General features: G+C 47.1%; 4 protein-coding genes across 7 annotated transcripts; 2 read left to right on the top strand and 2 right to left on the bottom strand.

Moving 5' to 3' along the window:
* The first annotated feature begins 12,297 nt into the window (after window positions 1-12,297).
* Window positions 12,298-35,082, top strand: NAA60 (N-alpha-acetyltransferase 60, NatF catalytic subunit). The gene is made up of 6 exons (XM_060120571.1): window positions 12,298-12,460; window positions 29,015-29,130; window positions 31,030-31,159; window positions 32,231-32,327; window positions 33,579-33,813; window positions 34,926-35,082. The coding sequence occupies exons 2-6, from the start codon at window positions 29,021-29,023 to the stop codon at window positions 35,080-35,082; spliced, it is 729 nt and encodes a 242-aa protein (XP_059976554.1). The 5' UTR covers window positions 12,298-12,460; window positions 29,015-29,020.
* Window positions 35,083-39,373: 4,291 nt separating this feature from the next.
* On the bottom strand, window positions 39,374-41,042 carry C16H16orf90 (chromosome 16 C16orf90 homolog). Its single transcript, XM_060077726.1, is given in 5 exon segments — window positions 39,374-39,531; window positions 39,927-39,946; window positions 39,948-39,974; window positions 39,976-40,267; window positions 41,015-41,042. Coding segments are annotated over 5 exon segments (525 nt in total).
* Window positions 41,043-51,075: 10,033 nt separating this feature from the next.
* CLUAP1 (clusterin associated protein 1) lies at window positions 51,076-94,947 on the top strand. 4 transcript variants are annotated; one of them, XM_060120468.1, is made up of 14 exons: window positions 51,076-51,180; window positions 53,532-53,643; window positions 54,538-54,622; window positions 57,234-57,413; window positions 60,009-60,104; window positions 62,279-62,362; window positions 66,315-66,448; window positions 73,306-73,447; window positions 75,503-75,575; window positions 76,445-76,522; window positions 87,445-87,552; window positions 90,490-90,545; window positions 90,851-90,907; window positions 93,883-94,947. In XM_060120468.1, the coding sequence occupies exons 1-14, from the start codon at window positions 51,159-51,161 to the stop codon at window positions 94,027-94,029; spliced, it is 1,374 nt and encodes a 457-aa protein (XP_059976451.1). In that variant the 5' UTR covers window positions 51,076-51,158; the 3' UTR covers window positions 94,030-94,947. The 4 variants fall into 4 exon arrangements, with proteins under 4 accessions (XP_059976451.1, XP_059976453.1, XP_059976452.1 ...); XM_060120470.1 differs by lacking the exon at window positions 76,445-76,522; XM_060120469.1 differs by lacking the exon at window positions 90,851-90,907.
* A 5,543-nt stretch (window positions 94,948-100,490) lies between these two features.
* NLRC3 (NLR family CARD domain containing 3) lies at window positions 100,491-118,321 on the bottom strand. Its single transcript, XM_060078444.1, has 17 exons — window positions 118,096-118,321; window positions 116,241-117,990; window positions 115,102-115,188; window positions 111,715-111,798; window positions 111,181-111,264; window positions 109,713-109,796; window positions 108,287-108,370; window positions 107,612-107,695; window positions 106,903-106,986; window positions 106,280-106,363; window positions 105,561-105,644; window positions 104,985-105,068; window positions 102,605-102,688; window positions 102,104-102,187; window positions 101,378-101,461; window positions 100,899-100,982; window positions 100,491-100,581 (listed from the first exon to the last, which is right to left on the bottom strand). Exons 1-17 carry the CDS (start codon window positions 118,271-118,273, stop codon window positions 100,491-100,493), a joined length of 3,198 nt encoding a protein of 1,065 aa, XP_059934427.1. The 5' UTR covers window positions 118,274-118,321.
* Between the last annotated feature and the right edge of the window lie 11,388 nt (window positions 118,322-129,709).

The raw sequence follows: 129,709 nt of genomic DNA, 5'->3' as shown, positions 1-129,709 counted from the left end.
ACCAGAAAGTGGCTTTGCTCCATATCAACTCTAGCAGGATTCTTTTTCAGTCACTGAGGCCAGAGACACTTCCAAAGAAAGGTTCTAGATCTACTGATACTGATTAATTCTTGCAAATAGAAGCTGCAACCAGAGATTCCTGGAGGGTAATGAGATCTACAGAGAATGCAGGTTAAACACAGTGAGGACGGAGAAGAAATGATGGGTTGGATAGTAGGTTAGAGGACTATGTGCTCAGATAATTCATTTTCCCCAAAAAGGCCCATCAGATTGAGAATTCTGAGATCAGACTTGTCTGAGACACTTGGCCTGGGAGTTACAGAGATGGCGTGGCCAGGAGCAAAGTGATGGCCTGCCTCTTTCTCCCCTGCAGCATAAGAATGGCTGTACCTGGAGGGACGGGGGACTGAGCCAGCCGGAGTGCAGAGAAGAGTTCCAGGGAGTGAGTCAAAGCCTGCTGTATCCTAAGCAAAAACTAAAAGAATACAGCAACACTAAACCTGCCCTAAAAGAAATAATTGAAAAGTCTTCCTTAAATAGAAAAGAGGCAAGGATCTATAGGAATGGGAAAAATCACAATAGGAAAGGCAAATATATAAAAGGACTGAAGATCACTTAAACAATCCAGTACATAGATTTAAAAAAACAATCAAAGTTTTGTAAAAGTGATTATAACCACAATTAACAGCAAAAGGATAAACAAGATGTAAAAGCCTGCTCTGCCTTGCTGTGGATGATGCGCTCATAGTCAGAGGGAACCTACTCAAATGAAACCCATCTTGCTAGTCAACATTTAAAAAATTATTAATACTGAATAATAGAGAGGGTTTAGTGAGACAAAAGCTTTTACTTTGCTGGTCAGTTGGTAAGCAAGTATACTCAGTATACTCTTGTAAAGTAATTTGCCCCTATTGTATGCATTGTGCGGTTGAAAGCTATTCATACCATTTGACTCTGTAAATTTAATTCTAAAAATCTATGTTTTAACTGGGCATCTGATTTCATTAACTCTACTAAGAAATTCAAAATAACATTGGCTTAAACAAACAGAAATATATTTTTCTCCCACATACAGTCCAAGCTGGTCTGATAGCTATGCTCTGGAAAGTTGCTGGGGACCCAGGCTCCTTCTGCTTTGTGCTCCACTATCTTAGAGTGCTTCGTATCCTAAGCATGACTCTCACCCAGTATGGCTCAGTACCACACCTGCATCGCAGCCAACAGGAAGGAGAAAGGGAGGGCATGTCCCTTCTGCTTTGTGCTCCACTATTTTAGAGTGCTTCGTATCCTAAGCATGACTCTCACCCAGTATGGCTCAGTACCACACCTGCATTGCAGCCAACAGGAAGGAGAAAGGGAGGGCATGTCCCTTCCTTTTCAGGGTGGAACTTGGGAGGTTACAACTATCACTTCTGTTCACATTCCATTAGCTAGACCTTAGTCACGCGGTCACATAACCACACCTAGCTCAAGGGAGGCTAGGAAGCATAGTATCACTCTGGTAGCCCACACCCAGCTAAAAAGCACAAGTTCTATTACAATGAGAAAGAAGGAGGAGGTAGACACTGGGCACAGCTGGCAATAATTGCCATGTTATCCTAAGGAAATATGTTGAATATGGAAAAAGATGAATGGAAATGGATGGGAAAACATGAAGGTCACTGCAGAATTATTTACAGTAGAGAAAAATTGGAGAAAAATGACCTAATTTCTAAGTATTTTTCCTCTCAGGAGGAAAGATTGCAGCCAATTAAAATTATATATAAAAGGAGTTTTTGATAACATGGGGAAATGCTTCCAATATGTTTTTTTTTTCTTTATAAATTTATTTATTTATTTATCTTTGGCTGCTTTTGTTCTTCGGTGCTGAGCATGGCTTTCTGTAGTTGTGGCGAGTGGGGGCTACTCTTCGTTGCGGTGCGTGGGCTTCTCATTGCAGTGGCTTCTCTTGTTGCAGAGCATGGGCTCTAGGTGCACGGGCTTCAGTAGTTGTGGCTCATGGGCTCTAGAGCACAGGCTCAGTAGTTGTGGCGCACAGGCTTAGTTGCTCCATGGCATGTGGGATCTTCCCAGACCAGGGCTCGAACCCGTGTCCCCTGCTTTGGCAGGCAGATTCTTAACCACTGCACTACCAGGGAAGACCCCAATATAAGTTTTTAAATGGGATACCAAATTTTACATAAAATACCATCATAATTATTGAAAATATACTGAAAAGAGCAATAAGGAAACAGTAATGTTGAGTGATTATCTTTGGATGATGAGCAAAGGGTAATTTTTTCTTCTTTATACTTTTTTCTATATTTTTCTTATTTGTTACAGTGAGTATGTATTTCTTCCATAATTAGCAGATTATTTAAGCCAGGGCTCTGGAGTCAGATTGCCTGGGTTGAAATTGCTCCTAACAGTTTAACAGCTATAACATCTTGGGTTAATTATTTAACCTCTCTAAGCCTTAGTTTCCATATCTGCAAAATAGGAGTAATGATTGTAACTGTCTCAGGTGATTATTGGGAAGATTAAATGAAAATATATTGCATAACACTTGCCATAAAAGAACTGCTCAAAAAGTATAAGCTTTATAATTGAAAAGGTTTCTAAATAAAACTGTTGTGTATTGGCACTTTAGCAATCAGATACATCAGTGTAATCCACAGATAGCTTCCTGTAATGAGGCATTTCCCAAGAACTTGAAGAGGGGAATAAGGCTGAATTTTGAGAATTAAACAGGGAAAATAAAGATAAAATCATGTTTCTGCAGAAATAAGAAGTAACCTCGGGACGTCCCTGGTTGTCCAGTGGTTAAGACTCTGCGATCCCAATGCATGGGGGCCCCAGTTCGATCCCTGGTCAGAGAACTAAGATACCACATCCTGCAACTGAGCCCGCGTGCCTCAACTACAGAAACCCGTGTGCTGCAACTAGAGAAGCCTGTACGCTCATCGAAGAGCCTGTGCAGCCAAAATAAATAAATAAATAATAATAAAATTTTTTAAGTGACCTTAAGGAAAGCCTGGGAAGTTAAGGCGTGATTTATGGATCTGAAAAGTAATGTGTTTACAGAGCGGCCTAGTCTGAATGGAGCCAAGAGAAAGAAGAGTCAGCAAGAGTCTGGCAGCCCTCCTGGCACTGCTCAGACACAAGGAACATGGACTTGTGGGGCCAGTATTCCTGACCTTTGAGAAAGGCCTGAGTAAAAGATCTCCCTTAAGGCTCTCTTTTCTTTCCTCTTTATACGCTGCTCACCAAGAACTTTCTGGTTAGCAGTCTAGTTTCCCAGGAACACTAAGAGAGGAGGAGGTGTCTGGAGCAGGGTTAAGAGCATTCCAGTGACTCTTGACTATAAACAAGTAAACCAGAATTTGATTTAAGCCTCAGTCTTTTGTGAGCCTGACTGGTAAGCCCAGTCTCAGGGTACACTGACAATAAAAATGGAGAATCAGACCTTCCCAATATACTGGCCTGACCCTCTTAGTCCAGGCTAAGTGGCCACCTCTGTCTTGGTTTTAATTGCAGCAATCAGTATCATTCTTGGTGATCCAGCTTATACACTTGCATCATTTTACACCCAAAGGGAATTTTTTTGGAAGCAAATTTTTTTTGGCCTTGCAAAACTTTTATTTTTATTTTTTGAAATTAATTTATATTGGGGTATGGTTGGTTTACAATGTTGTGTTAGTTTCTGCTGTACAGCAAAGTGAATCAGTTATACATATATCTGGTCTTTTTTAGATTCTGTTCCTATATAGGTCATTACAGAGTACTGAATAGACTTCCCTGTGCTATACAGTAGGTTCTTATTAGTTATCTATTTTATTATTTTTTTATTTTTTTTTATTTTTTTTATTTTTTCCGGTATGCGGGCCTCTCCCGTTGCGGAGCACAGGCTCAGCGGCCATGGCTCACGGGCCCAGCCGCTCCGCGGCATGTGGGATCTTCCCGCACCAGGGCACAAACCCGTGTCCCCTGCATCGGCAGGCAGACTCTCAACCACTGCGCCACCAGGGAAGCCCTATCTATTTTATATATAGTAGTGTGTATATGTCAATCCCAATCTCCCAATTTATCCCTCCCCCCAGAAGCAAAATATTTGGTTCCTAGTTGTACTGGCTTCGATTCATGCAAATTTTTTCCATTGTTTATTTTACAATACAAATGTGTTATAGCCTTTGCTTCTTTACACTTAAGTATATCTAGAGATATTTTTTTATATTTGCCCATGTAGATCTACTTTGTGTATTTTTTTCTTTTCTATTATGGTTTATTACAGACTATTGAGTATATTTTCCTCTGGTATACAGTATAGGACCTTGTTGTTTATTTTATATATAGTAGTTTATATCTGCTAATCCCAAACTCCTAATTTATCCCTCCCCGACCCCTTTCCCTTTGGATAATATATGCCCAGTAGTGGGATTGCTGGATCATATGGCAACTCTATTTTTAGTTTTTTAAGGAACCTCTGTACTGTTTTCCATAGTGGCTGCACCAATTTACCTTCCCACCAACAGTGTAGGAGGGTTCCCTTTTCTCCACACACTCTCCAGCATTTGTTATTTGTAGATTTTTTAGTGATGGCCATTCTGATTGGTGTGAGGTGTACCTCATTGTAGTTTTGATCTGCATTTCTCTCTCTCTCTCTCTCTCTCTTTCTTTTTTTCGGCCGTGCTGCCCTTGCGGGATCTTAGTTCCCTGACCAGGGATTGAACCTGGGCCTCGGCAGTGAAAGCGCCAAGTCCTAACTACTGGACTGCCAGGGAATTCCCTTGCATTTCTCTAGTAATTAGTGATGTTAAGCATCTTTTCATGTGCCTATTGGCCATCTGTATGTCTTCATTGGAGAAATGTCTACTTAGGTCTTCTGCCCATTTTTTGATTGGGTTTTTTTGTTGTTGTTATTGAGTTGTATGAGCTGTTTGTATATTTTTAAAATTAAGTCCTTGTCAGTCACATCGTTTGCAAATATTTTCTCCCAGTTCGTAGGTTGTCTTCTTATTTTGTTTGTGGATTCCATTGCTTCGCAAAAGCTTGTAAGTTTGATTAGATCCCATTTGTTTATTTTTGCTTTTATTTCTACTGCTTTGGTAGACTGACCTAAGAAAACATTGCTATGATTTATGTCAGAGAGTGTTTTGCCTATGTTCTCTTCTAGGAGTTTTATGGTGTCATGTCTATATTTAAGTCTTTACACCAGTGAATTTATATTCATGTATGGTGTGAGGGAGTGTTCTGACTTCATTGATTTACATGCGACTGTCCAGCTTTCCCAACACCACTTGCTTAAGAGACTGTCTTTTCTCCATTGTATATTCTTGCCTCCTTTGTTGAAGATTAATTGACTGTAGCTGTGTGGGTTTATTTCTGGGCTCTCTATTCTGTTCCATTGATCCATATGTCTGTTTTTGTGCCAATACCACGCTGTTTTGATTACTGTAGCTTTGTATTGTCTGAGGTCTGGGAGGGTTATGCCTCCAGCTTTGTTCTTTTCCCTCAGGATCGCTTTGGCAATTCTGGATCTTTTATGGTTCCATATAAATTTTAAGATTATTTTTTCTAGTTCTGTGAAAGATGTCATGGGTAATTTGATAGGGATTGCATTAAATCTGTAGATTGCTTTGGGTAACGTGGCCATTTTAACAATATTAATTCTTCTAATCCAGGAGCATGGGATGTCTTTCCACTTCTTTGAATAATCTTCAATTTCCTTTATCAGTGTTTTATACTTCTCAGCATGTAACTCTTTCACCTCCTTGGTCAGGTTTGTTCCTAAGTATTTTATTTTTTTATGCAATTTCAAAAGGGGTTGTTGTTGTTTGTGTTTTTTTTTACTTTCCCTTTTTGATATTTCATTGTTAGTGTAAAGAAATGCAACAGATTTCTTATGATCCATGTAAATATTAATGAACCCATCAGAACCATGAGTCAGAACAATCCACTGCACCTCCAGCCAGTCTCCTGGAACCTTTCTCCTCTCCTGGGAGTGCTCCCAGGGAGGTCCAGAGTCCTCTCAGGCAAAGAAGATGCTAGTCAACAAGCTGACTGTCTACAGGGCTTGCCATGAAGTGGCTTGTTCATGATCTGTTTCTGGGATCCTGGAAAAATGTTTTTGGTGTCTTCCTGGAAAGGCTGGTTTTGGTAAGTCAGCTGTCTTCCTGGGTATCAGGAAGGTTGTGATCCAAGAGAACACATCACGTCTTTAAATGAAGAACCAATTTGTTTGTTTCTTGACTTTCATCCTTCATGGTGCCCCTGGAGAGAGAAGTTTCATTCTGCATGCTATAAAGGCCTTGGGTGGGTGTTTCATTGTAAAATGGGACAACAATACTGACTTTTCAGGGTGATTGGGAGAGTAAATGAGGACATTGAGGAAGTGTGTAGCACATAGCAGACACTTAGAAACTACATGTTCACTCAGATTACATTCAGAAAGTTCCATTATTCTGTGTAAGTGCTTCTGTTGAAACCCTCATCAAACCGTCTTGTAATCACACATCTTCTCAAAGGCAGAGAACACATCTCAGTCACTACTGGTACCCACAGAGTAGTGCACAGCTATCCTTAAGTGAAGGAAGAAGGGAGGACAAGCATCCAGTACCCAAGCTTGGCCCTCATCTCACTCACACTTGCTTTTTATTTATGAAAATATATTGTCCATGTAAATAAGATCTCTGAGAGCATGCAGAGACGCTGGTAACAGTGGAGAACTCTGTTACTCAGAGTCAGAGGGAAGGAAACTTACTTTTCACCGTATATCCTTTTGTTCTGCTTTTAAAATTTTACCATGGGCATACATACTTCTTTGCTTTTAAAAAACTTATTTATTTATTTACTTATTTATTTTTTGGCTGCATTGGTTCTTCATTGCTGTGCACAGGCTTTCTCTAGTTGTGGTGAGCAGGGGCTACTCTTCTTTGTGGTGTGCGGGCTTCTCATTGTGGTGGCTTCTCTTGTTGTGGAGCACGGGCTCTAGGTGCGCAGCCTTCAGTAGTTGTGGCACGCAGGTCAGTAGTTGTGGCACACAGGCTCAGTTGCTCCGTGGCATGTGGGATCTTCCCGGCCCAGGACTTGAACCTGTGTCCCCTGTGTTGGCAGGCGGATTCCCAACCACTGTGCCACCAGGGAAGTCCAGGGCATACATACTTTAAAAAAAGTATTTATGTCATAAAATCCCCCCAAGTTAAACCAAAACCAAAATATGTTGGATACATCTGTAAAAATCATATAAAGGTGAAATGTAAATGGTTAATAAAAATAGAAAAAAGTGATCAAACTTACTAAGAAGTACACATTAAAATAATGAGATTTTTTTTCCCCTTATAGAGTGCAGAGAGGTAAGGAATGATAATATCCCATGTTGGTGAGGATGTATGAGACAGGAGGCAATGTGGCATTTGTTTTCAAGTGAAAATGAAATGTTTTCAAATTGAAAATGAAATCAATTAAAAATAACCAACATTCGGGACTTCCCTCGTGGTGCAGTGGATAAGACTCTGCCCTCCCAGTGCAGGCCTGGGTTCGATCCCTAGTCAAGGAACTAGATCCCACATGCATGCTGCAACTAAGAGTTCACATGCTGCAACTAAGGAGCTGGCAAGCCACAACTAAGGAGCTGTGGAGCCACAACTAAGGAGCCTGCCTGCGTCAACTAAGGAGTCCACGTGCTACAACTAAGGAGCTGGCAAGCCACAACTAAGGAGCCCTGGAGCTGCAACTAAGGAGCCCACCTGCCTCAACTAAGACCCCGTGCAACCAAATAAATAAATATTTTTTAAAAGAATATATTATATATATATTTAAAAAAATCAACATTCTAGGAATTTTCGCTAAGGAAATAATCTGAAATATGTGCAGGTTTCTGTCCAAAGTTTTTAGTGGCAATACTGCGTACAACCTGAATGTCCGGGTGTTGGGAGGGAAACCTTATCCCCAGCCCCTGCTCTCCCCACCTCCCCAACCGCAGTCCATCTATGATAGAGCAGTGAGTAAGGCCCTGGGTGGCTGGGATCACCTAGGGTTGGCAAAAGACAGCGGTACCCGACCTTATTCCTCTATGCAACAGAGAGAGAGATGAAAATTAATATGCTTAATCTCGCCTTAATTTCTGGAGAGATCTTGGCCTTGGAAGTTTGTGGAACGGCAGAGAAAGTTAATTCCTATTTGTTACAGTGAGCATGTATTACTTCCATAATTAGAGTAGTTCAGCCGGGGCTCTGGAACGGCAGAGCCTGCCCATGGAGATGGTAGCTTGCGGCTCTCCCTGACCCAGCAGAGCCTGATTACCTCCCTATCACCGAAGCTGGGAAAGGGCTCTGCAGCTGAGGAGGCAGGAATTGAGGGTTTCCCTTCAAGAGCTCCACAGAGAACCACTCTTCTTGGCAGCTTGGAACGTGGCTCGAATGCAGAAGTGGAGACTGATGACGCCCCCACTGGTAGTGCCTGTAGATATCTCTGTGCTTGACCCATGGCCAGAGGGTGAAAACAGTCATGAGTAGGCAAGAGAAAAATAACAGTACACTTGAAGAGACTTGGCAGCCAGAGGGAGAAGGAGCTGGCAGAACTCTCAGAATAGGCAGCTCTTGAGGAAATAAAACTTATGAAAGAGACAGATGGCAGCTCTACCCAAATACGATGACTGGAGGAGGTTCGATTATAGCAAAACTTTCTGGAACTGAAAAGCATGTTTTGTTTTGTTTTTGAACTTACATTCAGTAGGGACTTCCCTGGCAGTCCAGTGGTTAAGAATCCACGCTTCCACTGCAGAGGGCACGGGTTTGAACCCTGGTTGGGGAATTAAGATCCCGCATGCGGCATGGTGTGTTGCAGCCTAATTAATTAATTAACATTCAGTAGGTAAATTGAAGGAGAGGATGGTCATCATAAAGTCAGTGGTCTCTTAGATCAAGTGGAAGAAATATCTCAAAACACACCAAAAATAGAGAAAAACCAGGAAAGCAAAGACTTGGAGGACCAATCAGTATTGAGCTCAGTGCTGATTAGACCTTTCCTGAACCAATTCCTGTGGTCAGGAGAGGCCCCTTCCCACTTGCTGGGTTATCTGAGCCAGTTGCTGAGCCAAGGGAGAATGGGTTGAACTTAACAGGTTAGACCAAAGTAGGGACCATTTTGGGGTGGAGTCAATACCACCCACACAATGTGATAGAGTGGAATTTTTTTAAAGAGGACAACTACCTGGAATATCTCTTGTAGTAACACATGGTACCTGACTGAAACCATTGTCCTGAGGATAAATGAGATCCTGTGTAAGTTGCTTACACAGTGCCCAGCACATAGTAAACCCTGGGGGAATAGTTATCATTATTTTCTCATTTTTTTTAGAAAGTGCTTTTAAAGTTTGAATGGATGTAGATGCCCTTCTCAGTTTTGACAATTCATCTTATTAGTGCTCTGTGTAGAACCCTGGAAACAACAGAATGTTGTTAACTCTGCTACACTTACAGAGTGCTTCATACAAATTCTGATTCAGTCTCGTGAGGCTTGAGGTTCTGCATTTTAAACAAGCTCCCAGGTGATGCTCATGCTGCTGGACCACAAGACCACACTTTGAGTAACAAGGACCTGGGAAGGGTTTTGCCTTTCCTGTGTGATTGAAGGGGCTTACCACTGCCCCCATGTTCCTTGGATGGGAACATGATGAAAGGCAAGAGAAAGGATGAGGAAAACAAGCAATTTCCTTTTTGTAAAACCTCATCCTTTTAATTTAAAAATTTCAAACCTTCTGAGTATTTGAAAGAATAATGCAGTAAACACCTATGTACCTTTCACCTAGCTTCACCAATTATTAATATTTAAGCAATTTCCTCTTAAGGACATGCTTAAGAACTTGTTGTCCACATCACTTCCACTCTTGTCGATCGGTAAAAACTTTGGCATATAGCCTCACATTGCTGCAAGGGAGGGTAAGAAGTATAAGCTCAGCTTGACAGCTATTACCTGCTATAGGGGGTGCTGTTCTAGTACTACAAGAGGATATGAGAAAGCAGTTGCTTTTTAAAAAGAACGAAGATGGGACTTCCCTGGTGGTCCAGTGGTAAAGGATCTGTCTTCCAACGCAGGGAGCGCAGGTTCAATCCCTGATCGGGGAACTAAGATCCCACATGCCGCAGGGCAACTAAGCCTGCGCCACAACTACTGAGTTTGTGGGCCTCAACGAGAGAGCCCATGTGCCGAAAACTACAGAGCCCACGTGCTCTGGAGCCCACGCGCCACAACTAGAGAGAGGGAGAGAGAAGGAAAAAAAAAACCCGCATGCCATAACTCTAGAGAAGCCCGCCTGCCACAGCAAAGAGCCTGCGTGCCCGCAGTGAAAGATCCCACATGCCGCAACTGAGACGCGACACAACCAAAAATAAATAAAAAGAAGGGAGAGGAGGAGGAGGAAGACAGTCGATACTAGGGGACAATTAGCCACCTCTGACACACTGACTCGCTGGATCTCCCAACCAGTTCTCTTCAAAGTGGATTCTGGAAAGACTGAAGCTAAATTTGCAGCCCATCTCTACAAAGTATGTAGGACTTCAAAGTATGCATTTTATACCCGCCTCACTGTTGATTGTTCTATCTTCATTTATATTAAAGCTTTTTTTTTTCAAGTTTGATTATAACAGTGACACACTAAATATAATTGTATAGAGCGCTTGAAATGCTCTAAGTGGACCCAAACACGTTTACCACAGCATCTTTACTTACAATAGCATGTTTGCAGTACTTAAAACTGTTAACTGTACCGGGTTGTAAATGATATTGTTTTCATTTGCCCGAGATTTTTCAGCCTTTAAAAAAATAGGGGGCCTCCCTGGTGGCGCAAGTGGTTGGGAGTCCGCCTGCCGATGCAGGGGATACGGGTTCGTGCCCCGGTCTGGGAGGATCCCATGTGCCGCGGAGCGGCTGGGCCCGTGAGCCATGGCCGCTGAGCCTGCGCGTCCGGAGCCTGCGCGTCCGGAGCCTGTGCTCCGCAACGGGGGAGGCCACAACAGTGAGAGGCCCGCATACCGCAAAAAAAAAAAAAAAAAAAAGGAACTTGCAGAAACTGTTACAGAAAGGAAATACAAGTTGCTTTACACAAATCAAGATTCCATCAGTCACTAACATCATATTATGTAGACAATAGAATATCCTGGTTGTTTTACATCCCCTTGTTCCACTACTCTTGATCTATTTACACCAATTGCCTTTAAAACTTATAATCTCTTTAGGTATATTTTCTTTGTCAAAATGTTAAAGAATATGCATTCAACATTTATGAGATAGTGTGATTTTATTTTATTATTTTAAAAATATTTATTTATTTTTTATTTATTTGTTTTGACTGTGCCGGATCTTCGTTGGCGGACTTCTTACTTGCCGCATGCATGGGGGATCTAGTTTTCTGACCAGAGATGAAACCCAGGCCCCCTGCATTGGGAGCCCTGAGTCTTAACCACTGGACCACCAGGGAAGTCCTGATAGTGTGATTTTAGACTGTTTTAATCTGTGATAACGTTTATTCATTTAGATGTGAATTAAATCCTTTTAGGGGTGATCATTTTAGCCTTCCGATTCCATCCTTTGCCCCTGTTACCACTGTAAGTTATTTGAAGGCAAAGAATAAATCTCTCCTTTAAAGTTAACATCAGAGTTTGCTCAACACGAGTCCCTTAGCAACAAAATTTGAGTTAGGTTTTGTGATGTAGAACCTCCTCTAACTTGAGGGCAACTGACCCCCGCCCATTTACACGGCGACAGCCTTAACTGCCTGTCTGCGGAAGCTGGACTCTGGCTGCCGGCCGACGTCCGGCGCTGGGCGCGGTGGCGCTGCCCTCCAGCCGCTGTCGGTTTTCCGATCTCGCTTCCCTGGCTTGACAACCCTCCAGCCGCTGGGGATGGAAAAGCTCAAGCCCTAAACCCAAACAAGGAGAGTGTTGGCCAGGAACTGGAGGGCTGTGAGCCTCCGGGTCTGCGCGGGGACGCTCAGCTGTGCCCGAAAAACCCGAGCCGGCCGGCTACCAACCGGACCGCGCCCCCGGCGTCCACACCCGCCAGGCTCGGGCAGTTCAAAGTTCGGCCGGATCCGGAGGGATCTCGGACCCTCCGCTGGCTCTCAGAGCCTCGCCATCCGCTAGCAGACGCGCCCCCTGGAGGCGCGCCCCCAACCCCACCGCCAGCATCCCAGCCTCTCCTGTGTTCGGCTTCGCGCCAGGCCTGCCAGCTCCTAAGATGGCGGCGTCGGCGTCGAGAGGTGGCGCCTCACGTGGGCACCGGTGGCCAATGGGCTTTGGGCCTGCGCCGCCGGCCTGAAGCGGGAGGCGGAAGTGCCTCGGGCAGCCGCCTCCGTCCAGGCTGCGGCCCCTGCTGGTTACATAACTCGTTGCGGGCTGCGCGCGGTCCCACTTCCTGGCTCCCTGAGAACCGAGGATGCACTGAGCCTCACAACGCCGTCCGCTGCCGCCGGCTCCCTCCCGAGGTGAGGCATCCCGGGCTCGGGCCTGCAGTGGGGCGCCGGACCCGGCCGGGGACGTGGGTCGTGAGAGGCAGGGAGCGCAGCTGGGGGGACGGCCGGGGTGCAGGGGGACCTAGGCGGCCCTGGCGGGGCGCGGAACTGCCCGTCCGTTCAAGGGAGGCCGGGGGCGCGGCCCACGCCAGTCGGAGCCCAGATCTTTCCGCGGTGTTTCGGGACGGCCTCAGAGCTCACGCTTCCCAGGGTGAGGAGGTAGCCGCGACCCCAGACTCCAGGGGTGCCGAGAGGCGCGATTCCCACCCTTTTGCCTGGGACGCCTCCGTGCGAGGCCCCAGGACGAGTTGGTGGGGAAATTTGGATCCTCAGGTCAGCCTGCCCCTTACTACACCCTAGGTCTCACGGGAGGTGCAGGGCCTGTCCTCTTCACAGTTCAGTGATTCACCGCTGCCTCGCCCGGCCCTACCTCTGCTTTAGTACTTGTTGCACGGATTGTAGTTATTTGCCGACTTGTTTGCCCTCCCGTGAACTCCTGAAAGCCTGGGAATCTTTCTTGGTCGTCTCCACATTTTACTCCTTCAGCTGTACATTTTGATTAAGATAACTTATTCCTTACGTTCTTGGTAGTTTACAGACTAGCCATGCAGACCCCTACACCACCTCTGACCTCCTCTGCCCTATCGGGCACTTCCCAAGGAATAGAGGGAATCTATAGCTTCTGTGGTTTGTGCCCCAGGAAGATTTTCAGGGAGGCTGAGTGCCTTCCCTAGACCACTGACAGCAAATATCTGTGTGCCCAGCGGGTGACGGAGCCCAGGGCCTGTAGATGAGGAAAGGAGTTACTCTGCAATAAACATGGACACTGCCTGCTTCATTGGTCTGTTTTCATTCTGCCAAATCCTTGAGCCATGCCATTTTCTTACTGATTTGTCCTGAAGGAAAAGGATAACAGCCCCACAGGGTAGCTCCCTGTGGTACCTGGAGTGGTTGTTAATCAGAGAGTCAGAACTGGAGAGAACATTGCTGGTTGCAGATGTTTTACCGGGGCATGGAAGGCAGAAAACTTCTAGTTAATGCTTAACTGACTGAACCGGGAAAGTCACTGTGACTCCAGGTCATCTATAGAAATACCACATTCCGTGTAGTACTTTGTGATGTACAGATAAGTCTTAGAAGTTCTTTGGCCAGTAGTACTGGATTGCGAGGTGGGGAGAAGGGGAGTCTTGAGCAACATTGAATTAAAAGGGGCTGGAGCAAAACAAATACTCTCTCACAAGAATCCCTGAATTGAGTTAAGCTCAGTTAGAGAAGAAGGGATTCCAGACCAGAAGAAACTCAAGGGTGGCTGAAATATAAACGTCAGTCATTTAACAAATGGACAAAGTCAGTCATGGCTGTGCACTTAGGTCTTCATCTCCCCTGTTCCAGGATTTTGTACGTCACAATTAAAGTGCAAACTGGCCCTTTGAGAAAGCAGTGTGCGTGAGCTCCTTCTCCTTTGGGCCACAGTTTGCTGGAGTTCCATCTCACTGAGCTTGCAGACATGCTGGGTTTCTATAAAGATGGTTAAAACCTGTAAGTAACAAAGTCAAGGCATGGTGTGGTGTTCACAAGCCAGAATAAAAAATACAGACACTTTTTTAAAAGGTCTGTGTGTGTCTTATCTTTAGCCTCTCCCGTTGTAACTTACAGTGACTTTATCACCATGTTTATTTTAACCGCACCCACTCTCAGACTTCTGATGTGACTTGTTGAGGTTGCTTGGCAACTTGGCCTGTGCCTGGGATGGAAGAAAATTCCTGGATGTTAGGAGATTGGAGAGATAAAAGACACCCAGTAGAACTAAGAAGGTTGGTGCTGTCACTGCTCACCAGGTGCTCTGCCCCACAGACGGTCCCAGCCTCACTGGACCTGCTAGCAGCAGTTTGTCTTCAGGCAGCCCGAGGTGTGTTTGGACCAGGTGGACACAGCATCCTTACCTGGCAGCAGCCACAAGGAACACAGTGTAGAGAAGAATCCTCAGAGCTCTGAGTGCGGGGCAGTGCATATCTCTGCTCTGCTAAAATGACCCAGAGGTCTCTCCTTGTTGGTGACAGCTCTCCTACCTGAGTAGAAGGCTGGCTGCTTGTCAGGCCATGTCTTCTCTTAAATGGTGGCTCCTGCATCTCTACATCTTACCGCCAACACCTCCTCCCCTGACATCTCTTTCTGGAAGCAATCCACAAAGTCCTCATGGCTTTTCCACCTCAGTTCTTCGTTTGCAGAAAGCTAGATTGGGATACAGACTCTGTGCCGAAGCTGGTCCTGCTTCTGTCCGTGTGCAGTGCTTTCAAGTAAAATGCTGATTTGTGAAATGATGCTGGAACTCCTGGGTCTCATTCTGGCTAAGGCCAAATGTTGAATTTCATTCAACGAATATTTCTAAGTGTCTTTGATAACTCCAGGATCAGGCCTCCTTCCCTAAATATCATTCTTTTTAGGGTAACCTCTGATAGAGGCTGGCTGACAGGCTAGGTCAGGGTTATCTGAAGCCCAGATATCTTACACTGCTGATTAAAGAGAGGCCTATGTGTTTGAAAACCCAGTGAGCACATACGTAGTAGGGTTGACGTTCCACTCTGAACCTGAAGGTGTTTGCTCAGTGCTTGTGGAGTGATGGGAAGGGGATCTGAGCAGGGAGCCAGGGCTTTCTGCAGGAAGTAGTTTGGGGTCTACATCAACAGTGGAACCAGTGCTCCATTGAGTGCCCCACTGCAGAGGCTGGCAGACACGTGACAGTCACCCCGAGGTGCCCACAGCACTGAGCCTGAATGGTCAGGTGGAGGGGGAGTAACCATGCATGAGGGCCAGTCCCTAGTCCCGTCCTGTGGGCATCTCAGACTCCCCATCTCCTCACCTGAGGCCCACTTCCTGCTCAGGCAGGGCCTACATGGCAGGGAGGGGTCCAACACTCTGAATATTGATGGCGAGAACCACCTGTGAGTGTGACAACGTAGAGCCTTTAAAATGTCTCTTCCAATTCATAGACTCTTAGTGCCAACGTTTAAGCCCCATACCCTTGGAATAGCACGGCATTTATTCACTGGTACCAGAAGTAAACATTCTAAACGTTCTAATGAGATGCACAATTGTAAAGAAGCAAAGAGGAGCTGATTGTGGAAAGGGACACAGAACAAATGTTTGTTCCCTTTGCTTCCACAGGAAGACCAAAGAAAAGTATTTTGTCATCTTTAACAGACCACATTAAAAAAAGAAATTCTTCCCAGTTCTATTTCTTGTTGTTATTAGAAAGCAAATTGTGTTCCTCTTTTTTGTTTCCTGCATTCCTGAAATAGGGCAGCAAAGTATTGGGGCAGCAAAGTAGTGAAATTTGAGCCCATCTTAAAAATAACTGAGAAGAAAGCAATTTCATTTTATAAAATAGTCTTTGGGTAATTGTCCCTTAGCTACTGAAAATGATTTTTATCTGGAAAATGTTAATACAACAATATTTCCATGGTTTCTGTAGCATTCAGTAGCTGTTTGCTACTTCAGAAAATTTTTTTTTATTTTTAGAAGATGACTCCTGACTAGTTGTAAACTATTCAGAAGGTCTTGCTGGTCAGATATTTGCTGCTCTTTCTACTCTTACTGTCAAGTTACAGTATTGCTTCTCCTCTGGCCTCCCATTTTTAACTGTTTTGTGGAAGTGTACACACTGCTTGACCAGCGGTCGTGGCATGAGCGTACCAGTGCAACCACCACCTCCGAAGACCCCTTGGGCCTCTTCCCAGGCAAGCCCTCTCCTATTAAAAAAGTTTATTTTCTTGTAGGAAACGCAAGAAACTATGAATGTCATTTTATTGGGACTGGGGTGAGGAGGGGATTTCAAGTTTTTGCTTCACAAACATAGTTTTAAACAGCATTTAACAAAAGGGGAATGTTCTTTTTAAACGTTTTTTTTTTTAAATGGCTGCCCTGAAACCTATGAATAGTTTTAAAAATTGATTTTTATATGGCCACTAAATTTTCTTTTTAATAGTTGCACAGGAACTCTTTAACATATTTTCACAAGTCTATTCGGCATCCTTATCCACAACTGCCTCCTCTTTGCTTCATTACAAATGTGGGTCTGTGTTTAGAATGTTTATTTCTAGCATCAGTGCATAAATGCCATTCTGTTCCAAGGGTATGTGGCTTAAACGTTGGCACTAAGAGGGTCTATTTGGGGGCAAAATGGGTAACCATTCTACTTATACTTTGAAGAGACATTGTAAAATTCCCAAGTTGTTACTAATTAAAACAGATTATTTTAATATAAAAGATGTATTCATAATTTTCACATACCACCTGGAAGTCTTGTTTTTTTCTGTTAATAAAAACAACCCAAGCTCATTGTTTTTAAAAAAAAAGCTCAAATGATACAGAAGCGAGTGATGTAGGACACCAACGTCTGCCTTAATTCCAGAGGCAATTGCTGACAGGAGGTTGAATTACTTTTAAAAATAATTTTTGTTATAAAAGTTAACCTCGTGATCAACTGTTAATTTATACCAAATTTGACCCACTTTCACATTTAATATCTATTGGTTTCTGAAGGATCTTAAATGCAAACCCAGAGAAGTAGAGATTAAAATCAAACATAAAACAAAAAACCCCAGCAGGGGTTCCCTGGTGGCGCAGTGGTTGAGAGTCCACCTGCCGATGCAGGGGACACGGGTTCGTGCCTGGATCCGGGAATATCCCACATGCCACGGAGCGACTGGGCCTGTGAGCCATGACCACTGAACCTGCACGTCCGGAGCCTGTGCTCCGCAATGGGAGAGGCCACAACAGTGAGAGGCTCGCATACCACAAAAAAGAAAAAAAAAAAAAAAAAAACCCAGCAGAGTGAGATGGGAAAAGTGCAGAAAGGCCAGTGGTGGGGCTGGTTTGCTGAAGGGGCAGCGGTGAGGGGCAGGCAGGGTTTCTGAAGCCCGATGCCCCCTTTGCTGTGCTTTTCCCCTTCAAACTGAGCAGCCAGCGGTCCATTTCACCCACTGCCCCAGTGCTAAGGGCACCTGCAGCCGCCCAAGTTTTCTGTGGAAGAACTCACTCGCTCTCAGTTGGGTTAGAGCTCTCAGTAGGGTCCAGTCTTGGGTGTCAGTCAAGGACATGTGTTTAATTTTTGGCTGCACCCTGCGGCATGTGGAACTTCTGCGACCAGTGATCGAACCCGTGCCCCCTGCAGTGGAAGTGCAGAGTTTTAACCCCTGGACCGCCAGGGAAGTCCAAGGATGTGTATTTAATACATACATTTTACTACCGTTAAATGCATACACTTACCACCATCAGCCCCAACCTAGTATTTACAGGTGTGTTTTTGTTGTTGTTGTTTGTTTTGTTTTTAAACCCAACTGGTTGACCCACTCCCTCGATCTGAACTGGGAATCAGCATTCTTGGCAGCCCTGTCCCAGCTTGACCAAGATCCCCAATTGAAAAGCCATGGGGCAGTGGCACCTCTTGCCCAGCCGTCCTGGTGACCCGTCCAGCCCAAGCCCGGCTGTCTCCGCTTCGCGCTCTGACCGAGTCCGTGGGTGTGAACGTGTGGTGGGCAGTGGAGGCGCGCCTGCACTTCGTTTCCGTTCCAGGAAGAGGAGATGTGCCCGAAGCTTTCAGGAGAGGGGACCTCGGGGTTTGCTCTTGGCTCCACATGTCTGGCCCCCAGTTCAGTGGCCCTTTTTCTCCCAGGTCACATTCTTGTCTCTGTTTTCCCTCTTTGTCCTTGTCTGTCCCCAAACCTGGGCTGTAGTTCCCCAATTCTGACCAAGTGGGGCCACAAAAGACGAACAGTCCTTTGGCCACCCATCAACTGCTGGGATGCTGGTCCTTAGAACAACCACAGGATTCTGCCTCTGGAAGGAGTGTGGGGGGTCGCAGGTGGCATACGTGCACAGTGGTCCGAGGACATGCCCTCCGCATCTGGTCATTTTACCATGGACATGAGGTAAAAAGCAAAATGATGAAATAAAATTTAAAACAAAATAAGATGTCTCATCTTGGGATATAGTGTAAAGTTAAAGGGCAGAGCTCTGAAACTCAGGATGCCCTGAGCTGTATAGTGCCCTTATCTCTGCCTTCTCATCCTCGAGAATCTGGTGATGGCCCAAGTTCCAACTGCGGGTCCCCAAGTTCGCCGGCCCCTGGCAGAGAACTTGGCACCTGGCAGTCACGACCACCTTTTGCAGAGGGCTTACATCTCACTGCCTGGCAGGCGTTTTGTATGCTTCCTATGAGGACTTCCATCCCCACTTTATAGCCCTCCCTGCGTCTCATAACCCGCACATGGCAGGCGGCTGGACAGTGAATTTGAACCCAGATCTGGTGGCCTCGCAGCTTTGCTTAGCCCTGGACTCTGCTGCCTCCTGCTTCACAGGCCCTCTGAGAAATGTTGTGAATCAATGATCCTCTTGTTTGTTTGTGTCCCACGCACATGGGACGTTTCGGGCCTCAATATTTTGCCTCCCAGAACTCTTTGATTCGAGGAGGCAGAACAAATAAGAAAAACATGATCTTTTCTTTTTTGGCTGTGTTAGGCCTTCGTTGCTGCGCGGGCTTTCTCTAGTTGCGGCGAGCCGGGACTACTCTTCATTGAGGTGCGCAGGCTTCTCATTGCAGTGGCTTCTCTTGTCACAGAGCATGGGCTCTAGGCATGCGGGCTCCAGTAGTTGTGGCACGTGGGCTCAGTAGTTGTGGCTCGCGGTCTCTAGAGTGCAGGCTCAGCAGTAGTTGTGGTGCACAGGCTTAGTTGTTCCACGGCGTGTGGGGTCTTCCCAGACCAGGGCTCGAACCCGTGTCCCCTGCATTGGCAGGCGGATTCTTAACCACTGCACCACCAGGGAAGCCCAAGAAAAACATCTTGACTGAGGCAAGGGGATGGATTCCTCACCTTTCCTGTGGCTGAGGGAGGAGAGCATCCCTTCCCACAGTTGTGCTAACCCCTCCCAGCCCAGCCTGGTGGACAGCACTTTTCCTGTTCATTGACGTGCTGTTTGCCTCAGAATTCCTCAAGCAAAAGAAGGGGTTTCTGAGAGTATTTAGGTAATAGTGCAGGAAAACACACACCTTCCTTCTCTGCTCAGTAGCTCCCCCAATAATCAGAGATGTCCAACGATGCTCTTTGCTGCGACCCCAGTGCCTAGAGCAGTCCCTGGGTTTTTAGTACAATTTTGGTAAACAAATGACTGAATGGATTCTCAGTGTGGAATGGGCAGGAGGTGATAGAAGCTTTGGCCCAGAAGAAAGCCAAAATGGGCTGTCCCCAGGACTGCTCCTGGACCACCCGTTGCCTTATTTTTAAATCGGGAAGTGTGCAGATGCACACGGTTGGTGACCCCAAAGGACACGTGGAACGTCACTGCCAACCCAGTGGGTCGCCTTTTGCCCCCTCTCAGTGTCTTCTGACCTCCACCAGCCACATTCTCATTTCTGTCGCCATCGGTTCCTTCAGCCAGTTTTAGAATTTCACACAAATGGAATCCTCCACTGTTATCAGTTCATGTTTGAAGGGATGTGTCTTAAATTGTGTGTGAGGAATACGTGGGCTCCCCTCTGGGCACGATGAAGTGGGTTGTACGAGGGAGGCTCTTTGGAACTGGAGTGCTGGGTGTTTGTTTCTTGTCGCCTGTAAATTATTCATGTTCCTCCTACTCTGAGGCTTTGGAAGGAGCCCAGGCTGCTTTGGAGACGGCTTGCCCCACCACGAGCGGCTGCTCATTTGAACAGACAAGCTGTGCTGAGTGCTCAGTTTCCCTCACTTGCCATTCTGAGCCCTTCAGCCCATTTTACTGATGTGCAGGGCGGTGCCCTGTGTCCATCACTGGCTTATAGTTCCTTTTCTGCATCATCCATCCTGAAGGCAAGAGCTTGGAGTCCATGGCTGTTGGGTTTTTCAAGCCGATAGGCCTGGCGCCTGCAGAATTTCACACTCCCGAGGGCCCAGCGGTCTTTCATTCTTGTGCCATGGACGAGTGTGTGCTAATCTTCCCTGTGCTTCGCTTGAGAAGACACCTGGAGTGCTGGGGACAGACCAGGGCGGTGCTTTGTCACAGGGTGCAGGGAGCTGAGGGCTCAGGAAGGGGATTGACGGAGATGTGAGCTGTAGTGAGTTTAGGGAGGTGACTCCTGAGGGAGGCTGCTGGGTTGCAGCGGGGGAGACTGTCGGTGTGTTGTCACCATGTGCTGGAGCAGAGGCCAGGCCAGAGGGGAGCTGGGGTGGGAGTAAAGCAAGAAAGTGGCAGCAAATGTGGCAGTGCGGGCAGTTCCATTGAAGGGAGAGAAGGTGGTGGGAGGCTTGTCCAGGAGAGAGGGGGCGGTGTGCACTGGAGGGTATTTGTGCAAAAGAGCAGATCGAAAATGTTGGAGAAGGTGGTGCTTGGGCCAGGCAGGGAGGAGATGTGGAGCTGGGCCAGGGACTGGGGTACCCATTAGTGGCCATCTCATTTATCTTCCCAGCGATGGATAGGAGAGCTGAAGCATGCAGCAGGACAGAGATGTCCCAGTGGACAGCAGAGCTGGGATTGACCTGGGCATGGTGACTCCAGCATCCCTGCAGGGTCTGGGAGCACGTGGAGGGCACAGAGTCCAGAGCACAAGTGGAGGGTGGCCTAGCCTCAGCAAGGAGAAAGGACCATTTTGAACCAACAGGAGTAAAAGAAAAGAAGGAAGGGGGCTTCCCTGGTGGCGCAGTGGTTGGGGGTCCGCCTGCCAATGCAGGGGACACGGTTTCAAGCCCTGGTCTGGGAGGATCCCATATGCTGCGGAGCGACTGGGCCCGTGTGCCACAATTACTGAAGCCCGCGCGCCTGGAGCCCGTGCTCTGCAGCGGAGGAGGCCACCGCAGTGAGAAGCCTGCGCACCGCACCGAAGACCCAACGCAGCCAAAAATGAATAAATAAAATTAAATAAAATAAATTTTAAAAAAGAAAAGAAAAGAAGGAAGGGAAGGTTCTAGGGGCAATGTGGTCATGGCTGGCCTGACTACTGGCAGTCTGCTGAGGTCAAGGTGGAGTCCAGAGCACTTCTCAAGCCATTAAGATGATGGGAGCAGTTTTTAAAAGTTAAGTATGGCTTGTTCGGGACTGAGAAGCAGTGCCTTTGAAGGAGGGAGAGGCCCTGTGGACCTGGGGCATCAGGACACAGTCTGTAGAGGGGAGTGGTCTCCAGGAAACAGGGTTGTGTATGGCTTTCTTCACTGGTTGGGAGTGGAGTGTACCGTGGGAATCTTGCTGGTGCCAGGAAACCCCTCCCCAAACTGGAACAATCCCATTCCAAGCTCCCAGGTTCTGAATCCCAGCACTTGGCAATGGGAGGGGGATGGAAGATGCTCCCAGGATGTTGGCTTTCACTCCATCCCTTTGGCTGAGCACTCAGAGGCGCTTGGGAAGTGTGGTCGGGGAGGGGATGCCTAGGTGATCAGGCACCACCCACCCCCAGCCACCACGTGGACTTCAGTACAGGGACCCGAGAAGTCATTTCAGCTCAGAAGGAAGCTGAGGCTTGCAGACAGCCCACAAGGACAAGGTTTGGGGAAGGAGAAAGGATGGACCGAGAAGTGAGCTGGTGGGTCCTTCATTGTCTTGGAGAATCCGCTTTCTGTCCCTCCTGGAATTGTTCCACCCACTGACCCCTAAAGGCCAAGGACAGGATGAAGACCCAAGAAACCTGGGGAGAACTCTCCCTGCAGGCCTGAACTATGCCTTCTCCCGTACAGCATGTCCCTGCTTTCATAGTATCGGCGTGTCTGTGTCTTTGTAGAGAAACGTACCGAAAGGTGGCCTGTGCGGCTTCGGTGCCCGTCCACCAGCACCCCAGGCCTTAAGACAGAGGGCTGACTCGGGGGCTGTGCTCTGGCTTCACCCACCGGCCTCTGTTCTCTAGTGAGTCTTCAGAATCCTTGTCTCTTAAGCCCTTAGTGTGGCCCATAGTGATAGGAGATCAGTTCCGGGCAGACAGGTGGGGTCCCCACAGGTGTCAGATGTCAGTCCCCGGCCTCTCCCGCAGCGGTGGACCAGCCACACCAGCCTCCCACCTGCACCACCACCGCCGCCTTGACCTCGCCCTCCCTGGCACCATTCCTTTCTCTCTGGCACACGGGCGCCAGATTCTCCATTCCCCAAGCCTTCCTGCCCCCTTCTCCACTCCTGTTGGTTGGGCTGGGACAGATTAACACTATGACATGCTGCGTTTTCCCTTAGTTAAATGTGACGTGTTTCTATTTTTAAATCAAGGCATCTAAAGAACTGGCCTTTGAAAACACGGAAGTACTTTTAATAGGGATGCAAGAATCCACAAATAGCTGTGTGTCTTAGAGCCCAGTGTTCTTCTTGAAAGTTGAACAGGGAACAAATCCTGCCTCTTTGGTCAAGAGCATTATCCCAAGGGTACTAGGGGGAAAATGTATAAATCCCAGGACATAAGAGATGGTCGTTTATTATGAGTCTCTCTCTTTGCTATCAAGCCTCAATTTTTTTAATGTTTTAAAATCAACTTTATTGAAGTTTAATAGACATATGACAAAATGTACCCAATGAGTTTAACATGTGTGTATATATGTGTGTGTATACATATGTGTTTGTGTGTGTAACCACCACCATCAAGATACAAAACATTTCCGTCCCCTCAGGAAGTGCCCACTCAGCCTCTTTGCAATCAGCCCCCTGCTGCAGGTACCAGAGGTCAAGGCCTTGCTTCCTGTTGCTCCGGGTGTCCTGTGTCTGCCTGTGATCACCCAGATCCAGGCTCTGCAGCTGGTTTTGTTGGTTGCCTGCACTTGTCCTACCAGCTCCGGATGAGAGACTGGTGAGAGTGAGCTGACGTATCCCATCCTGCAGCTCCTTTCTGCGGGAGCTCAGAGCACATTTGCTGTTGGTTGAGAGAAGAGTGGGGCACAGCCAGTGAGACACCTGGAGCTCTGCCAAGGGTGGTGAGGGTGGGCAGGCATGTCACCCTGTTTCTCAGGCTGGCTTCAGCCCATCAAACCCCAGACAAACCACCTGGAGCCGGTTTTCCAGGAAGAGGACGATGTGGAGTTTCCTGGTGCAGGTCAGGTATTGGAGCCAAAAGTTGATTTGAAATTCATCCGGTGATTTGTGCTTTGTGTTGACTTCCCAGACAGGGGCAAATCTGAGCCTGATCTTTCCTTTCTTAAAATCACCTAAGCAGCTTACCCCGTGAAAACCCATAGACAACACAGATGTACTTGGTTGAGCCTCGATAACTTTCTTTGGTCACTTCTTACACACTCCAAGCCAAAGACAGATTTTTTTTCTTTGAATATGAAATATTAAAATTGGCCCAAATCTGGAGTAAGCTACCAGATCGGCCCTGGTGGGCTGGCGGCTCTTCCTCATCTCTGTGAGTCTGTGCCTCCCTCCAGCCTCCCTGACCTTCAGCCTCATCTTCCTCAGAGCGCCCCCATCCCCCACCCTGGTGGGCCTGGCTCAGAGGCGGGGGCTGGGGGAGGTGGGGTGTGGACCAGCCCCACTGCAGGAGCCCCTCTCCAGTACCAGCTTGAGCCCCTGCAGTTTGACTTGCAGGCTGGAAAGTTTCTGATTCTTTCTGGAATCTACTGTGACTTCCTTCAGAAAGAATAGTTTTTATCCATTTCACCAAAGAAACGTTTACTCTCAAGATTGGGGCTGGTTTTTGTTTTCTTTTCTTTTTCTTTTTTTTTTGTGGTACGCGGGCCTCTCACTGTTGTGGCCTCTCCCGTTTCGGAGCACAGGCTCTGGACGCGCAGGCTCAGCGGCCATGGCTCACGGGCCCGGCCGCTCCGCAGCATGTGGGAGCTTCCCGGACCGGGGCACGAACCCCTGTCCCCTGCCTGGGCAGGCGGACTCTCAACCACTGCGCCACCAGGGAAGCCCTTGTTTTCTTTTTAACAGCTTTATTGAGATACAGTCCACCTACCATGAATTCACCCAAAGTGTACCATTCAGTGTTTTCAGTGTATTCACAGAGCTGTGCAGCCATCACCATGTTCAGTGTCAGAACATTTTCACCACTCCCGGAAGAAACCTACACCCTTAGCCATCACCCTCCAAGCCTCCCAACCCCACTCCCCACCGTAGGCAACCACTTATCTGCCTTCTCTCCCTATGGATTTGCCTGTTCTGGACACTTCATGGAAATGGAATCGTAAGGTGCAGTATGCGGCCCGTTATGTCCGGTCTCTCACTCAGCATCATGTTTGCCCGTGTTCATTCACATTGTAGCATGTGTCAGTACTAAATATTCACCACATGGATGCACACATTGTATTGGTTCAGGCATCCATTGATGGACATTTGGGTTGCTTCCACATTGGGGCTATTATTTGGTGAGCTCACAGTGGGCTCTAGCTTACACTCCTTTGCTCAATTTAGAGCAGGGGTTGTGCCCTCACTGGAGTGTTGAGCAGAACGTGTATAGGGCATCCTGTTTGGCCACTCAGATTAGGCAGGTGGTGATGTATTGGGGCTTGTCCCCCTGGATTTTCCCTAAAGGCAGTTGCCACAGGGAGAGGGGGATGCCTGTCTCAGGAGCCTTCTCTGGAAAGACTGCACTGAGGGCCAGGCCTCGGCCTCAGATGGTGCGGGGTTGTCGACCGTCCCAAAGGCTCGAGGTTTTGACAGGGGTTTCCTGCGTTTCCCCGCTCTTGGCCGTGAGGGAAGGAGAAGGGGTGCCAACTGGCCCCGTGGTTAAGACTTAGCCCCTTGGGCAGCTTCTAAAGCGGCACCCTTGTCCTCGGGTGTCTACACCCTCCTCTTTAAAACCGCGGTGGAGTTTGGGGGTTGTTTAACTTGGGTCCCGGATGGTATTCCTGCCCCTGGAAAGCTCCGAACCAGGCACCCAACCCTCCAGGGCTCCCGCATGTGGCCGGTGGGCAGCCGTGGCCAGCAGGGAGTGCGCTGTGCTGTTCCCAGCGAGGGGTGTGCAGAGGCGGGGTGGCCACTGCAAGGTGGCCTCGTGCAGGATGGCAGAGGTACCTCCATCATCACCTGGGGAAGCAGCCGTCCATGCCGGAAACTCAGCCTGTGGAGAAGTCTGGCAGGTTGGTGGTTAATTTTAATTAGGAACATTTTCACACATCCACCTGGTGTACCCGTCATCCAGTTCAATGGTTGTGAACATTTTGCCACCTTCGCTCCAGCTAAATTCAGCTCCAGAACATTCTGCATTTCACCCCTATATGTCTAGCGTGCATCTCTTCAGGAATATGGACATTTCCTACACAACGACAGTGCTGTTTTCATGCCAACAAGATTAGCAGCACCTCTGTGGGTGCTTTTAGAGGTTTTTTGTGGACTCTCTCCCTTTGTGGGGGAAAGAGGGTCACGTGTGCAGTGGGTTGTTTAGAAACCTTGCAGGAAGCAGTGCTTTGTTGTGGCAGGTGTGATGTGTTGGGCCTTGTTCTGCTCCTGGAACTGTACGGTCTGGGATGACCGTGAAGCCATGGCCTGGCTGTGACTGCCAGGATGTATTCTGGACAGAGATGACTCATAAAACTCAGGAGTTGCCATTTTTGGTCGACAGTCCATTTCCCAAGAGGTGGCCGGCCTGAGGTCCCTGAGGTCACATTCACCAGAACGTCCTGGGCACCATTGGTGGTGGGGGGGTGCTGCTGAGCAGTGGACCAGCCAAGCTGTTCACGAGAGATGGAGCCGGACAGCATCTTGGTTTCTGAAAGTGTGTCCCAACAACAAGAAAAACACAGGCGATGTGGGAAGGTCAGATTTGCCAAGTCTGGGAGGATTTTTTTGTTGTTTGGTTGGTGTTTTGGTTTTGTTTTGTGTTTGGAGCCGAGAACTCAGCCCAGCAGCTGTGGCTGCCCTTTCTCCAGAGGCCTCTCACGTTAATGTCTGTGATGGCCTGGTCCCTGGTCCTATCATCTGAAAACAAGGACATGGGCAGCTGTCTCTGCCCTGCCTGAGTGGGCTCTCAGAGGTCCCCTGTGAGTGACAAGTCTTCTCAAGAAGGGTGCCTGTTGGGATCCACCAGGCCTCAGGCAGGAGCTCACCGGCTTCTTGTCCCGATGAGCTTCCCTCCACGCTGCCAGGGGGTCACAGGAGGGGCCCCACCTGGCAGACCCCACCTGGGCAGAGTGTGCAGCGCTCAGGTGCTGGCTGAAAACACGGAGGAAGAAGAGAGAGCAGGTCCCCTCTCATCTCGGCTCTCAAGCCGTGCTGTGCAGAGGGACCTGTCAAGGTGGCATGGTCCTTACCCTGCAGGGTCTGGTGAGAGCTAGAAAGACAGAACCCGATGTGGACACAGAGCCATGGAGATCCTGTAGTACCTCCTCTCTGCCTCCCCGCTCACCCCATGTGTGCTTCAAGGTCACCAAGGTCACCATGTTTCCAGCCCCGTGGACCTGACCTTTAAAGCCCCCACCCCAGCTAGTCCGTGTCAGACTGGCTGGTGCCATGAAGGGGAAGGGGGACGGTGGCAGACCTGTCATTGCCCAGCCTACCCTTGGCCGCCCCTCAAAGGAGCCCTTCTTGCTGGACAGAGCCTACTGGGGTCATGTCCAAGTCTCAAGAGACTGAGCAGCTGCCCCACTGGCCCTATGGTCAAGCCTCGGTGGATTTGGCCCCTGGCAGGTGGCAGGTTAGGACACGGCCTTCCGGGGACCCTCATGGAAACGCCTGTGTTTCATGGGAACCAATCAGGAGCAGGGTCAGGACAGCAGGAGGGCACTGCACTTGGGCTCCCTTTGACCTTTGGGCATTGCCTGGACTCTCACGGTGCCCATTCATAGAACTGTGGTTTCTAGAGTCAGTTTAGGTAACTTCAGGCTACCCCCTGCCCCAACCCCGATGTTTATTATGAAAATTTTCAAATATGTAGAAAAATTGAATGTGTGAACAGTAAGTTCCTATTTTATATCAACCTGCCACTTAGGCCCAACCGCTAATAGCGTTTTGTCACATTTGCATTCTAAGCAGTTGAAAAATGTTTGAACTGTTTAGTTTTAGACCTCATGATACCTCACTCCAAAGTATTTCAGCAATGCATCTCCTAAGATTTTCTGCATAAGCACTGTACCCTCCACATCTAAGTCAGTTAATTACAGTTTCATGATAATTTCATCGTAAATTCATCATCTACTGTCCAGCCAGTATTTAAGTTTCTCCAAAATGTGTTTAATTTTTTATTTTTCCCAGGAAGAGTTTACACATCATATTTGGTTGTAGGTCTCCTTGTCTTTTTTAGTCTATTTTTTTAATGACATTGACTTTTTTTTATTAATAAATTTATTTATTTATTTTTTGGCTGTGTTGGGTCTTCGTTGCTGGGTGCAGGCTTTCTCTAGTTGCAGTGAGCGGGGGGCTACTATTCGTTGCGGTGCGCGGGCTTCTCATTGTGGTGGCTTCTCTTGTTGCAGAGCACAGGCTCTAGGTACATGGGTTTCAGTAGTTGTGGCTCGCGGGCTCATTAGTTGTGGTGCGTGGGCTCTAGAGCGCAGGCCCTAGAGTGCAGGCTCGGTAGTTGTGGCGCAGGGGCTTAGTTGCTCCACGGCGTGTGGGATCTTCCCGGACCAGGGATCAAATCTGTGTACCCTGTATTGTCAGGCAGATTTCTTAACCAGGGAGGTCCCTAAATGACATTGACTTTTTGAAGAGACCAGGCCAGTTGTCTTGTAGAATTCTACCCGTTCCGTGTGTGTCAGATGTCATGGTGCCCGGGTGCCAATTGTTACCTGCAGTCGTGAAGTTAGGCCTGGAGGCTTGATTGGCTTCAGGCCCAGCATTGTAGGTGGGAACCTTGAGTGTTTTGTGTATTTCACAGGAGGCACTGGGAGGATGGCCTCCATCCCTGGGGGACGTGGGACTGCAGGATCTCAAGAGTGCGAGGTTAGGCTTTTCCTCGGCGATCGTTGAGTCCTGGGGGTGCAGGTGCTTTGTCAGAGTCCACCCGTGGCCTTCCTGCCTGGACTGAATGTAGCTTCCTGATTTAATCGTTGCTACTCATGGCCTGTCTTGAACTTTTGGCATGTCTTGAAGTCCTTCTGTGCGCACATAGGGAAGGAGAAATGGCCCACCCAGCAAGTGCCACTCTAAATCCAGCAGGTCTCTGGGGCTGCTGAGCCCTGGGTCGTTTGTTGGCAGCCACTGGCCCAGGCTGGGAGGAGTCGGGGCTGGCAGGGCCGTGTGTCTCCCCAGTGGAAAAACAGCAGGTGTGAGAGAGACGCGAGAACCTCTGGGCAGAACTAGGGCTGGTGTGGGTGCTCAGCGGGCAGCTCAGAGGGGCCAAGAGAAGAGAGAACACAGACCAGAGGTGGGCTGCCCTCTGTGGGGCTCAGGAGTATCCCATGTGAGCAGCGAGGGGACCCTGGGTCCCCATCCTCCCAGGCCTTCCCGATCCTTGGTTTCCTGCCCTGCAGGGACGGCGGAGGTGGGGGTGTGCCTGTGATGCCTAGTGCAGGGAGTGTTGTGAGGGGAGGAACACTCCATCAGGGGGACAGTGCGAGCTTTCCCACCTTGCTTGCCTCACAGGTTATATGAGGAGGAGGAGGAGGCGGCAGCGTGGGTGCGGCCGCCCTCCTGACACCTCCCTCCCTGCAGGTGTGAATGACAGAGGTGGTGCCATCCAGCTCCCTCAGCGAGGTCAGCCTGCGTCTCCTCTGCCACGATGACATAGACACCGTGAAGCACCTGTGCGGCGACTGGTTCCCCATCGAGTAAGTTGAGCAGTGTCCCCAGCTGTGGCTTGGGGGATGGGGAGTGGTGGGGGGGATGTGCGCAGAGCTGCGGGTGCCAAAGCTGAAAGGCTTGCTGTGAAGGCGCCATGGTGGCCCAGAGTGACCTCGCCTGTCGGGGCCCCGGGCCCTGCTGCCTGACTACCACCAGGCTCTTTGCACCTCATTGTGTTCCTAGAGATCCCCGAAAGGGCTTGGCTGAGAATCTTTAGTTACAAAGATGTTCCATGCAGTGCTACTTATAATATTCAGAAAATTGAGAAGCTACTTAAGTATCTTAACAGAAAGGAATTGGTTACCTACATTGGGGTATGTGTATGCAAAAGTATAATGTTATTCTGCCGGGGGAAAAGAAAACCTGTCCTAGAGGTATATACGTTGACAAGGAGAGGTTTTTTTACGAGATATTAAGTGGAAAAAGCAGACTAGAAAGCAGTATGTACCACAATCCCCATTTTATTTAAAAACACATACAAGATAAAAGCTTAGGAGGATATGTACCTCGTAGCAAATGTGTTCGGTAGTTCGGGTGGGTGGATGATTAACATCTACAAGTTTTTCTGGTTTTACTTGTCTGTATTTCCTACATTTTTCTGTAATATGCACATAGAGCTTGTAGTGAGAAAAATAGTGCAAACTTTTAAAAATTAAAAATAAACAAGATCCTGCCAGTCATCACATTTCCGTGAGCCTTAGCCTCAGACATGTTTAATCTGCTGCCAGCAGGAAGGGAGGGATTCCCTTATGTCCCCGATGGGAATGTGAATTGTCACCTTCTGGGGCCACGGGTTAGCGGCGGCTTCATAGGTTAGAAAATAAATGTCATCCCAGCAGTCCCACCGCTGGAAAGTAATCCAGTAAGTCCGAGGTTAGACCCTGCTGAGGGTCACCTGGGGCAGGTAGAGCCTCACCGGCCAGAGCCTCTGTGCCTCTGAGGAGCCCGACCTGCTTGCCTCTCCTTGCAGCTTCCTGGGCCTGTGGCCTCAGGTTCCAAAGATGAGGGAGAGAACTTCAGTCCCATCAGAGCATGTGGTGGCAGCTCCCCTCCTGGCTGCCACGCCACCCGGCACTGCTGGGGTCAGAAGGCGGGAGTGTGATGAGGACCAGGAGAGGAGCCTGGGTGATGCTCAGGTTCTGTGGAACCTTCCAGTGGGCGGGCGGTGGCCTCTACAGTGCAGACCCTAGTAGAGCACCTCTCTGTGTCGCCAGGAGAGTCTGAGACCCTCCTCCAGCTCTTGGTCTCGTGAAAGGCATCCTGGGCTAACCTGCTGTGTCCATTAGGAAACAAACCCATACACCCTCTCGACTGAGCCTCCTTGGCTGTGGCTGAGTCTGCCTTTTCATCACTGCATCACGGTTCTGTTCCCTGCTCCCCTCGGACGGCACTTGGTGAGCAGCCTCAGTGACGCTGGATACACCTTGCCCTTGAGGCCCCGTCCCTGAAACTCAAATGCCACTCTGCAGCGAACCTGGCTCTCCCCACACCACTTCCCTGCAGTCTTGAAAAAGTCTCACAGAGTTCTTGGAAATCACCCAGGTGTCCACGGGCTGCGGGGGTCATCAATCTTAACTCATCCACCTGCCCCCCCAGGCACTGCTGTCGAGGGGATAGCGTCATCAGAGGTTTTTCCCCTCTTGTCTCTGTGTCTTGTAAGATCGTTTTCCTATCAAATTTCCAGTTCTGTCCGGACAGATAACCGCTTTCAGAAGATGATACTCTGAGAGTGATACACTTCGGTGGAGACTGAGCGATGGGCAGACCCCTCGTCAACCCTGAGTGGTGGACAGAGCAGCCTAGGGTCCCCTGTGGTTCAACTCTCTGAAGCACGACAGGGGTTGGACTTGACCTGGCCGGTTCATCTGAGTTTGTCTCCTCTTCAGGTACCCAGACTCATGGTATCGTGATATCACCTCCAACAAGAAGTTCTTTTCCCTTGCCGCAACCTACAGGGGCGCCATCGTGGGAATGATCGTAGCTGAAATAAAAAGTAGGACCAAGATACACAAGGAGGTGGGTGTATGCGGCAATGACTTGGCATTCGGTGCCTCTGTACAGGACTGTGGGGCCTTGTGACACAGTCACGCTGCCTGCTCCATGGCCCTTTCTCTTGGGAGCCCAGACAGCATGTGAGATTCGTACCTGGTTGGTTTTTTTCTGTGTGTTCGTGACACAGTCGTATATGCATTAAGTAACACGACCACAGGCTTCACAATGACAGCCGTTTTGAAGTAGGGAGGCGGGTAAATGGTACACTGGCCTTTCTGCGGGCTTCGAGTCACAAGAGCAGGAAGGATGCTTACCTCCCTGAGACCGATGGCAAGCCCACCTGTGTCCAGGCTAACTGTGGTGTGGAGGATGGGGTGGGGAGTGGGGAGCCGGCCCACTCCCAGCATGTGGGAGCCACTCAGCAGTGGACGGGACACAAAGGCCAAGTCACCAAGTGTCCTTTTCAGTGGGGGAGAGAAAACCATACACATGGCAGATCCTTCTAGTTCTTTGTGAGGTAGAAGAACAAAAGAACCTTGTGCTGGTCGGATTCATGACACTCCTGGTCCAGAATTGCATCTCCGGAACCAAGAGACCCACATGGGGTGGTGTGTCACTTGGCCTGGCCTTGGCAGCGGAGGGTGGTGGAGGGCACCACTGCCCACCCTACCCCCCGCCTCCCCCTTTACTGCGAGACCACCTGGGGCTGTGTAGGATCCCTAGTTAAAACATTCACACTCTCTTGGGCTGTCTTGTCTCTTGGCAGGTGGACTGTCACATGCTGAGGGCCCGCTGAGCGGTTCCTTCTTCCCGCCATGACTTCACTCGTCTGGCATCCCTGACCCTCCTTGTCTGGTCTACCACCTACCCCAAGAGAAGTGATTTTTTTGTGTGCTCTTATATCTGCAGTTTCTCGCAGAAGGGCCCACACCCTCTCGTTTCCATGGGGGTGGAGGTGACCCTCTATTGTCTTCTGTTCCCTCTGCCCCAGTGTCCCCCCAGGTGTCATGGCTGGGAAGTTGGCAAGTGAGCTGTGTCCTGCAGTGGGACCGGGGCCTCCACTGCTGACCTGACTGTTTCTGACTTTCTCTTTAGGATGGAGATATTCTAGCCTCCAGCTTCTCTGTTGACACACAGGTTGCGTACATCCTAAGCCTGGGAGTAGTGAAGGAATTCAGAAAGCACGGCATAGGTAAGAGTGGCAGAGCTCATAAACCACCATCGCCAACTCGCCCCCCACCCCGGCCCCATTCTGACGATTGTCTCTCATAAATACCCCTCAGTCTCTTCCTCCATCCCTGTCCCTCTGTTTGGGGCCAGACCTTCATCCTTCCTCCCCTTCCAACAAGACCCATGGACCCACCCACTCCCTTGGCCTTCAACTTGTCCTCTTTCCATACAACACCAGGTCTTTCTGCCATGGCCTCCTTCCCAAATCTGACAAGATCAGATTAATAACTGCTCCCGAATGTCCTCATTTGGGAATGGGCACCTCTTATCGTGCCTCTCGCCACACACACAGCTTATGTCTGATCCCAAGATACATATATTTTTTAGTATCTTTATTGGAGTATGATTGCTTTACAATGTTGTGTTAATTTCTATCGTACAACAAAGTGAATCAGCTGTAAGTATACATATATTCCCATATCCCCTCCCTCTTGAGCCTCCCTCCCACCCTCCCTATCCCACCCCTCTAGGTCGTCGCAAAGCATCGAGCTGATCTCCCTGTGCTATGCAGCAGCTTCCCACTAGGCATCCATTTTACATTTGGTAGTGTATATATGTCAACGCTACTCTCTCACTTCGTCCCAGCTTCCCCTTCCCCGCTGTGTCCTCAAGTCCATTCTCTACGTCTGTGTCTTTATTCCTGCCCTGCCACTAGGTTCATCAGTACCGTTTTTCTAGATTCCATATATGTGCTTTAGAACATGGTATTCGTTTTTCTCTTTCTGACTTACTTCACTCTGTATGACAGAGACCCAAGGTATTCTTGATTAAGAGTAGAAAACATAATTGAAAAATAGTGCCAGCCACCATTTATCGGGTGCCCGCCACACCTGGGGTGCTGGGCTGCCCACATGACTCCAAATTCCCATCCCACTCAGCCACACAGCCAGTGAGTAGCAGAGTCTTCATTTGTGTCCGTTCCACATTTTCCTGGGCTCAGGTTTACACTTCATTGTCTAAAAAGATCAGTGAGTCTCTGTTGTGGGTTCAGCCCCTGGGAGGGAACTAGCAGGCTGGCATCCGCAGTCCTGGATGCCTGAGGGCCTCAGGTGACAAGCCCCATCGGGCCATGTTAGGGACTTCTATAGTGGTTGGTTATGGGAGGTCGGTCTTCGGTCCAAAAGCAGAAAGATCTGTAGAGACCTCTGCAAAGATGACTTCCTTGTGTGCCTCACGCTTCCTTCCCACTTGCCCTGCGCCTCTTCCTCCGCAGGTTCCCTATTACTTGAGAGTTTAAAGGATCACATATCAACCACCGCCCAGGACCACTGCAAAGCCATCTACCTGCACGTCCTCACTACCAACAATACGGCTATAAACTTCTACGAAAACAGAGACTTCAAGCAGCATCACTATCTCCCCTATTACTATTCCATCCGAGGGGTCCTCAAAGATGGCTTCACCTATGTCCTCTACATCAACGGTGGCCACCCTCCCTGGACCATCCTATATCCTTTCTCTTTCGGGGGTGAGGTATTGTGGTTTCCTAGCAGGGCCCGTGCGCCACCTGGAGCTGTGGTTCCCTTCACATGGATCACAAGTTTGCCTTGTGGATCACAAGGCCAAGCTCACAGGACCAGATGTTGTTGTGGGCGGGTCTGGCCGGCACATCTTGGGAAATGACGGTCTGGGTGTGGACATTGGGAAAGCAGGCCAGCTCTGGCACTCGGAGCTCGCTGGACGTGAGACTGGTGTGAGGGGAGGGTGTTCAGCCTCCTGGCCCAAGATCCATCCATCCATCAAGTATCGAATGAGAGCCTCCTGTTCCAGGTGCGTGGGGGACACAACAGTGAACGAAACAGCCAGAAGCCCCTGCTCTCATGGGGCTGTGTGCTGGTGGGGGAGAAGACAAGCAAGTGAGGTGAAACGAACTGTTTGCTGTTTTTGAACACTTGGGTTCAAACCTTCTTTGCTGGGTGCGTGACCCAGAGGTGTGTCCCTGCCCTGCTTCCTCCTCTTTAACTCTCTCTGGCCCTTGACAGGTTCGGTGGAGGCCAGGAGACTTCCTGATAGTCATAAGGTGTGACCCCCAAAATACTGTGTATATGTGAGAGAGAGAAGTTAAATGAATGAGTCCAGGATTTATCCATTTCACAGGGAAATAAACAAGAAAGACAAGGGTGGCCCAAAAGCCTGCAGGCCTAGCTCCTGTGAAGATGGGTCTCTGTGGGTGTCCACGGGGTCAGGACTGCTGACCCCTCCTCATCACAGGGACAGGGCCCTGCCAGTCTGAGGACTGAGCGTAGGGGAGAACTAGGAACACTTGCTCTTCCAGACCCCTCCCCCAGCACCCAGTCCTGTCCAGCCTTTGTCTGGGTGTCCAGGTGCCTGGGGCCTCACCCAGAAGGTCCCTTGTACCCAGGCTCTGCCCTGCATTATTTTGTGCAGCAGAGTCCCTCCATCTGATGAGGCTTTCCAGCCTTGCAGAGACTGAGCAGGCTCTTGGCCTCCTGCAAGAGTGGCGTGCCGTCTGCATGCAGCCCCCATGGTCACTGTGCTGACAGTGCCACCCCGGGGCAGTTGGGCAGGCGAGTCGGAATCTTCCTTAACAGAGCTGCACGGACTACATCCAGCACCTGGGCTCTGCGCTAGCAAACCTGAGCCCCTGTTCCATCCCGCACAGGATCTACCGCCAGGCCCACAGCCTGCTCTGCAGCTTCCTGCCGTGGTCAAGCATCTCCACCAAGGGCGGCATCGAGTACAGCCGGACCATGTGACGCCAGCCGGGCAGTCTCTGCCAGGCCCCACCCCTCGGCACCCTGTAGAAACCACCTTCCCGGCCATCTGACTTCTGCTGTCCTCTGCAGAGGAGCCGGTGGGCACCTGCCGGGCCTGTCGGCCTGCCCCACCTGCAGGCCCGGTGCTACGTGGGCTCGGGAGAAGAGAGTCCAGGGGCGTGCCCGGTCTCCCCCAGGTACACCAGAGCAGGGGGTGCAGAAAGGGGAGCAGAGCCCAGTGGGCTCATGGTTGGGGAAATGGAGGCGGTGCTTTCAGCAATGAAAACAGGAGGCCCTGGATGGGCATCTGCTGCTCAGGGTGCTGGGAAGCATAGCCTGGGGCCGAGATAGTTCCCGAACGTCTCTCAGAAACTTCAGGAGGGAAAGCAGAGCTCTTGAGCCCTGGCCAGAGCTTTATCTTTTCACTACCTGAACTGCTTTTAAAAAAATAATGCATTCACATGGTTCAAAAATTGAAAAGTTACCAAAAGATCAAGCCCCTTCTACTCCTGTCCCCAGACACTCAGCTTCCCCTTCCCAGGGGTTATCAGTGCTGCTGTGTCCCTGGTGGTGCTTCACTGTAGATGGCGGCTTTAACAGCAGCAGCCCTGTGGTGGGCACCTAGATGAGAGCTCTGCTTAGACGCGGCCGCTTCTGAGCACCATGGGGAGCTGGTCTCCCAGACCTCAGGGAATGGCAGAGCTAGAAGGCGCCATGGGGACTCCAAGGTCTACCCCTTGTGCATGGACACGGCCTAGAGCGGATTGTGACGTGGGCCAAGCCCAGGCGGCAGGGCTCCATGGCCTCCTGGGCTGGCACCCCCGTCGGTACTGTGGTTTGTGCTGGGACCGAGGACAGCCAGTGGTCACTGGAAGGGACTCTGGACCTGGAGGAGGGCTCACACTTCAGGAGCGCCAGGGGCCCAGCTTTGGGCTCCTAGGCTGGGCCCCTGGGGAGGGGAGGGAAGCAGAGTGTTTCTGCTGAAGCCTTCACCCCTGCTCCCCTCTTGTCTATCCCACAGGCTCCTCCAGCCCTCCTTCCCAATCTGGAAACCTTCACTTCTGCTGAGCCCTGGCCGGGCCCCCACACGTGCTCCAGCCCCACGGGCACCTGGGGGTGGCAGCATTCACTGTGGTCTGTTTCTTCTGCTGCCCTGGGAGCAAGGGCATGGGAAAGGGCTTCCTTCCCCATGCCCCTCACCGGCCTCTTCCCCTCCGCTGCCCAATCCTTCCAGCTCCTTCCTCCAAAGTCGGAATAAACTTCTGGGAGGGAGGAACCCAAGTGTTACGGACAGACTTGACCCTAAAGACACAGGAGCCTCTGAACAATGAGGGGTCGAAATAACGGGAAGGCCAGCCCCTGGTCCAGAACCAGCACCCAGAAGCCCAGGGGGCGGGGAGCAGCCCCGGTGTCTCCACTCGGGGCTGACACTTGCTGGGCACAGCTGGGGAGGCTTCTCACCCACACACTGAGCTCTGGGGCTTCGCTCCCCACATGTGTGGGCGGATAACGAGACAGGTGCCGACATCCCCACTAGGAGGCTGAGTCCTCCCGCAGCCTCTTCCCGCGGGCTGCTTCATTCTGTCCCGAGCGATTGGAGCCGCCTGTCAGATGGTGGATGTGCCATTCAGCTGAGCTGCCGCAGGGAGCCGGGCTGAGGACAGGCGCCGCTGAGGGCCTGGGGGTCCTCTCCCCCAACCCCCCAGCCCCACGAGCATCAGCTCTGAGGCCTGGCCAGGTGCAGACGGGACGAAGCTGAGCACCGCAATGACCAAGTGAGACCCGGCCTTTGGGGCTGGGGACAGTCACGTGCCTTGTGGTCCCTCCACCTCTGGAGCAGAGACAGTGCCTGGAAGTGTGCGCGTGGACGGCACATGCTCCTGGCACCCCTTCTGCTAGGGCCCCTAGAGCTGCTCGCTGCCTGGCCTGCCCCTCCGGAGCAGAGGGGATGGCACAGAGTCTCACGCCGGACGAGAGCAGGAGACAGGAACACCCCAGGTGGGGGCTCCGTGACCGTGTCCTTCCCTCCCTCAGAACTTCCCAGCCCGGGGCTCCTGCGGCCTCACCGGTGGATCCTGGGCAGGAAGGGCACTCCATCTCCCCCCACTCCCCACCTCCACGCTGACACTGGTTTCATGCTGAGGCCCAGCTGAGTGTCCTCTCTAATCTGAATCAATGATGATCATGTGATTTTTATTTCTGCCCCTCAGGGTAAGGGAAGAGTCTTCCAGAAGGTTCTACCTTGTACATTCGTAATTGAGCTCAGAGGCTTTGCCCTGCCCCTCCCTCCCCGCCTCCTTATCACTGCAGTGTCCAGCCCAGTGTTGAACGGATTATAATGTTTTGTCTTATTACAAACAAATAAATAGACTTTAATTGGTCACATCCTGTCTTTGCAGGCCCTGTGCCTGTGGACCTGCCCCATGGCTGAGGGCGGCCCAGGAGCTGCTTGTCCCCTGGCAAGTCCCAAGGACGGCTTACAGCTCAAAGGGCGATTGTCTTTTACGATCATAATTGGACCTTGCCCTGCCAAGGAATGCAGCCCTGGAAGAGGTTCTAGAGCTGGTGACAGTGCAGTGGTCAGGCAGGGGCCCTGCCCAGGGCACCCCACCACAGGAGCCTTAGGTGGGGGGCAGAGGGGGCAGCAGGTCCCAGCCCCTGGCTGGGCCAAGCCTGGGACCAGGTCCTTCCACCAACTTCTTGGAGCCTCTGGCCACCCTGGGGGCAGGAGGTCGTGCCTGTCACCCTCTTAGACAAATGACTGGTTGAGGGGCTGGGAGTTGCTCAAGAGCCACACAGCTGTGAACTGTGGGCCTGAGACCCCAGCCCAGGTGTGGACCCCTCCAAAGCGTGGGTGCGCTGCTCCCTGAGTGCTGGGCCTCCCCCCGATGGCCCTCCCTATGGGACAGGGCTTGAGGCTGGTGGCCCGGACTAGGAGCTGCCACCACCCAGGGCCGCATGCACACTTACAACAACCTGAAAAACACCCAGGGACCAAAGTCTCCAGAATCTGCTGTACCAGGGTACAGGAGCAGGGCAGGGGCCTGAGGGAGCTTTTCCCCATGTCCGGAAGGAGCCCAGCTGTCCTGGTGTCCAGAATGTCCTTGACAGCATCATGTGTGATCTGACAGAAGCCTGTGAGAGGGTAGGTCAGCGCTTGCCTGCCACAACAGGAAATCAGCCAAATGGTGAGGGTCACTGAGGCAAACCCAGGTTCTCCCATCTGTCCCCACAGGCTGAGGCCCAGTGATGTAGAGCAGGGGGTCTCAGCCCAAGAGATTCTGCCCCCCAGGGGACATCAGACTCTCCGGAGATGTTTTTTGTTGCCACACTGGGCAGAGGGCACTACTAGAATCTAGTGAGTGGAGGCCAGGGTCGCTGCTAAACATCCTGCAACTCACAGAACAGCCCCTGAAACAAAGAATGGCATAGCCCCAAATGTCAACAGGGCTGGGGTTAAGACCTCCTAATACAGAGGAGCCCATGCCTGGGTGCCTGGAGTCTAGCCCAGCTGGGAGAAGGGCTATGCCCATTCTGCCTGGAGGGTCAGGGCAGCCAGGGTTCTCCAGAGAGGGTGAACTCAACCAAGGCCTCAATGAGGGGTGGCGTGGAGTCAGGGCCAATGTCTCTGCCCAGGTTGGGAACTTGCTCTCCTCCCGACACCCTCCCTAAACTTGGCCTAACTTTCTCTGTCCTCTGCCCTCTCCACCCAGAACACCAAGCCCTGCTCTTAGGCCTGCTGAGACCCTGCCCACCCAGGAAGCCTGCCCAGAGTCCCGCCCAGAGGAGGACGGCTCCCTCCTCAACTAAGGGTGGGAGCACCTCGGATTCCCCCAGGATCGACATGGAACTCTGCTCTCAGAACACAGGTGCCGAGGGGCCATTTCTCTGGCTGAATTGGCCTGATGACAGACAGACCCAGGGACAGAAGGTGCAGGCCTTGGCTTTTATTGAGATTAGACCTGTAGGCTCCCCGATCTCTCAGGAGCCCAACTCTCCACTCCGCCCAGCCTCCCAGGTACAAGTGGCCAACTTGAATTGGAGCAGGCTGCAAGGGTACGCCCAGGCTTCTTTCTGTCCCTCCCGCAGGACCTCCTCCTCCTTCCACCCTCGAGTTTTCCAGAGACTGGCCTAGGCTCTGGTGCTAGGCAGCTGCCCAGGCATCTCGGTGTGGGGATGCTACTGGTGGGGGCTGAGCCCTTCCCCCTGGACCTGTGTCCTCCTCCTCCTCCTGGGTCATCCTTTCCCCTCCTGTCCTGAGCTGGGAGAATCAGCCCTGGCACTTGGATCCCTATGGCCTCTCCAGAGCCCCAGAGCGAGTTCTCTTGCTCAAGGGACATGTGGATTCCTCTGAGGCCCCCCAGGATCTCTTAGGCCTGAGCCCCAAGCCTTCAGGGGGACCGGGCTGGGAGGGGGCACCCTTGGCTGGGTCCATGCTGGAACTGGAAGCTGAGGAAAGCGGGGGGAGAGGAGTCACTTGGAGGGACCTGGGGGAGGCTGCCAGCCCATCCTATGACCCTCGTGAACCTGGCATCCTTCAAAACCGGAGGGGAGGGGGCAGTTCTCCTTAAAACCTGGGAGGGGAAGAGGAAGAGGGAAACACGTTTCAAACTGAAAGGACCCTTCTCTAATGTGAACCCCTCATTTTACAAATGGGGAAACTGAGGCCTGGCCAGCGGGGGAGAGCAGTCCAAGGTCCCTCATCAAATGTAGAGCTGGGACAGGTACCCAGGTGGATTGGGAGTGGAGAGGGGCCACCTGGGTCCATCTGAGTGCCCAGCCCAACCCTGCCCGGGGTCTTCCCCTCCTGTCCCCAGCCCTGCATCACCTGGACAGGTGCTCACCTGTATTTCCCAGGCTGTCGAGCTTCCAGAAGGGCTGAGTAGTGACTTACCTGGGCCCAGAGCCCCCTGTGGTAAGTCCAGGGGCCAGACTGTGCCCTCGGGTTGTGGGAGGCAGCCCTCGGCCATGAGCTGGCCTAGCCAATGGCTCTCACGCTGGCTGGCAGGCTGCATGTGGCCTGGCAGGTAGAGAGCCAGGCCCTGGAGGTGGTGCAACCAGAAGTTCTTGGGCTTGCTTCCCTGGGCACTGGGACACTGCTGCTGCTGGACCCCCAGCCCCGCCTCGTAGATATTGGGTGGCATGTCAGGGTGACTGGTGTGTCCTCCGGCCCAGCTCACTGCATCTGTGGAGGGGAGAGCAGGAGATTGGTGGCTGTTGGGCCACAGAGGCCGTGAGGGGACAGTGTAGTCACATGCTTATGTGATGGGCTCCACCCCTGGCCTGCGGAGCCTCAGCTTACCTGTCTGTCAAATGGGCTCCGCCCCCCGTCTCCCACCTCCCTCACCCAACAAAACACTCCTTCTCCCTCCCCACCAACAGGGAGGGCTGAGAAGCCTGAGTCTTGGCACCAAGATCTCTTTCAGGACTGCAGGCTCTTTCTGCCACCACTTTTTGCCCCCTACCCTAGAGAGAGCATTCTGGTGCCCAGGGTCACATGGCCTGGACTGGTGGCTTTGGGCCCAGGTCAGCACAGGAGGGCATCTCTCCTCCTGCCACTCCTCCCCGCAGCCTGGCACCTTCTCTTATGCGCAGCTGAGAGAACGCACAGACCAAGGCTTCCTGGAGGGCCAGCCAGGTGGGGGAGGAGCAGCTGGGCCTCCTACGCAGCAGGGCTGTGCTCTCCCCTGCCTAGGGGATGGATCTGCAGGTCTCCCTTGGCATCCAGCTCTGTGATGTCTCAGGGAAGACTCCCAGGTTTCCCAGATCCCTGAGTTTGGGAGAGGATGATGCTCAAGGGCAGGGGCAGGGTGGGAGGAGGACAAGGGAAGGGGGCAGAACCTTAGGGGAGGTCCCTGGTCCCTCTGGCTTGGGACAGGCATGCCAAACAGATTCAGCTCTTGCAGGCTGAGGAGTCACTCCCAGGGGTGACCGCTTGGGGTATCAGTTTCCTCATCCATGGATGGAAAATGAAGGTTTAGGGATGCAGACTTGGTGAGATCTGGGTCAGTGCTTTGAGCATATTGAGAAGGTGGTATTGGATAGGTCCCTTAATTTTTCTGTCCATTTTCCCATAAGTATATGATAGGGTACTGTGGGATCACACCAAGTGTAAGGAAGGATTTGGAGGAACCGGAACTCTCATATATTGCTGGGGGAATGTAAAATGGTACCACCAATTTGGGGAACAGTTTCTTAAAAAGTTAAACCTTCAATTCTCTCTATTCACAGATGACATGATCTTATACAGAGAAAAAAATTAATTCACACTAAAAAAAACTGAGCTAATAAAACTATCGGAGCTAATAAGATTCAGCAAAGTCTCAGGATACAAGATCAACCCGCAAAATTAACTGTATTTCTATACAGTAGCAAAGAACAAAAAGAATAAAACAGGAATAAAATTAACCATGGAGGTACAAGCCAACACTGAAAACTAGAAAACATTGCTGGGAAAAAAAAAAGAAAAAGAAATGGAAAAAGATCCTGTTCATGGTTTGAAGACTTAATATTGTTAAGACAACAATCCTTCCCAAAGTGATCTGTAGATTCAATACAATTCTTATCAAAATCTCAATGGCCTTGTAGGCAGAAACAGGAAAACTGATCCTAAAATTCATGTGGAATTACAAAGGAGCCCAAAAGCCAAAAACAATCTTAAAAAGTTTGAAGACTCAAGATTTCCGATTTCAAAACTTATTGCATACAATACTACAGTAACCGTAACTGTGGAACTGGTATAAGGCTAGACATCCAGACTAATGGAATAGAATAGAGAGCCCAGAATAATTTCATACATCTCTGGACAATTTATTTTCAACAGATTGCCAAGACTTCCATAGGGAAAATAATAGTCTCTTCAACAAATGGTGCTGGGACAACTAGATGTTCAAAAGATACGAATGAAGAATGAAGCTGGACCTCTACCTCACACCATATACAAAAATTAACTCAAAGAAAACTCTTTGAAGAAATCTTCATCACCATGGATTTGGTAATGGATTCTTAGATATGACAACAAGAGCACAAGCAACAAAAGAAAAAATAGGTAAATTGGACTTCATAAAAGTTGAAAACTTTTTGTGTTGCAAAAGACAGTGTCAAGAAGTGAAAAGACAGCCTACAGAATGAGAGAAAACATTTGCAAATCATATACCTGATTAGAGTGTAGTATCTAGAACACATAAAGAGCTCTTACAAGTCAACAACAAAAAGACAAACAACCCAATTTAAAAATAGGTGAAGAACTTGAATAGGTATTTCCCCAGAGAAGATATACAAAGAGTCAACAAGCAAATGAAAACACGTTCAACGTATTTAGTCATTAGAGAAATGCACATTTAAACCACAGTGAGGCACTTCCCTGATGGCGCAGTGGTTAAGAATCTGCCTGCCAAGGCAGGGGACACAAGTTCGAGCCCTCGTCCAGGAGAATCCCACATGCCACGGAGCAACTAGGCCCGTGCGCCACAACTACTGAGCCTGCACTCTAGAGCCCGTGAACCACAACTGCTGAGCCCAAGTGCCACAACTACTGAGGCCCACCTGCCTAGAGCCTGTGCTGTGCAACAAAGATAAGCCACCATAACGAGGGGCCCGTGCACTACAACGAAGAGCAGCTCCCACTCGCCACATCTAGAGAAAGCCCGCATGTAGCAACAAAGACCCAATGCAGCCAAAAATAAATAAATATTTTTTAAAATTATAAAAAATAAACCACGGTGAGACACTACTTCTCACACATGAGGCTGGCTATAATTTTAAAAACCAAACAAACAAACAACCCCCCAGAAGATAAGTGTTAATGAGGATGTAGAAAAATTGAAACCTGCCTACACTGCTGGTGGGAATTAAAAATGGTGCAGCCGGGCTTCCCTGGTGGCGCAGTGGTTGAGAGTCCGCCTGCCGATGCAGGGGACACGGGTTCGTGCCCCGATCCCGGAAGATCCCACATGCCGCGGAGCGGCTGGGCCCGCGAGCCATGGCCGCGGAGCCTGTGTGTCCGGAGCCTGTGCTCCGCAGCGGGAGAGGCCACAGCAGTGAGAGGCCCGCGTACAGCAAAAAAAAAAAAAAAAAAAATGGTGCAGCCACTATGGAGAACAGCTTGGCAGTTCCTCAACAAGTTAAACATAGAATTACCATATGACCTAGCAATTTCACTCCTAGGTATATACCCAAAAGAGTTGAAAACAGGGCTTCCCTGGTGGCGCAGTGGTTGAGAGTCCGCCTGCCAATGCAGGGGATGCGGGTTCGTGCCCCGGTCTGGGAAGATGCCGTGGAGCGGCTAGGCCCATGAGCCATGGCCGCTGAGCCTGCGTGTCCGGAGCCTGTGCTCTGAAACGGGAGAGGCCACAACAGTGAGAGGCCCGCGTACTGCAAAAAAAAAAAAAGTTGAAAACAGGTACTTAAATAAATACTTGTACACAAATATTCATAGCAGCATTATTTATAGTAACCAAAGAGTAGAAACAACCCAGAAGGCCATCAGCTAATGGATGGATAAACAAATTGTAGTCTGTCCATACAGGGAAATATTATTCAGCTGTAAAAAGAATGAAGTACTGATACACAGGGCAACATGGATGAACCTCAGAAACATAATGCTCAGTGGTAGAAGCCAGATGCAAAATGCCACATATTTTGTGATTCTGTTTATACGAAATATGCAGAATGAATAAATCCAAAGTGACAAAAAACAGGTTAGTGATTACCAGGGGTTGTGGGGAAGGAGAAATGGGGAGAGACTGCTTAGTTGGTGTGACATTTCTTTTTGGGGTGATTAAAATATTTTGGAACTAAATAGAGATGGTGGTTGAACATTTCAAATGTATTTAATGCTACTGAATTGTACACTTATAAGGGCAAATTTTGTTATGTATATTTTATCACAATAAAAATAAGTAAATGACCAGCACCACTTAAAACTATCAAGGTCATCAAAAACAAGGAAAGTTTGAGAAACTGTCAGTCTAGAGAAACCTAAGAAGACATGACTACTAAATGTAATGCTGTGTCCTGAATCAAATCATAGAACAGGAAAGGGACAGTAGGTTAGAAATGAGGAAATCTGGACTTTAGTTAATAATAATGTATCAGTATTGGTTCATCAGACAAATGCACCATACTAATGTAAGATGTTAACAATGGTGGGGGTGAGGGAGAGATGGAATATACAGAAACTCTGTACTATCTTTGAAATTCCTTTGAAAATCTAAAGATGTTCTAAAATCAAAAGTCCATTGAAGGGCTTCCCTGGTGGCACAGTGGTTAAGAATCTGCCTGCCAATGCAGGGGACACAGCTTCGAGCCCTGGTCCGGGAAGACCCCACATGCTGCGGAGCAACTAAGCCTGTGTGCCACAACTTCTGAGCCTGCGCCCTAGAGCCCGCAAGCCACAACTACTGAAGCCCACGTGCCTACGGCCTGTGCTCCGCAATAAGGGAAGCCACCGCAATGAGAAGCCTGCGCACCACAACGAAGAGTAGCCCCTACTCGCCGCAACTAGAGAAAACCTGCATGCCACAACGAAGACCCAACACAGCCAAAAATATATAAAATAAATTTATTTTTTAAAAAAATTATTGAAAAAAGTTAAACATTCACTTGCCTTATGACTCTATGTCATTCATAGGTATTTATTCAAGAGAAAAGAAAGCATATGTGTCTTTATAAGGATTTCTACATGAATGTTCATACCAGCTTTATTTGTACTAGCCCCAAACTGGAAATGCCCAGGAACAGGTGATGTGTAAATAAACTGTGGTATATCTATACAATGGATATACAACTCAGCAGTAAAAAGGGATGAATTACTGATACAGGCTACAACATGGATGAGTCTCAAAATAATTATGCCAAGGAAAAGATGCCAGACAAAAAGAATATGTTGTGTGATCCCATTTATATAAAACCCGAGAAATACACCTGTGTACAGAAAGCAGAGGAATGGTTGCCTGGGGTAGAGGGAGTGGCAGGAGGTAGACATTACAAAGGGGTGGGACACAGGAAAACAGGTGGCAGATGTCTCCTCTATCTTGATTGTGGGGATGGTTTCTTGTGTGTATACACTTGTCAAAGCTTATTGCACACTTTAAATATGTGCATTTTATCTTATGTTAAAAAGCTGTTAAAAAATGTAAAAACCGAGGGAGGAGGCTCGGTGCTCCCTCCATGTCCTGCCAGCTACAGTGGATGTCAAGTGCTGTCTGCCCATCACAGCCTCCACTGTGTGTGTCAGGCATCACAACCTCCACTGTGACATTGAAGAATCTAAGTCCCCCAGAGGTTGAGTAACTTCCCAGGGTCACAAAGCTGACTGCTTTAGAGACGGCACTGGGTGCCCTGTGCACACCAGTTTGCACTAACTTACACCAGATCTGGTGGACTTCAGGCAGCCTGTTGTGTCAGCTCTGAACTGGGCATCACAGCCAGCACAGAGCATGGGAGGAGGGCAGGGGACGTGGCCTTTTCTCAAAGACCTTTCCCTTCACTGGGGTGAGGCATTGTACTCCGACTCACTCATTCAGTCTCAGCATGTATGTTCTGAGAGCCTGTGTAGTGCCAGATACTATTGTAGACTTGGGGAGAGAGTTGAGTAGGACAGAGAAGGTATCCACGGCACATACATGTCCAGATCAGAGACACAGAAGAGAAGCAAGGGAGATGTTTCCAGGTCATACTACGAAGAAAATAAAAGAAGGTGATGTGACAGGGAGGGGCTGGGAAGGGTCTGCTTTGGTGTAGATGGTCCGAGAGGCCTCTTCTCAAAGATCTGAAGAACTTGGGAAGAGCACTCCAGACAGACAGAACTACTTGTGCAAAGACCAGAAAGCAGGAAGAAGGTGGGCGTGTTCAACAGGAAGCCAGGGAGGGGAGATGGAGGGAAGGGAGGAGAGGAGGCACAGAGCAGGCGCAGCTCAGAGGGCTGAGTTTTCTTTGAACAGCGATTGGAAGCCATTGGATAGTTTTTTTTAAGCTTTTGTGTTTTTAGTCATGCTTAGTGATATACTATTTTATTTTATTCTATTATATTTGCCATGCCACGCGTCTTGTGAGATCTTAGTTCCCCGACTAGGGATCGAACCCGGGCCCCAGGTTCGACAGGGCAGTGAAAGCGCCCAGTCCTAACCACTGGACCCCCAGGGAATTCCCAGGAGGTACAATTTTAGATGTGGTAAAATTCACCCTTTTTAGTGCACAGATCTATGAGTTTTGACAAACAGCTACTGTCATGTAATTACCACCACAATCAAGATACAGAACCGTTTCATCACCCCCAAAATTATTTTGCACCCAACTCTTCCTGGCAATCACTGATTTATGTCTCTATATTTCCATCTCATTCAGATTGTCACATAAATGGAATCGTACAGTACGAAGCCTTTTTTAAAAATAAATTTATTTTATTATTTTTGGCTGCGTTGGGTCTTCGTTGCTGCGTGCGGGCTTTCTCTAGTTGCGGCGAGCTGGGGCTACTCTTCGTTGGGGGCTACTCTTCGTTGCGGTGCGCGGGCTTCTCATTGCGGTGGCTTCTCTTCTTGCGGAGCATGGGCTCTAGAGCTCAGACTCAGTAGCTGTGGCGCACGGGCTTAAGTGCTCCGCGGCATGTGGGATCTTCCCGGAACAGGGCTAGAATCCATGTCCTCTGCATTGGCAGGCGGATTCTTAACCAGTGCACCACCAGGCAAGCCCTTTTTAAATATCTTTATGGGAGTATAATTGCTTTACAATGTTGTGTTGGTTTCTGCTGTACAACAAAGTGAATGTATACATATATTCCCATATCCCCTCCCTCTTGAGCCTCCCTCCCACCCTCCCTATCCCCCTCCTCTAGGTCATCACAAAGCATCGAGCTCATCTCGCTGTGGCATGCAGCAGCTTCCCACTAGCCATCCGTTTTACATCTGGGAGTGTATATATGTCAGTGCTACTCTCTCACTTTGCCCTAGCTTCCCCTTCTCCCACTGTGTCCTCAAGTCCTTGTACGAAGCCTTTTGAGTCTGGCTTCTTCCAGTTAGCATAAGACATTGGAGATTCATCATTGTCCGTGTGTATTTTAGCTCTTTGCTTTTTTAAAATTGCTGAGTGGTAATCCATTGTGTGAATGTACCACAATGTGTTTATCCATTCCTAACTTGAGGGGCACTTGAGTGGTTTCCAGTTTGGGGCAATTTTAAAGCTGCTCTCAACATTTATGTATAAGTTTTGTGTGAACATAAGTTTTTATTTCTCTTGGGCAAATACCTGGGAGAGAAACTGCTGAGCTGTACGTTGTGTATGTTTAACTTTATTAAGAAACTACCAACTGTTTTTCCAAAGTGGATGTACCGTTTCATATTTTCACCAATAGTGTATGAAAGCCCAAGTTGCTCCACATCCTTTCAAGTCCTTGGCACTGTCAGGGTTTTGGTGGGTTTTTGTTGTTTTAGCTATTCTAATAATTGTGTAGTGATATCTTGTGGTTTAATATGCATTTCTCTAATGACTAATAATCTTGAGCATCTTTTCCTTTGCTTACTATATGTAATGAAATAAAATTCATATTTTAAGGCAAGACAAGAAGATTTAAACATAAATTTCTTTCTGCCCATTTGGGCCTCCTCTCTCCCCTGTAGTGTGCAGTGTGTATCTGCATTATGCATTAACCAGACCTCCCCAACAGCAGAAATATATGCTCAACCATAAAGCTCAATTTTTCTTCTTCTGATGCCAGTTATATAACTCCTTAGAAGATAACATTCCTTTCTCAATCTTGTAAGGGGTCATGATGCAGATATCTTTGGTGAACTTTGTGTGCAATGCCAATATAACATTTCCCTTAAAGATAGCGATTGGTGCAGAACACACTGGGTCAGATGATCTGGGGAGATACTGGGCCACACCTAATGGAAGTTCTTAGCTTAAATACCTACTTAGGACCTTATTAATGTTACTTGTATTCTGTCTATTTTGCAAGATTATAGTTTCTTGTATTACTGAATGTGTGACTGAGCCTCTGATAAAAATGACTAGGCTATGGGCTTCCCTGGTGGCGCAGTGGTTGAGAGTCTGCCTGCCGATGCAGGGGACACGGGTTCGTGCCCCGGTCTGGGAAGATCCCACATGCCGCGGAGCGGCTGGGCCCGTGAGCCACGGCCGCTGAGCCTGCATGTCCAGAGCCTGTGCTCCACAATGTGAGAGGCCACCACAGAGAGAGGCCCACGTACCGCAAAAAAAAAAAAAAGAAAAGAAAAGAAAGCCCACACGCAGCAACGAAGACCCAACACAGCCAAAAATAAATAAATAATAAATAAATAAATTTATTAAAAAAAAAAAAAAGACTAGGCTACTTGAAACAATTGATCAAATATATAGTTCTATAACATTGAAGATTTTTTTCGTTTTTGGGCCACACCGCGTGGCTTGCAGGATCTTAGTTCTCTGACCAGGGACTGAATCCAGGCCCTTGGCAGTGAAAGCGCAGAGTCCCAACCACCGGACCACTAGGGAAGTTCCAAGATTGATGATATTAATAGTGTAACTCTAGATATGGGAAGAAGCAGTAAGAGAGAACCATTTTCTGGACCATAAGAGACTAGAAAGACAGGCAAGGTGGTCCAGAGGCTTTTGGCTACGGTTAACAGTCCAGTGATAGCACATTGCGTGGCCTATCAATGAAATCCTTGCTTGACCTGGGTATAAGCATTCCTAGAGCCGTGGGACAAACTGGTCATGAAATGCTTCCCAAACCTTGGTAGAAATTAAGACGGAAAAGGAGGAGATTGTAAAACAAAGAATGTTGCTCACCATCCAATTCTACAAGAATTGAGTCATTAGTCACTACAGTCACTGATTTACAACACACCCTGAAAGAAATTCAGGGCCAATATCAGGATGAGGCACTTTGTGCTCTGGGAAAACTGGCAAAACTAGCTCTCAGATATTTTCAGGAGAAAATTTTATGAACTCAGTTTCTTGCATCTTCCCATACTTAGAAAAGCACTACAACCATTAAGTAAGATATCTGCTCCTCGTGAATAGCAGTAACCTTCTACCAAGATGTATGCTTGACTGCACCTACCCCTTAGTCAAAATCACTACTTACTAGCCTCCCCCTTTCCTCTTTGGAACATCCTCAGAGCTTTCTGAAAGACTGTCTCCCTGATTATAATCCTCAGGCTGGCCCAAATAAACTATGCATTTCTTAGATTGACTATTGATTAATTTTTTTGTTGACATTTGCCATATCTTCCCTTGTGAAATATCTGTTTTAAGTTTTTTGTCTTCTTTCTTGTCTTTAATTTTTTTAAAACAATTTTTGACTGGGCCATGTGGCATGCAGGATCTTAGTTCCTGGACCAGGGATGGAACCCATACCACCTTCAGTGGAAGCTTGGAGTCTTAACCACTGGACCACCAGGGAAGTTCCTTTCTCTACTTTCTAATTGCATGGTTTTCTTTACTGAGTTTTGAGAGTTTGTTATGTATTTTGGATAGAAGGCTTTTTATCAGTTGTGTTTTGTGAATTTATTTTTCTAGACTCTGGATTATCTTTTCATGTTCTTACTGTCTTGAAGAGCAGTTTTAAATTTTGATGAGGTGCAATTTATCAAAAAACATTTTTTTAGAGGATGACACTTTTGGTATATCTAAGAACTCTTGTTTAACCCAGTCACAAAGTTTTCCCCATAAGTTTTCTTCTGGAAAAGTTATATTCGGTTGGAAAAAAAGTTCATTCCGGTTTTTATGTGCGATATTAACGAACTTTTTGGCCAACCCAATAGTTTTTTTTTTTTTTCCTGCGGTACGCGGGCCTCTCACCGTTGTGACCTCTCCCGCTGCGGAGCACAGGCTCCGGACGCGCAGGCTCAGCGGCCATGGCTCACGGGCCCAGCCGCTGCGCGGCACATGGGATCTTCCCGAACCGGGGCACGAACCCGCGTCCCCTGCATCTGCAGACGGACTCGCAACCACTGCGCCACTAGGGAAGCCCAAACCCAATCGTTTTTTAGGTTTTACTCTTAGGCAAGGGTGGAGGTTCATTTACTTGCATTTCCAACTGTTCCAAAACCATTTGCTGAAAGATTATTCTTTCTCCACTAAAGGGCTTTACCATCTTTGTTCTAATGACTATGTATATGTGGATCTATTTCAGGACTCTCTTTGAGGTCCCGTGCCTTTATGTGTCTGTTACTTCGGCAAAACCAATGCAGGGGCGGAGGGCGTCCCACGGGTTGGTAGTCTCTCGTCTTCGCCTACCCTTCTGGGTTCAGCTCACTTCACCTCCCCAGCCCTTGCTGTCGCCTATGCCCAACCGTGGCAGCCCAGTAGAGAGGACTCCCAAGTTAGATCACAGCTTATCTGGCCACATGTTGGGCGCGGTCCTCACCCCGGAGCCGCCCCCGTTGTTCCACCGGGAACAACTACAGCTCCAGCGGCCAGAGTTCACGGTTGCCAGGACAACCGCCGGCGCGCGAAGACCCGGGCCAGTTTCCGGCCTGTTGTGAAGAGCTAGACGGCTGCGCACGCGCAGATGGCTGTCGGGCCTGCTCTCGCCGTCCCGCCGTCAGCCCCTGCCTGCGACTCGCAGTCTGTGGCCTCAACTGCTTCACGCTGCAGGCGCTTCTTGCGGGTTTCGGACGCGGGCGCGGCCAGCCATTTTACACATGCCAGAGAGAAGTGTGCTGGGCACAGGACCCAGGCTGGAGACCCGGCTTCGTGATATTATGTACATTCTTTCTAGAGGAGTTTAGGAGGAAATGAGAAGTAGTACGTAGGGTGCCTCGCACAGCGTCCGGCACTTAGTAGGTCCTTAGAACGTGTCAGCCAGTGCCAAATGTCTGCAAACCGTGTAAAGTGGGCCCGGTCGCCAGGCGGGGCGGGGCCCCACGCCCCCTCCCTCAGCGTCGCGGGACGCCCCCTGCCGGCTGCTCTTTCTCTGGTGCGCATGGAGCATGCGCACACAGAACGGTCATTTCGCCTCCAGTCCTGTTTGGCCCCGGCTGCGCGCCGTAGACGGCTCCGTGCATTGCCATAGAAACCCGTGAGCGCTGAGGGGCGAACGGAGGAGACTCCCGGGTCCTGAGGACCAGGGCGCCATGTCTTTCCGCGACCTCCGCAGTAAGCAACCCTGACCCCTGTGACCTGCGGTCCTCCCGAGACTTGGGGCTCCGGCCCGCCGGGTCCCCTGTCTAAACCCTGCTGAGGCTCCCGCGCTGGAGCCCCCTCCCGAGCCTCTGCGGCTCGGGGGCGCCCCTGGCCCGCCGCCCCCCAGGCTGAGCGCCCCAGCCCTGTCTCATAGCCCTTTCTGCGATGATGGGAGGTTGTGTATGTGTATGCGGCTAGTGCGGCTGAGGAACCGAAGTTTTAATTTTATCTAATTTTAATTGACTTATGGGTCTGTTCGCTACTGTATTGGAAAACGCAGAGACCGTTTTTGAGTTGGGTTAGCTTAGAGCTCCGGGAAACGAACAGCAACCGAGGAGGGGGCTGGTGAATAATAATTGAGGCTTCTGTTTTTTCGAGTTTTTATGATCTGCCAGGTAGTTAGTTACTGTCTTATGTGTGTTCATCGTTTCATTCACTCCTCTGAACAACTGTGCTCCTGTGTTTAGAGATGAGGAACTGGGCAGAGAGAGGTCAGGTCAGGGGACCCAGGTGGTAAGAGCTGGAGCTGAAGTGTGAAATCAGGTTGTCTAACCTCCAAAGCTTGCATCTTTTCTAAAGGGGCTGGTGGGGAGAAGGGAACCCAAGGCTTTGCTAGGAGGGTGGGGAAGTGGAAGAATGGGGAAAAGAGAATTAGTTACTACTACTTTGGGGGACACCTGTTACACACCAGACATTTTACATTCAATATCTTATTTTAGTCCTCACTGTAACAGTAAGGTGGTTCGTATAAGTTTCTGGATGAAATACTTTGAGGCAGAGAGGTAAAGTAGTTTGCTTTAGGTTACACAGCTAGAACTGGGTGGAAGCAAGGATCAAAAGGTAGGACTGTGTGAATGAATCTCTTGCCTTTTATACGCTTTCATTTTCTGAATCTGAAGCAGTTCAGCCAACTGATTCCACCTGCATAGGTGTAGCAGGTGATTGCCAATTTGGTGTGATCTGAGGGGCCTCTTTAAGGCCAATTTTCTAACAATTGCTGGTGCCTGAAATTTCCCCATTAAAGATTACTCCTTTCAGTTGTGAATTGCTCTTTTTTCTATAATGGAAATATATAGGAAGAGGCATCACATGTTATTGATGCCTATTAGCACTATTGTGTGAATCTGTGCCCTCTGGGATTTGGAGGTTCTTGGTGACCTTATGTTGTAGAGACAAGTTTCTCCTTCCTCATAGTTGAGGGAGGCCAGCCTTCTGCTAGGGGACGTTGAATGGAGTTGTGTTGGGAAAAGTGTACAAGAAGGGGATTTCTGAGCATTTTGACCTTAAATGAATGCTGTGCATTTTGCAATTCATGGTAAGATTCTTATTCAGATTGTCTCCATTTTGACAATAATACTGTAGAATTAACAGAACTGCACTGCTACTTAGTGGCAAGAAGTGTTTAGGGCTTACTGTGTGATGGGAAGGCTGCTGCTTTATTTTCCATTGCTGTATTTAAATATCCCCCAAAACAGCAACAGAGGCCCTCTGCTTCTCTTTCCTCTGCGTATGCCTTCTCTTCTGTTGTCTTGTGAAATCCAGACTAATCTCCAAGGCCCAAGTAGCTTATTTGTGAATGTCATTGGGACATCTTGAATATCCACCTTCAAGAAGAGTGAAGACAGACATTACTTAGCCAGAAGCACACTGAATACAGGTCTTAGCACATCGTGGGAACTAAAAAGATGTTTTATTTCCAAGTCTTGCTTAAAGCTTAGTGACTGCAGCATCTGGTATCAACACGTATTAGTATTACTGTTTCTTAGTCTGTTTCATAATACATTAAATATTGCTCAATAGTTCAATCATTTTCTTGAAGATTTCTCTAAATACAATGCAACTAATGTTTAAATTTTGTGTTATTAAGGTCCTATATGCTCAGTGGGGAAAAAAAAGTCAACTCAGAAATAACACAAAAAATACAGAAATAACACACAAAACTTCACCCTACCACCATCACCCCCCACAAAAAAAAAGACCCCACAGTTAACATTTAAACCGTGACCAGGTAGTCCTCATTTTGAGTGGTAAAGAGAAAGATATCCAAGAGATAAATGAGGTATCCAAGAGAGAAATTAAATTCACAGCCAATCCCTAAACCCCATTTCAATGTACAGTTTCCTCTTCTCCCATTGAATTTAAATAAGCAGATTAGGTATTTTAACTTTTATCTCTTTTTTTCTTTCCCTCTGAGAGAGTTGATAAATAGTCCATAAAAGTGTCAGTAGGTTGGGAGTAAGAAGAGAAAGCAAAGAAAGTGTCTGCATTCATAAGTCGTTGCTGTTTGACGAGGAACTGACTACATTGTGTTTTACCTTGAACAGACTTTACAGAGATGATGAGAGCCTTGGGATACCCTCGACATATTTCTATGGAAAATTTCCGCACACCAAATTTTGGACTTGTATCTGAAGTGCTTCTCTGGCTTGTGAAAAGGTTAGAACTGCACTTTACTGAGGTCTAAGAAAGAATATGAGATGTTATTCATTAGCTACCTAGAAACAGGATGCTTTTGTGAAGCAAAAGGAAAAGTTCAATAAAATTTGACAGACTTGGTTGTAACCTGTTAAAAATCAGTTGAGTTTAAAGAACGCTGTGGGAGAAGGGAGTGTACCAGGCAGCGGTTAAAAGGAGAATGTTTCTCAGTAGAAAGCCGACACAGGGGTGCTGGTCTGCATTCCTCTTCATCCCCTCACCTTCATCAGGGAGTGACAGGACCTCCTCACACATTCTGCTGAGTACCTGGCTTGGAAACAATTTAGATTTCATTTTGTATGAAAAATCTAATATGATTCAGGTTGGCAAACTTTTTTGCTAAGGAGATAGTCAATATTTTAGGCATTGCAAGCTACATAAGATCTCTGTCATGTATTCTTCCTTGTGTTTTTTATAACCTTTGAAAAATGTAAAAACCCTTTTTAGTTTGCGGGCTGTACAGGAAGAGGCCAAGGGCTGCCGTCTGCTGACCCCGGTGTGTCATCAGTTACTCGAAGAAAGGAACTCCACTGGGTCAAGGGCAGGCAGCCAGAGTAATAGTTCTGATTATTTTAATGAAACTTTGCAGTCTGAAATAGATTTAATTTTGTAAGCTGAGCCCCGAATTTGATTTTTGAAATTTGTAAAACCTATTTTTAGGTGAAGATTTGTTCTCTTGAATGTTTGGTATTTTGTGTTGCTTCTGAAGCCTTTCTTAGCTCTTACTGCCTTAGCTGGGGACTCAGAGAGCTTCCTGTTACAGATCCACTGTCCTCTCAGTTGCTTTACGTTCTCTTTTGTGAACTTTATACTTAATTACCTTGTGTCTTCTCTGTCTCTCTCTCTCTGCAATAGGTATGAACCTCAGACTGACATCCCTTCTGATGTTGAGACTGAACAAGACCGAGTTTTCTTCATTAAGGCAATTGCCCAGTTCATGGTTGGTTCACAGTTTTTTGATGGAGTTGTAAAATTAAATACATTAGAAGGAGATGAAACCTAGTTAGAGCTGCTTTCAGATTTCTTTTTTAAAGTATTTTTTCCTTCTCTTTTTTAAAAAATTAATTAATTTTTATTTTTGGCTGCATTGGGTCTTTGTTGCTGCACAGGCTTTCTCTAGTTGTGGCGAGTGGGGGCTACTGTTTGTTGCAGTGCGCAGGCTTCTCATTGCTGTAGCTTCTCTTGTTGCGGAGCACAGGTTCTAGGCACGCGGGCTTCAGTAGTTGTGGCATGCGGGCTCAGTAGTTGTGGCTTGCGGGCTCTAGGGCACAGGCTCAGTAGTTGTGGTGCATGGGCTTAGTTGCTCCATGGCATGTGGGATCTTCCCGGACCAGGGATCAAACCCATGTCCCCTGCATTGGCAGGCGGATTCTTAACCACTGGGCCACCAGGCAAGTCCCAGATTTCTAAACACACTCCATTACCAGATTTCTGTGGAACCATTTTACCAACAAAGTTTTCTGGGTTTTTTGTTTTTAATTCATTAGTTGTTAAGAAATTTAGAGTCCCATGGCCCAGCGGCCATTGGTCCCTACAGTCAGGCTGTGTTAGTTGGCAGGACCATTTACGTTTCAGGATAGCTAGGCATGGACCCTGCAAGTGGACAGCTTGTGCCAGGAGGGGTGGCAGAAGAGTCTAAACAGGCTCTTACAAACATGGGTGAAATTCTGAAAGCAGTAGGCTGTGAGTTCACGAATGTGATAAAAACAACTGTTTTGCTGGCTGACATACCGTCAATGACATCTACAGACAATATTTCCAGAGTAGTTTTCCTGTGAGAGCTGCTTACCAGGTTGCCGCTTTGCCCAAAGGAGGCCGTGTTGAAATTGAAGCAGTAGCTGTTCCAGGACATCTTGTGACAGCATCACTTTAAGTGGGCCCAGGGTTACTTAGTCTGGAATTTTAATAATGTTTTTAAATTAACTTCTTAATTTTTACAATCTTTGTTGCAAAGTGTAAGGTTGACTGAAATATCTGAAGTTATTATGGAAATACCGTATAATAAGGGGAATTGAACATAAATTGAAGATTAATGATGAATCTAGTTATTGACGTTACAAATTACGCTTACATAAAACTCGTACTACTGGATGTGGGAAAAGAGACGTGCATTACATAGTTACTCAGATAAATGAAAGTAAAGGGATGTAACATACAAGAAAGATGAGTTACTATTCCTGAGAAATAATAAAGAGCACACCTAATTAAACCCAATTAATTTAATGATGTGAAATATTTATTTTTCATGTCAGATATATGATCCTGCTTTTACTTGAGTAAAATTAAAGTATTTAAGTATTCACACCTAGTAGAGCTAAAGGAGAAGAAACTGGACCAAAATTTTATATAGATAATATTTTTCTAATGGAAATAAAATAACATGCAGATTTTAAAAAAGAATTTTATTTACTTATTTTTGAATAGGTAATATATTTTATGGTTCAAAAATTTTTTTAAATCATGAAACAATATAGAGTAAAATGACTTTCTATTCTGTTTGCCATCAGCCGAGTTCCATTCCCAGTGATCACTATTCTTAATATCTTTCAGAGTTTCTTTAGACATAATTAAGCAAATAGATTGTATATGCCTTTTCCTTCCTCTTACACAAATGGTGGCATACTGCACACCACCGTTTAGAATCTTTTCTTCATGTAACAGTACATTTTGGAGAACTTTTCAAATACACATAGAATTTCTTTATCCTCTCTTACACCTGAGTAGTATTGCTTGCATCTTTATACCATAACTTATGTAATTTATACAGGTAGGCATGTAGGTTGTTGGTAACTTTTGTTCTTAGAAGCAATGCTGTAACAAAAAACCTATACATATCATTTTGTTTGTGAATATGTATATCCCTAGCATAAGTTCTTAGGATTGGAATTGCTGGGCCAAAGGACATATGCATTTGTAATTAATTTTGTTGTCATTTACCAAATTGCTCTCCATCAAGATTGTATCAGTCAATATACCCACTTGCAATATATGAGTAACTTGAAAGTTTGATTCTTTTTTTTTTTTTAAGACATTACAGCTTTTTTCTTTTATTTATTTATTTATTTATTTTTGGCTGTGTTGGGTCTTTGTAGCTGCGCATGGGCCTTCTCTAGTTGCGGCGAGCAGGGGCCACTCTTTTGTTGTGGTGCACGGGCTTCTCACTCCGGTGGCTTCTCTTGTTGCAGAGCACCAGCTCTAGGCGCGTGGGCTTCAGTAGTTGTGGCTCGCAGGCTCAGTAGTTGTGGCTCACGGGCTCAGTAGCTGTGGCTCACGGGCTCTAGAGCGCAGGCTCAGTAGTTGTGGCGCACGGGCTTAGTTGCTCCGTGGCATGTGGGATCTTCCCGGACCAGGGCTCGAACCTGTGTCCCCTGCATTGGCAGGCAGATTCTTAACCACTGCACCACCAGGGAAGTCCTGAGAGTTTGATTCTTAAAATGATCTGGTTATATCCCTATTGTTGGCAGTGACATTTTCAAATGACCTACATGGAATTTGGTTTAGATTTTACGTGGAATGGGTCTTAAACTTTTTTTTTTTTAATCTGAAAATAGGCCACTAAGGCACATATAAAACTCAATACTAAGAAGCTTTATCAAGCAGACGGGTATGCAGTGAAAGAACTATTGAAGATCACCTCTGTCCTTTATAATGCTATGAAGACCAAAGGTATGGAGGACTCTAATATAGGAGAGGAAGATATCAGCAAATTCAAGTTTGACCTTAGCTCAAAGGTAAGGACAATGCAAGGCTTGTAGTGAGGGATGGAATGTTTATTTCTCAAACTCTGAAATGGGCTGTATCAATACAGCATCACTTCTTTCCTTACTCCTTGACTGAGGGCCATTTGTCAGTTTTGTGCTCGTCAGCATTTGGATCAAAGCAGAAGGGACAATAAATGCAACTTTTTATTGAAAGCCTGCTGCTATCTGCCAGGCACTCTTCAAGCACTGGGGATACAGGCGTGAACAACAAGGACAGGAATCCTCTGTTCCCGCAGCTCAGTTGGGGGAGCCAGACTGTAAACCGCAAAGCAGAAGGAGTGACAGGTCAGATGGGCTGCATGTGTGGAGGATAGTAAAGCAGGGAAGGGGCTGGGGTGCCGGGGGAGGTGTCTTAAATAGAGGGCTAGGACAGCCTCAGGGATTGGGTGACGGTTTCAGCAGAGATCTGAAGGAGGGAAGGAGCAAACCATTCAGTGGAAAGGTGTGCTGTGTGTGTTTGAGGAAACACAAGGGGGCCATGTGATGAGAGCTGGGATGGGAGGCAGCCTCAGGCCTGTGGTCCCTGGAAATCTACTGTCAAGACTTTGACTCCGAGGTGGAAAATTGTTGAGTTTTGAACAAAGAAGTACATAACTTGAAACTTCATATTAAAAGGATCACTCTGGTTGCTGGATTGAGTCGGACTGAAGGGGGAAAAAAAGTGGAAGCCCAGAGACCTGTTAGAAAGCAGGAGGTGACAGCGCCTTTGAGCAGAGTGGCCGTCAGGTGCTCAGCTGAGCTTGGGGAGAGAGTGAACTGCCAGGCGTCAGAGGACTCGATTAAAGCAACAAGCCAAACATGAAAGCTGAGTCTTTAATCACTAACTGCAGTGGTATAAGCAAGGGGCTAAAGCCAGAGGAAGTGTCAACTCCCTGTTTCATAAGACTGCTTTGGCAGTTTTAATGCCCCCTGAGGTGTGGGAGAAGGTGTTTGCCCCGCCTTCCCCAATAAGGAGGCCTCAGCAGAGGCACTGAAGAGGACCTGGACCCAAGGCCTCAGATAAAGAGACCTAGGAATGCAGGTCTTTATGAGAACATGACTGGCCAGAGGGCCTGGTTCCTTGACTGCAACTCTCTTCAGAGACTGCAGGGCACTGGTGTTCGAGCGCAGCTTTCCCCAGGAGGCCTGCCAGGTAAAGCCTCCGGGATTGCCTGTGGTCAGGCCTGAAAAACCATACACAGGAGCCAGATCCTCACTGGGAGGAAGTGGTCAGAGGTTAGAGCATATTTTGAAGGTAGGTCTTATGGATTGGGTGTAGGTGGGAAGAAAGCAGACAGCACAAGGAAGGTCCTGAAGCAGCTCTGTCTGGTAGCGCTTTCCGTGCTGGTGGATGTGTTCTGTGTCTCTGCCACGCGATACGGTAGTCGCTAGCCACGTGTTGCCAGCATAACCAAGGAACTGAGTTTTAAGTTTTATTAAATTTTGTATGGTTTAACATTGAAAATGGCCACACGTGACTAGTGGGCACGATATTAGATATCATGGCTCTAAAGTTTTGGGTGTGAGTTCCTGCAAGGACAAAGTTGCCATCTACTGGAGAAGAGTTTGGAAGGAGCAGGTCTGGCAGGAAAGATGAGGAGTTTGGTTTGGGACATGTTATGTTTGCGATGTCTACGAGGTGTCCAAGTGGAGATGTTAAGCCTCAGCTCACGGCTTTAATCTTGGTATCAGAGCTGAGAGCTTGTGGGGAGTGTGCGTGGAAGGGAGGTCTGGGGTGGGGGGCAGTGTGCGGCTGGACTCTGCTGAACTCCAGTGCTGAGAAGTGGGGCGGATGAGAGGACTCCCAGAGAGGAAGCTGGGAACTCGCTGCTGGTGAGGAAGCAGCTATGCGAGAGGAGTCCTGAGGACTGAGGAAATGGGAAGGAAGTCACCAGCTGTGAATGAAGAGCAGGAGTTGTCAGTGGTTTGAAAATGAAAGAGAGTGGGAATTCGTTGTTTTGGGGAGAGGGAGAGGGAGCTGAGCTGGGAAATGTTTGGGCTCTTTGGAAATTTAGTGTATTCACGGAAGAGGGTGTGACGTGTAGATCCTAAGAAAGAAGCTGTGCCCAGGGCCAGATGATCATCATCTTCACAGCAGTGCCTTGTGGGAGCTTGTAAGGCCTCATTTGAGCTCACAGCAGCCCAGTGAAGTGCAGCCTGAAGGCAGAGAATGAGGGGACAGGGAGGGTTAAACATAGGGCATCAGGGTTTTGCGGTAGGCATGTGTCCCTGTTTGCCCCTCCTTTGCTCACCCCACCACCGCCAGGGTCCCTTATTATAGGAAGTGTGTCAAGGTTCACAGCCCCCACACCTCCTTGTTGCAGAGTACATTTGACATGACATTTGGGTTTTTCAGGTGGCCTGGAATTGGTCTAATTTGTACTTAGATCAGTGTTTCCTAAACTGACATTTTGGGAACTCTCTTCTCCAGGATGTAAATATGTGTCTTGTGGAAAATGTGTTCTATAGTCAAGTAAGTCAAGTATCCTGACTGGAGGTGGGAACCGATATGAACAGATTGATCCTTTCTGAATGCCTAATAAAAACCTGTCACTGAAGTTTCTGTTTTTGTTATTTTGCTTCCAGATTGCAGATTTGAAAGCAGCCAGGCAGCTTGCTTCTGAAATCACTTCCAAGGGAGCATCTCTGTATGACTTGCTGGGCAAGGAGGTGGAGTTGAGGGTAAGCAGTGTTCAGATAACTCAGTTACCTCCTTAGCTAAGCAGATTTCCAAGGTTTCTTTTCCAATTCTGTTTTTTCCTGTTCTTTTGATTTTATTAAACGGTACCTGATTAAATGAGCTACTGTGTGGGAAAGTAATATACATATGGTGTTTGCTGCTGTTCGTGCTTCTGGTGGGCTCTGGTCTGTTTCTAATACCTTTGACATCTAGTTCAGGAATAGCAAATATGTGCCTGTTGCTGAAACTTTCCTCCTTGTGCCCGTGGCCGACTTTATTGATTATGATGCTTTCCCCCGGTACACTCAGCCTTGGCATTCTTCCCAACAAAATGCTCTTCTGAGCCTCTGGTTCCCAAATCTTGTTGCCCAGTGGAATCACCTGGGGATCTTTACAAACTACTGATGTCTGGCTTCCATGCTCATGTCATTGGTATGAAATGTGACTTGGGCACTGGGAGTTTTAAGTCTCCTGGGTGGTTCTAACGTACAGCAGAGTTTGGGAACCAGTCGTTAATCTAGGCAGTCACTACCAATCATTTGAAGTTGATGTTACAGTTGAAACTTATTTGCAGTCCTTATTCTAGCCCATGCCAGTCAAGGAGGATGCTCTGTCCACTGTGTTTAACGAGCTGTTGAAGAGTGGGTTCGTAAAACACCCTTGGAGCTCCTATAGAGCTTTTTAAATCACCCGACATCCAGGTCATTCCCCATACCAGTGGATCAAAATGTTTGGGGGTGAGAGCCAGATTTTTAAAGATCTCCAGGTGATTGCAGCGAGCAGCAGAGTTTGGGACCTACTGGTTGGAGAAGAAATGGAGTGCTGTTTAATTCTTACCTGTGAGGATTTATGGCATTTGAAGCATACATGCTCACATCTAATGTTTTTGAATTAAATGCACTTAGTTCATTCCATTCCCATCAGGTGTATCATCCATGACTGCTCTCTCACTGCCTTGCCTGTGCTCTGGCATTGCTGCTACAGTGTAATGGCATTTTTCATTTCTGCCCTAGGAACAGACTGGAAGCTGGGGACTTGGTGCTAGCTCACCATCCCTGCTCTTGATATATTGCCACCTGGTGAAGTGTAGTTGGCAGAACAAACCTGACATAATGTCTGACAGCTAATTTAGATAAGCAGTGAGGCAGCTCCCGGCTTTCCATGTTTTCTGTTTATAGTGCAGTAGTGCACATGTCTACACGTGTTCCTCACAGTCCCAGAGACAGGAGCTGGTCACTTGCTATTTGCCAGCAGAGCCCTGGCTTCATTGTGAGGCTCACCAGGATTCCCCTGGGGGCTCTTTTAGCACTGTCCTGTAATGAATTGATGGAGCAATCAGGCCGAACTGTTGCCATGGAAGCCAAGAGACCCTGAATGTAGGACTTCTCAAATTCTGTGTACAGTCATGATCTGAGGAAGATCCCCTATCCAATATATGTTTTTCATACACTCAACAAAATATTCATTGAGAACCAACACCAACCACAGGCAAGGAGGGCACTGTGCTCTGTGTCCTTGAGTAAGTCACGGTCCCTGCCCTCAATACTTTTCCACTGTTGGGGAGGTAATGTATACTGTGGAATAAAGGAAGCACGAGACAGGATTTGATAAAGTGCTCCAGGAACCCCATAACTGCATCCGCAATGAAGTCCCATGTCTCGGAAATTTCCAATACTGATATGATAGGCACAGATGCCTCCCTTGATGGTTAGTGGTTAGTGCTAGGGGCAGGGCCGAGCTGATTCTTCTCATTAGTTACAGTTGTCAGTGATAGGCAACTTAGAGGGACATGATCACAAAGAAGATTGTACAGGCTGGCAGGGGGTTCAGACAGCAAGTTGAGCTGCACTTGGCTTGGGGTCACCTGAATGGAATGCAAGTAAAAGAAGCAAATTTGGGAGAAAAGATTCTAGATGGTGAGTTCAGGTTCCCATGGTGTTAGGGTACAGGGGGCCTATGGCTGGAGAGGGGAACCTTGAGCACTGGAGAGAGGCCAGGCTGGCCGGAGGATTACAGAAGACACTTGGAGGAGGTGATGACAGGAGTGCTTTTGCGTCAGAGACCCACACAGTAATGAAGCTTTTGAGAACCAGTCCATAAGCCATATCTAGACAGGGGAATTGGTCTTGAGAATTCGTCTTCTGAAAAAATAATTTCGCTTCATTGTTTCCCATAGGAACAGAGAACAGAAGCAATTGCCAGACCTCTGGAAATAATTGAGACTGAAAAAGTGATGAGAATTGCAATAAAAGATATTTTGGTAAGATTACTTCGCTTTTACTTAATGTTTTTGTGCCTGGGACTGGAAAATAGTTCCTGGCTCTACAGGACAGAACAAGCCAGGCCTCATAACAAAGAAGGGACAGGTTAGTGGGGAGGTGAAAAATTTAGAGCACATTCTAGAATAGTTGGTGACTTACTGTTATTTTTCCCCTCATTACAAATATGAACAATTTCTCCTGTTGCTAAAATTTTGCCAGTTTTATTAATTTAATAATTCTCTTAAATTCTGCAGTAATTTTAGTAAATACTTTATGGACTCTTCATACTTGATTTAACCAGTTCCTCACTGCTGGGCATTTAAATGATTTCCAGGTTTTCTCAACTTTAAACAGCACTGTATAAATAGAATGATCATCATCCTTTACTACTTACCCATGATCATTTGTTATTTGCTTATCTCACCTAAATCATTCATTTGGAAAGCAGAAAGTGAGGGGGACTCAGACTACTTGGGTTTGAATCCCTCTGTGTGGTTTTAGGCAAGTTACTTAACTTCTCTGTGCCTCACTTTCCGCATCTATAAAATGGAAGGAATGGCAGTGCCCACCACCTAGGGTCCTTGTGAGCATTCATTATGACAGTGCGTGGCACATAGTAGGTATTCAGCCATTATTAGAGATTCATTTTATTCAGTAGACACAGATAGGGGGGCCTTACGTAAATTAAGAATAGTTATAAAACAAGAATTTGCTGTGAGTTGTACAAAACTCTAAGATCGGTTTTTATAGTAGTCTTATCATAAAACAGTAATACTCCCTGCACAGCCCAGCACAGACAGTCAGAGCCTCAGCAGGGTGAGACATGCAGGGTAGCCAAGATGGGAGATGGTTACATACAGGCAGGTTGATCAAATAAGTAAATATGTTAAAGATAATGGAAGCCAAGGTTCTCACTGTTGGAGAATGGAGTTACAGATATGAAAAGGGAGAAAATTAGATTGAACCCTGAAATAGGAGGTGTTGGTTAAATGCATGCATTTCAATATGTAGATAGATATAGGAATAAATTTTGTTGTGTGTATGTACGTGTAGCATATGTATGTAGTATATTTATGTACATACACATGCACACCCACATACACATTCATACACTCCTTAGCTCTGAGCATACCTAGCACCCAGATCTTGGTTTCTAAATGCCATTCTCCACTAAAATGAAGCAGGGCTCTTCAGGAGAGATGGCTGTTTCCAAAGCTGGGACAAGAAAGTACAAGATCTTCTTGTGCCAGAAAGCAAGGAAGTGCTCAAAGAGTGTCAGAAGGACACAGAAGCCAGCTTCCCCTGGCCACACCAGGGACAGGATAAGCATCAAAATGAATGAATTATAGTAATGGATTGTAGACCATTGAATGAAATGGGAGATCTTGAGTTCTCACTGATAAATGAATACATTGAAAACTGATGAAGAGCAGGTTTTTCACATAGTTTCAAAGTAGCTCCCTACAAAATACTTATTAATTACAGAGAGGAAAAGAGTAACATCATAGGAGAAGCCTGACAGACACCCTCTTAATCCAGTGACCAAAGGAATATCACCAGTGATGGAGCAAACCAGAATTATGCCTGCCTGATGGGATGCAGGGTTCAGTGATATCTGTGCTATTCCTGCTAGGGGTGTGTAATCTGAAGCTAATCAGACAAAGGCAAATTGAGGGGCATTCTGTAAATTCCCTGGCCCCTACTCTTCAACAGTGAAAAGTTGATGTTCCTGTCATGAACATCCAGGAGAGGTTGAGGAGCCATTCCATACTGAAGGAGGCTAAGGAGACCTGATGACTGAATGCCAGGGGTCACTCCCATCTGCTGTTAAGGACTTAATGGGGACAGTGAGTCTGAGGGTTGGATGGGTGTGGTGCGTCAAGAGTTCATTTCCTGTCTTGATGATTGTGTTGTGGTTATTTAGAAGAAAGGCCTTATTCTCAGGAAACACACATTAAAGTATTTAGCAGTGATGGAGCCTCAGGTCAGCAGTTCATTCTCACCTAGGTTAGGAAAAAATGTTTTGTATTATACTTCAGCTGTTTGTAAGTTCCTGATTGTTTCTAAATTAAAAAAAAAAACTAATGATAATACTTCTGTGCTTGTCAGTGTTCTGGCTGAATCAGGTTAGCATGGCATGAATGTGCCTTTAGCACTAACTCAGTATTAAAAATGGAACAACCAAATGAGGGCACAGTTCATTTCTTGGTGAACACCTCTTAAGATATCTTTTCGTTGCTGGAAAATATACATGATATTTGATAATTCTAAAAACAAAAGCGAAACAACAACATGGATACTTAAAAGGGATTATGAAATATAGGCCATTTATTTCAGAAAGCTAGAGAAAATTTTTTGTGTTTATCACATTTGTCTTTTTTGAGGAACAGAACCTTTTTAAAAATCTTTATTTTTGGGGCTTCCCTGGTGGCGCAGTGGTTGAGAGTCCGCCTGCCGATTCAGGGGACACGGGTTCGTGCCCCGGGCCGGGAGGATCCCACATGCCGCGGAGCGTCTGGGCCCGTGAGCCATGGCCGCTGAGCCTGTGCATCTGGAGCCTGTGCTCCACAACGGGAGGGGCCACAACAGTGAGAGGCCCACGTACTGCAAAAAAAAAAAATCTTTATTTTTGAGGTCAGATAGATTCACTAGGTTTTAATCTGACTTTGATTCAGAGAAATAGTTGCCATCAACCTGAGTTGTCTGTTCAGAAAGGCGACCCACCTTGTCTTCCTCTGAGAGTGAACTCACATCTCTGCTGGGGTTTTTAAAGTACTTGCAGCAAATCAGTGGTTAGTGATATGATTAATCTTCATGAAAGCATCTTCGAAATGGTTAGTGTACTTAGGCAAAAAAAATTAAGCCATAAAGTGTTGATAAAAGTGACTGCTTCCAAATATGCACTGTCTCTGAGAGTCGTGGAGCGTGTCTGGGCTCCTTAGCTGATTTCTTTGTGGACCGCATAGTGTTTCAGAGGCCTGCAGGTAAACAGTCAGTAAACCTTCATGGGGCTACACATGTGTAAAGTCCTGGAGGGGAGGACTCCACCTTGGCCATCTGGAACTTAACAGCAGAGTTGGATAGTCCCAGCCTGGGGGCGCAGGGAGCAGTTCTACACTTGGCTGGTTGCGTTGCAGATGTCATTCCTAGGGCAGCAGGTTGCAGCTCTGAGCCACAGGCCTTGACCTGGCCCGCTTCCCAGACAACATGAGTGTGAAGACAGTGCATTTACTCAGACTAGCCCTGGCTCAGATGAACTTGCTCTTATGGGAGGATGGGGAGGCCTGTGGTTTTCACCAGTGATCTCTCTTCCCCTTCACACTGCCCCCTTGCCCAGGGGCCTGTGTCACACTGCTGCCCAGGCTCTCTCCCCAAGGCTGGGTCACAACGGAGCCACCCAGGGATCCACTTTCTCCTAACAGAGTGGTTTCTCTGTTTAGTTCAGTCTGCGGTTCAGCTGCCTGGGAGGGGGAGAGGAACCTTCTCTCAGTCCCAGCAAGCAGCGCATTAGAGCTGGGACCAGGCGGCGTTTCTTTTTGTTCCCTTCTAAGTAAAGCTAAGATAAAGCTTATGCGTGCATGTATTGTATAAGTCAGTTATTTGTAGCTGGGGAGTAGCCTGAACTATGTAAATGAAGGCAAACCAACCCTTCAGAGTGAGGTGTCACCATCTAAACAAGTGAGGTGGCAGGAGGTTTTGGGTCCCTCTTTGGAAACACTTTCTCATGGAAAAAAAAGTAGATGATTCTTTGTGGGCCTATGTAATGTTCCTCCTGGAAATAGTTGGTTAAACGAGTGATGGCCTGGGGGAGGGTTTGCTCTGTTTGCTTCCCCTTGATTCTGCTTAGTGAGGTGTTGCTGGGCTTGAGGGGTTGAGAAGTCCTGCTCTTCCAAGAGTCAGGTCGTGGTCCTTATTGGCACATTTGTCTCCTTCATTTCCTGTTAAATGTAGGTGCAGGTTCAGAAGACGAAAGACCTGCTCAATAATGTGGCCTCTGATGAAGCTAACCTAGAAGCCAAAATTGATAAGAGGAAATTAGAGCTGGAGAGAAATCGGAAGCGACTCCAGACTCTGCAGAGTGTCAGGTAGATACGAACACCTGAAGAGTGAGTAGAACACTGTCTCTGCAGGTTAAAGCAGACTGAGGGAATATATATTGTCAGTGGTATTAACCTTTCAAGCAGTGGGAAAAGCCCGGCATAAAGATGTCTCTGCTGCAGAATGTACGTGTGTTTTTAACAGGCACACTGCTAAACTCATTCTCTTTACTGCTTTCAATATGTCTGGAAAACTGCTTAGTTCTTGAACCTCCCTTCTAGCTTTTATAGCTTCTTGGAACGCAAGGCAAAGTAAGTAAATCCAGATGGCGAAAGTTATACAAGGCCTGGCTCCTCAGATCTGTGTCTTGCCATAAATTAGGTGGAAGCAGAAACATACTCCCATTTCTTGGTTTGAGTAGATTTTACAGTCTATAATTCCTCACTGGTAATTCATCCTTCCTCTGACTTTCCCTTTCAAGTGTGTGCCTCACATTTTCTTGGAGCCCACACTTCCCCCCACCGCACCTCTTTCTTGTGCCCTCCCTTTTTCTCTCACTTTGTACCCTCCTTCCTTTGCTTTGTTTCTGTGTTGCCCTTCCTCCCTTTTCATTCTCCCTTTATTTTTCTCTCTTTACTCATTCCTTTCTCCAGCTGCTGTATTCTCTCTGAATGTGTCTTGCTTTCTGGGGACACGTGCCTGGCCCACACTCTGGCTCCTGTCCTGAGATCTGCGGGAAGGCAGCACCTGGGGGCAGCAGACTAACCGAGGGAGCATCAAGGCTCCCTCCTTGCCAAGGGCAAGCCCACGCCCCTTCTGCCTCTGGATCAGGGCCAGCAGATAGATTTATCTCATTAAAAACTTCTGCCTTTCAAGCATAAATTCATTTTTGTTAAGCCTCAGATCTTTTGTTTTTTTTAATTTTATTTTTTTTAAACAGTAGATTTCTTATTAGTCATCAGTTTTATACACATCAGTGTATACATGTCAATCCCAATCGCCCAATTCATCACACCACCATCCCCACCACCGCTGTGGCGTTCCCCCCTTGGTGTCCATACATTTGTCCTCTACATCTGTGTCTCAACTTCTGCCCTGCAAACCGGTTCATCTGTACCAATTTTCTAGATTCCACATACATGCATTAATATACGATATTTGTTTTTCTCTTTCTGACTAACTTCACTCTGTATGACAGACTCTAGATCCATCCACGTCTCAACAAATGACTGAATTTCGTTCCTTTTTATGGCTGAATTCCAGTGTATATATGTACCACATCTTCTTTATCCATTCGTCTGTCGATGGGCATTTAGGTTGCTTCCATGACCTGGCTATTGTAAATAGTGCTGCAGTGAACATTGGGGTGCATGTGTCTTTTTGAATTATGGTTTCTCTGGGTATATGCCCAGTAGTGGGAGTGCTGGATCATATGGTAATTCTATTTTTAGTTTTTTAAGGAACCTCCATACTGTTCTCCATAGTGGCAGTATCAATTTACATTCCCATCAACAGTGCAAGAGGGTTCCCTATTCTCCACACCCTCTCAAGCATTTGTTTGTAGATTTTTTGTTGATGCCCATTCTAACTGGTGTGAGGTGATACCTCATTGTAGTTTTGATTTGCATTTCTCTAATAATTAGTGATGTTGAGCAGCTTTTCATGTGCTTCTTGGCCATCTGTATGTCTTCTTTGGAGAAATGTCTATTTAGGTCTTCTGCCCATTTTTGGATTGGGTTATTTGTTTCTTTAATATTGAGCTGTATGAACTGTTTATATATTTTGGAGATTAATCCTTTGTCCGTTGATTCATTTGCAAATATTTTCTCCCATTCTGAGGGTTGTCTTTTGATCTTGTTTGTGGTTTCTTTTGCTGTGCAAAAGCTTTTAAGTTTCATTAGGTCCCATTTGTTTATTTTTGTTTTTATTTCCATCACTCTAGGAGGTGGATCAAAAAAGATCTTGCCATGTTTTATGTCAAAGAGTGTTCTTCCTATGTTTTCCTCTAAGAGTTTTATAGTCTCCAGTCTTACATTTAGGTCTCTAATCCTTTTTGAGTTTATTTTTGTGTATGGTGTTAGGGAGTGTTCTAATTTCATTCTTTTACATGTAGCTGTCCAGTTTTCCCAGCACCACTTATTGAAGAGACTGTCTTTTCTCCATTGTATTTCCTTGCCTCCTTTGTCATAGATTAGTTGACCATAGGTGTGTGGGTTTATCTCTGGGCTTTCTGTCCTGCTCCATTGATCTATATTTCTGGTTTTTTGCCAGTACCATATTGTCTTGATTACTGTAGCTTTGTAGTATAGTCTGAAGTCAGGGAGTCTGATTCCTCCAGCTCCGTTTTTTTCCCTCAAGACTGCTTTGGCTATTCAGGGTCTTTTGTGTCTCCATACAAATTTTAACATATTTTGTTCTGGTTCTGTAAAAAAATGCCATTGGTAATTTGATAGGGATTGTATTGAATCTGTAGATTACTTTGGGTAGTAGAGTCATTTTCACAATATTGATTCTTCCAATCCGAGAACATGGTGTATCTCTCCAGCTGTTGGTATCATCTTTAATTCCTTTCATCAGCGTCTTACAGTTTTCTGCATACAGGTGTTTTGTCTCCCTAGGTAGGTTTATTCCTAGGTATTTTATTCTTTTTGTTGCAATGGTAAATGGGAGTGTTTCCTTAATTTCTCTTTCAGATTTTTCATCATTAGTGTATAGGAATGCAAGAGATTTCTGTGCATTAATTTTGTATCCTGCAACTTTACCAAATTCATTGATTAGCTCTAGTAGTATTCTGGTGGCATCTTTAGGATTCTCTATGTATAGTATCATGTCATCTGCAAACAGTGACAGTTTTACTTCCTCTTTTCCAATTTGTATTCCTTTTATTTCTTTTTCTTCTCTGATTGCCATGGCTAGGACTTCCAAAATTATGTTGAATAATAGTGGTGAGAGTGGACATCCTTGTCTTCTTGTTCCTGATCTTAGAGTAAATGCTTTCAGTTTTTCACCATTGAGAATGATGTTTGCCGTGGGTTTGTCGTATATGGCCTTTATTATGTTGAGGTAGGTTCCCTCTATGCCCACTTTCTTGAGAGTTTTTATCATAAATGGGTGTTGAATTTTGTCAAAAGCTTTTTCTGCATCTATTGAGATGATCATATGGTTTTTCTTCTTCAGTTTGTTAATATGGTATATCACATTGATTGATTTGTGTATATTGAAGAATCCTTGCATCCCTGGTATAAATCCCACTTGATCATGGTGTATGATCCTTTTAATGTGTTGTTGGATTCTGCTTGCTAGTATTTTGTTGAGAATTTTTGCATCTATATTCATGAGTGATATTGGTCTGTAATATTCTTTTTTTGTAGTATCTTTGTCCGGTTTTGGTATCAGGGTGATGGTGGCCTCGTAGGATGAGTTTGGGAGTGTTCCTTCCTCTGCAATTTTTTGGAAGAGTTTGAGAAGGATAGGTATTAGCTCTTCTCTAAATATTTGATGGAATTCACCTGTGAAGCCATCTGGTCCTGGACTTCTGTTTGTTGGAAGATTTTTAATCACAGTTTCAATTTCGTTACTTGTGATTGGTCTGTTCATATTTTCTATTTCTTCCAGGTTCAGTCTTGGAAAGTTATACCTTTCTAAGGATTTGTCCATTTCTTCCAGGTTGTCCATTTTATTGGTGTAGAGTTGCTTGTAGTAGTCTCTTAGGATGCTTTGTATTTCTGCGGTGTCTGTGTAACTTCTCCTTTTTCATATCTAATTTTATTGATTTGAGTCCTCTCCCTCTTTTTCTTGATGAGTCTGGCTAATGGTTTATCAATTTTGTTTATCTTCTCAAAGAACCAGCTTTTAGTTTTATTGATCTTTGCTATAGTTTTCTTTGTTTCTATTTCATTTATTTCTGCTCTGATCTTTATGATTTCTTTCCTTCTGCTAACTTTGGGTTTTGTTTGTTCTTCTTTCTCTAGTTCCTTTAAGTGTAAGGTTAGATTGTTTATTTGAGATTTTTCTTGTTTCTTGAGGTAAGCTTGTATAGCTATAAACTTCCCTCTTAGAACTGCTTATGCTGCATCCCATAGGTTTTGGATCGTCCTGTTTTCATTGTCCTTTGTCTCTAGGCATTTTTTGCTTTCCTCTTTGATTTCTTCAGTGATCTCTTGGTTATTTAGTAATGTATTGTTTAGCCTCCATGTGTTTGTGTTTTTTACATTTTTTTCCCTGTAATTCATTTCTTTTTTTTTTAATAGCTGTTCTACGGTTTTTTGGTTTTTTTTAATTAACTAATTTATTTATTTTTGGCTATGTTGGGTCTTCGTTTCCTTGTGAGGGCTTTCTCTAGTTGCGGCAAGTGGGGGCCACTCTTCATCGCAGTGTGCGGGCCTCTCACTATCGTGGCCTCTCTTGTTGCGGAGCACACGCTCCAGACTCACAGGCTCAGTAGTTGTGGCTCACGGGCCCAGTTGCTCTGCGGCATGTGGGATCTTCCCAGACCAGGGCTCGAACCTGTGTCCCCTGCATCGGCAGGCAGACTCTCAACCACTGCGCCACCAGGGAAGCCCTCGATTTCGTCTTCTATAGCTGTTAGCAGTTGCCTTATGTATTGAGGTGCTCCTATATTGGGTGCATATATATTTACAATTGTTATATCATCTTCTTGGATTGATCCTTTGATCATTATGTAGTGTCCTTCCTTGTCTCTTGTAACATTCTTTATTTTAAAGTCTATTTATCTGATATGAGTATTGCTACTCCAGCTTTCTTTTGATTTCCATTTGCATGGAGTATCTTTTTCCATCCCCTCACTTTCAATGTGTATGTGTCCCTAGGTCTGAAGTGGGTCTCTTGTAGACAGCATGTATGTGGGTCTTGTTTTTGTATCCATTCATCAAGCCTGTGTCTTTTGGTTGGAACATTTAATCCATTCACGTTTAAGGTAATTATCGATGTGTATGTTCCTATGACCGTTTTCTTAATTGTTTTGAGTTTGTTTTTGGAGGTCCTTTTCTTCTCTTGTGTTTCCCACTTAGAGAAGTTTCTTTAGCGTTTGTTGTAGAGCTGGTTTGGTGGTGCTGAATTCTCTTAGCTTTTGGTTGTCTGTAAAGCTTTTGATTTCTCCATCGAATCTGAATGAGATCCTCGCTGGGTAGAGTAATCTTGGTTGTAGGTTCTTCCCTTTCATCACTTTAAATATGTCATGCCACTCCCTTCTGGCTTGTAGAGTTTCTGCTGAGAAATCAGCTGTTAACCTTATGGGAGTTCCCTTGTATGTTATTTGTTGTTTTTCCCTTGCTGCTTTCAATAAGTTTTCTGTGTCTTTAATTTTTGCTGTGTGTCTCAGCATGTTTCTCCTTAGGTTTATCCTGTTTGGGACTCGCTGTGCTTCCTGGACTTGGGTGGCTATTTCCTTTCCCATGTTAGGGAAGTTTTTGACTATAATCTCTTTAAATATTTCCTCTGGTCCTTTCTCTCTCTCTTCTCCTTCTGGGACCCCTATAATGCGAATGTTGTTGTGTTTAATGTTGTCCCTGAGGTCTCTTTGGCTGTCTTCATTTCTTTGCATTCTTTCTTCTTTATTCTGTTGCGCAGCAGTGAATTCCACCATTCTGTCTTCAGGTCACTTATCCGTTCTTCTGCCTCAGTTGTTCTGCTATTGTTTCCTTCTAGTGTAGTTTTCATTTCAGTTATTGTATTGTTCATCTCTGTTTGTTTGTTCTTTAATTCTTCTAGGTCTTTGTTAAACATTTCTTGCATCTTCTTGATCTTTTCCTCCATTCTTTTTCTGAGGTCCTGGATCATCTTCACTATCATTATTCTGAATTCTTTTTCTGGAAGGTTGCCTATCTCCACTTCATTTAGTTGTTTTTCTGGGGTTTTGTCTTGTTCCTTCATCTGGTACATAGCCCTCTGCCTTTTCATCTTGTCTGTATTTCTGTGAATGTGATTTTTGTTCCACAAGTCTCAGATCCTTTTAATAGAAAAATTTCTCTGTTTTCCTCTAGTCCAAAAGATTATAAATTATTTTCTAGTTTGTCTGTTTATGTTTTTATTTTTTAAATTTTTTTGGCTGTGCCGTGCGGCATGTGGGATCTTAGTTCCCCGACCAGGGATCAAACCTGTGCCCCCTGCATTGAGAGCTCAGAGTCTTAACCAGTGGACTGCCAAGGAAGTCCCTGTCTGTTTATATTTTTAAAAGAACAAAGTTTTCCTTTTAAGATCAATAATAAGAGAAAAAAATTCAGCAAACCAATTGAAACAGGTTTTTATGGTGTGGCTTTATTTTTAAGTTTTATATTGTTTAAAAACTTAGCTTTAATTTGTAGCAACCTATATTTCTCTTTTTAGGGGACTGATTAAATTTTGGAACATTCAGACAGAATATTATGCCCAACTAACATAATGCATATATTTAATTTATTGATTTTTAGAGATGTGTATGATATATGATTATTCTTTAACTCTGTATTGAAATATGTGCCATATTGAGTGAGGGAAAAAAGACCTCAGAGCTTCATTTAAGATAATATACTTAATGTTTGTTAAAAAGAAATGCATTTCTGTATGTATCTATGCATAGAAAAGTCTGGAAGGATGTATGTCAAATATTAAGTGCTGATACCTAGTGATGGGATTATGAGTAATTTTATTTTTATTAATACTTTCAGGATTGTTTCTAGTTTTTACAAAGAGCGTGTCTTATTTTTGATTAAAAGTATCTTCATTTTGTGGGGAGGGAAGAGAAAAGGGGAAATTTGCTTTAGTTACAAGAATGAAGAACCTTCTCTAATTAAAGGCTTTCCAAAGAAAACCAGGATGGAATCTGGAGCTCTGAATACCAATTTCACACTACTGTATTTTTGTATATTGATTAATCTTTCAATTTTTATTTCTTTTTTTTTTCTAGGCCAGCCTTTATGGATGAATATGAGAAGACTGAGGACGAATTGCAAAAGCAGTATGACATTTATCTAGAGAAATTTCGAAATCTGGCTTATCTGGAACAGCAACTCGAGGATCATCACAGGATGGAGCAAGAGAGGTTTGAGGTGAGTGCTTAGTCCTTCTGTATGACCATTTGTTCTGGTGTGTTACTTTGTACTTGTTGACATGCCAGTTTGTAAATATCACTGTGAAAAGAATATCAGGTGAATGTTTTTTCTCCCTGATCAGACTAAGGATTGCTCATGTGATTCTTCTGTTTTTCTGGTTGTGTAGCCTGGGCTCCAAGGTTGTCAAATCTTTGGTAGTAGGTTGTCACCAGAGTCTGGTCAGTTAGGACTACAGACAGGGCTGGGACATGACCTGTGCAGTTGGATACAGCTGCAAGCTTAGAAGGGCCTGGGCTTGCTTTAATCCTCTGCTGTCACCATCTTGAAATTCTTAGTAATTTTTAACTGCATTTTATTTTGCAGTGAGTCCCACAAATTATGTAACATGTCTTGTGTACAGATCTTGCTTGGTCAGTTCACTTAAAGATTTTCAAGCCCTGGTTTATTGAATCACCCAGAGTAGCTTTTCAGAAACTACTTTATAAAGAAGGATTGTAGCTTACTGATTATTGTGGGAAATATGTATGACCTATAAACTGACCAGCTGTCTTTCAGGTTCCTTTCATCCCAATGTGTAAGGCCATTTAGGAAAGAGTATTTCAGATCCCAGCATCAGTTGATAAATACGGAATCAGAGCAAAGGAATTGGACAGAGTTGGTGTCATTTTGCACTGCCCTTATACCCTAGGGATATTTCTGCTTAACCCTAAAATAGGCATTTGGAATCTATGTTCACAGTGAAACTGGTCTCCAGTCTCCCTTTCTCATGCTGTCCTTGACAGCTTTTGGTGTAAAGGTTATCTTAGCCTTATTACAAACCTGGACATTTGAATTAGGTGACGCTACTTTGTTGCCAAGAGGGCTGGCTCTAACTGACACCTTCATCTGGACATGTTTATCTGGATGAGGAACCTGTTGCCACTCTTGCTGTAAGGCAGAGGCAGGCCATGGAGGAATGGAGGGTCCAGGACAGGCATGTTTTGAGGGCAATGAAAAGACCCTGGAGTTCTGGACATTTTAAACATTGGGTGTCTGGGAAAGAGCAGTAAAGAGACAGTGAAAATAAGCTGATCATTTTGTACTATTGTCTGGGCCACCCCTGGGCTCAGAGAACGTACCAAAGAACGTGCCTCAGGATGCGAGTGGGTGGCCCCGGTTACTTCTGAGGGGCACCTTCCTGCCCACCCTCCCTTCAGCAAGTACCTACCCTCTTTTTCTTCTGTGCTCACAGCTACTCCCCATGCTTCTAATACCTGGTCCCTCAAAATATCTCATGCATGAAACAGTGCTTCCTTTTTAACATTTAGAACAACAGCACATTTTTAAAAGCCAATTTCCTCTCCCATTCTCTTTTTCTTTTTTTCGGCCGCACCGCACGGCATGCGGGATCTTAGTTCCCCAATCAGGGATGGAACCCGCACCCTCTGCAGTGGAAGTGCGGAGTCTTAACCACTGAACCACCACAAGGAAGTCCCTCCCATTCTCTTTTTTGACAATAATCAGGGCCACATTTTGTAACCTAACTCAAGTATTAGCTTTTTTTTTATACCCTAGGAATTAAAACCAGTATTTCTTTCTTTCTTTTCCTATCTGATCACTCCTACCATTTAGCCCCTTTCAGGGTTAGAATTGTGCAGGGCAGAAAACTGATAAAATTCGTGCTTTATTTTAAGAGCAAGAGGCCCTATAGTTGATACATCTGTTCCTGTGTCCACATCCCACACAGGCACACGTGACGGGCATCTTGTTGTGTTGTCAGTTTTCTTCAGAGGCAGTGAGGTGTAGTGGGAGGAGCCTGGCTTTGGGGACCAGTGAGGCCCATTTTGGGCCAGTGGTGTCACTTCTGGGAGCCCCCCTTTTCATCGGGCTGCCAGAGTGATGACGGAGAAGGGGTGTTGAGTTTCCCATGCAGCGTTAGTTCTCTTCCCCTTCCTGTAGTTTAGTCTTTTTTGCTTCTATATCACAAATTTAGCAGTACTTAACATGGTAAAGAATAATAAAACAGTCCAGAAAGTGTCATTTCTTCTGGATCTTGTTTTTCTTGCTCCATAGGAAGCTGAAAACACTCTCCGTCTGATGCAGAACAAGCTAAAGGAGGAAGAAAAGCGACTGCTCAAGAGCAGAAGTAAGCCCACACTTTTTAAATGGACGTGCTTACTCTGGACTAGAGTTTTTAGCCTCGGAAAACTTACACACGTATTTTGTTTATTTTCAAAAGGCAATTTTCTCACAACTTTTATATCAGGTACCATTTTAATTCACTCAGGAGCTCAAGAGAATGTTTTAAATTACATAGCATTTAAAGTACATTTGGTTTTCGTGCCAACTGAAATACTGTTTTCCCCTGTTTAAATGATACAATTAGTTTGAGTTGCATATAATTATACAAGAAAATTTGCTCTTAGAGGTCTTGTAGGGTTCCTTATTTTAGGGCAAACTGAGGGAAAGCAAGTATTGTGACGCAGTACAAGTGTACTTACTTGAAGGTAGTCCCCCCACTTCACACACACCTGTCATGTGTCCCCCAGTAATCCAAAGTCGTTCATCTAGGCTCTCAAATGTAGAGAAATGGGGGTTACCAACTTGTGAGACCTAGATTCTGGGAAGAAATGTTCCCCATGTCTGGGTAGCACACTTCATCCATGAACTTCCCCAAGGTGTCAAGTCAGCCTTGGGAGCAGTAGCAGCACGTGATCTTCACGCGGAATTGATGGCTTTGTCTCACAGAGTTACTTCTCTTGCTTGTTTCTCTTTTCCTGTGATGGTTTTTTCTCTCAGGCTGGCGGGAAGTGTACCTGTCCCAGCAGGTGTGCTCTCTCTCTGCCTTTTCCCTTTGTATCTCTTTCCTGTCATACTTGTTCTATGCCTCTCTCTCCTGAATGTCAGGAAACTCTAGAAGAAGAGTAGGGACTGCTGTGAAATTCTCTAGGGGCAAGTTTAGAAAATTCCAAGGGCCTCTCTAGCAAAAGCAGCCCCTTACCTTTATGGTTCCAGGTCGGCCAGGAGTGCCTGAAGCAGCCCTAAGTGATAAGCCTGCATGGAGTTTATCCCCTTCCGAGAGGCCCAGCACAGGTAAGAGCCCGGTTGGTTGGCTGCATCCTGCTCTGCCCTGGACCAGCATGTTAAGACCTTTCTCAGTGATCTTGCTTTATTCTTCTGAACTCAGACTTTAATTTTGTGATCCATAGGTTTAGGATCTCATGAAGGACAGAGATTCTCATGAGTATGTGTGATTTAGTTTTTTTGGAAAAATAAGTTCCAGTTTAAACCAACTTAATGAAGGAAAGCGCTTAATTTAGTAATTTTTGACCAAAAAAGTTAGGAAAATATTTACAAAGGACCATTCTCAGTTCTATTCATCCTAAGCTTCTTAAGATGCCCTGTCTTTCTTTGCTTTTCTGCACATGTGGGAACATTGCACAGAATATTGGGATATAAAGGAAGACCTGAACTTTTCTCCATCTGTGAAAGACTCCTCTGAACAGAAAAATCTAATAGTACATAGATGTGAATCGGGGCAAGAATTAGCAAAATCCAAAAGCTGGAAGAGAGCATCTTGTTCAGGCCACTCTGCAGGTAGCTGATTCAACCCAGCAAAGCATTATTGAGTATCTGTTCTGGGTGCTAAGGACATAGCAGTGGACAGCAGACAGAGTTCCTTGCCTTAAACCATTTGATGTGCTAATGACATGCTGGGGGACAAACAATAAGCAAGCTGTTTGTGGAAGGTGAAAAATGCCATGGGGGAAAATGTGGAGCAGGTAAGGGGCATAGGGAAGGTGTAATAGAATTGCAGTTTTAAAGAGGAGTCAGGGTAGACCTCACCAGGAGATGCTGTTTAAGCAAAGGCTAAATCAGTAGAGCTGGGGAGAAGGGAGCTATCAGATGGGGAAAGTCCCAGCCTTTCTGTGAGAAACTCAGTGAGTTTCGCTGAGTGAGGAAAAGTATGAACACATGGGGCTGGAGCTGAGGCAGATGAGATGAGCTAGAAGGTGGGCCGTGTGCTTGGGGCTCACATTTGATGGAGACTGTCTTCCCTGTTAAGCAGGAGGTAAAGTCATCTCAGATTTGGCTTTGGGATTTGGAGTAAGAGGTTGGAGGAAGAGAAAGTTTGAGTAATTAGAGATGGGAGAGTGCCACAGGCCCCAGAGATTAAAAAGGCAAAGTGCTCTGCTGGGATGCCCTGTAATAAAAGTCAAGGGCGACTCTTCATCTTCCCACCATCCTTTTAAACCTTGTTGCTGGGGGTAAATTTATAACTGTATCCTCGGTAGGATTCAAGCACTGTAGCATTAGGAATTTAAAGAATCCTCTGAATTTATAAAATGACCCAGGAATTTCTAGAAAGCAACTGAGTAACCTTGCTGTGGTTCCATTTTTGTGGTGTAGTGGAGAGCAGATGTTCATGCATGTCATGCACATTTACCACATGCCTACTGTGTGACGGGTGTTGTGCCAGTGCACAGTGATGGAAAAGGTGCTCAGGGATCTCCACGTCTAGAATTGCACCATCGGTACCTGGCCATGAGCTGGTGTTCTTGGAGCACTTGAAACGTGGCTAGTCCGAACTGAGATGTGCTGTTTGTGGAGAATATACACCAGATTTTGAAGATTTACTATAAAAGTAGAGTAAAATTACTGATTAATACTTTTTTAAATTGGTTACTTTTTTTGAATTTTATTTTATTTTTATACAGCAGGTTCTTTTTTTTTTTTTCTTAAGATGTTGGGGTAGGAGTTTATTAATTAATTTATTTATTTTTGCTGTGTTGGGTCTTCGTTTCTGTGCGAGGGCTTTCTCTAGTTGTGGCAAGCGGGGGCCACTCCTCATCACGGTGTGCGGGCCTCTCACTATCGTGGCCTCTCCCATTGCAGAGCACAGGCTACAGACGCGCGGGCTCAGCAGTTGTGGCTCACGGGCCCAGTTGCTCCGCAGCATGTGGGATCCTCCCAGACCAGGGCTCGAACCCGCATTCCCTGCACTAGCAGGCAGACTCTCAACCACTGTGCCACCAGGGAAGCCCCAGCAGGTTCTTATTAGTTATCTATTTTATACATATTAGTGTACATACGTCAATCCCAATATCCCAGTTCATCACACCACCACCCCTCCCACCCGCCACGTTCCCCCCTTGGTGTCCATACATTTGTTCTCTACATCTGTGTCTCAATTTCTGCCCTGAAAACTGGTTCATCTGCACCACTTTTCTAGGTTCCACATATATTCACTCTGTATGACAGACTCTAGATCCATCCACGTCTCTACAAATGACTCAATTTCATTCCTTTTTATGGCTGAGTAATATTCCATTGTATATATGTACCACATCTTCTTTATCCCTTCATCTGTCGATGGGCATTTAGGTTGCTTCCATGTCCTGGCTATTGTAAATAGTGCTGCAGTGAACATTGGGGTGCATGTGTCCTTTTGAATTATGGTTTTCTCTGGGTATATGCCCAGTAGTGGGATTGCTGGGTTATATGGTAATTCTATTTTTAGTTTTTTAAGGAACCTCCATACTGTTCTCCATAGTGGCTGTATCAATTTACATTCCCACCAACAGTGCAAGAGAGTTCCCTATTCTCCACACCCTCTCCAGCATTGTTGTTTGTAGATTTTCTGATGATGCCCAATCTAACTGGTGTGAGGTGATACCTCATTGTAGTTTTGATTTGCATTTCTCTAATAATTAGTGATGTTGAGCAGCTTTTCATGTGCTTCTTGGCCATCTGTATGTCTTCTTTGGAGAAATGTCTATTTAGGTCTTCTGCCCATTTTTGGATTGGGTTGTTTGTTTTTTTTAATACTGAGCTGCATGAACTGTTTATATATTTTGGAGATTAATCCTTTGTCCATTGATTCGTTTGCAAATATTTTCTCCCATTCTGAGGGTTGTCTTTTGATCTTGTTTGTGGTTTCTTTTGCTGTGCAAAAGCTTTTAAGTTTCATTAGGTCCCATTTGTTTATTTTTGTTTTTATTTCCATCACTCTAGGAGGTGGATCAAAAAAGATCTTGCCATGTTTTATGTCAAAGAGTGTTCTTCCTATGTTTTCCTCTAAGAGTTTTATAGTCTCCAGTCTTACATTTAGGTCTCTAATCCTTTTTGAGTTTATTTTTGTGTATGGTGTTAGGGAGTGTTCTAATTTCATTCTTTTACATGTAGCTGTCCAGTTTTCCCAGCACCACTTATTGAAGAGACTGTCTTTTCTCCATTGTATTTCCTTGCCTCCTTTGTCATAGATTAGTTGACCATAGGTGTGTGGGTTTATCTCTGGGCTTTCTGTCCTGCTCCATTGATCTATATTTCTGGTTTTTTGCCAGTACCATATTGTCTTGATTACTGTAGCTTTGTAGTATAGTCTGAAGTCAGGGAGTCTGATTCCTCCAGCTCCGTTTTTTTCCCTCAAGACTGCTTTGGCTATTCAGGGTCTTTTGTGTCTCCATACAAATTTTAACATATTTTGTTCTGGTTCTGTAAAAAAATGCCATTGGTAATTTGATAGGGATTGTATTGAATCTGTAGATTACTTTGGGTAGTAGAGTCATTTTCACAATATTGATTCTTCCAATCCGAGAACATGGTGTATCTCTCCAGCTGTTGGTATCATCTTTAATTCCTTTCATCAGCGTCTTACAGTTTTCTGCATACAGGTGTTTTGTCTCCCTAGGTAGGTTTATTCCTAGGTATTTTATTCTTTTTGTTGCAATGGTAAATGGGAGTGTTTCCTTAATTTCTCTTTCAGATTTTTCATCATTAGTGTATAGGAATGCAAGAGATTTCTGTGCATTAATTTTGTATCCTGCAACTTTACCAAATTCATTGATTAGCTCTAGTAGTTTTCTGGTGGCATCTTTAGGATTCTCTATGTATAGTATCATGTCATCTGCTAACAGAGACAGTTTTACTTCTTGTTCTCCAATTTGTATTCCTTTTATTTCTTTTTCTTCTCTGATTGCTGTTGCTAGGACTTCCAAAACTGTGTTGAATAATAGTGGTGAGAGTGTACATCCTTGTCTTGTTCCTGATCTTAGAGTAAATGCTTTCAGTTTTTCACCATTGAGAATGATGTTTGCTGTGGGTTTGTCGTATATGGCCTTTATTATGTTGAGGTAGGTTCCCTCTATGCCCACTTTCTTGAGAGTTTTTATCATAAATGGGTGTTGAATTTTATCAAAAGCTTTTTCTGCATCTATTGAGATGATCATATGGTATTTCTTCTTCAGTTTGTTAATATGGTATATCACATTGATTGATTTGCGTATATTGAAGAATCCTTGCATCCCTGGGATAAATCCCACTTGACCACGGTGTATGATCCTTTCAGTGTGTTCTTGGATTCTGCTTGCTAGTATTTTGTTGAGGATTTTTGCATCTATATTCATGAGTGATATTGGTCTGTAATATTCTTTTTTTGTAGTATCTTTGTCCGGTTTTGGTATCAGGGTGATGGTGGCCTCATTGAATGAGTTTGGGAGTGTTCCTTCCTCTACAATTTTTTGGAAGAGTTTGAGAAGGATGGGTATTAGCTCTTCTCTAAATGTTTGATAGAATTCACCTGTGAAGCCATCTGGTCCAGGGCTTTTGTTTGTTGGAAGATTTTTTTTTTTTTTTTTTTTTTTTTTTTTTTTGCTGTACGTGGGCCTCTCACTGCTGTGGCCTCTCCCGTTGCGGAGCACAGGCTCCGGACACACAGGCTCCGCGGCCATGGCTCGCGGGCCCAGCCGCTCCGCGGCATGTGGGATCCTCCGGGATCGGGGCACGAACCCGTGTCCCCTGCATCGGCAGGCGGACTCTCAACCACTGCGCCACCAGGGAAGCCCTGTTGGAAGATTTTTAATCACAGTTTCAATTTCATTACTTGTGACTGGTCTGTTCATATTTTCTATTTCTTCCAGGTTCAGTCTTGGAAAGTTATACCTTTCTAAGGATTTGTCCATTTCTTCCAGGTTGTCCATTTTATTGGTGTAGAGTTGCTTGTAGTAGTCTCTTAGGATGCTTTGTATTTCTGTGGTGTCTGTTGTAACTTCTCCTTTTTCATTTCTAATTTTATTGATTTGAGTCCTCTCCCTCTTTTTCTTGATGAGTCTGGCTAATGGTTTATCAATTTTGTTTATCTTCTCAAAGAACCAGCTTTTAGTTTTATTGATCTTTGCTATAGTTTTCTTTGTTTCTATTTCATTTATTTCTGCTCTGATCTTTATGATTTCTTTCCTTCTATTAAGTTTGGGTTTTGTTTGTTCTTCTTTCTCTTGTTCCTTTAGGTGTAAGGTTAGATTGTTTACTTGAGATGTTTGCTGTTTCTTGAGGTAGGATTGTATTGCTATAAACTTCCCTCTTAGAACTGCTTATGCTGCATCCCATAGGTTTTGGATCATCCTGTTTTCATTGTCCTTTGTCTCTAGGTATTTTTTGCTTTCCTCTTTGATTTCTTCAGTGATCTCTTGGTTATTTAGTAACGTATTGTTTAGCCTCCATGTGTTGTGTTTTTTACATTCTTTTCCCTGTAATTCATTTCTAATCTCATAGAGTTGTGGTCAGAAAAGATGCTTGATATGATTTCTGTTTTCTTAAATTTACTAAGGCTTGTTGTGTGACCCAAGATGTGATCTATCCTGGAGAATGTTCCATGCACCCTTGAAAAGAAAGTGTAATCTGCTGTTTTTGGATGGACTGTCCTATAAATATCAATTAAATCTATCTGGTGTGTTGTGTCATTTAAAGCTTGTGTTTCCTTATTAATTTTCTGTTTGGATGATCTGTCCATTGGTGTCAGTGAGGTGTTAAAGTCCCCCACTATTATTGTGTTACTGTCGATTTCGTCTTTTATAGCTGTTAGCAGTTTCCTTATATATTGAGGTGCTCCTATGTTATGTGCATATATATTTATAATTGTTATATCTTCTTCTTGGATTGATCCCTTGATCATTACGTAGTGTCCTTCCTTGTCTCTTGTAACATTCTTTATTTTAAAGTTTATTTTACCTGATTGAGTATTGCTACTCCAGCTTTCTTTTTTTTGCGGTACGCGGGCCTCTCGCTGTTGTGGTCTCTCCCGTTGCGGAGCACAGGCTCCGGACGCGCAGGCTCAGAGGCCATGGCTCACGGGCCTAGCCACTCCGTGGCATGTGGGATCTTCCTGGACTGGGGCACTAACTTGTGTCCCCTGCATCGGCAGGCGGACTCTCAACGACTGCGCCACCGGGGAAGCCCTCCAGCTTTCTTTCGATTTCCATTTGCATGGAGTATCTTTTTCCATCCCCTCACTTTCAATGTGTATGTGTCCCTAGGTCTGAAGTGGGTCTCTTGTAGACAGCATATATGTGGGTCTTGTTTTTGTAACCATTCATCAAGCCTGTGTCTTTTGGTTGGAACATTTAATCCATTCACGTTTAAGGTAATTATCGATGTGTATGTTCCTATGACCGTTTTCTTAATTGTTTTGAGTTTGTTTTTGGAGGTCCTTTTCTTCTCTTGTGTTTCCCACTTAGAGAAGTTTCTTTAGCGTTTGTTGTAGAGCTGGTTTGGTGGTGCTGAATTCTCTTAGCTTTTGGTTGTCTGTAAAGCTTTTGATTTCTCCATCGAATCTGAATGAGATCCTCGCTGGGTAGAGTAATCTTGGTTGTAGGTTCTTCCCTTTCATCACTTTAAATATGTCATGCCACTCCCTTCTGGCTTGTAGAGTTTCTGCTGAGAAATCAGCTGTTAACCTTATGGGAGTTCCCTTGTATGTTATTTGTTGTTTTTCCCTTGCTGCTTTCAATAAGTTTTCTGTGTCTTTAATTTTTGCCAATTTAGTTACTCTGTGTCTCAGCATGTTTCTCCTTAGGTTTATCCTGTTTGGGACTCGCTGTGCTTCCTGGACTTGGGTGGCTATTTCCTTTCCCATGTTAGGGAAGTTTTTGACTATAATCTCTTTAAATATTTCCTCTGGTCCTTTCTCTCTCTCTTCTCCTTCTGGGACCCCTATAATGCGAATGTTGTTGTGTTTAATGTTGTCCCAGAGGTCTCTTTGGCTGTCTTCATTTCTTTGCATTCTTTCTTCTTTATTCTGTTCCGCAGCAGTGAATTCCACCATTCTGTCTTCAGGTCACTTATCCGTTCTTCTGCCTCAGTTGTTCTGCTATTGTTTCCTTCTAGTGTAGTTTTCATTTCAGTTATTGTATTGTTCATCTCTGTTTGTTTGTTCTTTAATTCTTCTAGGTCTTTGTTAAACATTTCTTGCATCTTCTTGATCTTTGCCTCCATTCTTTTTCTGAGGTCCTGGATCATCTTCACTATCATTATTCTGAATTCTTTTTCTGGAAGGTTGCCTATCTCCACTTCATTTAGTTGTTTTTCTGGGGTTTTGTCTTGTTCCTTCAGCTGGTACATAGCCCTCTGCCTTTTCATCTTGTCTGTCTTCTGTGAATGTGGTTTTTGTTCCAGAGGCTGCAGGATTGTAGTTCTTGCTTCTGCTGTCTCCCCTCTGGTGGATGAGGCTATCTAAGAGGCTTGATGGGAGGGACTGGTGGTGGGTAGAGCTGGCTGTTGCTCTGGTGGGCAGAGCTCAGTAAAACTTTAATCCGCTTGTCTGCTGATGGGTGGGGCTGGGTTCCCTCCCTGTTGGTTGTTTGGCCTGAGACGCCCGGACCCTGGAGCCTACCTTGGCTCTTTGGTGGGGCTAATGTCAGACTCTGGGAGGGCTCATACCAAGGAGTACTTCCCAGAACTTCTGCTGCCAGTGTCCTTGTCCTCACGGAGAAATACAGCCACCCCCCACCTCTGCAGGAGACCCTCCAACACTAGCAGGTAGGTCTGATTCAGTCTCCTATGGGGTCACTGCTCCTTCCCGTGAGTCCCGATATGCACACTACTTTGTGTGTGCCCTCCAAGAGTGGAGTCTCTGTTTCCCCCAGTCCTGTCGAAGTCCTGCAGTCAAATCCCGCTTGCCTTCAAAGTCTGATTCTCTGGGAATTCCTCCTCCCGTTGCTGTACCCACAGGTTGGGAAGCCTGACGTGGGGCTCAGAACCTTCACTCCAGTGGGTGGACTTCTGTGGTATCCGTGTTCTCCAGTTTGTGAGTCAGCCACCCAGCAATTATGGGATTTGATTTTATTTTGTAAATTTATTTATTTTTATTTTTGGCTCTGTTGGGTCTTTGTTGCTGTGCACGGGCTTTCTCTAGTTGCGGTGAGCAGAGGGCTACTCTTCATTGTGGTGCGCAGGCTTCTCATTGCAGTGGCCTCTCTTGTCGCGGAGCACGGGCTCTAGGTGCATGGGCTCAGCAGTTGTGGCTCGTGGGCTCTACAACACAGGCTCAGTAGTTGTGGCGCACGGGCTTAGTTGCTCTGTGGCATGTGGGATCTTCCCAGACCAGGGCTCGAACCCATGTCCCCTGCCTTGGTAGGTGGGTTCCTAACCACTGTGCCGCCAGGGAAGCCCCTGCTTTTATTTTATTTTATTTTATTTTATTTTATTATTTTTTTTTGCGGTACATGGGCCTCTCACTGCTGTGGCCTCTCCTGCTGCGGAGCACAGGCTCTGGACGCGCAGGCCCAGTGGCCATGGCTCACGGGCCCAGCCGCTCCGCGGCATGTGGGATTCTCCCGGACTGGGGCACGAACCCGTGTCCCCTGCATCCGCAGGTGGACTCTCAACAACTGCGCCACCAGGGAAGCCCACCCTGATTTTATTTTGATTGCATCCCTCCTACCATCTCACTGTGGCTTCTCCTTTGTCTTTGGATGGGGGTGATCTTTTTTGGTGAGTTCCAGTGTCTTCCTGTCAGTGATTGTTCAGCAGTTAGTTGTGATTCCGGTGCTCTTGCAGGAGGGAGTGAGAGCACATCCTTCTACTCTGCCATCTTGAACCAGTCTCCTATTGGTTACTTATTAAAATGACATTTTACATATATTGGGTTAAATAAAACATTATTAAAATTAATTCACCTGTTTCTTTTTGCTTTAATGTAGTTACTAGAAAATTTTAGATTGCATCTGGGGCTGGCTTATTTCTATTGGACAGTGTTGATCTAAAAGGAGAAACTTACAAAGGAACTGCCTACAGTTTAAGTGTGTATGAAGTATATTTCATTGTGGTTTTGATTTGAATTTCTCTGATAGCCGATGAAATGGAGCATCTTTTCATCTGCTTATTGGCTGTCTGTATATCTTCTTTGGAGAGATCTATTCAAGCCCTTTGCAGATTTTTAAATTGGGTTTTCCTTGTATTGTTGACTTATATATTTTAGATACTAGACCCTTACGTGATTTCTGATTTGCAAATATTTTCTGTCATTCTCTGGACTGTCTTTTCACTTTCTTGATGCTGTCCTTTGCTGTACAAAGTTTTAAGAAAGTACAGTTTATCAATTTTTTTCTTTGTTGCTTGTGCTTTTAGTGTCATATTTAAGAAACTGCTGAATTCAAGGTCACCAAGGTTTACCCCTCTGTTTCCTTCTAGGAGTTTTATAGTTTTAACTCTTACATTTAGGTCTCTGACCCATTTTTAGTTAATTCTTGTATATGGTGTGAGGTAGGGGGCCAACCTCATTCTTTTGTGTGTGGCTGTCTATTTGTCCCAGCACTACTTTTTGGAAAGTCTATTATTTTCCTGTTGAATCATCCCGGCACCCTAGTTGGCCATACTCATTTTAACGTGTCACTGACAACTCGGTGATTTCAGTGTCAGCATGTATTAACTTTAGTTTACGTGCTTGGTCCTCAATCTATTGCTGTGACTTGTCAGAAGAAATCGTACTGAGCCCAAGTTACCTGTATTAATGTTGGTTTAAAATTCATGATATCATTTGCTTTATATTGCATGGGGTGAGGATTTAATGTCATAATTTTCCTGGAGGAAGTAAAAAGTGAACTAACCTGAAGAGTGATTTCACTTTGTGGTCATTAATTTGTGTTAATATCTAGTTAATATCTAATCACATTCTCTGTAACAGCTTTTATAAGATGGTAGTTGTCGGATCGATTGTACTGAAGTCCTTACGGGATGCCGTTATTGACACTTTCTCCAGCTCCTAGCTTTGCCCCTTCATGCTGTAGAGTACAGTTCTTCTCTCCAGGGCTAAAGGAAGCAGGAAACTTTCCCTCAGTGCCCAGCTCGATGCAGCTTCCATTTCATTACTCTCTTACAGCAGGAGTTACGCAAAGCACTTCTGTAGATGAACAGTTACTCTACTTCCAAACTGTCTTAAGAGTCAGTGAACAGAACAGCAACTGCATTCTTCCAGTTCCATCCTTCTAAAACCTCTGTCACTCTCTGGGCACAGAGCAGTTGAGCTGGGCAGTGAAAGTTTTTTCTCCCCACTGTGGAAACTCCTTCTGTAGGTTTACATTAGGAAATGTTCAACCTGCAGAAGACTCCAGAGGAGTATTTAAGAAATTAATGTAAAAGGCCGTTGCATTGAGAATGACCTTTGTTTACCTTTATAATGAATTTTCTCCAGTAAGGAATATCACGAGCACCAATTTTCATTGCCAGTCACCAGGTAGCCATCTTTCCCAGGCAGCCCAATCAGGCCCTTCCTGGCCCATCTCCCTCTTGCTCCAGGCTTGTTCTGGTGCAGTTGTTGACCATTTCAGTGGGCTCCACTGCCCTCGTGTTATCCTCAAGGAGTTTGAGTTCTGGTGACATGGCCTAAGACTGAACAGAGATGTTTTTTTCCCCCCAACTAACGAAGAACTCCCAGCTACCTTGACAGCTGGCTACTCAGTTTTTTAGTTTTACATACTGGAATAATGTTTCTAACTGATATAACTGACCCACTTTTTTCTTGCTTTGGAAAATTGTTTATAAAAAAACTAGCCTATGGTTGTTTGCATTAACTCTTCACTAAGTATCTACAGGCAACTCCCAAGAACATTGTAAAATCAAATGCATCAAAAGAAAGGCTCAGAAGCACGGATGGCTTTTGACAAGAGCCTTACTGGACAGAAGCTGTTTTAGAGGCAATGACGGAGCTGCCCTTTTGTTTTGCCTGCTTGTGTCACTGCCAGGTAATGATGACTCCGACATTGACATCCAGGAGGACGATGAATCCGACAGTGAACTAGAAGAGAGACGGCTGTCCAAGCCACGGACAGTCATGGAGGCGCTCTTGCAAGGTACCACAGTGGCTCTTGCTTGGCCTCTGCCCCACGCCCTGTCACAGGAAATGACGGCCGGGATTGGGTCAAGGCTGCTTGGTTTCGAGGCCCGTAAGCACACTGCCCTGTTGTTTATCAGGATTTGGCTCTTAAACTGGTCGGTGGTCATCTTTGCTGCTAATACTCTTACATTTGGCCCCAAGAATAGCCAGTCTTATTTATGGTTTGGTACTTCTCACAGAGGCCACATAACACACTGCCTCTGCTGATCAGCTGAATTCTGCCCTTTTTGGGTCCAAACTGCTCTCAGTGCAGTTACATCCCTTATGGTCAGAGAATTAATGCACAAATAAGAGAATTACGTGAGCATCTGTGCTGTTAAAAAAAAGTTCTTCTGGGAATTCCCTGGCGGTCCAGTAGTTAGGACTCTGTGCTCCCACTGCAGGGGGCACAGGTTTGATCCCTGGCCAAGGAACTAAGATCCCCCATGCTGTGAGGTGTGGCCAAAAAAAAAAAAAAAGTTCTAGTTTCTACCTTCTTACTGCAAAAGATTCAAGCAATAACATATGTGGAGCAAATGTGGGTGCTCCCCTGGGGTCTTCCTCATGTCCCACTCCCTCACCTGCAGGGGTCATGGCCCGTGGCTTGGGGTGTGTCCTTCCAAATTACCTTTCCACACATTTACACATGTCCACTCACGAGCGCACACACACACACTCAGATGTGGACACAAAGATCACCTGAAACATTTTTTAACCTAAATGGGACCAGATTGTGTGTGGTTCTGTACTTGCTTTTTAAAATTATTATTAAATATACTGGAACCTTTTCCATGTCAGTAAAATATAAATCTGCTTCATTCTTTCTGACAGCTGCATAGTATTCCATCCTGTGGCTGTACCCATAATTTATTTGGGCATTCTATATTGATAGATATTTAAGTATTTCCACTCTTTCCTTTGTATGTACATCTTTCCGCATATGTGCAAGTGTTTTTTTAGGTTGCATCATTAAAAATGGAATTCTTAGGTCAAAGGTTATATAAATTGTTATTTTGGTAGATACATTTAGTATCTATATTTGCCCTATATTTGCCTATAAAGCATTTCTGTTAATTTTTGGAACAAAATTGCATTTTTATGTATATAATACTTCTAAGTTGTAAATCATCTTTATTGTTTTATATTAACTTCTATATTAACTGCTTTCTCTTATAGGCTTAGCTATTTTTATTTATTACATTTCATTTTTTTATAGGATAATTAGGTGCTCTGATTCCTTTCTCTTCCTTTTATTTTTTAAGAGCTTCATGATATAAATAGAGGTTAGAGGTTATGACTCCCATTCTGCAGATGGGGGCCAAGGCTCTAAAAAGGTATGGAATTGGCTCAATAAAACATAGTAAGGGCACTAGGGGCCTCCCTGGTGGCGCAAGTGGTTGAGAGTCCGCCTGCCGATGCAGGGGATACGGGTTCGTGCCCCGGTCTGGGAGGATCCCATATGCCGCGGAGCGGCTGGGCCCGTGAGCCATGGCCGCTGAGCCTGCGCGTCCGGAGCCTGCGCGTCCGGAGCCTGTGCTCCGCGACGGGGGAGGCCACAGCAGTGAGAGGCCCGCATACCGCAAAAAAAAAAAAAAAAAAAAAAAAAACATAGTAAGGGCACTGGTTTCCTAAATTCTCCTGCTGACCACTCAGCCTGTAGAAGTAAAATCACAGGGTTCATTTCCAAAAACTATAAATAAGTTCTTCAAACAACACAAGAGTTGCATTTTATCTGACCAAGGGAGTGTGTCCATAAACAGCTCTTGATGGCCATCTCCAGGCCTGCCCTGAGTGAGCTCCTCTGAGCTGCCTTCACTGCCTTTCTTCTGAGGCCTGGCCCTGGCTTCACTGGTGGCCGTTTTTCAGCCTTTGGGTATGTGCAGCTCTCTGCCTTCACCCAGCAAGGATGGCTCCTGAGTTTTTGCAGAAGTCACATCTAGACAACATTGACTTCCAGAGGAGGAGGGGAGAATCACTTAGATAATGATGGTGTTTTGAAGGATAAATTAATGTGATACTTAAATTTTTTTACTTTTTGGAGCTCAGACATAGATCCAAGTACAAGTGACACTGGCCCATAAAAGGAGAATATATTTCTTTTTTCAACAGAGAGCACATCTGTTCTATTGCATGTATACTAATAATGGGATTCAGTGATTTTTCCCTAAAATATTTACAGGATGCATATTTATTTTTCTGATTTATGATTTGTGCTTATATTTTAATGCCCGTTTCCTCTTTTTAAAAGTGGAAATGCAGAAAATCTATTACTATCACGGTTCTGATTAGCTGGATGCTACTTAAGTCAGTTTTTTATTTTTATTTTTTTAAAGTATTTATTTACTTATTTTATGTATTTGGCTGTGCCGGGTCTTAGTTGCAACACGTGGCATCATCGTTGCCTCGTGTGGGATCTTTATTTGTGGCATGCAGGATCTTTAGTTTTTTTGTGTGTGTGTGGTACGCGGGCCTCTCACTGTTGTGGCCTCTCCTGCTGCGGAGCACAGGCTCTGGATGCACAGGCTCAGCGGCCATGGCTCACAGGCCCAGCCGGTCTGTGGCATGCGGGATCTTCCCGGACCGGGGCACGAACCCGTGTCCCCTGCATCGACAGGCAGATTCTCAACCACTGAGCCACCAGGGAAGCCCAGGATCTTTAGTTTTGGCATGCATGTGGGATCTAGTTCCCTGACCAGGGATCGAACCCAGGCCCCCTGCATTGGGAGCATGGAGCCTTGACCACTGGCCCACCAGGAAAGTACCTACTTAAGTCAGTTTTTTTTTCCTTAAGTCAGTTTTTTAATGTGATTCTTCTTTTTCCCAGTTTTCTAAAGGAAAGCAAATCTTGAATGCCATTTCCTGTCCTGTATCCTACAAGGTTTTCATACTCTCTTCATGTTTTTGTTCTCCTCAGGACGACCCAGCAAACGTGTCGTGGGCACAATGCAAGGTGGAGACTCGGACGACGATGTGAGTCCCGACCAGCTCCCTGAGCTATCCTGGTCTTGGCTGTCTTGGGCCAGCCTCGTAGGCTAGTTTGGCCGAGAAGCTAAGTGTATCTGACCAGTTTAGCGCAATGTGCTGCTTCTCAGCCCAGCCCTTCGCTGGGTTTGTGGCGGAGTTCGACCTCCCAAGGAGCTAGACTCTCTTCTTTGCTAGTTGTTGGCTCTTCTTTGCTAGTTGTTGGCTCATTTCTTTTCTTTTCAAATGAACGTGCTTGCCCTACTTTTTTTTTTTTTTCTTCTCATTGTTCTTTCCATTCTCGCTTTCCAAAGATGGAAGCGGCACCAGCTCTCTTAGGTAAATGCAAGACTTCCAGCTCCAGGAAACAGGTTGGTTTTCTTTTTCACCTCCATTTGTGTGTGTGTGAGCCACTTACGGTCAGCAGAGAGCCTTCCCCAAGAGTGATGCCTTGTGTCTGGGGCAAGAAGCCACTCAGATGGGTTCCACAGTGAGTGGTGAAGTTATCTAGAGGTCCTGTGCTCATGAGGAGGCGGGGTGAACACTGAGCCAAGAGACAAGGAAGGTTATCAGGCCCCTGAACTGTAACCTAGAAGAGAAAGGATTCTGCTGAGGGCCGGGGTCAAGACCAGGCTTTTCTTCAGCTCCATTCTGGGGAGGGAACCTGAAAGGCAGGCTCTCTCGAGACCAGGGCCCAGAGTGTGACATCAGGTTGCTGATGCCTTGAGCACTGTTGGGTGGATAACTGACTGGGAAACCAATGGAATGGGGAACCAAGGCATCCTTGCTGGGGTCCGGTTATTGGAGCCACACCATCCATCGCTCTGGGCATGCCTTCTTTGTTGAGTCCCTGGAAGGGCTGTGAGGCCCAAGAGGCAAAGGTGACTGGACTGATGGAGATCGCAGACCTCCCATCAGGCTGAATGCCATGCGTGTCTGGAGCATGGCACTCGTGCATGCACATAGCATGGGCTGATATTCTTGTACAACAGTTCTGTTTATTAGGTACCAATGGTGAATACTTTTAGAGAAATTCACAGGAGGGGAGAGGTCACTCAGATTTTCTGGGCAAGATGCACAGAGAAGATAGGGCCTTTAATTCATAGAAGACAGTCTGTAGAGAAGCAGAGAGACTACCTCCAAAATTTTTTTTATCAAATTAGGGGATGGATGGCAAAATAGCTTCTATCCATCCATCTTACCCATCTGAGACAGAATTAGGGAAAGTCTGGTGTGGAAACTCATGACACTGGCCTCTTTTCTTACGATTTGCTTGATTATTTGTATAGCTTTCTACTTTTCTGAGTAAATGCCTTGTTTGTAGCTTAAAATCTCCTCTGTACCTGTTGCTACTTATTTATCTCAAGGAGGCTGTTTCCACACATCCCCCTGGGCATAGGGGCTTGTCCTTCACCTGTTCACTCATTCACTTGCCAGGTCCTTGTTGAGTGCCTGTTACGTACCAGGCACCGTTAGGGGTTAGGGGAATACAGCAGTGAACAGAACAAAGCCCCTGCCTTCTTGATGCTTACATTCCAATGGTCATCAAGCAGATACATCAGGGGTCATGGTGATAAGAAAAATAAAGCAGGTTCAGGGGACAGAGTGACAGGGATGAGGGAGGAGGTCGATGTCTTCTGATTGGTCGGGGAAGGTCACTGATGAGGTGACATTGGGCAGGGGGCTGAGTGGTAGGAGGAAGGTGATGCTGCGGTGGGGCAGTGAGGCCTAGGAAACGTGGTTCCTGAATTCAAGGGCCGGAGGTGGCAGCGTGACTGGGAGTGAGTGAACTGGGGCAGGAGCAGCAGGAGAGGCAGCAGGGGCCACGCACAGCTTTGCAGGATGTGACGAGGGCTTGCGCTCTCTGAGTGCAGCGGGGAGGTGCTGGAGACCCAGGAGAGCTGACCTGAGTTTCAGAGGAACCAAGTGGGGGGCATTTGCAGGGGTCTAGTTCAGAAGCAAGGGTGGAGGTAGCAGCAGACTGGTGAGATGTGGTCAGATTCTGGATGTTTCTAAGGTGAGAACCATTAGGTTTTGTTAACTGGACATGAGATGTTAGAGAAAGAGAGAAATGCCCTGGTTGTGGCTTAATTGGCTGAAAGCATAGTTTTCATTTCCTGAGGGGGGCAGACCTGAGGAAGGGACTTGAGAGCAGATCAAGAGTCTGGTTTTGGACATTCTCAGTGTGAGCTGCCTGCTAGATGTCCACATGCTGGTGTTGAGGACTTCAAGGGTCAGATCTCAGCTGGAGATTGAATTTGGGGGAGCCACCCAAAGACCACCACGAGGATAGATGTGATTGCTCGGGGAGAGAGAGTAGAAAGGGAAGAGAGGAGGCCCAAGGCCGACCCTGTATTGCAGAGGTCAGGGCGAGGAAGCAGGTCAGGCAAGCTCTACCGAGAAGACAAGAAAGTGAGGTGGGGCGAGCACCTGAGAGGAGGGGGCCTGGAGCACAGGAAGGGGGTTCCGGGGGAGGAGGAGCAGTCCTGTGTCAGATGCAGCCATGGGTCAAACAGGAGAACGGAGAATTACCCATAGGATCTGAATCCGTTGGATGTTTCAGTCTTGGGGGACTTGTGGGGGGAGTGAGAGCCTGGCTAGTGGGTGCTTAGAGGGCAGCGAGAGGGGAGCCAGCAGGGATAGCGTGAGTGCAAGCTCGTTCAGGGGGTTTGCTGTGAGGCCACAGGGGAACAGGGCAGAGTAGCTGCAGAGGAAGGTGGGGTTACATTTTAGGGTTTTTTATTTTGTGTTTTTAAGAAGAAGGAGATTGCAGCATGTATGTGTGCCGGTGGGAATGGTCTATATAGAGTGACTGACCATCCTGGTTTACTGGGGATACAGGACTTGCAGTATGAAAAAGCTGGTTGAGTTGGTCACCCTGATCTAGATGATGAAAGAGAGAATGTCTTTTATTTTGCTCCTTACACCCATTTCCTGAGTGGCTTTCCATCCAAAAGCCCAAATAAGCAACCCCCACCAAGCCCCTGCCCTTCTTGCTGTCTACTGGTGGGTCTCTGGGCCTCCAGTGAGCCTCCGTGCACATCCAGTGGTGCTCCTGAGACGTCGGCGGGAAAGCCACCTTGCAGCTCCAGCCTTGGCTTGCCCGTTGGTGTTTGAGGGTTACTGGTTGGAAGACACATTTATATATGTATTTCAGCCAGCAATATATAGACACTGGCCCCGTTCTTATGCCCCCACAGCCTGACTGCTGCTCTGGCCAGCTCTTCCTTCATGTGGGTGTTGCTGGTTATTGAGCTACTAGTGAAAAAGCAAGGTAGGGTCTCTGCTGACATGATGTCAGTAGCAGGGCGGGACCCTCAGCTGTATTTGCTGTCTTTTCCTGTAGGAAGACTCAGAGGACAGTGAGATTGACATGGAGGATGATGAAGACGACGACGATTTGGAGGACGAGAGCATTGCTCTCTTACCAGCTAAGCCCAGTCAAAGAGTCCGGAAACCTGAGCCCCTGGATGAGAGTGACAATGACTTCTGACCTTCTTGCCAAGGGATCCAGGCAGATTAAAACCCTCAGATTTGTAGGTAAAGGGGAAATTAAAGGGTCAGAAGGAAGTAGGCATTTTGTTGGATAAGCCAGCAGGACTCATTGTTAATGAAGCAAAACCTGTTTCCGCTTTAGCCTCCCGTGTGTTACTCTACACACTCCAAAGCTTAAACGAGAACCGGAGCAAACCCCAAAGATGATTTTTTTTTTCCCTTATCTATCTCCTAAAACTTGGGAAATGCATGTGTTCTTAGTGATTCACATCCACAGGACAAAACCTTGAGAAATAACAGCCAATGCTGTGTAAGTCTTGCCTGTTATTTTTGTCACACTTTTCCTCTAAAAGTCAGCCGGACCTTCGAGTCCAGACCTGGGGCTAGAACTGGGCACAGGACTCATTTCAGGAGTTGTGGGGGAGTGTCTGACTATTCATCACATACAGTTCAGAATGTTTATTTTAGATCAACTTTTGATTCTAGCCTTTATTTTCTTTCTTCTGCATGCTCACAATACCAAGCTTTAAATGTATTTTACTAACTAAACTTTTCTGAAGGAAAATCAGCTAACTCGGATGAAAACTAGCTTTCCTTGAAAATCAGGCAACAGAGAGATGCTCCAGATCATACATACTCCATTTTCTCTCAGAAGGCTGACATTCCTCCTTAGGAAGGAGCAAATTAAGGAAAAAGTTTTGGTACGGATTCATGTTTCTGACCTAAAAAAATAAACCAGAATTGAATTTGATAGAATAGCACTAGAAGAATTTCCCTTCTGTGAAAGGAGAAGTGACAGATAGGTGGAGTTTGGTTTTGTCTTGTTAATATGGAAAGCACAGAGGAGTTTTCATTTATTTTCAATTATAAAGTCAGAAGACTTGTGAAGTTCTCTCAATAAACTTATTTAATACCATATTTTTATATTATTGTTTTATTTGAAAGTATAATTATGTATTTGTACCATAACATATAAATACTTATTTAAGAAGAATTAATGGGTTATTATATTACATGTGAATTTCAGGAGACTATGTGACAGTTATTTCTATCTTTGCTTTTTTCTCTGTCTTTCCCTCAATTTTACATAAGAGATTACCCCCTTTTTTAAAAAAAGCATTCAGCATTCAGTTAATTCACCAGTAATTTGAGATGTGCCATCTTTGAAACTATAAGCTAACAGGGAAGAGGTGTATCAGGAGCCACGTTACCCCCTCAGATGCCGTGGCTTTTAAGGCACAAGAGAGTCGTTGCATCTCCTTGGATGACATAGCTTTGGTTTACCTGAGTCTGACCTGACTTTTATTTTAAAAAACAAAAACTGTATTTCTGTTTCCCTTATGTGATGCTTTCTTCTAATGGGCATTAACATGGGAGCCCAACCCAAACCACGTCCACAGGTGGAGGCAAGAGCTGCAGCGGCCAGTCATTGTCTCACCTGCTTCTTGTCATCCCTCATCCCTTGATTAACTGACTTTGTGCAGAGTCTTGCGTGGTCTGATGTTTCCTTACTTGAGCAGCGTCTTTCAACAAAGGAGCTTCAAGTATGGATTGTAATTATTAATGTACTTCTGTTGCTCTGACAGATCCGGGAGTCAGATGTGTGCAGGTGCCTTATGATTTGGTGTCATTTGGTTTTGGTCAAGCAGCAGAGCATACTCAGGCCCCAGAGAAGATTGTGTGATTAGGTCAATGAAAAACTAGCTTTTAGATCATTTCTGACAGCTTTTTTTGTTTTTTTTTGTTTTTGTTTTTGTTTTGCTCTGTAATCAAAGGACCTCTTAAAATGCTTTAAAAAACGTGTATTGGCAGAAAACGTATAGGAACTTTTTAAGTCCTCAGTTTTTATTGGTGGTGATAACCATCAAGGATGTCCCTTGGGAATTCTAAAGAACTGTTTCCCTTTTATCTGGGGCAGGAAGAAGAAATACAAGATCTCTTTCACTAGTATTTTAAACTGTAACATCAGTGTCAAATGTCTGAAAGGAAGGTGTGTCCCTTTAGGTTAGCAGCATACTGCGTAAATATCACAACTATTAGATTGGCCCAGGGGACTCATGTGTGCTAGAACACAGGACTGGCTGAATTGGAAGTGAACTAAAAGCTTCTGTCTCCTACCCAGAACAGAAGTCCTTTCTATAAGGATGCGACTGGAGCAGGAAGACAAAGGGCTCAAGAAGTAACGTCATTAGGGGAAAATGGAACTGACAGGATAACCGATATGTCTGTAGGAAACAGTATTCAGATTTTACTTTTCTATTAGATAGTTTGGAAAAATTAAGCAGTAGTGACATAGAAAGTTTAAAATGATGCAACTTTTAATTCTAGAAAGAACAATAAATTATATAGGAAGAAAATGGCTCAGCAGTGATCATCAGAACTAATGAAATCATAAAATAAACACTAAATAATGATTTACCCAAGAATCATGCTGTAACTGTATTGGAAGGATGGAGAAACAGAAAGTGGTGATAAACATACAAGTGCCATTTCCCATAATAGAAAGTTAGTAGATAATCTCTAAAATGATAAAACAAAAACTAGTGTATGTATGACATTTAGCTTTGAGTGGAGAGGTATTCAAGAAGGGGAGGAATAGGACAGGAGATTGTTCTTTCCCATAATAAGCCTAGTACTCCGACTTTTTAAACTGTGTATTACTACACATTTTGTCCTGATGAAAATGAATTTTTTAAAAAGATAAATGTACAGGCAGGAAAGGGGTGAGGGCTAGAGATTCAGGTTTGAGAATCATTTGTGTATAAGATTCCTCAGGGGAGAACATGTGGGATGAGAAGAGAGCTAAGGGTGGAAGCCTGAGAAACGCCTGTGTCTAGGGGGAGAGTCCACAAGGAGCCAGGAGAGACTGGGAAAGTATTTTCTAGATTTTCTAAAGTGAATGTATTTTTCCTTTAATAATCAGGAGAAATATGTTTAGTTTTTCAAAGAGTGGTAATGAGAAGGTGGACGGATTGGAAGATGGTAATGTTATGGAATCCAGGGCAGGGGAGAATTTCCCAAGAAGGGAGAGGTGAACAATGTGAGGTCCTTGCTGTAAGTGAGCTTGAGTCAGAGAAGTCTCTGAAATGGACAGTTAGGAAATCTCTGGTGACCTCAACAAGGAAAAGCAAGATAGCAGGTGAGGGTTGAAGAGAGGTTGGGATTCGAAGTGAGTATTGATGACTATTTAGAAAGTGGGTGGTCATAAGTGAAAAGAGAAGGCAGAGCCAGGGAAATGTGGGATCAAAGAACATTTTGAACATTTTGGAGGGGCAGAGAGGAAAATGAACATGGCTTTTTAACTGAAGGGAACTAGCTTGTGGAATGAGAGGGGTTGAGTCTATGGGAGAGAGAGAGGGAGGGAGTGACTGTGTGTGTAATGATGAAGCAAAGTTTGCATTAGGAGCCATTCTGCTTAAATATGTATTGTATATTGAAAACATATACACCAGATAACCATTTGGGTTGGTGCTGCTATTTGGGGTAAGAAGGCTAAGGCTGATTTCATGGTCTTTTACACCTGGATTTCTATAGTGTCTATTGTAGATATGGCCCAAAACAGTTCTCTTGACTTGGGCATCCGGTAGAGTACCCAGAATACTGAGACATTGCCTTAGAAGTTGAGTCAAAGTAGCCCTAGACTAAAGGATGGCTGATCCTGACTAGGAAATCTTCAAAGCAAGTTTTGAAAGGATCCACTGTTTCTAGGTAATTGTGTCCCAGAATAAAGCTCAAGAATATTTTAAGGAATATGAAAATAGTCAATACCCAACAAGATAAAATTTTCAGTGTCTGGGATCAAATCAAAAATTACCAGGTATAATAAGAAAAGTCAAGAAACAGACCAAGAAATGACGCAAAAATGACAGTTGATAGAATTAGTAGAAAGGGACATTCAAACAGTTATAACTGTATTCCATATATTCAGACGGTAGAGAAAAGCATGAGCAGGTTGTGAGATATGGAAGATGGAAAGAAAGTCTCACACAGTACTGCTAGAGATTTTAAAAAATGAGAGGACAACTGTGCAAGCTGAGATTAAGATCAGATTAGACACTGCAGAAGAAAACATTACTGATCCTGAAGACACAGGGCATGTTTGTCCAAAATGGAATACAAAAAAGACCCCCAAAATCCCATTGTGTTGATTATCAGTTTATTGCCTCAGCTCCAAATTCACCTTTTGGCCTGCTCTGTGATAGTGGAGCTATTCGTTGTAAATATCTCTCCTTTGCTAGTCAGCAAGATGTTAAACCTCGTCAGTAGGGTGCTAGAGAGACTTTGAAGGAGAGAAGAGGGGCCTTTACTTCCAATTCCCAGTGTGGCTGGCTTTCGAAGTTCCTGGAGAGCACACTTTTTTCTCCACTGCTTTGGCCCCTGAGTTTTCTCCAGTGCTAGGTTCCTGCAAAGGCACAGCTTTCTCTAGCATTTGGCTACTGCAACTACTGTCTGTCACATTCTCAACTTAGCCAGAAACAGTGCAAACCAGAAGACAGTATAGCAACATCTTGAAAGTGCTGAAAGAAAAAACTGTCACCCTGGAATTCTATACCCAGCAAAAATATCTTTCAAAACCAGTAATCCAGTGAAGACTATAACTAGACCTATGTTCAAATGTCCCCAACCTCCAAATAATGTTCTTTATAGCTGATTTTTTCCCTCTAGTCTAGGATCCAGTCAAAGATCTTAAGTTGTTATGACTCTTTAATAATATCCTTTCATTTAAAATAGTCCCCAGCCTTTTGTATTGTTCATGATGTTGACGTTTTTTTAAGAGGTGCGGCTAGTTTTTCCTTTTTTTCCCCCAGAATGCCCTTCCATTTGGATTTTGTCTGACTGTTCATTCATGATTAGATTCAAGTAGACATTTTTGGCAAGAATAAAATACATCAGTGATGTGTCCTTCTCAGCGCATCACAATGCGGGCACATGATGTCCATTTGTCCCATTATCAGTGATGTTAAGTTCAATCACTTTTCTAAGGCAGCACTTGCAAAATGTCTCCTTTTTTTAATAAATTTATTTATTTTTGGCTGTGTTGGGTCTTCATTGCTGCACGCAGGCTTTCTCTAGTTATAGCGAGCAGGGGCTACTCTTCGTTGCGGTGCACGGGCTTCTCATTGCAGTGGCTTCTCTTGTTGCGGAGCACAGGCTCTAGGCATGTGGGCTTCAGTAGTTGTGGCATGTGGGCTCAGTAGTTGTGGCTCGCAGGCTCTAGAGCTCAGGCTCGGTAGGTGTGGCACACGGGCTTAGTTACTCCATGGCATGTGGGATCTTCCCCGGCCAGAGGAAGGGACACAGGGGAACCTGTGTCCCTTGCATTTGCAGGCAGATTCTTAACCACTGTGCCACCAGGGAAGTACCAAAATGTCTCCATTTTTAAGGAACCTTTGTAAATACCCTTCTGTGGGGTGATACTTTGAGACTGTGTGATTTTCTTCCTTAATAGGCTTTCATCCATGGTTTTATCATCCAATGATGATTCTTGCCCAAATACTCATTTTTAAAGGAACATTTGGAACATAGTTCCTATTCAAATTTAAAAGTGATAATTACTTTATAATTTTCATAAGCATTTTCCTTGGTTATTTAGTTGATGAGAGCTGTGATGTCCATTTGGAATATTTTTCCTTTCAACACGGACAGACATCTGAGGGAATTTATGCCACATGGAAGCTCGGGTTTCTTGCCTTTACAGGGAAGCTGTAGCCACAGTAGTGCTTTGGGAAGCCTAATATATATTATGGCATTGACATTTAATGTGCTATTGATAACCACTATACCAGATTTCAAATGACATATAGCAGACAAAATCAGAGATTTTGTAATGGATAAAAGATGGCAAAAACCTTGAGAACTTTTTTTGTCTCTGTCTCCAGAATCCTATAATTAAAGCCTTCATTTCTCTTTAAAATTTTTTCATAATTTTTCCATATGACTCTAAGGATCATACTCCTAAAACCTGTTTTTTTGTCTTGAGAAAAGAAAGAGAGGTCCCCTCTGTCACAGATGCCAAATTGATTCTCTTCATGGGCTTGAAGATGGCAACTCATTTCAGAGTGAGGGGGATGATTTTAGCCAGGTCAGTGGGAAAGGGCAGTAATGATAAGAAAAAGTAGGGGCACATGAAGACCTCAGGATATAAATGGCTCCGACTGGCTTCTTACTTGCTGAGTTCTGAGGCCTGTCCCTGATCCCCTTGGAGGAAGACCCTCCTTTCCTTGTGCTGTAGCACAGTGTTCATCGCTCCCCTGCCTGGACTGACCCTGGACCAGGAGAGGTGCTTGTGTCCTCCTTTGGCAGCACCACTCCTGTCTCCTTGCAGGAGACCAGCTCTCCTGCAGGTCAGCATCATTCCCAGAACACAGGAAGGCACCCTGGAAAGTGGTCTTTTTGTTGGAAAGCTTCCAGCTGTGTCTCTGCCATTCTTCTGCCTGGTCCACCAGGAACTTGTTTTGCTCACATTTCAACAGTGCACGAGGAGGCATTTGTCTTGATAGCCTCTGAGATCATCCTGGCACCAGATTCTCCAATGTAATTTCCCTGGAGACTAGAAGAGAAGGATTAGGACAGGGCTTGAGAACTTGACTGAAGGGCTGGAGGCCTGAAGATTCTCATTAGTAAAGCACAGATGGTCACTACATAAAATGCAGAACCCGGTGTGAAACCTTTGTGCTTCCAGGATTCCTCCCGTGGACAAGGCTCAGCATGGCTCCCTCTTATACTGAGTTCCCTTGCAGAGCTGCTAAGGGGTCTGGAAGTCATCTGGCTCCGAGACTCAGGTGGAAGGCAGGGTCTGCCCTGGGAGCAGTTCTAAGGGTGAGCAAGGATGGTAGGAACGGGCAGATGCTGCCAAGCCCCACTCACTTGATGTGCTGTAGCCCGTGGTTTCCAGACAGTGCGGTGGCAACACATATCGCCCCGTCCATTCCCAAGGAATTCTCTTGGAGACTAGGCAGAGAAGAGATGGAGACACCACAGTGAGCCATTCAGGACAGAAGAACACTCCCCAGGAAGCAGCACTGAACTATCTTGGGGGGATAGTCTGAGACTGCTTTGTCCACAGGCGCCATAGCAACAGCAAAGTGGCATTTAACCCTGAGACCTGTGTCTGCAGGCTGCCAGGTTGTCTCGTCCAGGTGCCGTGGAGGACATAAGACCAAAAATTCAGAAGTGAACAAACCCATCCACCATATGGACTATAGTAATCAGAATAGTGTCAGCTATTCGTACTCGGAAGGAAGCAGCTACAGAGGAAATCAAGCACGTCTTATGCCACGGGGGAGGTTCCAGAAGAGAAGAAGTCTGCTGTTCTAAGGCTCAGGTAGGTCTATACAACCACTCACTTGAGTCTTCGGAGACTTGAGTTGACCTTCAGAGCATTCGCCAGGGCTTTGGCTCCGGCCACCCCAATGGCATTTCCTCTTAAGCTGTTGGGAAAGACGGGAACCCTAAGGCACAGTGACAGTTGAGAGGTGAACACGGTACCTCTTCAGGTGAGCATGAGTTACTTAGTAACCACGGGGGGTGGCGGTACAGTGAGGTTGCTCCTTCCTCACTCCCGGGCACAGAACGGAAATTGGCTCTGGGGAGCAGGACGCAGGGAGGGGTGAGGCTGGCCCAACCTGGTGGTTTGTTGGAACTCTTATCCTCCGTTTTCATTCCAAAGAAAGAGCTGGGCCGAGACCGGAGTGCCAACCCTGCATCCAGAGGTGCCCGTATGCTCGGACCCACAGAACTGCAGGAGCAGGGATGACCCAGACATCCTGAGAGCCCCACAGAGATTGGGGCCCCAGGTTTGATCTTCTCACAGACCGGGTCAGTGGCCACTGGCCACCCCAGGCCTGGGGACATGTTCAGCCTGGGCAAGGCCAAGGAGAGGACCAACGAGTGACTCCCAGGAAAGGGGGTGACATGGTGTTGGGGAAGCTGGGGCCTGCCCGATGTACGTGAAGATATTTAAATGATTTGGGAGTTTCCATGTACGTTTCCCCCTTCCATATCTATTCATTTTGAGTTAACAGCTTGGTTTCTTTGGGCAAGAGGCTGTAGCCAGAGACTGGAATACTTACTCAAGAATCTCCAAGGTTCTGTTCACAGCCAGGGCCTCCCCGAGTGCCTGGGCCCCAGGGGCACCAATGGAGGCCACTTGGAGACTGTAAAAGGAGATGCAGTCAACACAGGCAGCCTCTCTGGCCTTCACACCCACGCGGGTCCAACTGCATCCATACTCACCCTTCATTTCCACTACCCCTTGACTTAGGGCTGAAAGTGGTGAAATAGCACTGAAAGTTGTTGGCCCTGGTCTATCCAAAGAACGCTGCATCTCCTGTCTGCACTGATGCTAGACAGAGATCTGGATGCTATGGATATAGGAAGTAGAGGTGGTCTTCTGGAGAGTTTGGGGGGTAATACTCCCTGCACCCCTAGTTCTTTCTAGATATCCGGTGACCCAGTTGCTAATATTAGGAAAATCAAACCCACTTTCCTTGACTAGGAAACAAAAACGACGGTTAATGTGAAAGGATGGTTAAGGGCCAGCTTCCTGGGCTGCTGTGCATGTCAGGACTTACTAGAGAGCAGTGAGGGCTGTGTTCGCCTTTAGCGCACTGGCCACTGCAGAAGCGCCTTCGTCCCCGATGGCATTTTCCTGTAAACTGAACATAGAGCCTGAACTCTGGGTGCACGGAACAGGGGCCAACACTGTGGCAGGACATGCTGAGCGTGGACCTTCTAGATTTAAATGAAACCACATACACCATAGCAGACCATCTTCCCGGGGTCACCCTGGGGATCACTGTGCCTCCTGTGTGGCCACTGCAGCCCCGTGGCCACCTAATGCACGTGCTCAGGGGTCTGGGATCTGCATGAGTCTGGACCGTCAGAGCCAAACCAGAAAAGGGACACGTGGACATACTGTCAATAAGAGCTTGGTGTGCTTTGCAAAGCCATCCAGAAAATCAAAGCGCTCAATCCTCGGGCCGTTCTTGCTGTTCAGTGTTTTACATCTTTTCCCCCCCGCCTTTACTTCCATGTTGGAGGAAAGTGGCAGGCCCTGGAGCAATAAATGATTAAGAGTTTAGTTCAAGTGGGTGTTGGTATGTTTGAGGGGGCAGTTTGCAGTGATAATTTTAACAGACATTTGAGTATGTTGGGTGCCAGCAAGCCCAGTTCCAGCTTCTTGGGACTCAGGTGGGGAGACCTATGAGATGAGAGTTACCAACTGCAGGGTGCTGGGAGGGCCCTGTGGAGTCTCCTTCCCCAGTGTGGTCACAGAGGCTGCCCAGCAGAAATAGGTCTCAACCAAACCTGCAGGTAAGAGAGGGGGGAGGGCCTGGCACATCTAAGGAACCCAAAGAAATTTGAGTTGAGTTGCTGGAGTGTGTAATGAGGCTGAGGGGGTGCAAAGGAAGCAGATCTAGGGGCATTGGAAGCCACGCTAAGGGTTGGACTTCACTCTGCAGGCACCAGGCAGCCGTTTAAACGTCTTATCTAGGATGGGAACAGATTTACGTTTGGGAAAGACCTTTGGCCAGCAGTATGAGGATGGACGGAAGTGGAGGCTGTGGCAGTGATGCAGGTGAGTGCTGCTGGCGGCCTGGACAGCGGCCGTGAGGGTAGAGGGTGGGTGGGTGGAACACTAGGCGAAGAATTGACAGGGTTTGGAGATGGGGCGCAGGTGGGAAGTGAGAAGGTGATGTTTCTAGCTTGCACAGTTGGTTGCTGGATCCCCTCACAAGGTCAGGAACCAGGAAGCAGACTTGTGGGGGAGATAAGTCAGGTCCACCCAGTAGGAAGTGGGGTGGGCAGTGGACACGTGGGTCTGGAGCTCAGGAGAGAGGTCTGAGCTATAGATGTGGGGGTCACCAGGACTTTGAAGGGAATTGGAGCCCTGGGTGAGGAGGAGCTTCTAGAAAGAGACATCATTCAAGGGAAGATGACCCAGGACAGAACCTTGAGGAGTACCATATTCAGAGTCAAACAGAAGGACCAGCCAGACAAGGGATATCTTGGAAGTTGAGGGAGAAGTATTTGGCATGAAAAGCAGATGAGGCTCAAAGGTTAAACACGGAGTGACCATCTGACCCAGCAGTTCTGCTCCCAGGTGTACACACAAGAGAATTAAAAGCATGTGTCCACACGGAAACTTCTGCATGAATGCTCACAGCAGCAGCATTCATAATAGCCAAAAAGTGGAAACAACCCAAGTGTCCGTCAGTGGGTGAGTGGATAAACATGTCTATCCATGCAGTGGAATATTATTTACTCATAAAAAGGAATGAAGTACTGATACATGCTGCAATGCAGATGAACCTTGAAAACATTATACTAGATGAAAGACGTGAGTCACGAAAGACTTCATTTACATGAAATGTCCAAAACAGGTTAATCCATAGAGACAGTAGATTAGGGAACTGGGGGACTTGGTTGGGGGTGGGGGAATGGGGACTGACTGCTAATGAGTATGAAGTTTCTTTTGGGGTGATTGAAAGGTCCTAAAATTGATATTGCACAACTCTGTGAATATACTAGAAACCAGCGACGTGTACACCTTAAATGGGTGTATTATATCTCAACAAAGCTGTTTTGTTTTTTTTCTGTATGCGGGCCTCTCACTGTTGTAGCCCCTCCCGCTGTGGAGCACAGGCTCCGGACCCACAGCCTCAGCGGCCATGGTTCACGGGCCCAGCCGCTCCGCGGCATGTGGGATCTTCCCGGACCGGGGCACGAACCCGTGTCCCCTGCATCGGCAGGCGGACTCTCAACCACTGCGCCACCAGGAAAGCCCTCAACAAAGCTGTTTTTTTTTTAAATAGCAGATGAGATCGAAACCTGCCCGCTGGCCTTAGAGCAGAGGAGGCTGTGTGCTGAGGGTGTGAGCCCTGCACCTGGTGGGCACCGAGGTTGCAGATTTCCCTGCCCCCTCTCCCCCCCTGCAGAGGCCCCACTTACTCAAGGCTGGTCAGGCTCGTGTTGAGCTGTAGTGCTTGTCCCAGGGCCCTGGCGGCGCCGGCCTGGATAAAGTTCCACTGCAGGCTGGGCAGACACACACACATGACTGCGTGGCCCAGGGCAGAGCCCAGGAGGTCCTAGGGGCTCCAGAAAGAAGGGGCTTCTCCTGGGAGAGTGACCACAGGGAATGGGGTCCTGACCAAGGTGGGCAGAATGCCTGCAGCCCCCCTCAGGCTAGTCCCAAGGGGCCTACGTGCACTCTGGTTAGTGGAGGGCACAGGGACAGGCTCAAATAGACTCCAGGTGGCCCTGCATGAAGCATGTGACAGAAGCACAGCGTGGGCACACACCTCCCACCATTGGCCTCTCTCCGTGGCTCGGCCCCAGGGAGCAGAGCAGGGGGCAGGGCACAGCCTAGAGGCCCTGAGGCCATGTTGCTGGCCGGCGTGGTGGTGGGGAGGGCGGGGCAGGGCCCTAAGCCGGACTTGGCCTTCTGCCTCCCCTGGTTTGAGTGTGGTCCTGCAGCTCTGGGAGCGGACAAATGGACAGGGCAGGGAGGGTGTGTCGAAGACTCACTGAAGGGATGTGAGGGCGCGGTTTTCTCTCACTGCCACGGCGATGGCCTGGGCGCCCTGGTCGTGGAGCAGGTTGGCTGTCAGGCTGGGAGGAGGCGAACAGGGGCAAGTGAGCGGAAGCTGGCAGTGCAGCCCCCATTCTTGCTCACTGGGGGATCCAGACCTCTGCCGTGTTGTCCCTGACCCCCCACCCTAGGACTTCATCGCGTCTCCTGGGATTGCCTGGCTCACGCTCTTGGGGTAGTTGAATGTGCCAGGTGCTGTGCCCAGCACGTGTCCTGGACCATTGAACTGCATCCTGGCAACCACACGGGGGGTCGGGGGCAGGGGGCAGGGGGCAGGCTTTGCTCAGTGAGCTTCCATGACAGGTCACCTGCCAGGAGGTGGCGGAGCCGCCCGGGGACTCACTCATTCCTGATCCCTGTGCTGGGAGCCCCTCCCACTTGCTCATATATTGTTGCCAGGGAGTGGGGGTCGGGGGGTCAGGGCAGGGAGAGTGTTGCCACTCACTTCATCCTCCTGTAATTTATGGCATAGAGAGGGGGACTTGTGTCAGGGTTGCCACCGGGCAGCAGGTCTCCCAGTCCCCCCACCAACCAGGTCCTTCTCACAACAATGGCGGGGGTGCCGAGGGTCTGCTGTCAACTCCCAGCTCTGGGTGAGTGAGGCCCTGGGTGGCATAAAGAGCCTTAGGAAGCACAACCTGCCCCCCTCACGTACTCCAGGCTCTTCAGGGTGCTGTTGGTGCGGAGAGCGCGAGCCAGATCCTGGGCTCCCTCCGGGCTGATGGAGTTTTCTCGCAGGCTGAGGAAAGAGAGGACCCTGAACTCTCTCTGGCAGGGAGAGGCCTGGGGAGGCCTGCCAGGCGCTCAGGCTGTGAGAAGCTGAGAGCCCCAGGTGGGACCTGGGCCAAGGTGGGAAGAGCCTGCTCTAGGAAGTCCCCCTCCGACGGCTCACCAGCCAGCTGTCCCCACACACCCCCAGGACTGTCAGCAGTAGGACAGACAGTCCAGGAGGAAGAGGATAAGATGACGGGACCTCAGAGGTGTGAAGGCAGGGGCAGGCCAGCATGCTTGGGGGCCTACAGGCTTGCCCGTAGGAAGGGAGCTGCAGATACGGCCAGCTGCGGGCCAGAGCTGCCCCTGCCTCCCCAGTGAGCAAGGGGAGCGCAGGATGCCAGGCTCCAGAGCCAAGCTGCCCAACCATAGATATTCCCTGTCACAGGCCCCGGGGGGTGGGGGGGTGGGGTTCTCAGCACCAGCCTTTCCTTCCACGTCCCAAAGTCCCTTCAGACCCCCTGGCCAAAGGGACGCCCTCAGATGGAGAGGGAGGCAGGGACTTACTTGAGGCTGAGGAGCGTCTGGTTGGTGCAGAGGGCTTCCATCAGCGCTGCCACCCCCAGGTCACTGATGGAATTGCTTTGCAGGCTGCAGACAGAGGACAGGGCACACTTTGGCGTGGCTGTCTCAGGACGCAGAGGGAGTCCAGCCTGGGGCTGCAGGCACTGAGTTCAGCAGGGAGTTGGGGGAACCCTGTGCTGCCCCCACGGCCCTTCTCATCCCGTTCTCCACATTCCGGCTCCTGCTAGGTCAGGGCAGGTGGGTCTAGCACAACCAGTGCCGAAGTTTACACACTGCCTTGATTTGAGTGGCTCCACACGGCTTCTGGGGGGGAGGCGGGGAACATGTGTCTGCAGCCCCCAGAGAAAGTGGTGAAGCTGAGTGTCCCCATTATGGGGACAGCACTGAGCTCCCCACTCCCCACCAAGGCCCTTGGAGCCAGCCCCCTCTGCAGCCACCTGTGCCAGCTTCTAAAGTGCACTCAGTGCTTGTCACTGAAAATTCCAGAACCAGCGCCGACCCTGACTGTCCACTGGAGTGGGCTGGAGGGAGAGACACTTAAGATCACAGTATGCCCAGGGTCGGTGGTTGGTTGGGTTCTGACAGGGAAGTGGTCCTGACTGACAGCCCTCCTCCAGGACCCACCCACCTGCTGGATGGGGAACCCAGGTGGGGAGTCACCCTCTGCCCACAGCCACCCCTGGAGACTCACTCCAGGCTCTTCAGGCCCTGGTTCACCTTCAGGGCCTCCGCCAGGGCCTTGGCACCTCCATCGCCAATGCTGTTACTGGAGAACCTGCAAGAGATGGGACATGGGTGGAGCAGCCTGGTAGGGCGAAGCTGGGGGATCAGAGTCCAGGAAGCCCTCCAGGGAAGGGCTGTCTCTGTTGTCTCAAGGGTGCCCGGGGCACAGTTTCTTCTGCCTGAGGCTGGTTGGTGGGTAGCCTCCGTAAGAGATCAAGGTAGCAAAGTCTTTCTTGACTCCTTGACAGGGTTGGCAGGGCCAACTCTTTAGTGAGGGGTATTTGTGATACTTTATGTGAAGGTGGCTGGGATGGTGTTTTCTTCTACCAGCTGGGAAGGCAGTAAATGTGAGTCTGAGACAGTTGGGGCTCACTCATTCCTGGGAATCTGGATCTCCATTCTCCTGCTCCAGGGCTTTGGAGTCCAAAGCCAGCTATCTTGTGCCCACACATTCATTCATCCATCCACTCACCCACTCACTCACTCATCCATTCATCCATCCATGCACTCACCCACCCACTCATCTGCCCACTCATCCATCCATCCACCCATCCATCCAACCCCTTGTTCACAAATATTTGTGATGGGCTGGGCATTGTGCCAGGCATGGAGGATACCAGTTTGGCCCTTCTGCATTTCTCACATGAGCTCCTTCAGACTCCTGTTCCGCTTCAGGGCATCTGCCATCTGCTGGGTTCCCACTGGCCCGATGCTGTTCTTCTGCAGGCTGTAGGAGAGGGATCCTTCAGCAAAGCTGGTCACAGCCATTCCCAGGCCAAGGACAGTCTGGTTCAAGGTGAGAGGTCAGAGACTACTCAAGTGCCGTCTCTGTTTATCGCAGCATGGGGAGAGGGGTCTCCAGGAAAGGTCTGTGGTTTGTTGCCAAAGTGTTGCTAACAGACTGATGTGAAGAGTTAAGAGGCAAGGACCGTTGGGCCTTCCGTTCAGGGGCCAGAAAGCAGTGACCAGCGGACACTGTTAATATCCGGCAACCTTCAAACTGAGATTTCCACGTAGAAGTCCCAGTGGCCCCTCACCTGACCAGCCTTCTCAACACTCAGCAGTCTGCCTCCATTCAGACCAGCCAGCAGCCTGCCCTGCAACCCTACAGTCCTCCCAAGGGCAGACCCTCGCTTAGGCGCCTTGTCTTCAAAAGCTTCTTCCTCTTATACTAAATGTGGAGGAGGGAGATGTTACAGGAGAACTCCTGTGCTCATCCTAGAAGGACAGGCAGGGCAGGACCTCTTCTGTGTGAGGCTAAATACACTCTAAACAAAATGGAATTTTCCCTGGTTACAAAGGGAAAAAAAAACCCTACCCTACCCTCCCTTAGAGTATTTCCTTGAGAAAACTTGGGATTGTAAATCCTTTCCCTATCCCTTTGAGAGTATGTAAATCTTTTTAAGACCTAGAAGTAAACCTCTTGGCAAGTTTATAGCCTAGGAATATCTTTTGTAAGGGCCTTGGAGCCATCTCTTTGAACTGTGCACATCAAGTAAGAGAGCACCTGCTCCAAGCTGTAAGTACCTGCTGGTCATAAAGATGTGAGAAGTTTTCATTTTCCTTGGGATAAAGGCAGGTAGCAAACACAGATGGCTACCCCCAAATAACAGGCAAATTTAGTATAGGTTAAGTGTGACAAATGGTTCTGTCCAGTCCTCTTATTTGAGGGCAAGTTGTGGTTTTTCTTGAAAACACTTATGTAATGGGTTGTATCTGCTCGACTGTAGGAAAGGGTGAGATTCTTTTCTGTCTTTGCCATCCCATTGGTGGATTGCCTTTGATGCTCATTGCAGGCTAGCTGAATGCTTATTCCAGTAATTAAGCTGTTTCGTACTTTTCTACATTTGTGAAGAGGATTTTCTGGGTTGGCAGGAGGCTTTATTTTTAATTATTTCCCCCACACCTGTTCTCTGGAAAAGCAGTGGACTTCAGGTTTTCCAGGGGCCATCCAGATGGATCAGAAAGCCTTAGGGCTTTGTCCCATCCATCCCTCCATGCAGAAAACAGGCCCTTGAAGGAGAAGAGAGAAGAGAAAACGTTCTCTGCCCTCCAGCATGCCCACTCACTGCAGCACGGAGAGGGTCCGGTTGGCAGCCAAGGCCTCAGCCATGGACCTGGCACCATCATCCCTGATCCTGTTGCTCTGGAGGCTGTGGAAGCAAAGAGGTGCATCACTGACGGAGCATAGGAGGGTGCCTGGCATGCCTTCACCTCCACTACCCAGGAAGTGGGAAAACAAGTGGCCCTTCCCACTGCTGCTTTGGCCTTAGGTTTTCCTCTGGGTCTCTAAGCACTTGCCTGCTGACTGGGGACAATGTGCCCATGGTATCTGGATCACAATGACAAGGTCATTTATAGTCCCAATTACAGCTAAAAGCCACAGCACCCAGGTGTTTGTGAGGATGTGGAGAAATTGGAACCCTCATCTGCTGCTGGTGGGAATGTCAAATGGTATGGCCTTTGAGGAAAGCAGTCTGACAGTTATTCAAAATGTTAAACATAGGGATACCATGTGACCCAGCAAATTCCACTCCTACCTATATCTACCCAAAAGGATTGAAAAAAAGTCCTCAAATACTTGTACAGAGATGTGTACAGCACAATAGCCACTAGGTGGAAACAACCCAAGTGTCCATCAGCTGATGAATGGATAAACAAATTGTGGTCTGTCCATGTAATGGAATATTATTCAGCCATGAAATGGAATGAAATACTGACACATGCTACAACGTGGATGAACCTTGAAAACATTATTCTAAGTGAAAGAAGATAGACTCAAAAAGTCTTATTGTTTGATTCCATTTATATGAAATATCCAGAATAGGTAAACATACAGGCAGAAAGCAGATTGGTGGTTGCCAGGGGCTGGGGGGAGGAGAGGGGAGAATGGGAAGTGATTGCTAATGGGTATAGTGTCTCCCTTTAGGGTGATGCAAATATTTTGGAACTAGATAGAGGTGTTGGTTGCACAACTGTGAATATACTAAATGCCATTGAATTGTACACTTTAAAATGGTGAATTTTATGTGAATTTCCCCTCAATAAAAATAAATACATAAATGAAAAGACAAAACAAAATGACAGGACACACTCCGCTAAGGATGGATACAACCACTGGCCCCTAAAAGGAGCCCAGCAAACCACACCACACCATAGGAACCATCTGGAAGATGGAATTTCAGTGTCTTGGAAAACACCACAGGGGATCATTCTGATGCCATGGCCTTGGGGATTTCCTACTCAATGGAGGACAAGAACTTTTCCTCATAGATTATTTTGTCCTTCAAACCTCCATGTACCTCCACCCCTCTTCTCCATCCCCTGTTCAGGCCATAAACACAGGCACAATGACTAGCGAAGAGCTGAACTTAGAAACTTGCTTAGGATACAAGATCCCCTGGCATCCACTGGGTGGGAGCTAGTATCTCATGGTCGCCATTTTGAATTACCTCCCACTCCATGGGTGGCACCTGATGAGAGGGTTCTCTGGGACACCTCCTGGGGGCGGAGAGACAGGGAGCGGGTGACACGTACCTCAGAGAGGCCAGAGTGCGGTTGATCTTCAGAGCATCTGCCAGTGCCTTGGCACCTTGAGGTCCAATGGAGTTACTGCGGAGGCTGGCAGAGGAAGAGAGAGGAAGAACCATTCCCTTTTAGCCAATTCCCAGAGAGGGAAGGAGGAACAGAAGTTACATAGACCTTTAAATCCATGCTCCTCGAAAGTAATGCATCAGGGTTTAGGATTTCACGTTCGGTAGAACTGGGGCAGAGATCCTTATTTAGGCGATCGAGGAAGGAGTTCCCCAAGATGGCCCCATGTGATGGGGAGAAGAAAGCAGGATCTGTTGGACTAGTGGGCTTGGGCCAAGTGTGAAGAGGAGATGGTAACACCAGGTTCAAGGCCAAAATTCTGGCACTTCACTGGGTGAGTCCCAGCAGCTGAGCAGGAGTCAAGACTTTGCTTGCTCAGCTGTCCTTCCAACCCATCCTGGGAAGAGTGTGGTCTAGGGGACTTCACAAGATGGCTCACACTCTCTCCCTGTCCCAGGGGTGAAGGGTCCTACTTACTCCAGAGTGGTCAGACTTCTGTTGACGAGGAGGGATCTGGCCAGAGCTTTTGCCCCTTTGTTACTGATCTGGTTCTCAGCCAAGCTGCCCAAAGAGAGGGAGAGGAGTAGTTAATGAAGATCTGTAAATCTTGCCACCTATCCTGCAACACGAGGCCTGGGATCCAAACCTGTCATCCACCATAGCATTATCAGGGCCTGGACTCAGGTGGAGATTGGGTAAGCCAGGCCCAGGAAAGCCTCTGAGATGGGCAAGAGTGGGCGGACAGACCCTCACACCAGCAGAAGGTCCCAGTGGGAAGTATGACCAGAATCCAGCACAACAGCTTCTACCCCAACAGCGCAGCAGAGGGTACGGGCAATTACTGAAGACTACCATGGGATTCCCAGCCAGGGGTGTGCTGGAAAACCAGCTGTCAGGAAAAAACAAAATACAAAAATCATGATTTGTTGGGTTGGCTAATTTCCATGGTGTAAATACTCCCATCATGGCCAATTTCAAGCACTCTCAGCTTGTAAAAATTCTGAAAATGTAACAATCAGCTCTCATGAACTGGTGGCTGAAGTCGGTTCCAGCACACCCCTGACCCCAGCCCTTTCTCTAATCCAAGAAAGGAAAATGGTAGAGTTATTATAAAATTAACTTTGAAGTAACAAAATGTACGTCTGTATCTGCCTTGAAAGGGCATTCCAGGGAATTCCCCGGTTGTCCAGTGGTTAAGATTCTGTGTTTTCATTGCCGAGGGCATGGGTTTGATCCCTGGTCAAGGAACTAAGATCCCACAAGACACGTGATGTGGCCAAAAAAAGGCATTCCAGGAACACGCTGGGGATCCACTTAATGTTGCTTCATACACCCAGTTTCAGAAATGATATCTGTTGAGGTTCTTTACAGTTTCTTAGACATTTTAAAATGTGAGGCAGCCCCATGGGATACAATTGGAATTCCCCAGTGCTTTTCAAGCTATGTTTCAATGGACCCTAAGTTTCTTCAGAAAAGCTTCAGGAGGCTGAGGGGAAACCAAGTGCCTAGGCTCTGCCTCCCACTTCTTTCAATCCCAGCAGCCCCCCTTTTGTCTGCCTGTCTAATTGGGATTCTGCCTCATATGCCACTTTTTTAAAATTAATTAATTGATTAATATTTGGTGGCGTTGGGTCTTCATTGCTGCGCGTGGGCTTTCTCTAGTTGAAGCAAGTGGGGGCTACTCTTCGTTGCAGTGCATGGGCTTCTCACAGCAGTGGCTTCTCGTTGCGGAGCACGGGCTCTAGGCACGCAGGCTTCAGTAGTTGTGGCACGTGGGCTCAGTAGTTGTGGCTTGTGGGCCCTAGAGCGCAGGCCCAGTAGTTGTGGTGCCCGGGCTTAGCTGCTCCGCGGCCTGTGGGATCTTCCCAGACCAGGGCTCGAACCCGTGTCCCCTGCATTGGCAGGTGGATTCTTAACCATTGTGCCACCAGGGAAGTCCCTCATATGCCACTTTAAAAAAGCGTTCTATCGCTTAAAAAACGTTTGAAGACTGTTCATCCAGACTACCACCTTCTATATAACTGTTCTCAGCTTCTAGAGAGCCTCTGTCCTCATCCCCTACCCCCAGGACTTTTGTAACATTTTATAAATAATATTTCATGAAGGATGCCTTGGACGTTTCGAACAGGGCTGTGGCACTGAGGACCGACTATAGAGAGGTGAAGGAGAGAGTGTGGCCAGAGAAGGAGTTTTTGGCTTTGTTCAGAAAAATCTCTGAGTACCATCTAGATTCCTTTAAGCAAAACACGGAAAGTTGGCTATTTTGCTGAAGGTTCCCATGAAGGAAACTATATGCATAATGAGAAATTGTCATTATTTTGTTTCTTTCAAAGAGATTGCATTTAAATTTCTGGCTAACAAGAGGATCCTGCTAGTTAACAGCTGGCTCTTACACGGTGCTTCCTCTGTGGCTGTCCTGTCCTGAGCACTTTCCGTGAATTAACTCATGTAGCCTCGTGGCAACCCTAAGAGGCAGTGTGCAGTAAAGGATTAACCTTGGCCCCTGCTCCTGAGAGGTGACCTCTAAGCCCTTGGAATGTCCTGCCTGGTAGGAATGTCTCTGTTTACCTGGGGGCCTTGGGCCTTGATGGATAGTCTATCTCACAATGGGATTTATGGTCATGCAGTGTCAGCTTGACCTCTGGAGGGGCTGGAGACTAAGGTCAGCATGCAGTGGGCAGGTGTGTCTTCACGACCAACCCCCAGTAACAACCCTGGACACCAAGGCTTGGGTGAGCTTCCCTGGTTGGAATGCTCCGCGTGTGTTGTCACACATGGTCTCTGGGAGTAGGAAGCGCTCTCTGTTCAGCTCCGCTGGGAGAGGGCGGCTGGAAGCTTGGCCTGGTCTCTGGGACCCTGCCCCAAGGGCTGTTCCCTTTGCAGATTTTAATGTGTATCCTTTCAGTGTAATGAACCGTAATTGTGGGTATAGTTGGTTTTCTAAGTTCTGTGAGTTTACTGAACCTGAGAGTGGTCATGGGGACCCCTGAACCCATACCGTTTACCCTTCTTAGGCACAGAGGTGTCTGTCCAAGGTCACATGGGGCTCACCACTACTCTAACCACTATCCTCAAAGACTTACTTTTGCTCCGGACTCATTGTATATTCTTGTCTCCTCAGATAAAGATTATTTGAAAAGCTGGAGGCTTGTGTGAGGATGAAAAATTACTCTCTGGGTCCTGTTCTCTAAACTCACCTCCCTAGTTCTCCTAGAGCCACCCTCAGGTCATCACATCGATTCAACTACAAATCAGGGTGTTAACTCACACTTGGATGTTATTGGGTTGGCCAAAAAGTTTGTTCGGGTTTTTCATAAGATGATGTAGAAAAACTCAAACGAACTTTTTGGCCAACCCGATGCAGGAGTGATTTCATTAGCACATAGATCAGTTCTGCAATCAGCATATAAACTCTCATCTAATTATGTCATTAAAGATGCAATGTTTAAATTTAAAATTGTTTTAATTAATATTAATTTTTTTTAATTTAAAAATTTGTGTGTTATTTAAAGATGCAATCCTGTGCTCAAAATACCATTTGAGGGCAAACTTTGTGAGGCATTTAGAGTAAATCAGGCTTGGCGGTATGTCCACACAGACAGCATCTGGAGAAATGGTTCTGTATCCATGATAGTATCTGACCCATATCGTATCCTTTCCCTCTTCCTACAGATGAGGTACCTGAGCCTCTGGAACTTTCTGGAATGAGCAGAAACAAGCAGTCTGCATCCTGAGCCACACGCCTCAAAGACACTTCACTTTGAAAGCACCCCTGGCCATTTGAGCAGAGAGGAGGATGTGAAAAGAGCCCTGGACACCGAGGCAGGTGGGCAGCCTGAGCAGGGTCTCCTGGGTCGGCATTACCTGATCCTCTGAATGCGACAGTCCTTCCCGCTCAGCACACTGCCCAGCAGTTCCATCATGGGGTCCTGGAACTGGTTGGTGTCCAGCCTGGTCAGGAGGAACAGCAATAATGAATAGTCCCACCGCCCATGGGCAGGTGGGATGAGGCCCCTGGCAGAGGGCTGGCATCAAGGCAGCGGAGGGGGCGCTACACAGACACCCAGGCTGAGATCCTTTCCCTCCCCCTCCTCTCCATCCCAGTGCAGCCCCCACTGTGAGGCTCAGAGATCCGTGCCAGCACACACACATGCTCAGAGTTTTCCTACAAGAGTGACTTGGGAGGCTCAGTGGTGTAAACCTTGGGCTTCCTACCCACAAGGATGTCTTCCCAGCAGCCCCGCAGTCTGTGTGTGTGTGCAGGACACCAGTTGCTAGCTCTCCTCCTTCTGAGGATGTAGAAGCTACTCTGAGGTCCTGAATGACCCTTGTCCTAAGCCTTCCCCTCCCCCCACCAAGGTCCAGAGAGTGGACAGAGGGTGATGGGCTGAGAGTGGAGTGAATGGGTGTGGGCTGTCAGCACTGGGATGGTTTACAGGGTGTTGAATTGTGGTTGAATTGTGTCCCCCTATAAGATATGTTGGTGTCATAACCCCCCCAGTGCCTCAAGAATGTGACCTTATTTGGAAATAGGATCATTGCAGGGTAATGAGTTAAGATGAGGTGGAGTGGGGTGGCCTGTAACCCAGTGTGACTGGTGTCCTCACAAGAGAGGAGAGCTCTACATGAAGACAGACACGGAGAAGGTGGCTGTGTGACCTCGCAGGGCAGAGACTGTGGTGATGCATCTACAAGCCAAGTATTGCCAGCAAACACTGAAGCCTGGAGAGGCCAGGAATGATCCAAGGATCCTCCCCTACAGGTTTCAGAGGGAGCACAGCCCTGTTGACACCTTACAGCCCTGCTGACACCTTGATCTTAGACTCTAGCCTCCAGAACTGGGAGAGAATAACATGTCATTTTAAGCCACCCAGGCTGTGGTCCTTTGTTAACAGCAGCCCTAGGACATGGGCACAGAGGGGCCTGGTGGAGGGGAGGAGCCCTCCAGGTCCCCGCTCTCTCCTCTGCCCACACACCCCACACAGCCCCACCCTGGCGCCCACCTCAGACTCCGGCAGTACAGCAGCTGGGGCAGCAGGCTCTGGAGGACCCCCTGGCTGAGGTACAGGGGCAGGTTGGCCTCCTGGGTGCAGACATCGGACACCTGCAGGAGGTAGGCCAGGGCAGCGCGGTGTTGGGGGCTGGTCAGCCCGGCCAGGCCCCCGCTTGCCATGGCCTCCTCCACGCTGTGGGCTAGCTCTGTGTGCTGCAGCTCGCGCAGGCAGTGCAGGACGTTGATGGCCCGGGCGCAGACCACCATGTTGGGGCGCAGGCAGCCCTTCAGGAGCTCGGCCACCTGGGCCCGGTAGCCCTGGTGCTCGCCCTGGGTCAGCAGGGAGCCAGCCAGCAGTGCGTTGACCCTCGGAGACAAGAGGCCTGAGAGGAAGCGCAGGAAGACGTCGAGCCGCCCATCCTCGGCCTGCATGGCCCTCTGGGCCGCACTCCTGAAGTGCGTGAGGAAGCCAAGCCGGGGCCAGGACATGCCACCCTCGGTGAAGAGGTCGAAGATGGCCCTCTTGGACGCGCTGTAGTAGTAGGCAGCTGCCACAAACTCCTGCAGGGACAGGTGGGTGAAGTAGTAGGCTGCCGAGGAGGCCAGGGTCTCCTCCCGCTGCAGGAAGCAGCTGCACAGGGCAGTCTGCAGCAGAGCAAGGTCCACGCCGAACACCTTGAGGTCTGGCTCGTAGAACACGTACTTCTTCCTGACCAGCCCGTGGAAGGCCAGCCGGCCCAGTGTCCCCACCATCTTGCGGCAGCTGTGGGCCAGCTGCTCAATGCGGGGGCTTGCCTTGCCCTTCTCCTGCCCCTCCCTGCTGAGGGCCATTCTGAAGTACCATGAGTAGAGTTCACACAGGGTTCTCGGAGGCCACAGCTCTGCATCCTGTGGCCCTGGCCTGTTGCAGTACAGGTGGCCCAGCACCGACCCCACCAGCTGGCAGAAGGCTGGGACAGCGCACATCAGATACAGGGGCCTGTCAGCCTGCATCTGGCTCAGGACCCAGCCCGAGAGGACCTGGTCCTCAGGGAACATCTGCCCCAGACACATCTTTATCTCCTCCTCGTTGAAGCCCCGGATCTCAGTCATCCGGTCTACCAGGCCCCCCGGGATCTGGCCAGCTGCGCTGGGGCGGGAGGTGACCCAGACAGAAACACCTGGGAAGAGGTTGCCCCGGATGATGTTGGTGATCAGATGGTCCACTTGAATCTCCTTCCTGGGGTCTCTGCAGGCCACGGTGTTAGAGAAGTCGAGGGGCATCTTACACTCATCCAGGCCGTCCAGGACGAGGAGGACTTTGGTTAGGGCTGCTGACGCCAGGCCAGTCTCCCCCGCGTGTGGGAAGACAGAGCGGACAAGTCTGTCTGCAGACAGCTTCTCATGGGTGTTGAGATCACGGAAGGTCAAAGGCAGCACCAGCGAGAAGTCCTTGCCCATCTGCCCCTGGGCCCAGAGGTGGACAAAGTTCCTCACCAGGGTGGTCTTGCCCACGCCAGCCACCCCAATGGTAATGGAGATGCGGGGCGGGATGGACACCCGCGACAGAGGCAGGAAGAGCCTGTCCAGGGCGATGGTCCTGTCGGAGCACCAGCCCCCACGCGTGGCCTCCACCTGCGTGAAGTCGTGTTCCCTCAGCTGCAGGTCCATCAGGCCCTCCACCAGCAGGAGGCTGGTCAACCTGGGGGAGGGGCTTCCCAGCTCAGGGCTGCCTCCCATCCTGTTCAGAAGGGCCTCTCGGTGCCTCTGTATCCTCAAGTCTGCTGGACAAAAGCCAGAGGCGAGGGATGGGGGGGGTGGGGGAGGGGTGGGGGAGGGGAAGAGGGAGAGGAAGAGGGCCCAGGGATCCCTGTCTGTCTGCTTACCATTGCCATGGGGCCTCAGCGGGGACTCTGGCGTCCTGTCAGGGGACTGCGGGGCCTGGGAGCCCTGACTGCCCTTCCCGGCCAGCAGGTCCACTAGGGCTTTTACCTGCTCGGCTGGGGAGGCAGCACCATGGCCCTGGCCAGCCTCCCTGCCCGTGTGCACCTCCTGCTTCCTCATGGAGTCTGGGATTGCTGCCAGGAGCTGTGGAGAGAGGGCCTGAATCTGCTTTCTTCTGTCTCCCCATCAGTGGCCTGGGGACAGGTTAAGCAAGCCTCAAGGGATGGGCAGGATGGGGACCCACCCTTTCTCCTGCCCTGAACTATGGGTGGCTCTTGATCTGGCCTCCGGGACAGGGTTGGAAGGGCTGTTTGTTCCTGGATGGTGACAGTGGTCCCTGCTGCCAGGAGCATTGCTCAGGTGCAGGGGCCCTGGGCTCGAATCTGAGCTCTGTGTCACTTACTGGCTCTGCGACACTGGACAGGCCACCTGAGTGCTCTGTGCCGTGGTATCCTCATTTGTAACCTGGAAATGGGGATGAGATTGTGAACAGTTCCACTCACGAGAGGGGAAGGATGAAAGAGACCAATCTGGAAAAGCTGCCTGTGGTATGATTCCAGTCCTATGGCCTCCTGGAGAAGGCAAAGCTATGGAGACAGTAAAAGGATCAGTGTTCGGCAGGGGTTTGGGGTGAGGAGGGAGGATGAATTGGCAGAGCACAGAGGATTTTTAGGGCACTGAAACTACTCTGTATGATACTGCAGTGGAAGATTCATGTCATTGTACATTTGTCCAAACCCATAGAATGTATGGCACCATGAGTGACACTAACGTCAGCTCTGGACTCTGGGTGATAGTGACGTGTCAGTGTAAGTCAACCGATTGTAACCAATGTGCCCCTCTGGTCGGGGAAGGGTGCATGTAGGTGTGCTGGGGGTAGAGGGAAATCTCTGTATTTCCCACTTGATTTTTCTGTGAACCTAAAACTCTAAAAACTAACGTCTATTAACTTAAGAAGAAAGAAAAGAAAGAAAGGAGCCAAAAGGGAAGAGAGAGCTGGTTCAGCTACTCAGCTACTTTTCTTTTGTGTTCCTGGGGCCTCTGGGAAGCGCAGAGGCTCCTGACCCGCAGGCAGCACTGTTTTCTGCTGGGAACAGTGATGCCGAGGCGCTGAGAGGCAGAGCCCCACCTGCTCACGTTCTTTTCCCTCCCCGGGGACTGGAGTGGATCTTGTTGCCAAGGCTGGCTGCCCCCGTGTGTCCCTCCGTTAGCTAAGGTGGACACTCGAGGACCCTGAGCCCACCCCCAGCCGCTCCTCACCTGCAGCAGGCAGGATGTCCAGCCCTCGGCAGCCCCTCCAGCAGGGCCCCAGGAACTCAGGGGGCGGGGGTCGGCCATCCTTTGTCCACGGGTCTAGGAGAAAACAGGACGTGGGGCTCGGCAGAGGTCATGCCTGCTGCTTCAGATGGCAGCAGCTCATTGAAACAGGTCGACCCACACCCTCCAGCCCTATAGCTCTCTGGGTCGCAATGTGATTCATTTACGAGGGGGCCACTGACTACAGCCCCCAGGATCCAACATACTCGCTGACCTTGGATTTGAATTGGGCTTCCCAGGCATTTTAACTTGAGATGAACCTTTCTACGTGGAAAATGCTAAAAGAAGCTTGGCAACAAGTAAAATAGCATTTTCTAACCATTCAGTTCACGGTGATATTGAAGAGTTAGTGCAATGTATTTGAGGTAGGTGGTGCCCAACCGAGCTGACTCAACTATTCTGGGAACTTCAGAAATAGGCCAGGGTGAGGCCATGCTCCTTACACTTTTTCAGGACCCTTCTGGCTGTTTTATTTTTCTAAATGTCAAAACCAAGGGGGAAAAAAACTGGATGGGGTGTTGGTTTAAGTCATGTTAATGTGCACAGATTAATGGAGGTATTATTGAGGTTTTTCTTTAGATCCTTTGCTAAAACTATATTTTTCCTTATCTAGATCTTGCCAATTTCTTCTTTGTGTCTAAGTATTTTTAAATAGTTCTTGTTGTTATTATGAATTTTGTTGGTGTCAAAGAAGGCAATTTTTGTGTATTTTATCTTGTATCCCACCAACATGTTAAGTAGTCACAGTAGTTCTCATTTTTCAGTTAACTCTCTTCAGGCTTTTGAATTACTGCAATGCAAATAATTTCATCTCTTATTTTGAACAATTTCTCTGCAGGGTCCAGCCCCACCGCTGCCCCCAGCAATGTTGAAGGACAGTGGTTGTAACAGGCATCGTTTTCTTACTCCTGACTCTCCCAGGAGTGGTTCTAGCCCAAGCCATTAGACCTGATGTTTGTGAGCGGTTTCTAATTAGTTCTCTTCTCCTCTTGGAAAAGATTCCGTCAATTCTTCCTTTCTTATTGCCATTCAAGTAACATTATATAATCCTTGTTGAAGGCTTACTGTGTTTCAGACATTCTGTTAAGCACTGTACTTACATCATTTTATTTACTCCTTGTAACAACTCTCATTACCATTACTTCTTGCATTTTATAGATGAGGACACTGAGGCTCAGAGAGTTTAAATGACTTTCTCAAGGATACACGAGTGGGAAGCAGTTGTGTTGGAATAGAAACCAAGGCTTCACTGACAGCAACACTTGTGCTGTATAATCTACCTGCCTCTTAAGGTATGTTGACACATTTTATAAAAGTTTTAAGCATGTCTGTTAAATGAGCAAATGACTTTTTAGCAATATTGATATAATCGCATGATTTACTTCCAGTCATTCATCCAGCTGGCAGATATTTATAGGGGGCTGCTGTGTGTTCCAGGCACTGGTGATGTAAAGGTGAACAATTAGACAAAGTCCTTACCTTGTGAGTGTGATGGGGGTGGAGGATAATGATAGTAAAGAAGAAAACAAGTGAATAAGCAAGGCAGTTCTGATGGTGATTAGTGCCTGAATAAAATAAACCATGTGAGTGATGGAGAGGGTCAGGGTCCAGGGGGAGGGGTGCTTTAGTCTCAGTGTCCAGGGAAGGACTCTGTGAGAAAGCTACATATGAGCAGAGATCTGAAAGGTGAGAAGGAGAGAGTCATGCAAAGAGCCAGGGGAAGAGCAAGTGTAAATACCCTGCGTGTTAGAACAGCAAGAAAAGGCCAGAGTTGCTGGAATGCAGTGAATGAGCACATGGGCTCACAAAGGGGGTTGGGAGGCAAGCTCAGAGGGGCTTGAGACCTAGTCACTCCTGTAAGGAGTTTGGATGCGTTTGAGTGCGGTGCGAAGCCACTGGAGGGAGCAACGGGACTGATGTATATCAGATCTCTCCTTTATTTTATTTTATTTTACTCTGTTTTTATTAATTAATTTATTTTGGCTGCGCCGGGTCTTAGTTGAGGCATGCATGCAGGCTCTAGTTCCCCAGCCAGAGATCGAACCCAGGCCCCCTGCACTGGGCGCGCGGAGTCCTACCCACTGGACTACCAGGGAAGTCCCTCAGATCTCTCCTTTAAACCATGAACTACACTGGCACTTCCCTGGCAGTCCAGTGGTTAAGACTCTGTGCTTCCACTGCAAGGAGCATGGGCCTGATCCCTGGTCAGGGAATTTTATGCTGCGTGGCACAGCCAAAAACAAAAAAACAAAACAAAACAAAACTGTGAGCTATGCTAATAGATTTTCTAACATCAAAACAAACTTGCATTCTTGAATATAATCTTCCATTAGTATTAAGCTATGTATAACAGGGTGGGATAGCACAAAAATAGAAACATAAGTCAATAGAACATAATAAAGGGTCCAGGAACAAATATATATTTATATTATTTACATATGAAGGAATTTGGTAATATGGCAAAAATAACATTTCAAGTCAGTGGTATTGGCCAGCCTATGAAAAAAAATTTTTTTGAACTTTACTTCACATTGAATGCAAAATTTAACTTCAGCTTGGATTAAATACAAAACCATAAAAGCACAATAAGAAAATATGAGAGAATATTTTAAAATATTCTTTTGGTAAAGGAGGCTTTTTTTTTAAGCAAGACATAAAATCCAGGAGTCATAACGGGGAAGACTAACAGATTTGCCTTAATTGAATATTTCTAAATAATAATAGATGGCACAAATAAAATTGGAGGAAAACCTCAAGCCAAGAGTCAACATTTGCAAATATATGAAAGAGCATTAATATCTTTAATGTATAAGGAACTCTTAAAATCAATAAGAAAGAAATAGAAATGAATAGAAATAGAAATAGAATGATGGACACAGACAGGTAATTGTGGACCCAGACAGAAATAGAAAAAAGGACATAGATAATTCATAGAAGTATAAGTGACCATGATATTGAAAAGATGCTCAATCCCACTAATGATCAAGAAAAAACAAAACAAGGAGCTGTTATAATGACAGAACAGGATGCATTGGTGAGAACGTGGGATTAGTAGGAATCTTAGTGCATAGCTGGTGAGAGGGTAAATTAGTATGATTCTGCATCATAATGTGTCATTATCTATTGTCATTAAATATCTTTGATCCAGAAGTTCCACTTCTGGGAATTTATGCTAAAGAAATAATTGGGCAAGTCCACAGAGACGTGACTATAAGGATGATCCTGAAACATTGTTTACAACAACAAGAAATTGAAGGGGAAAAAAACTAAATTTCTATCCAAAGAGGATTGGTAAAATTATTTTGGCGCCGTTAAACAGTGGAAAACTATGTGGCCATACAAAATAATAAGGTCAAACTGGAAATGTCCACAGTGTATTTTTTTGTCTAACGTTATAAAGGTTTTTTTTAATTATTCATTTATTTATTATTTATTTATTTTTGGCTGCATTGGGTCTTCATTGCTGCGAGTGGGCTTTCTCTAGTTGCAGTGAGCGGGGGCTACTCTTCGTTGCGGTGCACGGGCTTCTTATTGTGGTGGCTTCTCTTGTTGCAGAGCCCGGGCTCTAGGCATGCAGGCTTCAGTAGTTGTGGCACATGAGCTCAGTAGTTGCAGCATGCAGGCTCAGTAGTTGTGTCTCGTGGGCTCTAGAGCGCAGGCTCAGTAGTTGTGGTGCACGGGCTTAGTTGCTCCGCAGCATGTGGGATCTTCCCAGACCAGGGCTCGAACCCATGTCCCCTGCATTGGCAGGCGGATCCTTAACCACTACACCACCAGGGAAGCCCTACGATGTATTTTTATGTGGGAAAAACTCAATGTGCAGAGGAGAATTATGATGGGATACCTTTATGTTTTAAAAAGAAAATAGGATACTGCTTTTGTCTGGCTAGAGATTAGCTGGAAATATTTGACAGTGGGATTAAGGAATTGTTTCTTATTTTGTGAATTTTGATTGCTTAGATTTTGCTAACTAATGTGTATTGCTTCCCCTCATTTAAATAGATTGCTTATAGAATTATAAAAGTAAAACATTAAAATCATTTAAATAATACAAAAGTAAGTAAAGTATATACCTCACTTCCACTCCCCAGGGGTGACCTCTTCTAGTTGATGATTTTTTTTTTTAAGTAGGTGCTAGTGCAATAGGGCAAATGAAAGAAATAAAAGACATCAATATTGGAAAAGGAAAGAATAAAACTGTCACTATTCACAGTTGACATGACTGTATACTTTGAAAATCCAAAAGAATCTACAATAGAACTATTAGAACTAATACATGAACTTAGCAAGGTTTCTGGACACAAGATCAATACACAAAAAGATCAGTTATATTTCTACTTACTAGCAACACTCAAGTCAAAAGTAAAAATTTTAAATACCATTTTAAAAATCAAATATATAAGAATAAATCTAGGGACTTCCCTGGTGGTCCAGTGGCTAAGACTCCATGCTCCCAATGCAGGGGGCCTGGGTTTGATCCCTGGTCAGGGAACTAGATCCCACATGCTGCAACTAAGAGTTCACATGCCACAAATAAAGATCCCACATGCTGCAACAAAGATCCTGCGTGCTGCACCTAAGACCCAGCATAGCCAAATAAATAAATAAATATTAAAAAAAGAATAAATCTAGCAAAAAAATTTGCATGACCTCCACATTGAAAACTATAAAACAATACTAAGAGAAATTAAAGAAGACCTAAAGTAGGGATTTGCCATATTCATGGATTGAAAGACTCAGTATTATTAAGATGATCTATAGATTGACATACCAATCAAAATCCCAGCAGGCTTTTTGGAGGGGGGTGGAGTGGGTGGAAATTGGTAAGCTGATTCTAAAACATAAACAAAAGACCCTGAAATAGACAAAATAATCTTGAAGAAGAAGAACAAAGCCTGAGGACTTACACTACACAATATCAAGACTTAGTATAGAGCTATAGGTATTGGTCAAAGGGCAGACAAATAGACCAGTGCACTAGAATAGAGGGTCCAGAAACAGACCCACACATATATGGGCACCTGATTTATAACAAGGCCTCCACTGCAATTCAATGGACATTAAATTGTGCTGGCTAATGGGATATTCATATGGGAAAAGTGAACCTTGACTTCTACCTCACACCGTACACAAAACATTAATTCAAGCTGGGTCATAGATCTAAATGTGAATGCTAACACAGTCAAGCCTTAGAAAAAATACAGGATCAAAATATCTTTTTAGGGCTTCCCTGGTGGCGCAGTGGTTGAGAGTCCGCCTGCTGATACAGGGGACACGGGTTTGTGCCCCAGTCCGGGAAGATCCCACATGCCGCGGAGCGGCTGGGCCCGTGAGCCATGGCCGCTGAGCCTGCGCGTCTGGAGCCTCTGCTCTGCAACGGGAGAGGCCACAACAGTGAGAGGCCCGCATACCACAAAAAAAAAAAAAAAAATCTTTTTGAACTTGGTCTAGATAAAGATTAAACAGTACACAAAAAGCACTAACCATGAAAGAAAAGAACAATATATTGAGATTCATTAAAATTAGGAATATCTGTTCATTAGAAGACAGCATTAAAAGGTGAAAAAGCAAACCATTGACTAGGAGACAACATCCCCAACACATTAATCAATCAGTAAGAAACAGACACCTGATGATAAACTGAGCCAAAAATTGAAAGAATGTCACTGCAGAGAATATCATTAATAATCAGAAAATGAAAATTAAGATCACTCTGGGAAAATGTTTGGTAATGATAAGACTAAATATGCATATTTCTTTGATCCAGTAATTTCCCTCCTGGGTATATACCCAACAGAAACGAGTGTTAATGTCCACCAAAGCCCAGATCAGAATATTTATAGCAGCTTTATTCATAAACTCCAGAAGAGTGGAAACAACTAGTGTCCATCAACAAAAGATTGAGATTTTTTGGGGAATGTTCATACAATCAAATCCTACATCATAAAGAAACAGAATAAGCTACTAATATCCTCAACACTATGGCTGACTCTCGCAGACATTGTGAGTGAAAGAAGTCTGACGCAAAAGAGACACACTCTTGTGATTCCATTTGTAGGGAGTTTAAAGTCAGGCCAAACCAATCTGAAAAGATAGAAGGCAAAGTAGTGGTTACACTTGGAGGCGGTTCTGACTGGACGGGGCATGAGGGAGCCTTCTAGGGTGCTGTAAACTTCTATCTACTAATCTGGATGGTGTACACACAGGCGTACACATATATAAAAATCCATTGAGCTCACTTTACTGTCTAAGTTACACCTCAATTTAGAGAACGTGATGCTAGCAGCTATCTAAAAGTTCAAATGTATGTAAACCCAAATGAAGCACTGTTACTGCAGCCTCTTAGTGCATGAGCTGGGACACTCAGGCCTCTGTCCTGCTCTCAGGGCGATGTCAGGGTGTGGCCCAGGGCTGGACACAGCCTCCTGCATTGGATGTCCAGGTACACCCACCAGGTAATAGACTATGCTTTGGTGGGGGTGGGGTGGTGGCCAGGAGTACACAGGACCATGCTGAAGAAGGGCCAGGCTCAGTGCCTCTCAGCTCTGGCAGGACATTGTCTGGAGCACTATATATTTTTTTAATTTAAAATTTGTATTGTGGTAAAGTATACATAACATAAAATTTACTATTTTAACTATTTTTAAGCATTCAATTCAGTGACATTAAGTACATTTATAGTGTTGTGCAACCATCATCACCATCCACCTCTAGAACTTTTTCATCCTCCCAAATGGAAACTGTGTACTCATTAAGCACTGACTCCCCAGCCCCTGGTAACCACTTTCTGTTTATATGAATCTGACAACTCTAGGTACCTCATGTAAGTGGGATCACACAGTATTTGTCCCTTTGCATCTGGCCTCTTTGAGCATAATGTTTTCCAGGCTCATCCAAGTTGTAACAGGTATTAGAATTTCATTCCTTTTTAAGGCTAAATCATATTCCAGTTTATGGATGGACCACATTTTGTTTATTCATCCATTCGTCAATAGATATGGTACTTAGGTTGTTTCCACCTTTTGGCTCTAGTGAATAATGCTGCTGTGAATGTGGGAGTACAAATAGCAGTTCAAGGCCCTGCTTTCAACTCTTTTGGGTATATACCCAGAAGTGGAATTGCTGGATTTTATGGTCATTCTATGGAGCACTATTTTTATTTTTAAATTTTTAATTTTTTTGCAGTATGTGGGCCTCTCACTCTTGTGGCCTCTCCCGTTGTGGAGCACAGGCTCCGGACGCGCAGGCCCAGCAGCCATGGCTCATGGGCCCAGCCGCTCCGCGGCATGTGGGATCTTCCCGGACCGGGGCACGAACCCGTGTCCCCTGCATCGGCAGGCGGACTCTCAACCACTGTGCCACCAGGGAAGCCCTGGAGCACTATTTTTAAAAAGCCACTGCTTAGCCCAACTGTGCAGAGATTTCACTGGTCTGGGGTAGAGCCCCTACATAGTTGCATTTTAAAGCTACCCAAGTGATTCTAATGAGCAGCCAGAGTTGAGAACCACTGGGCCAGAGAGAGGCTAGGAAAGTGACAAAGAAGCAACAGCAGAAGGCAAGAGTGAGCAGGAGGAAGAGGCTGGCCTGCGGGTGCCTGGGAAGGTGGGAGGGCGAGCTCCTTGCCTCTGGGTCCCATCAGCCACTCAGCAGTGGGGCCAACATTCCCTCCTGATCAGACACCCATCTTTCTTGCCCCACTGACCTCGCCTAGGGTTGCCAGATTTAGCAAATTAAGATACAGGACACCCAGTGAAATTTGAATTTCAGACAAACAACAAATAATTCTTTTAGTATATCTTATGTACTACTTGGGACATACTTATACTTAAAAAAAAAAAACCTCATTCTTTATCTGAGATTCAGTATTAACAGGGTGTTCTGTTATCTCGCACCCCTACTCAGGCCCCACTAGATAAGAGCCCCCCCAGCCTGGCCTTCACCTTTGGACACCTTGTTCTAACAAGAACAGAAGAGGAGACCCCAGCAGTTGGCCCAGGAGGCACACCATTCCCATGACCTCCCAGGGCCAGCAGCGGCTGAGGGTGGCTACCTGGCCACCTGTGTGGACAGCCCTGCTTACAGCCCCAGATGCCACCCTCACAGGGTGGAACCTACCACAGATTTCTGAGCAGGGTGACGTCTGGTGGCCACACATGCCACCAGGGACAGCCAGGTAGACTGTGCCCAGTGTAGACAGTCTCTGGTGAGCAGCAGGAGGCCTGAGAGCCCAGCTTAAAGGGAAGAAGACTGAGGGCGGGTGGGCCTTGGATCGCCTTGGGGGCTTTTAGGGCCAGAGGGCGGTCAGTCTGCAAAGGGTCTGTGCTCTAGTGGGCAGGGCAAGGCCAGACGCAGGGCCAGGGGTCCACGGCCACCTCCCTGGAGTAGGGCTTCCCCGCTCCCATGCATCCTCCAGTGCTTCATCCATGGGGCAGGACACAGCTAAGGGCCTGCGTGCCCTTGTGCTGGAATCACTCAGACCCTGTCCCTCAGGCTCCACAGCTGGGCTTCTGTCTCACCCCTGAGGCCCAGGCCCCGATTTCCTCCTTGTCTCTGCCAACGAGGCCTGGCTTGTCCTACGCTTTCCTTCCACGGGCCCCAGTCCCATCTGCCAGGCCTGTGTGAGAGCAGCTGGCCTCTGCTCTGCCCACCTGCACTTGGTGACTGTGGGGCCTGCAGTGCTGCCCTCCCTCCTGGGCTGCCTGTGTCCCAGGCCACAGCTTCTCGGATGTTCCTGTCTCCTGACTCCTGCCCCCACCCCTGCCCCCCAGGGCCCGAGACTTCAGTTCTCAGCCCTCTTAGGTGGCCCCCCTGACCATGACCGCTGACCACCTGAGACCAAACAGCCTTCCCCAGAGGAGGGAGGAAGCAGTGCCTTCACCGCGAGACACGGCTCTCCTAACTTCACTGCCCTGGAACCCTCTTGGGGACCGGAACAGGCTCAACCCTGGGGATCCTGGCACCCCTGGGACGGAGGAGGAGGTGCCCAGCCTGCACCCCCACCTGGGAGCCAGCTGCAGGTTTCCCTGTAATGGCCAAGGGTGAGCCCTAGGGCTCAGGGAAAGCATGTGTGTCCTTTGAGGGGACGGGGAAAAACCCTGGGACCCAGGAGCCTGGCCGCAGGGGAGGGCCCTATGACCAATAGCCACCCTGGACCAGCTCTATGGCGCCTCTTCTGAGAAAGCCTCTGTGATTACCATCCCTCTCAGAATGATGAACCTCACCTCCATCCGAGGGCGCAGCTGGGAGAGCACCCTGGGGACTGCTCACCCAACATGAGGGCGACATTTATGGAGCAGGCACTGGGTGATAGACCCAACCCCACCTGCACCACCTCCCTTGGTCCTCAGGACCCTGAGCAGGTCTGGTATTGTCCCCTCCATCTTAAGGGAGGAAGGGGGATGCTAGGATGGTGCCCAGGTCTGCTGATTCCAAGTTTAACCACTGGGCTGCACTGCTCAACATCACCTCTGCCTGCCTGCAGCACTTTCCAGCTACTTCCTGCTCCTCCTGTCCCATCATTGGTACCTGGGGTGCTGGGCTTTGTCGCCTTGGCCCATTGTGGGCTGTCCTTAGGCATCTGTTTGCTTATTTCACACCGTTATCTAGTCGTTCCCAGCAGCTCCCGGCACCCATGGGGACACCTTCCTGAAGTTGCCCCAGCCACCACTCCACAGAGGGTCTCAGGCCTTCAGAGTCATGGTCCTTTCTGCCAGCTGTCTCCTCTTCCTCCTCCATCCTGCACTGAGGCAGTCTGGACTCGACTTACCTCCCGGGCCTCATTGCTCCAGGGATGCCAACGCTGGGGGGCCGGGGGGGTCCATCCCAGCGCTCCTGGGCTCAGCCCTGCTCCAGTGGACAGAGGCAGCTGGGTGGGTGTGAGGATGTCCTGGGAATCTCTGTGACTGGTCAGCTGGTCCCCGAGCCGTCAGGATCTGTCCAGGGCAGGAGTGAAGCCCTGTCTGGAGGGATCAGGAGGTGCTTACCGTGCAGGGCAGCAGGGCCGCGGCCTGCCAGCTCCTGAACTCCCCCGAGCCCACCGGCTGTCACGGCAGCCGGGGCTCCTCACCTCTTCCTGTGCCGGGCTCCACCTCAACCCTCCTTCCTGTCTGATTTCAAAAGCCAACAGCCTTACAGACAAATCAGTGAGCTGCAGCTGCCTCGGGCCAGCTCTCTGGCTTTGTCACCACCCTGTAAGTCAGAGAGGCAGGGGTGATGCCAGAGTCTTGTTTCAAGGACTGA

Source organism: Mesoplodon densirostris, chromosome 16 (assembly GCF_025265405.1).
Source record: "Mesoplodon densirostris isolate mMesDen1 chromosome 16, mMesDen1 primary haplotype, whole genome shotgun sequence".
In the NCBI taxonomy this organism is placed as follows: Eukaryota; Metazoa; Chordata; class Mammalia; order Artiodactyla; family Ziphiidae; genus Mesoplodon; species Mesoplodon densirostris.
The sequence above is the reverse complement of the archived record's forward strand: the minus strand, read 5'-3'. Positions and strand labels throughout refer to the sequence as shown.

What these genes read in the sequence shown, in the direction of transcription:
- NAA60 (XM_060120571.1), top strand. Translation starts at nt 29,021, where the DNA reads ATGACAGAGGTGGTGCCATCCAGCTCCCTCAGCGAGGTCAGCCTGCGT. An exon ending in GGACCAAGATACACAAGGAG is followed by an intron (nt 31,160 to 32,230) that starts GTGGGTGTATGC and finishes CTTTCTCTTTAG; the next exon opens with GATGGAGATATTCTAGCCTC. An exon ending in ATTCAGAAAGCACGGCATAG is followed by an intron (nt 32,328 to 33,578) that starts GTAAGAGTGGCA and finishes CTTCCTCCGCAG; the next exon opens with GTTCCCTATTACTTGAGAGT.
- CLUAP1 (XM_060120468.1), top strand. Translation starts at nt 51,159, where the DNA reads ATGTCTTTCCGCGACCTCCGCA. An exon ending in GTCTTTCCGCGACCTCCGCA is followed by an intron (nt 51,181 to 53,531) that starts GTAAGCAACCCT and finishes TACCTTGAACAG; the next exon opens with ACTTTACAGAGATGATGAGA. An exon ending in TGGAGCAAGAGAGGTTTGAG is followed by an intron (nt 73,448 to 75,502) that starts GTGAGTGCTTAG and finishes CTTGCTCCATAG; the next exon opens with GAAGCTGAAAACACTCTCCG.
- NLRC3 (XM_060078444.1), bottom strand. Translation starts at nt 118,273, where the DNA reads ATGAGGAAGCAGGAGGTGCACACGGGCAGGGAGGCTGGCCAGGGCCAT. An exon ending in CAGACGCTCCTCAGCCTCAA is followed by an intron (nt 106,364 to 106,902) that starts GTAAGTCCCTGC and finishes CTCTTTCCTCAG; the next exon opens with CCTGCGAGAAAACTCCATCA. An exon ending in ACGAGCCTGACCAGCCTTGA is followed by an intron (nt 102,689 to 104,984) that starts GTAAGTGGGGCC and finishes CTCTATGTTCAG; the next exon opens with TTTACAGGAAAATGCCATCG.